General features: G+C 40.4%; 1 protein-coding gene across 1 annotated transcript; it reads left to right on the top strand.

Annotated features, from left to right (window-relative positions):
* Positions 1-54,923: 54,923 nt before the first annotated feature.
* Positions 54,924-139,212, top strand: GALNT2 (polypeptide N-acetylgalactosaminyltransferase 2). The gene is made up of 16 exons (XM_083361268.1): positions 54,924-55,131; positions 108,992-109,082; positions 112,161-112,314; positions 115,010-115,108; positions 115,237-115,304; positions 115,720-115,785; positions 116,220-116,341; positions 119,612-119,699; positions 124,056-124,143; positions 125,319-125,422; positions 126,220-126,346; positions 128,380-128,472; positions 129,111-129,194; positions 130,669-130,795; positions 133,330-133,449; positions 136,447-139,212. The coding sequence occupies exons 1-16, from the start codon at positions 55,021-55,023 to the stop codon at positions 136,600-136,602; spliced, it is 1,698 nt and encodes a 565-aa protein (XP_083217394.1). The 5' UTR covers positions 54,924-55,020; the 3' UTR covers positions 136,603-139,212.
* The last annotated feature ends 1,238 nt before the right edge of the window (positions 139,213-140,450 follow it).

Here is a 140,450-nt window from a genome sequence, read left to right as displayed (position 1 = left end):
ATCAGCTAAATTAGACATATTACACTGAGAAAAATGTTTCTCATTTCTTTCCTGTTACCTTTATTGATTTCATTGCAGAGATGTTAACATAGGAAATAGATCATTTTGTTATCTAATTTTACCTTCCAAAAGACAGAAGCAGATGAAAGATGTGAGGTTCTTTCCTGTTGACTTTTTTGAATTAGCTGTTTTAGATTCTAAAAGTTTAGTTCCTAAAGAAGTAAGCTTGTAAATAATTTAAATGCCCTCCTCTAGTGCAGGGTAGGCAACCTTGGCTCTTTTATGACTCAAGGAGTTCAACTCCCAGAATTCCTGAGCCAACATGGCTCAGTTTGGAAACCTCTCTCTTTCCCCTCAGAGTGGCTGGCTCAGGATTTCTGGCAGTTGAAGTCCACGAGTCATAAAAAAGAGCCGAGATGCCTAAAGTCAGTGCTGTCCTAGGCTGCATCAGTAGAGGGATAGCATCAAGATCATGAGAAGTACCATTTTATACTGCATAGGGAGGGCATTTTTAGAATACTGCATCCAGTTCTGGTTACCACAATACAAAATAAGATGCTGAGGCCCTAGAAAGAGTGCAGAGAAGAGCAACAAAGTTGATAAGGTTAAATCGTGGAGACTAAATCATGAATGAATGAACCTTTATTGTCAAAGTACAACCATGTATACATTGAGATTGGCTGAGCCTCCCTTCATGCCCCCCCCACCACAACTCACAGTGACAACAAACCCTCCATCTTGTTACACCATGTGAGCTAATTGCACAACACACCGGCCTCGCAAGTCAGCCTTACATAAAATTATAAAATTATTTCCCGTTCAAGAGCCTAACAGCCAATGGATAGAAGCTGTTCTTCAGCCGGTTAGTAAGGCTGGCTATACTCCTATATCTCCTACCCGATGGTAGGAGAGTAAAGAGATAACAACCAGGGTGTGAGTCGTTCCTGAGAATTTTCCTTACTCTTCCAAGGCAGCGAGCCCTGGCGATGTCATCCAGTGGTGTCAGGGGACAGCCCACAATGTCTTGTGCTGTGCTCACCACCCTCTGTAATACTTTCCTATCCATGGCTGTCAGACCAGCATACCAAACCACAATACAGTGTGAGAAGACGCTCTCTATAGTAGACCGGCTAAGGTAACTAGGTAGATTTAGCCTAACAAAGAGAAGACTGGGGGAAAACATTATAGCAATGCTTGAAGACGTGTCTTAGGGAAGAAGGTATCAATTTATTCACCATAGCACCTGAGGGCAGGACAAGAAGCAATGGATGGAAGCTCATCAGAGGGAGATCCAACCTCTGATGGAAGGAGGAATTTCCTGATAGTGAGAAGGATTGATCAGTGGAACAGCTTGCCTTCTGGAGTTGTGGTTGCTCCATTGATGAAGGTTTTCAAGAAAAAATTGGACAACCAATTTCTCTGGGATAATATGAAGACTCCTACCTTGGGCAAGGGGATGGACTAGAAGACCTCCAAGTTTTTTCCCAGCCCTATGATTCTATGGTTCTATGATTTTCATATTTTAATCTAATTGGAAGGTGCGATGGGATTCACAATCTTCATATATCACAAGATTATAAAGTCTTCCAGGTAACATTAAGGAACGGCCATTACAAAATTGATTGAAGGCAACATAGAAGGAATTAGTTTATTAGCTGTGGTAACCAAAAATCAAAAGAGTGTGACAGCATTTTTTCAGATTAACATATTTTATTAAAAGGCATAAGCTTTTTGTGAGCTATAACTCATTTCATCATGAAATGTAGTTTTTGAAAAAAATATGAGACTTGAGTTTGGGCTAGGAAAGAAAAAGGTGGTTTGCAGATGCAGATTACAAATATATCTGCATTGTGTTAAAACTGATTTGAGTTGTAAAGACTTTCTGAGATAGCCTGAAATGTTTTGGTGTATGTGTGTCTGGCAGTTTCTTACTCTCTGATGCTGGTGTAGTTTCTTTGTTTTAAATGACAGCTTTGAAATCAGTAACTGAGCATCCTGGGAGATTAAAATGCTCAGATATTACTTTGGCCTTGTTCTGACTCCTGATATCAAATGTGTGTCCATTAATTCTTTTGTTTAAAGTCTGATCTGTTGGTCCAACATTGAATCCAGAGGGGCATTGTTAGCAGATGGTGACACAGATTGCATTGAAAGAAGAGCATGTGAAGAAGCCTCTAATATTGTGTATGATTTTCCCCATTGAGCTGATTGTGGGAAGAGTACCATAATTTGCTTAACTGTGTTTTGCCAAATGAGTCATAACTGGTTGCTAAATCAAGTTCAAACAAATCACATCACGACTTAGCACATATTGTGAATCTAGCTAGGACCTCTACCAGCAGATACTCATTTAGATCAAAGTCAGCTGCTTATATTGCCTCATAGTCTGCATTTCCTGGAAATAATAAAAGTGATCCGGTGATCCTGCCTGTTACTATCTAAACAGAGAATCGAGAAGATTGGAAATTGTCTTCTGAGCAGTTTAAGAGTAAAATTATGCAATAGAAAACACAAATGAGTATTGTGGGAAGTCAGCCCCCCAGAGAAGGAAATATTAAAAGGGCAGAAAAATATATTTCCTAAAAGGATCTTAAAGACGCAGAAAAGCATGCCCAGATTTTCTTAATAGCCCCATGTCTCCCTCCCGCAGGCAGAAACCAGCTCTGTAGAAATGTAAATAACCCAGGAAAGTTGGAGGCCCCTAGCTAGAAGATTAAGAAGACAAAGACCTAAAATCTATATACCCCACCCAAAGTCTAAGACAGGACATAATAGGATTAATCCACAGATGCCAAAGGGCACACTCAGACTTAGGTCAAAATACATGACACAGGAAATACAAAGCCTCAAACAGGAACAGGAAACAACCTCAAAAGGCTCCAGAGGTTATAAAAACCCACTCCCTACATGTGCTTTCCCTTTTTTCCTTCCAGAGCCATCTTTCTGTCTGGCTCTCCTCTTCAATAAACTGCAACCTTCTTTCTAAAGCAGTTGCCGTGTTGTTTATTCCCAGCTTGGACTGAACCATGATGAAGACTTTTCCTTCAACAGTACTATAGTCTGTTCTCAGGACAGAGAGAAAATAATAGAAGGAACAAAAACACAGCAGGCTGTCTTGACTTGATCTGAGACAAAATTGGAGCAAAAGATGTCATAATTTATTGTAAAAAAAGTCATCTAATACAATGATTTTTCCCTTTCTTACATAGAAAACAGTTTCATTTTATTTAGCATGACAATTTCTTTATTGTGCCAAAAGCCCAGAAAAATAATAGCTTGATTCTAGAATTTAATCACAGTTATATCTCTGTTTATCAAAGATATCATTTATCACCATCTGGCATTTGTTAAACTTCTCTTCTTCCTAAGGCTTTCAATGTTTTAACATTATGAGTCACAATTTTGGAAACAAATAATTCAATTATAGATCATCTGATGTAGCAGACTCTTATAATAGAAAGGTTTCTGAATCCTAGTGAAGATGCAGTACTAAAAAGAACAGCCTAATATTTTAAAATAGACATCAACAATAGAGCAACCCATGGTATTTAAATACGGGACTCACGGGAGAAGAGCCTAATGCTAGGAAAGGTTGAGGGCAATAGAAGAAGGGGATGACAGAGAATGAGTTGGCTGGATGGAGTCTCTGAAGCAGTAGGCATGAGCCTAAATGGACTCCAGAAGATGGTAGAGGACAGGAAGGCCTGGAGGAACGTTGACCATGGGGTTGCGATGGGTCGGACACGACTTCACACCTAACAACAACAATCCTGCTGAAACAAGACAAACCATATTTGGTACCATCTGAAATGTTTGAGAATGCAAATCCAACAGCTATCACTTGGGGAGAAGGCACAACTCTGGTGTAGGCTTTTAATGAATTCTAAAAAGTCTGTAAGTTCCTTTAATTTGTCTAAAAACTAGCCATTGAGGTTCTTGTTGAATCAATGTTCTATATTCTGTATTAATGTGGACTCAGGCTGAGGACTTACTGCAGTTTCCAGAATTGTCTCCAATGGCCCAGTCACACTGAATTCATTTAATCAAAATGAATTGATTAAAATAATGGAATCAACTAATAGTCTGACCTCATAAAGTAATATCTGCTCTTCAACCTGAGCCTCTCTTTACTTCTACCCGTCACTCTGTTCACGTACCCGAAAGAGAATGATGGTTGTGAAGAATGATGTAGCTGCAAGCGATATCTTAAAGAAATCCACAGAATTCTGAAATTCTAAAATCTCTAAATACTCCATGTCTTTTGGACATGTGTTGATCAGTTTTCCTAGTATAATTTCAATAATTACACGCCAGGGTTTCATAACAACCAAAGGAGATGTTATCTGCAACCAGACTTTTGGGAACTGGAATAATCAGAACAGCTAGATTGGATTAATTTGGAGTGGTCCCTAGAGAGGATGCTTCAGAGGTTGTCTTCAGAAGGATTATAATTGAACTTTTTCTCCTTCTTTGATCAGAAAAACAGCGTATCTGGGCATATGAAGACAGAAGATTGTTTAATCTGTGCTGAAGTGCAGGGATGTGATTATCTCTGTTGATGGACAAGTATGTGTTTTTGCCATCTCAAAATATGAAAACAGAGGGGGGAAAAAGATAAATACAATCTCACAGTTGGAAAATGGTAGGATTTTTGATATTGCTAGTGAATTAAAATAAACCATTTTAAAAGGAAAAAAATCAGTGCAGATTTTTGACAAGCATATCTCATGCTGGTTAGCACCCATTTTCTCAAGGTATCCCAATTACAATTTTTTTTAAAAAAAATAATAATCCTAGATGTAACCAGTTGACATGATAATAGCTAAAACCCTTCCTGTAGGGTTAAAACATTCCTAGAACTCACGTTCTGGCCTAGATTATATACTCCATTTCCAAAGGACCAGGACACTATTTTTTTTATTAGACTAAAAGTGAATGAGTTCAAAGGGAGGCACAAATCAATTCAATCCTCCCTTTTAACCAAATGCCATCAGTGTGGAACACGATATGCAACCTGCAGGTCCATTGATTTATGTAATTGTTTCCCAAAGGCAGTCAAACCTGAAACTCCAAGGAAAGGCATTTGTAAGTTCAGTCTGGTACCTTGGAGGAAAAACTGGCAGCCCTGCCAGGAATGAGCAAAGCAACTTTTTTGCTTTCATCTTCTCAAAAGTGGCACCTTTCAAGGAGTTGCAGCCCCTTAGATTCAATAGCAAGGATTTTGGTTAAAGTCTGCTTGAACTGACAACAAGTTGCAAAGGTACACAACATCCTAATCTGAGATAGTTTTGTGTGTGTGTGTGTGTGTGTGTGTGTGTGTATTTGAGTCAGTTTTCAACTCCTGGCAACTGCTTAGACAATTCCCTGCAGGTTTTTAGCACAGTTTTTTGGAACTTGCTTTCCATTGTTTGCTTCCTAGGGTAGAGAGAGAGAGAGAGAGGGAGAGAGAGAGGGGGAGGGAGGAAGGGAGGGAGGGAGGGAGGAAGGGACGGAGAGGGAGGGAGGGAAGGGGAGAGAGAGAGAGAGAGAGAGAGAGAGACTGGCTTGCTTGCTTGCCCTCTCAGGATGGTAAAATATAGTCCAATAAAACTGATAGATTGAATAATCAGATAATTGGAACAGCATCTGTAAAATAAATGCAAGCCAAAAGGGAAATGTGGAAAGAGCTAGAAAGATGCTTTCCCTTGTGGCTTTTCTGCTGTTTGCAACATCCACCATGAATGTTACAAGGGGAAAAGTAGGATAGGACTCCTTGCTGAAAGTGCAGACCAAATATTAAGTTTCGACATTTTCCATTTTCTTACACTGAAGGTTTCCAATGTTATTGCTTTGTTTCCCGTGCATACCTATGTTTTACAAAATCTTTATATCCAATGTTTTATTTCACTCTGTAGAGCGAGACCAATTCCAAGCTTGCATTTCTGGACCCGTGCAGGTAGGACGTGTCTACTGACATCAAGAATAAAATGTCTTTAATAAATAAAATACTTTCTGTACAGTTTAACTTTCACGAGACTTTAGATGTGCTTGGATTGGAAAACCCCTCACTTCCTAGTCAGTGGAGGTGCATGGAAAACACATTGGGATGGTACCATAGAGAGTAAGGAGATGACCTTGAGAGAAATATGCAGGAGCTGTTGCCTAAACAACAGCTCCTGAATATCTCTGACAAGGTTATCTTCCTTATTCTCTACAGGATCCAAATTAAAGAAGACCATTTTTGTCTTTCTGACAATTATTTTTTAACAAGATTGTAAAATAACAGGAAATCTTCAGCTTCTACCCTCCTTTGAACATGCAAGCTAAGGGACATAACATATTACTTGTCTTTTTGCAAACTTTTGACACTTTCTTACAGGATCAGATTAGATACTATGCAAACAGCACATTAGCTGTTATATGAGAAGATTAAAAAAATACAGATGGCATCCCAAGGGTGGCTATGTTGGATCTTATAGGGAAGTACCAGTAGTTCAACTTGAACCAGTTTTTTTTTATTAGAATTCAGCTGAATATAGCCATAACACATAGACTTATAGACTTTATAGTCTTTTACAGCCCTCTCTAAGCAGTTTACACAGAGTCAGCATATTTCCCCCCAGCAATCTGGTTCCTCATTTTACTGACCTCAGAAGGATGGAAGGATGAGTCAACCTTGAGCCGGTCAGGATCCAACTCTTGGCAGTGAGCTGAATTTGCCTGCAATACTGCATTGTAACCAGTGCACCATCACAACTCTGAATATATCCAGAGCTTTCTGCCTGTGAGATGCACTCATATCCTCCTGCATAAAGTATTTTAGTTTTCATATATTCAAAGATGCTTAAACCCACTCTTCATTCCCAACCAATCATCCTAAGAGTCAACCTTGGGTAAAGCCTTCTCCGTATTCATAACCATGGATTATTGTTGTGCCAACGTTTCCCTCTTTAATGTCTTCTATACGCATGGGACCACAGCTTTTTCCCTACTAATGTGCTAATTGGTCCTCCTGGCCAGGACTAATAGGAAATTTAGCAAGCACCAGGTTGGGCATGTCTGTGTTGCACATTAGCTGCATGAGTTCAATCAGTAAGGTCTCCAATGTTGCGGAAGGATTTGGTATTTTCTTTTGAGCTTTGGACAGTTAATCTTTCCCCACTTGGCAATTTCAGTTTCTGTCGTTCTTTAAAACTGTGTTTTGCCATGTTTTTCCTGGAGAGAGTTGATAAAATGACAGAGCTTCTCTGAATGACTGTCAGGTGGTCCCTGATCCCAGGAGCTGTTTCTTGGGTTTCTAAATGCCAAATGGCAGAACATTAAATCCAACTGACTGATACATAAATTGTTAAATACTGGAAGAGAAGGGCACCTGACATTTGAAAACAGTGTTTACTTATGTGCTGGTAGGCTCTTGGGAAATGTGCTTAAAATGAAGAGGGAGATAAAGAAGGCAAAACTGTGCCTCCCATAGACTTCACAAAGAAAACAGCAAGAATTTAATAGCTTACATCCAAAGCTTTGTTATTTAGTCATGGGTAAAAAAATAATAAATTCAGCCATATGGATGAAAGCAGATTATATTTTTCATTCAAGATAAATTTGAACTGTTATAACTGAACTGTTATAACTGAATGCAAGATTTTCTGTACAGCTGAATAGGCAATTTGTGCCTCTCTCCCCATTCCCCCATTTCCCGCCCCCACCACTACAGCTTCCCAGATGTTAGGGCTGACAGTGGAAATGTCGGCATTCCTGGGAATTGTAAATACAACGAGAGCTTACTTACCCTTCTCGAGTTGCCCTAAATTATTTAAGGGAGGATATTCTGCAGTTTTCTGGCTTCTTCAATAAAGTTTAGAGGGTTCCTGAACAGTCTCTTCTTCCATGTGTGATCTTCCCATATGGTCCCATCACTTCCTCCACCAGTCTTCTTACCACAGGTAATGTATTAGTGATGGATGGACAAAATTGTTGCATGATGACTTTTGACTGTAACAATAGGGGTCATGCTTTTGGAATTAATAGAAGAGAATAGCAAAGGGAAAGTGTGATAGAATTTGATGTTTTATTATTGTTGTTAGCATATTTTAGATTATGCTTGTTTGTATTATTATACCCTGTATTCAGCTCTGGGAAGTCGGGGAGGGGGGAGGGGAGGGGAGGGGAGGGTTTTTTTATTTTTTTGTATTCAAAATGTATTGTAAAACTTTTCAATTAAAAAAAAGAAGAGAATAGCAAAGGGGAATGCCCGGCACTCCTGCTAATTGGGGAGACCTCCATACTGAAGCACGCAGAGGTCTCTTTAGCATTCTCTGCACCCCAATCTGCCACTATATCTGAGCCTACTACTTGAGGCATGACACCCTCTTGAAAAAGATACATGCCAAATTTGCCAGACTATCCGTAGATAGATTTTTCTCATAAAATATTTTACAGGTATAGCTGTGAACAGTATATATTCAAGTACACATTGACATTATCCAAAATATGAACCAACTATGGACCACTTTAAGACACCTTCAAGCTATAATCCTTTAGGGAGATGGGCAGTCTAGAAACATGACAAACAAACAAACATCAGGCAGTCTAACTTTTGCTTACTGCATGGCACCTGGAGAACTTCAACTCTCAAAAGAGATCTAAGAAAGCAATCCCAGAGGCAACCAACTATCTGGCTCTAATCATCATAACCACTTTCCAAAACCTTACAAAAAATCATTCTGACATGTTTTGCTCCTTTCACCTTTAGCCAGCTAGCGCTGCCGCTTGTATGTCACCGAAACAGAGAATCTGGCTATCATAAACTATACATTTACTGATGTATACGTGTAAATGAAATACTTTATACAGTATGTGTATAGGTATAATAGAAACAGAAATACAGCATGTCAGCACAGAATGAACGATTACTGTATGTCCAAGTGATGTGTCTCCTGCATAGTATGAAGTTCAGCTTTTGACTGGGAATGGACCATTTTAAGGAGCCTTGAGCAGAGAGGTGTAAGTGCTGCACCTTCCAAATATTCTCATTAAAATTGCAACTATTGGTTACCACTATTAATTATTAAGGCAAAAGAAAGTGAAAATTTAGGATGACAGAGCAATTATATCAACTGTACTTAATAACAGGTACATGAAAGGAAATCAAATTTAATTTTAATCCTGACCCCACCTGTTGCTTTCTGGAATGCAGCTCCAAAATCAAATTCAGGTCTTTCAAATGTCTATATTTTAAAATTGGGCATGTGCTCAGAAATGGTTTTCCAGTTGCCCTTCACCTAGGTCTGTGGTGGCGAACCTATGGCACACATGCCACAAGTGACACACAGAGCCCTCTCTGTTGGCATGAGCACTGTTGCTCCAGTCCTAGATGTTCAGCTGGGTTTTATAAAACCTTTTCGCTTTAGACCTCTGCCACTGTGTGCAAAAAATATAAATGGCGATGTCCATTTTGCTCTACGAGTTCATGGTGACCTAACCCTAACCATAAGTGGAATTTTCCTCCAATGGGATTTTCCCATGTATTCTACCAGGAAACATAGATAGGGCAGCCTAGAAAAGTAAGTGCCCTCCTAACCATACCCAAGCACTCTGAGTTTGTTGGCGATGTCCATTTTCCTCTATGACTTCATGGTGACCTAACCCTAACCCTAAGTCCATGGTGGTGAACCTATGAGATGCGTGCCACAGGTGGCATGCAGAGCCCTCTCTGTGGGCACGTGTTCCATTGGCCTTCAGGTGGCTTTTATAAAATCTTTTCACTTTAGGCCTCCGCTGTGTGCAAAAAAAAAAGTTGAATCAATCAATCAATTTCAACTTCTCACGGGGAAAAAAAAGATCTCGCAAAGTTGGATTTAGTTGATTGAACATTTTAGTCCCACCCAGACTGCCATTACCACCATAGCCACAGCCACCCAATGGGCCACGCACACCCAATGGGCCATGCCCACTTGGCACCCGACCATACATAAGTGGGTTTGGGGTCACAGTTTGGGCACTCGGTCTCTAAAAGGTTCGCCATCATTGACCTAGGTGATTTCCTTCCATAAAGCAAAATGCATGGCTTCAAAAAGCCTCTCTCAATTGTTAAAAAGTGTCTTGTTTGTTCTAGACTGTCATTAACTAGATGAGGACCAAGACTATTTCTTACTTTTTGGATAAGAATCTGCACATAACATCTTATGAATAACAAACCACCAAGATTGCTAGGTAGTAAAATCTAAACTTAACCAATTATTTTAAATGCATGCAGCATCGATACATTTTCTGATTTGAGAAGTGAGGCAATTACTCGACTAGAATGATAGGCTTAATTGACAAAGTAATGGAAAAGCTAGAATCACGGTGACAATGAGAACATTAGATATGGAGCCCTTATTTATAAGTCTTGTGAGTGCAGATTTGCAGATGACATGGCCAGTGTATTTGGAGAACAGGTTTTATCATTCGAATTAAATATAAATATCACCTTTAAAATTGGTGGTGCTCCATGGCAATTATTTGTGAGAGCTCAGTTTGTTTTAACTTGGACCTCACAAGAAAAGGAAAAATGAATGCCTGCCAGCACTAGTGAATATTTGCATTTTGGCCTAAAGGGCAAATTGTATCAAGTAAATGAAAGGTTTGAGAGAGCTAGTAGTTCCACAAATACATCACCCCCTACTCCTCTTTCTATGATATGCCTGCCTGGAAATTGCCAGAAAACACGATATTTTAATCCAGTACAGGAAGTGGAATTAGCAGATACAGGAAATTAAGATTTTGCATAAATAGGAACATTTCCAACTTGAGAGCCAGGGCATTTGTCTTTGTTAGTGTTGGCTGTCCACACTTACTTTGTCCTTTGTTTTGCAATGAGCAACCTCATTCATGACTTGAAAATGTGGAAGACACTCCTCAGTCTCATTCTTTAGACCAGGGGTGTCCAACGTTGGCAACTTTAAGACTTCAACTCCTCCAATTCCCTAGCCAGCAAGTCTCAAAAGTCACCAAGTTTGGACACCCGTGCTTCAGACAGTTAAAACAACTTTGCTGAGAGGTGTGAAATTGTCTGCAAAATGGAGACATTGTTTTTACAAGATTGCTTCCTAACTGGTCCATAAAGATGCTTCTATACATGCAGGGGGGATCCACAGGACTAGTCAAAAAGTCAAAGTGGTGTAAGCAGGACATTTGCTCTCCCTAGTGCAAATTCCTATCTCACTCTTGTTGTGTCTGTTTCAGGGATAGCAGTCACTTGACTTCCCTCCAGAGTATTGGATTTAAAAAGGAAAATATAGCATTACTACCACTAGGACCAAGGACAGCTAAGCCTCATTCATTCACTCACTCACTCACTCACTCACTCACTCACTCACTCACTCACTCACAGACTAAGGACTAGAGAAAGGCAGCACTGTGGGAACAGCACCCAAAAAGTAAATTAAGGCATGTTTGTGTCCTGGTTGAGCAGAGAATGTTGGACAGGGAATATGTTGGGCTTAGGAATAGTTTGATCAAATAGGAATATGCCCTGTGAACCGCCCTGAGTCCCTAGGGAGAAGGGCGGTATAGAAATCCAATAAATGAAATGAAATGAAATGAATATTTTGATAGTCTCCTTATGTAGTTGTCATTCAACAGGTGCTCCTCCTGTGATGTGATTGCAAAGTCATAGGATCCCATCTTTTCACTTATTTAGGACTGAACAAAAGGACTGGAAAAATATGTTTTCCTGCTGATTTGCTTGAGATCTCAAGGAACGGCGTCTCTATGGGCATCTGCAGAGAGGTTGTCTTCTGTCACACTGTTTCAATCATTACAGCACCAAACCCGGCAACAATTTCACGGCTTAGCCAGCTGGAATATGCATTCCATATGATGAATGGTCATGGCTGGGTTTTACTGTCATCTGTCTCTACCCCAAGACTTGCAGCAAATTGGTGCCAGAAACCAGGAGCTGCCTGATATTGGCCTCAAAACTATCCCAATTTGGCTTAATGTTCTTTCCAGGAGCTTTTTTTTGCTGGCTCTCTTGTTTCCTGCAGCCCGACGGTTTTCAGTTCAAATGGCCTAAAGAACTCCAGCGTATTTAATACATCTTTCACTATAATTGGTAAACAGATTTCAGATGTTTGGAGTTTTCTTTTTATGACCGTTTCTTCCCCAGCAGAAAGCCAATCTTCTATTCTGGCAGAGAGGAAGTGCAGAGAATAAGGGACTGGTGCCAGGCAGCTGGAATTGTCATTCCAGCTCTTAAAAGCAGGCCCAATTGGAATAACTTTTCCCGGCTTCCCTGGCGGTTTGCTTTATGAATACTTAGAAGAAGAAGAAGAAAAAAACCCCCACGTGAGTCCCTTAACTCCGTTAGTGAGTTAATTATTGCATGGAAATAAACCTTCTAGCGGCAGAAGAGTGCAGTCTGAATGTTAATAGCAGGCAAAGGGGAAGGAGAATCTCACTTGGCTTCTAATACTGGAAATATTGGACTGCAGAAGCAAAGATCAAAAGACTCTGTAGAGCTATAGAATAAGTAGATGTGATCTCTCTTCTTTTTAAGGCTTTTCCAAGGCTAAAATTTACAAGCTTCTTGAAGGTACCTTAGAAGGCCATCTAATTCCATGAGTCATCACTTCTGCTGAGCCTGGAAAAAGTCTTGTTCTTGATGGGTTTTTTTGTTTTTTGTTTTAAAAAACATTTGCTAGCTGATCTGAGAGCTGTGTGTGCTTGCTCTAATCAGAGCCCCTGCTGGGTGCAAAGTAAACTGGAAATTATCCCCAGTGCATATCATTCAGCACAGGCATCACATACCGTAAGTCCCCGTACTTATTAACCACATTCTGGTTAACAAATTAGATGACACACTTAACACGAATTGCAATTTCTAGACACTGGTTCTAGGACAGGCAGGTATATGTTCCCTAATCAACAAACTTCACTTCTTCAAGAACAAAGCACTAAAGATGTCACCTAGCTGGTAATGAAATGTCTGCAGATGAAACAGCACCGCATGTTGAAGTTATGAAAATTAGAAGTAACCAAGGTGTAACTTACCAAATCCAAAAATCTCAGGAATAATTGCAGCTGGTGCACTAATCTTTATTGTATAAAAAGCACTCTTCACCACAGTCGCCATCCGCAAATCCAGTGGCAGTCCCAAATCTTGCAAATCTGCCCTTTGAGATGTACTCCCATCCATACCAGACTGCACCCATCCATCATACGGTATACTCCATCTATCCTTCAACTCTAGTTTTGTATTTTCTGACAGCACTTCAATTTGTCAGGGTTTTATTTGAGTCCCCCCCCATATCTAGAGCATTTATCAAAAGTGGACCCTACTCATGCTATGAAGAGTAATGATGTGGCCCTTACAATATAATAAATTCCTTGAGCTGAGTCCGGGCTGATCTTAACTGAGGCAGCCAGTTCAGCACTTTCATGATGATCTCCTCATAAATGGACCACTCGTCATCGACTCCATTATAGAACTTAGGTAACAATAAAAGAAATTGATTCTTCTTTGGAGTTGATGGTAAGGACAAATGGAGCTGGATGTTAATACTTGTGAGAGATGGCGCTTATGCAGAAGGAGCTGGTTTGATGGACTACAGTGAAGGGCAGTTTTCTGAGGAAAGAGCACATTGCAGAAAAGTGAGGAGGAGAGAAGAGGCAGCACAGGCTGGAGCGGAGACAGAAGAAGAGGGTTAAAATAGCCACTCCCTAAAATCTCCCAGGGCATATCTGTTACGGTGAGACTAGTAAGAGTTTAGTCTGGCAAGATTCTGTCTATTGCAGGGGTAGGCAACCTTGGTTCTTTTATGACTCGTGGACTTCAACTCCCAGAATTCCTGAGCCAGCCTGGCTCAGATATTCTGGGAGTTGAAGTCCACGAGTCATAAAAGAGCCAAGGTTGCCTACCCCTGGTCTATTGTATATAAGCAATTAAGAACTGAACTCTGGCAGGATCCTTCTAGGTCATTTTTAGGCTTAGCTTGACAGCTGTAGCATTCCAATGACATACTACTCCAACACTTTGGAGATCCTCCACCATCAGTTACCATTTTAGAAATGAACTGAATGAACTGAAATGGCACATAAAATTATATTGATAGTTAATGGAGAAATGCATGCTATTTATTGACCCAGTTACTGGTGGTATACCAACAAGATTAAGAGCTGTCCATTCAGACATGAAAGTATTTTTGACATAAATTTTGTTGCTGGCCATGATGATACTATTAGCTATTGCCTGGCCCCACCATCTGTGTTCACTTGATCTGGCCATTACACATTCACCACTCACTGTTCTGATCTTATTCTGGGATACCGATAGTGAATCTGTGATCAACATGTTCCCTTATGGCAATCCTCAAAACCCCCTTTAAACATGACTGCTGATAACCCATCACTTTGCCTACAAAACTAAATGAAAACTAATGCAAGCCCTAAAATAGACACATCATTGGGTTAAAAAAAAGAAAAAGACAAAAAGAAAGGAAAAGAAATATCCACAAGAATTTTAGCTTCTACTCACCATGAAGAGTGCTCCTATCTCAATCTTAAATGTTGGCCATGGAAAATACATCTACCTCTCAGTATTTTGGCACAATGGATCTCCCAAATATTCCAATCCATAAAACCAATTGAAGTACATGCTTTGGGAATTCAGTGGTTTTTAGAATTTCTCAAGTAGCTATGTCAATAATTTGGACTATCTAAACATATTCACTCACTATATTAAAAGCAACTGGCACTTTGGAAGAGAGGAAGAAGCAAAAGGAAGAGCCAATGGGGACAGGAAAATTTTTAAAAAGGGAGAAAACTCACAAACTGCTAGGTTATTATACCCCCATTAAGTATTTTAATTCAGTACAGTTTAGCTTCTAGCTAGTACAAGGCCCAATTGGGCAACAATAACTGCTTCTGCCACTTTTATTAAGTGCCAATTAGATTGACCTGAAGCATGCTATAATTTGATTGGTTTCATGGAAGGAGGCACTAGTCAGCATTTAAGGATCAGCCATTTAGGAGGAACTGGCACTTACTACCATTTGCCTAAGGTGGCCCTAGGTTCATCTTACAGAAGGAAATGAAGTGCTTCCATCCTTAGGTAGGACTTTTGGTAGGAAGAAGGAGAAACAAGAAAGAATCAGAATAGAGCTGGAAGGGACCTGGAGCAAAAATCAAAGATGTGGCTGAGAACCTAACCAAAATAATTAGGCCTACAGATTGCTACCCCTTCCTCTTCCTCCTTATTGGGATGAATGACACAACAAAGAACCTGAGTACAATAGCAAGAGACTACAAACAACTAGGCAATAAAGGTAAGAAGCTAGGAGCACAAGTAGTGTTCTCATCAGTACTCCAAACGAAAGGCCAACAGCCACTGAGGGAAAAAAGAATTCTAGAAAGAAACCACTGGCTAAAGGGTTGGTGTTGCCAAGAAAACTTTGGTTTCCTGGATTGTGGACTGCATTTCCTTTGTGAAGGACTCTTGGCAAGGGGTGGGCTGCACCTCACGAAAACAGGGGAAAATGTACTCGGAAAAAGACTGGCCCAACTCATCAGGAGGGCTTTAAACTAAAATTGAGAGGGGGGGGTGAGGTTTGACCAATCTTCAGAATCTCTAGAACTCAAAACCAAACATAAATCCTGTTCTGTACCAGCCTACTACCGGCCCTGCAGAAAAGGCAGGGACAACCCCTTTTACAAAACGGCAAGAGGCTGGAACTAAGCCTGCCAAATTTATTAACATAAAACAGAGCAAAGAGAGCAAAGAGAGCAAACACGAACCATGAAACAGGAGCTATTCAAACGGTTGCCTTCAGCCAACCAGCCCTCCCACACATTCCGCTTTTAAACAGTTCAGGGCGTGGCTTCTCTCTGCCTCCTTCCGAGGTGCCCCATTGCCTTCCTCTGTTTACTCCTGATTGACTGCCTCCTGCGTCGGGCGTCCTTGAACAGGGCCAGCTGTTGGTCATCTTCATCCACGTTGTCCTGGCTCACACAGCTGGGTCTGCATCGTGACCAGATGGGAGGGGCCTGGCTGAGGGCTTTGTGGAGCCTCAATATTATTCTCAGCAAGCTCTCCAACACCCCCCTCCTCCTCCTCTGAATCATCCGACCCAACTGCCGAACCCACAGGCTGACTCTGAATCACAACAAATCCCAAGAAAACAAATCAAACAATGAGGTTGGCAGAGATGAGAAAAAAGAAAACCTCAAACAACATTTAGGAGACACAGGAAATATACCTACGGACAGACATAAAAGTCTTAAATGCTTCTATACAAATGCTCAAAGCTTGGGTAACTAGAAGCCATAGTACACGAGGGAAGGTGTACACGTGGGGGGCTAGACGAGAAGACCTCCAAGTCCCTTCCAGCTCTATTCTATTTTATTTTAATCCACACACGCTGCTCAAGCAGGAGACCCTATACTATTTCAAACAAGTTCCAAGTTGCTTCTTTTCTTGATTAGTTTCCATCCATTGTTTCTTGTCCTGCCTACAGGTGCTTTGGTAAATAAGTTGACCCCTTCCTCTTTGTGGCAACCTCTCAAATACTGGAATGCTGTCAATTTCACCTACCTGACTGCTAGTTGTCCTATTTTTCTCTTTCCCCCTTTTCAGGATTATAGACTTGTCAAGAGAGCTGGGTCTTTGCATAATATATCCAGAATAACATAATAGAAATCTGGTCATTTGCACCTTGAATAAGAAGTCCGGATTGATTTGTTCTATGATCCATATGTATGATGGGATTTTTTGGTGACTATGATATTCTCAAAAATCTTCTCCAACGACAAAGTTCAAAAGTACTTACCTATTTTTTTTAAAGAGTACATTAAATTGATATTAAAGTAGATAAAGAAACATACAATATATTAACAATATAATCTCAAAAATAATCATGGTGATATAATTAAAAAGGTAATAATGCTATGTAAAATTCCAGTTGACTAAAGCCATGAATAAAGTCATGACGAAAGCCTGAGGTCACTTACCTTTTCCTTAGTTTTTTTTTGCCCTTTGCATAACATTTTTTATGCAAAGGAATGTTATACAAAATGCACGGTGAGTACATATGAATAATATGATGGGTACTATAATAATAAATAAAATAATGGGTAAAATGGGTAAAATGTGGAAAATTATGTAATAAATAGAACAACTCTTTTTTTTTTAAAAAAAAATGACCATTCCTCTCCAAAATCCTCTTTTTCGTCATTCCTTTGAAAAAAGCTAATTGACAAACAAAATAATTCAAATCAGATCTTGAATTCTCATTTCAGTGTTGCACGACAGGATATTGAAACTTATTAATCCAGAGACTGAATGAACAAGGTCTACTGCATTTCACAGCTTCTTTCAACCATCTTAGAAGCCACAGTTAATTCCTCCAAGACTTACAAGCCCTATGAAAGCAGCAATAGCATCTGGATCAAATAGATAGAATAAAAAAGTGCTTGTACTGATTAAAACTGCCAAGTTGCAGCTAAATTAAACTCAGTTTTGTTTTAATAATAATAATAATAATAATTTTATTTGTATACCGCCCTTCTCCCAAAGGACTCAGGGCGGTGAACAGGGCATCTTTTTGAAAAACAAAAAGATCTGCAAAAGATTCTTCCAAACTCAGTTCATCCATCCATCTAGTATGATAAACCCAGTTAACGTCACATAACAGTTTACTTAATATTTTTAAACTGCAGGCTTTTCATGGATAACAAGTTGGAATTATATCCATGACCTGATACTTTCTAGTTGTATTTTGCAGTGTTAAATGCAGCTATTGAAATAGATCCCTGCACAGACAGGTATCCCACTACTTACAAAGATTTCCTATAATAGTGCTCAAATTAAATTTAAAGAAGGCATGAATTCTGAAGTTCCTTGTTCCAGACACTTATGAAATCTAGAGTAATCCCCCAAAGACAGAAACACATACTTGCTTAATAACATTTTCAGAAAAATTATTTGTCCTTGCCAAATACATTTACTTAAATGGATTCAAATTAATGTAATGAAAGACCTTTGAAAATGCAAGTCAATTTTGGGGTTAAAATAATCAGAGTCACATTTATCTTATCCCAAACATTCATAAGATTTATGATAAAGTCCTACTCAAGCCAAGCTCAATTTCTGATCTATACAGTTTGCAACTGTTTTCTTCTGGAATATGTATTTTAATTTTTTCCAATTTAGCAGAAATGTTGGAAAGAAATTGTGTAAATTGGCTGCAACTCTATACCCATCTGTCTATATATCAGCAGGATAACTATCCAAAACCGGAATGGACCAAATCTGGGTTTAGGAGAAGCTGGCAAAATAATTACCTCTGCAGGAGGTGAATTGGGTGATATCTCAAAATGCTGCTAGATGTTCCATTCTTAAATCCACTTTCACTCCTGTCTTTTGGTCACATGACCCAGGACAGAGCTGCTATTAAGGAATTGTAAAGAATTCCAAAAGCTGTGTCCTGCATGCTTTCCATATCAAACTTGCCCTATGCTTCACAGTACTAACATGCACACAGTCACGCAAAGATGTGACCACAAGCTGACAGCAGACAGAGACAACTCATAAGCACTCACTCTGATTAGACATGCTCATGCAGAGAAGCAATGTGTAAACATGTGGTCTGACTTTATAGAAAACAACTGAAATCTGTGTAGGGTGCACTCTGTGTATGTGTGTGTTTGGGTATACAACACAATGTTGGCAGAATGAAAAGGAGGCTATTCTCCACACAACTTTCCATTGCTGCACTGATTCAAATAAATGCTTATTTAACTTGAGATTGTTTGAGGATGACTTCATTTGGAAGAAATCCAAAATCAGGGTTTTATGGTTGGTAACCCATAATCTGTCTAACCCTCAGTATTGAAATGGTTTCAAAATTGCTATGTAGAATGCATATAAAGCTCCCTGAATAGTCAGGGGGCACTGATCTATTTAGCACAGCTTGGTCCATTTCGCACAGGTGCATGCTGAAGGGAACATCAAATGGTTGACCTGCAATGAACTATATTCAGATTAATATTCCATAATAACTTGATGATGATGTTACTGAAGTAAGTCCAAAGAGATAGGGAGACACCTTCCACAACTTGCGTATAAGGAAAAAGCAGCTTTTAAGAGTTTGTGAGAAAGACAGAATGAAAGAGATCATAAACTTCATTGCTGGTTGCACTATTCTTTTAAATCTTTGCTATTTAGTAGAACCACTAATGGATGACAAAATGTCTCTGTTGCTGAATGATGATGATGAAATTGAACAGAACAGAACAGAACAGAATAGAACTGCAAGGGATCTTAGAGGTCTTTTAGTCCCTTGCTCAAGCAGGAGAACCATACCATTTCAGATAAGTGACTGTCTAGCCTCTTTTTAAAAACCTCCAGTGATGGAGCACCCACAACTTTGGAAAGCAAGCTGAACCACTGGTTAATTGTCCTCACTGTTAGGAAGTTTCTCCTTAATTCCAGATTGCTTCTCTCTTTGATCAATTGACAACCATTGTTTCTTGTCCTGCCCTCTAGTGCTTTGGAGAATAATTTGACCCCTCTTCTTTACGGCAGTCCCTCAAGTACTGGAATACTGCTATCATGTTACCCCTGTTTCTTCTTTTCTTTAGACTAGCCAAACCCAAGTCCTGCAGCCGTTCTTCATATGTTTTAGTCTCCAGACCTTGGATCATCTTAATTGCTCTTCTCTGAACTTTTTCCAAGGTCTCAACATCCTTTTTGTAGTATGGTGACCAAAACTGGTTGCAGTATTGCAAGTGTGGTCTTACTAAGGTTTTATAAAGCGGTACTAATACTTTGTGTGATCTTGATTCTATGCCTCTATTTATACAACCCAGGATTGTATTAGCTTTTTTGGCTGCTGCTGCACACAGCTGGCTCATATTCAAGTAATCATCCATTAGGGCTCCAAGGTCCCTCTCACAGTTACTGTTTTTGAGCCAGGTCTCACCTAATTTATACTTATAACTTTGATTTTTTTCTGCCTAAATGTAAAACTTTGCTTTTCTTCAATTTAAAATTCATTTTGTGGATAGGGCCCATTACTCAAGTCTGTCAAGATCTTTTTGGATCCTGAGCTTGTCTTCTGGGGTGTTGGCTATTCCTGCCACTTGAGTGTCATCTGCAAATTTGATGAGTTCCCTTTCTATTCCCTCATCTAAGTCATTGATGAAGATATTGAACAGTACTGGGCCTAAGACGTAGCCTTGTGGTACCCCACTGCTTACTTCTCTCCATGTGGATGTAGTGCCATTGAGGACTACTTGTTGAATATGGTTTGTCAGTAAGTTACAAATCCATCTGGTGGTGATGCTGTCCATTCCACATTTTTCTGGCTTACCAAGAAGTAAATTATGGTGTATTTTGTCAAATGCCTTACTGAAATCTAAGTATATTATGTCCACAGCATTTCACTGGTCTACTAGTTTAGTCACTTTATCAAAGAATGAAATAAGATCAGTTTGTTGGGTTTGTTAAAAACATGGTCTGTTTTTAACAAACCCATGCTGGCTACTAGTTATAACTTTGTTTGCTTCTACTTGTTTGCAGATCTATTTTTTATTATCTTTTCTAGGATCTTTACAGGTATTGATGTTAAACTGATTGGTCTGTGGTTTCTTGGGTCCATTTCCCCCCCCCTTTCTTGAAGACGGGAACCACATCAGCCCTTTTCCAATCCTCAGGTACTTCCCCGGTGCTCCAGGATTTTTGAAAGATATGGTACAATGGTTCTGAGATAAAGTCTGCCAGCTCCTTCAGAACTTGCTTCAACTTGTATTGGTTTTCAAATATTATATATTCTACAATAAATTTAACCATTCATATAGTTGGTCAAATAAACTAGCCTAGAAATGAGAAATAAAACATGTATCTCATGTTACCCTCTTATTACTACATCCATACTAGCCTTAGTTTCAGGGTCTCTGCTACTGTGCAAAACCTAGGTTGGAGCTTTTATGCATACATATTCTGTTGGATCAGCCTAAGATCCAGAATAGAACAACATTTGATTTCTCATAAGAGCCAACCAGACACGCTGGGGTACTTCTAAAATGGAGAGGGAGGTCCAGTGGTGGGATTCAGCCAGTTTGCACCACTTTGACAGAACCGGTAGCTAATTTTTTGTTGCCCAGGCCCAGAATGGACTTCCGGAAGCAGTATCCACACAGAGAACTGGTTGTTCACATGTTTGAATCCCACCACTGGGGAGGCCTAATGTTTTCCCATATTCTTTGACAACTGGCATTTGGAGGCTTACAGCCCTCAATCTGATGATAACCCTGAGACAGTCTTTGGTAGATTTACATATATTTCATAAATGTAGTTGATTTCCTCTTAAAGCCATACAATTTAGGTGATATCAGCATGTCCTGAAGCAACAAATTCTATAAGTTAATAATGTGCTGTGACTCCATGTTACATTACTCTACAAAAAAAAAACCAAACAGTCTACTGGTATCATCCAAACTAATTATACATTTTATTTCCATGCCTGTTATCATGTGATGTTTTTTTGTGTCCTTCTGGCAAGCAACATCAAGGGAGAAGCCAGATTCACTTTACAACCATGTTACTAAACTAACAACGGCAGTGATTCACTTAACAACTATGTCAGGAAGGGTCTTAAAATGGGGGCAAAATTCACTTAACTATCTCCCTTAGGAAGAGAAATTTTGGGCCCAGTTGTGGTTTTAAGTTGAGGACTACCTGTATTTTACTCTCTCCTAGCCCAAGCTAATTGGCAGCCTCTTTCCAGACACTTGCTCTTTGGAGATTTCCTAAATTGCCCCAGCTCCTTTTTTCTCAACCAATTAACCAACTGGCCATTATAGCTATTTGTTCTTAACTGATTCTTAGCCTCTGCCTTCAATCCTGCTGCTTCCCAGTTTCCTCCCATAACTGCAGTCTTCTAGCTCTCGTAAGTCCCACACTACCATACTCCACAGGCTGTTGCCACGGCCGCAAACCCAACTTTATTTGGGATTTTAGTTGGATTTGAGCCAGACAGCTGAGAGAAGCAAAGAGGAATGCCAAGCAGCTGCCGTCTTCTCTGCTTGCCTCTCAAATAGCTATCAAAGAAAACGCTACAGAGAGAGATAAAGAGAGAGAGAGCTAGAGAGCACAGCAATAAGAAGGCCCTTTGTTTTGTCCCTGGTGCCAGTATTCCTGGTTGGGTGAATATTATGTTTCTCAGACAGAAATTACTCCCAGTTGCTGGATAATTCTTGAGCTACAATTATATCTTGGCTAAATTCCATGATAGAGGCACCCACTCCTCGATTCTTTTACTCTATAAAAACAAAGCCCAGCATGATGGAACTGAATCTCAAAAGGCCTTCTCCAATGTCATACAGATCCTTTGAACTACAGCATCCATCATGCCCAGCCAGGTTGGTCAAGACTAGAGTACTATGCTGGATTATGAGAGGCTCTCTATTTATATCAGTGAATTGATGGCATCTGTACCTTCCAGCTGTTAAATCCAACTCCCATCTACCTCCAAAAGATTTATAACACAAAACCTTTGGCCACAATAGGCCTATGAATTCGATCAAGCAAAGTGTAGCATTAATCCTTTACAATTAATTTTTGGACAAAGGGCCGGACAGGTCTTTGCTGATTTCTTCTGTAAGAAAGAGAGTCTTGAAATCATTTATTCAGGTTCACAGTCTGACAAATGGAGACTGGAAGTTGAATTAAATAGAAAATAAACAATAATAGCTGAGTTTAGAAAAGATATTAAATCAAAAGATACTAAAGCAAAATGAAGTTTTGATTTGTGGGGCATAGCATGTTGAATGAACCAAACCGAAGTTCATTTGACAAACTTCAGTTTTGCAGTTTTCTTAGTGTGATATATCGACCCAGCTCATGGTGCCCTTCTCTTATATCTTATCTCTAGCCATCTCCATTACAGTTGGTAGGTGTATTATATGTATATTACTATTCATTTTACACCAGAAACTTTACTCTTTGGCTTCAGCCCTTTTCTCTATTCTTCATTCTGTTCTGTTATTCAAAAGGGTCTTCACATTTTATTCACCCAACCACTGTATGATTGAATTAACAGATCATAGTTCAACATTCAAAGGAACTCTACCAAAGATTTCTTTTAGAGTTTAATAGCATGACAAGAGACTCCATTTTTATAGGGGTAGTAGTAGTACATGGTGAATGTAGCATTTAAAAATGCTACTAATTATAGGTATGCACATATGAGGAAAACACTTGTTGTTCAAGGATTTCTCTGATGCACTTGAAGCCTAAATTCCTCTGTCCATCTTTAGCTTTAGTCCAGGAGAAAACAGATGTGATGGGATATGCACCTAGAGAAGCAGCAAAAAGAATTTTGGCAGCACAGAGCTTTCCCAGGGAGGAGACAATATATTCCATCAGAGAGAGGCCCAAAGGGAGGGGGAATCAGGACGTATCTACTAGATTAGATTATAGCTTTAGTTTGGCAAGATTCTGTCCATTGGGGTAAGCAAGCAGAGGACTGGACTCAATTGGATTTTGCTGTGTTGTCCTTGGGCTTGGGTATGACAGCATACCCCTGTTGACACTGATAGGAATTCTGAAGCATTGGATTGCACTGTCAATGAGTTTCAAATTGGAGGTGTGATCTGAACTCGGTTCTGCCCAATCCAAAAACATCCCTTCATCACAATAATTGCTGTAGATGAATGTTTGCCTTGGGATCAACCCATAAAAGCTCAGAACTGCTGTCAGGCAGTAGCTAGCAATCCTAGTTAGTCTGTATCTAGACTGTGTCCATCCTAAATATGGATGAGCAGGAAGAAGAATAGGAATAAGAAAACAGGATTGGGAAGCTTACCTGGGCTTTTAAAGGTAACTTGAAACCTCAAGGTAAATGTAGTTAGGAAGAAAAAAAAACCTGTGCAGTGCCCCAACTTCTCCTCTAGTTACAAGCCGGTTTCTTTTTAAATAGTCAAATGAATCAAGATGTCACTTTTCAGGAGCATTGAAGGTAGACCTTGTTCATAAAAAAAAAGATAGTGACAAATTAGTTTAGTTTAGTTTATTAGACTTATATACCGCCCTTCTCCCGTAGGACTCAGGGCGGGTCACAAGGTTATTAAAAGAAACAATACCACAATTACAAAATTTAAAACAATTAAAATGATTATATTAAACCTTGAATATAAAAATCTTAGTTAAAAACCAATTAAAACCCCAATTAATACCCTCAGTCCAGGCCAGAGAGCTCAAAGAGCCAGGTCTTCAGGTCCCGGCGGAATGAACGGAGGTCAGGGGCCGTCCTAAGCTCCACAGGCAGCTGGTTCCAGAGGGCAGGCACACCCACTGAGAAGGCCCTCCCCCTGGGTATTGTCAGCCGGCAATCTTTTACCGGCGGTACCCTGAGAAGACCCTCCCTGTGGGAGCGCACAGGACGAAGAGAACTTGATGCCGGTAGCAGGTGCTCCCTCAGATATCCCAGACCCAAGCCATTAGCTGTATATAAACATTTCTATTCGACTCCACTGATTTCAGATTTCCCCGAAACATGTTAGTTAGCATTGATCAAAATTTTGTGAGATGGTTCATCTCTAAGCAAAAATTGCACAAAAACAGGTACAAGAAAAAAGTATGCACCAATGTGCTGTTTTAAAAAAAAAGCCCGAGGAAAAGCATATTCAAAGTGTTCACTAAATGAACCTCATGTTTGCTTTGTGAGGTAATTTTCATTCCACTTTTGTTCCCAAGTCAGACTTTATGTTGGCATCTGCTCTTTCCCGGCTCAGTTCTGTGCTCAGTGCCTTTCTGCCATTCTTTTAGAGTAAGGAACTCAGCTCTGAAATGTGAGATATTCGGTACAGCTTCTCCGCACACCCAGCAAAGATGTTTTCTTCACTTAGCTCAGCCTTAGCTTCACTTTTGGAAGCAGATAAAATATCAGGACTCACTATCACGCTGGTTGTGCTGACTCACTGGCCAAAGGTGTAGTGCTTCTGGCACTGAGTCCTCGCAATGCCTCTCTTTGTGTACGTGGCTGCTCTTTCTAAAGCATAATTCCATTTTGAGCCTAGAAATACTCCACATGATTGAAGCCCTGCCCTTTTACATGTGATGCACATAACAAAGGATGGAGCTTTGATCATCATGGTAATAATTGCCATCAAGACTTTTCTGTCTTTCTGTCTCTATATCTTTCGGAGATGCCCCTGGTACTCCTTACTTGGCTGTGTTTACATGATGTGGCTGACTCAGCAATCTCCTCTTTCTATCAGCAGTTCAGTTTTTGGATAACTCGATCTGGTGCCGGAACTCACACATGTCATACAACTCACCTTGCCTACCCTACAAGGTTCCATCCAAAAAAGGTGCCGGAACTCCGTTCTGAGCGTTCTATGAGAAAAAAAGCCCTGTATATATATATATTTATTTATTTTATTTTATTTTAATTCCATTTATATCCCGCCCTTCTCCGAAGACTCAGGGCGGCTTACAAACTTAGCAGTAGCCTTCATTCTATGTATATGCCTGCTTGTTAGGGCTTTCACACACACCCCAAGCGGCATTATTACAAAGTCAGCTTAATTGCCCCCAACAATCTGGGTCCTCTATATCTATATCTATATCTATATCTATATCTATATCTATATCTATATCTATATCTATATCTATCTATCTATCTATCTATCTATCTATCTATCTATCTATCTATACACATATACAGGTATACGCTGTTACCTTCTCACCGTAGTGGTCCCTATTTTTCTACTTGCATTTTTACGTGCTTTCGAACTGCTAGGTTGGCAGAAGCTGGGACGAGTAACAGGCGCTGACTCTGCTACGCGGCACTCCGGATGGCCTCAGGGGGGATGTGAAAATCAAAATAGTTACTAGGATGAGTGGCCTCAAGGGCTTATCTTGACCACAGACGTATTGTTAACTAAATCACACTTATGCTCAGTTAAGTGGTTTGCATAATACAGATGGTTGGGTAGTTCAGCTTCAAGACTCAGGGTTAAGTAGAACATTATATCAAGCAATTTTATAATCCAGTCTAGTTCTTTTATTAGCCGTATTAATTTTTGCTTTGGATGGGCAGTATTTGCCTACTGCTGTGCAGCAAAAGCCTCGTTAATGTTCTTGTACCTGTTTAGTAATAGTTTGTTATTTCCTTCAGAATAACTTCATTGAAGAAATACTCATGATTGGAAAAGTCATTACCTGTAAGAGAAGGAACCAGGGGACAGAATTAAAAGAGGGATCAACCCAGAATTGCTAAGTAGCCAAGGAAACAAAGTCTAACCTCCCTTGAATTCCAAGGACCTTATGGAACTCCAAGCAGGTGCTAACTTTAGTGGAGAAGATTCCTATGCAGAGGCATGATAGCAATAAATCAGTTTAACTGGACCTTCACATGGGGACCTGGTCTTTTATGCTTGACATTATCTTGCACAACATAATTTTAATATAGGTTCTTCCTTGAGTTGCTGTAACAGAACCCCCCCCCCCTTCCTGCTTTTCTATAAAATATTTGCTATTCAGAAAAAAAGAATAGTCCAGACAAGTTTTGGAAATTTCAGCTAATCAGTTAGCTATTTCACTGAAGCAATGAGCATCAGTGCCAGCTTTTTCATTATATAAACCCTTATAGATTCCAAGTGGAAATCTGCTTTATTTGTTCAGAAGGTAAAAACTCAAACTTCATAGAGGTTATTTGAAGGTATTAAGGGCACTGGAAGTCATAATCTCACAATTAGGCCATTGAGGCATTTTAAAACACCATCTTAGTACATTTGTGCCATGTTGAAAAGTGAAGGTAGTTCACTTATGCTCCCTTCATGCTAACTGAAAAACAGGTGTAAATGTGAATAAGCAATCATACTTAGAACTATAAATCCAAATGACTGAATCCCAGAAGGTGGCAATATTCTCCTGAGAAATAGGAAATTTATTTATTAGCATTAATAGAGGGATAGAATCAAGATCACATCAAGTATTAATACCACTTTATAATGCCTTGGCAAGGCCACACTTGGAATACTGCATCCAGTTTTGGTCACCACAATGTAAAAAATATGTTGAGACTAGAAAGAGTGCAGAGAAGTGCAACAAAGATGATTAGGGGACTGGAGAGTAAACATATAAAGAACGGTTGCTGGAATTTGGTATATCTAGTTTAATGAAGAGAAGGACTGGGGGTAACATGATAGCAGCCTTCCAGTATCTCAGGGGTTGCCACAAAGAAGAGGGAGTCAAACTATTCTCTAAAGCACCTAAAGGCTGGACAATAAGCAATGGATGGAAACTTATGAAAGAGAGAAGCAAACTAGAACTAAGGACAAATTTCCTGATACAACAATTAATCAATTTGAACAACCTGCCTCCAGAAATTGTGAATGCTCCAACACTGAAAGTTTTTAAGAAGAGACTGGACAACCATTTGTCTGAAATAGTATAGGGCAGGGCTTTTCAATCTTTTCACCCATTGTACCACTTTTAGGATATGGCAACATTCAAGTACCACCAGTCGCCTAGCAAGGTGTTAAAAACCTGATGACCCCCCCCCAAAAAAAGGAAAAAAGTGAAGTACAGGTAGTCCTCAACTTACAACAGTTCGCTTAGTGATTGTTCGAAGTTACAATGGCACTGAAAAAAGTACCCCCCAAACCACAGCCGAGTAAGACACCTGCCTGCCTGCCCGGCAGCGCTCTTCCTTCTGTCCGAGGTTTTCATTGTTGTGAGCATTTCTGTTGAGGATTGGCAGTGGGGGTGGGGGTGTGTTTGGTTTTTATTCCCCCCCTCTGCTGGGTGGTTGCAGCAGGTTTTGGTCACTTCACATAACCCTGGGACACTGTGAGCATCATAAATATGAATCAGTTGCCAAGCATCTGAATGTAAATCACAAGGCCCTATGATGCTGCAACATTCCAGCTGATCGGCGCTTCTTCTGGGCTCAGCAGAAGCACCAAGATCAGCGCCAAGCTCCAGCTGGAGACTGGTGCTGATCCTGGTGCTTCCGCTGAGCCCTGACAGCCCTGAAGAAGCACTGATCCTGGCACTTCCACTGAGTCCTGACAGCCCTGCAGCTCCAGCCATCTTTCGCTCAGGCTTGTGCGGTGCTGCCACTGGTTCAGCTCATTCCCCTCCCCCGCTACCACTTTTCTAGGATGGTCATGTACCACCTGCCAGGTGCCAATGTACCACAGTTGGTACCTGTACCACTGGTTGAAAACCCCTGGTATAGGGTTCCTGCCTGAGCAGAGAGTTGGACTAGAAGACCTCCAAGGTTCCTTCCAATATTATTATTATTGTTGTTGTTGTTGTTGGACTTTAATATACAGTACCACATTGTTATTGTGACTGTTGACAAAATATGATTGATGACTCCTGGCTGTTGAATAAGCATGTAATTCCTAAACTGAGTGACTTGATTCAGCCAATTAGCCCTCAATATGAAATCTGGACTGTTAAAGCCTGCAGCATTGATACATAAAAGCTCTGAATTCTTTTGGGGGGGGGGGGATAATCAACTATTGTTTTATTCTTGCCTGCAACAAAGGTTCAGATTTAGTTAAGTCATATCTGAAAACCTCTTGTCCATCTCCAACTGCTACTGAATAAGAGCTAAATGCTAAGAGAGCTGTGGTTTACTGCTGAATCTGGCAGGTTGATTGCTTGCCCCTTCTCTAGTGTGGAAAGCCCACACTAGAGATCAAAGGCTAAAACATGTCTTGATTGAGTTTCCAATGCATGGTTCGAGTGTCAGAACCAATTGGTGAGCCAAATGGACCAGTTAGTCCAGATGAGAAACAAGTAGATTGATCAGCATGTAGGACAGAATTTACGATAGCAGCATCAACTTCAAATTCTACAGCTGTCACTGCAGCAGCTGTTGTACCTCGTCCTTCAGCATAAAATACCAAACTCCTTGCTTGATAAATTGGATGGCACCCAAGCAAAGTTTCCTTACCTAATATGAACTATGATTCTTTCTCAACCAAACCTGTATAGGATTTTAATTAACTAGATGACTATAAAATGGGAAAGTCATCTTCAGATTCAGAACCTCATCTTCAGATTCAGAACCTCTTGAACATGGACATCTTCTTTAATTTTGTGGCCTGAGAGCAACTTTCAAGAATCTAGTAAACCAGGTATCAGTTATGACATCCAAGGCTTTTTTTTCTCATAGAACGCTCAGAACGGAGTTCCGGCACCTTTTTTCAATGGAACCTTATAGGGTAGGCAAGGTTGTATAACATGTGTGAGTTCCGGCACCTTTTTCTTTTACAAAAAAAGCACTGATGACATCCATGACCCATGACAGAGCATCCCAGAATACGCAGCTTTTAGTGGCTAGCTCAGGAAGTGATCTGAAAGCTAATGACTTCAAAGAGGGCTTCTCAATCAAAATTTGTCAAGGCTATGATGGCATTTATCTAAGTCTGCCTGAGTATTGATGGAAGACTCCTGGAACTGGCTAAATACTGACAGGAAGGGAAATATTGTAGAGAATCTGTTTCTTTGAATATGAGTGCTCTGTTAAGCCTCCCTTCTCAAAACATCAACTAAGTATGGGGAAGGGAGACTGGTCCAAAATGTTTTCTTTGGAAATGAAGCAGTACCATTCTCAATGACCTTTGAGACTGGAACAATCACAAATTAAGTGAAGCTCACACATGTAGAATTAAGCACTAACTCAGATTCAGAGTCTGTAGTGCCTCAAACATGTATTGTTTCCTATCTCAAAGAATAACCTGCTAGGATACCTTACAGATCTATGGAACGTGTAGTTGTATTTAGAAAGGGAGAAGCACTGACCCAGCTCACAATATCAGTTTGGGCTGCACAATTCTTCCTGGAGACCAGTTTCCACAAAGTAAATCCTTTAGGTTTACCTACAAGGATTTATCAAAGGGGAAATACAAAATGTTTCTTCCACTCTAGCTACTGTGTTTCCCTGAAAGTAAGACCTACCCCCCAAATAAGCCCTGGTTTTGGGGAAACGCACACACCTAAATATCAAGCTAGGGTGGGAGTGGGGGGGTGGAGTTGCCCCACATGCTCCACACCCACTTAAATTGCAGCCAAGCCTCTCCTCGCTGGCCCACGTCTTCTCCGGCATCCACAGGCCTGCATTTCGCAGTCACAGGCCTTTCTGGAAGGCCACTGCAGCCAAGAACTGAGCTATGGATTGAATCCATTGTTGGTTATCAGCTGCAGAAACCTTCCAGAAAGGCCTGAAATGCAGGCCCGAGCTCCATTGTGAGCTGCAGAATGAAGCTACTTCCACCGCAAAAGAAGTGGGCCAGCTGGGCAGGGCTGTCTGTGCTGGTGGTGAGTGAAAAAGACACATCCCAAAAATAAGACCTGGTGCCTCTTTTGGAGGCAAAAAAAAAAAAAGACCAGGTCTTATTTTCAGGGAAACACGGGTAATGCTTCTGACCTTTTGGTTAAGAACAAACATTTGGCTCCTTATATATATCCAATGATTACTGGCTCCTGGACTCTGTAACCAATAGTAATTTCCAACTCGTTCCTCTCTGCACTCTGTAAACTGTAGTGGTTACTAGTCCTTCCTCTCATTCTGTTTCTGCAAAGAAGCTGAAGAAACATGGACCACTTGGCTACTTCAAAATTGCACAGATTGTCTACAGACAACAGCATGACGAAGTAGCAACAATGGTATATTGGAATATCTTCAAGAAATATTTTTGCCTGCAAGCAAGAATTGATGTCAGGAAGCACCCAGCCTGGCAGGGAAGCGATATCAAGTATGAAACTAGCTTGGAATCGCAGCCAGTTAGGGCTGATGCCCCCTAAGTTCCTTGGAGCCTTATCTAATTGTTCCCAGGAGTAGGCTGCCAGATTGGGAAGATTCTTGTATCATAGGCAGAACATAATAAAGCAGTTAGCTCAAAATCTGTATGTGTGTGTTTGGTTGTTCATACCTGATAACTGTTAAGATGTTAAAATAGACAAAGTAATAGAAAATAAAGAACCTAAAGATCCTAGGAAAGGACTTGACAGTTTTATATTTACTGAATTTTAAATCTCTAAGTCTCTAAGATCTCTATTTATTGTTTTAATGTTTTACAGTGCATTTTAATTTTATGTCTAGAGATACCTCTGGTGAGATGGCAGCATACAAGTTTAATAATAAATAAATGGATAAAAATAATAAATAAGTGGATAAAAATACCAAGTCCAATTTATATATTTGGCTGACCTTGTGACAATCCATTATATAGGACTAACCATACTATATTAAATTTATATTCTGCCCAACTCCCAGAGACTCTGGGGAGTTAACTTTAATATAATAGATGCTTTGGAGAAGACAGCAGGCGAGACAGCAAAGTTAAGTAACTTAACTTTATTAAGAACCAGGCAAGGAACAGAAGAACAGAGCTCTTATTTATACTCGCAGCTGTCAACGTATTGTCCAATCAGGGCTGAGCCGGTTTCCCACGCCGTCTGCTTCGCCAATCCAAGCTGGCTGGGTTTTGACAGCTCGGAGCTGTCATCGGTAGCGCATGCTGTTGCCAGGTGATTCTGACAGCCGAGAGCTGTCAGACGGCGGGCGCCTGCGTGGTTCTGTCCAGCAGCTTTTGACAGCTGTCAAAAGCTGCCACGGCTTTTACCTCAGCCCCGTATTCAATTATAATTATGTTAACGTTAATAACATGTAAATACACAACACCCCTTACCCCTCCCTCTGATTGAGTTGCCGTTTCCCCGATTGTTTCTTTTTGGGGTTGCCCCATTCAAAGTCTTCTAAATAAGTGGGGGGTCTTTTTATTCTTTCGGACCATCGGGGAATGGTTTCTTCCGTATGTTCTTTTTCTTGGTATGTGTTGGAATCTGGCTCGGGGGTGGGGGGCTTGATTCTCTTGCTTCGGGGTTTCCTTGATGGAAGAAGTCCCGTTGTGCGGGGTTTTGTAGTGGTGTCAATTGTTCAGGGGTGTCTTGATGTGCAGTTGCCTGCAGTGGTGGTTCAGATTGCATTTCCAGGTTCCCCCTTTCCCCCATATTTTGTGGGCTGCGACGCCGTAGTTGGTCTATGTGTCTGCGGATGTGGGAATTATTTCCTGTGTTAATGACGTATGATAGGGGACCTGTTCGTTCTAAAACGACCCCTTGTGTCCATTTATTGCCCCCTCCGTAGTCCCTGGCCCAGACAGCTTGCCCGGTGCTGAGAGTTCTGTACTGGAGGGGAAGCTCTGGGTCTGGTGGGGATCTGTCAGGATGTAAACGGTCCAATCTGGTAGTTAGTCTCTTGCCCCAGCGAAGTTCTGCTGGAGACTTTCCTGTAGTTGTGCAGGGGGTGGTGTGTTGTGATAAAAGGAATTGAGCAAGTCTGCGGTGCCAATTGCCGGTGATGATTTTCCGCAGTGCCTCTTTGGTCGACTTCACCATCACCTCAGCCAAGCCGTTAGTGGATGGGTGAAACGGAGCCGTGGTGGTGTGCCTAATAGAGTTCGCCGTTGTGAAACTCTGGAATTCGTAGGAAGTAAATTGGGGGCTGTTATCGGAGACTAATACATCCGGAAGCCCATGTGTGGCAAACAACCCCCTTAAAACTTGTATTGTGGCTGCAGAAGTTGTGCTTGTAACTGGGGCCACCTCTAGCCATCTGGAATAGCTATCGACGACTATTAGGAATGTCTGTCCTTGGAATGGACCCGCAACGTCTATGTGGATGCGTGACCAGGGTGTCTTGGTTGTTTCCCATCTGTGTATGGGAGCTTGGGGCTGGGCTGCTCTGACAAGTTGGCAGGGATAACACCCAGCTACATGTGCTTCTATTTGCTTGTCTAATCCTGGCCACCAGACGTAGCTTCTGGCCAGAGCCTTCATTTTGACGGTGCCCGGGTGACCTTCGTGGAGGCTTTCTAACACCCTTAATCTGTGCTTTTCGGGTATTACTACCCTGCTGCCCCATAATAAACATCCTTGATGGGTGGATAATTCTTTTTGTTTCAAAATATAAGGTTGGAATTCTGGGTCTGGGGGTGTGGATTGCCAGCCTGACGTGACATAGCCTAAGACTCTGCCCAGGATTTTGTCAGCAGATGTGGCTGCAGAAATGTCCTTGACAGATAATGGGCATTCAGGCAGTTCAGAGATAGCCAATATCTTTCCAGCTGGTGCAGGGTCTGGGTCGATTATTGGTTGGGGCAGTCTGCTAAGCCCGTCAGCATGGCCCATGCTTTTCCCTGGTCTGTATTCTAAGGTGAATGAATAGGCTGACAAAAAGGTAGACCATCTCAGGATGTGGGGAGATAATATTTGGGGTGTCAGTTTGTTTACTGTAAAGATTCCTAATAGAGGCTTATGGTCTGTAAAAATGGTAAATTGTCGACCATATAGATAGTCATGAAACTTTTTTACGCTAGCAACTATAGCTAAAGCCTCTTTATCAATTTGAGCGTAATTGCGCTCAGGTTTTGACAGCGTTCTGGAATAGAACGCTACAGGTGTTTGCGTTCCTTCCTTAGTTAAGTGGCTTAGGACTGCTCCAATGCCATAGGGAGAGGCATCACAAGCCAGACATAAAGGTAGCTGTTCGTTGAACAGTGCCACCGTAGCGTTGCTAGTCAGTAAGTTTTTTAGAAGTTTAAAACTTTTGTTGTGCTGAGGTGACCAAATCCAGGGTTTGCCTTTATCTAATAGCCTGTGGAGGGGTTCAGCGATGGAGGCTTTGTGAGGCAGGAAGGTATGGTAAAAATTAACTAAACCTAGGAAGGCTTGCAGTTCCTGCTTATTTTTGGGGGTGGGTGCTGTCTTGATGGCTTTTATTTTTGATTCAGTGGGGTGAATTCCTTTTGCGTCAATTTTAAACCCTAAAAACTCCGTTGAGGGCACCCCTATGGAGCATTTGTCTCATCTTAATTTAAGGCCAGCCTCCCTGAATCTAAGGAGCACCTTTGTTAATTTGTCTGCTAAATCATTTTCTGATTCCCCTGCAATTAGGATGTCGTCGAAATATGGGCAGACCCCAGGGATCCCTTTAAGTGTTTTTTCCATGATTTCTTGGAAGATCCCTGGGGTTGCAGAGATGCCGAATTGAAGGCGGTTAATTTTAAATGCTCCCTTGTGCGTGACAATTGTCTGTGCTAAGGCGGTGTCAGGGGTGACAGGCAGCTGTAAATACGCCTGCGCCAAGTCTAACTTAGCGAAAATGGCGCCTGACTTAATGGCCGCGAGGATGTCTTTGACAGCCGGGACCGGGTAGGCATGGGCGTTTAATGTGCAGTTTAGGGTCGCCTTATAATCAGCACATAATCTGATTTGGCCATTGGGCTTAATTGGGGTCACTATGGGTATCTCCCATTCAGCCCCTTCTACTGGTTCTAAGACCCCTAAGTTAATTAGCCGATCTAGTTCATTTTCTATTTTTTCTCTCAAGGTGAAGGGAACTCTTCTCGCCTTGATTCTGACAGGCATTACATTCGGGTTTAGTTTTAATGATACTGGCGGTCCTGTGTATTTCCCCAGTGAGCTGTCAAAAACGTCCGCGAATTGAAGGCAGACGGATTCTAAGTTTGACAGCTGAGTGGCGTTGACGCCTGTCAACGCTATCCCTAGCGCCTCAAACCAGTCCAGCCCTAGCAGGCTGGTCCTGTTCTCCTGGGTTACTAGTATAGTAAGGGGTCCTTTAAATTGCTTAAACTCCGTTGGGACGGAAGCCTTTCCCTGGAGTTTAATGGGCGTTTTTTGAAAATCCGCTAGGTGGAGTTTAGTGGGGCGTAGGGCAGGCCGTTTTCGGCTGCGGTTACAAATGTCCCTGTAAGTTTGCCAAGAAATGAGTGAGACGGAGGACCCAGAGTCCACTTCCATCTCACAGGGAATTCCGTGAATTAGGACGTCCACCTTGACTTTGGGCTTAAGGGTGCTGTGGACTGTGTGCTCCCTCACTTTTCCCTTCACATTTTGCACTAGGGGTTTGGATTTGTGCCTGACCCTGGGTGAGGGCTGGTTCATACCTGCAGACGTCACCTCCAATTCATGTAGATTTTCTCGGCTCCGGCTGCGGCACACGGCTTTGAGGTGACCTGTTTTCCCGCATCCATGGCACTTGGCACTGCGGAACCGGCACGTTGCTCTTGGGTGGCTTCCGCCGCAGCTGGCACATTTAGCCCTGTTCGGCTGGTAGCTGGTGTTCTTTTGGTTGTTGGCAGGGCCCCCTCGGTTGTTGCGTTGCAGCCTGAGCCTTTCGAATCACTGCTGCACGGCATCGATGTCCATGGAGATGTCGTCATCCTCTGGACCGCTGAAACCGCCGTCCTCCTGGTGCACGGACCCGCTGGGCCCGCTATCAGGGGAAGGTTGGTTGTCACCGTGGCTGTCCTCGTAGGCGATGACTTCCATTGCCACTTCAGCCAGTGTCAGCGCGGGTTTGGCGATCAGCTTCCTCCTCAGCCATTCATCTTTAAGCCCTATGACAATTTGGTCCCGGATTCGGTCCTCTAAATCAGGGAACCGACATCGCCGTGCGGCGTGTCTGACCCGGGTTATAAAGTCATTGGCGGGCTCGTCAGGAAGCTGTACTCGTCGGGCGAAATTTACCCTCCAGAAGAGCTCTGACTTCGTGGGCATGAAGTGTTTACTCAGCCCCTCGGTGAGTTCAGCGTAGGAGATTGTTGCAATAGGTTCTGGACTGAAGAGTCCCACAGCGGCATCGTAGACGGCGGGCCCGCTGAGCCAGAGGAGGGCAGCTGCCTTCGCCCGGTCGTCCGTAATCTTCTTCACCACCAGGTATCCTTCTACCTGGCCTAGATGAGATTCCCAGCATTCGCGAGTGTTGAACTCGCGAATATGGCCGTGGTTCGTCATGCTGTCTGTCAAGTCGTGGGTGCTGCTGCTTGCGTTGTGTGGAAGCTAGGCTTCCAAGTGACTTCAGCGAGTGACTAGCTCAGGCTAAGGGGAAAAATCTCTTCTCCCCTTAGGCGGTGACTTCAGCTATGCAAGCAGGAATCCCATCCTCGTCACCAGTGCTTTGGAGAAGAGAGCAGACAAGACAGCAAAGTTAAGTAACTTAACTTTATTAAGAACCAGGCAAGGAACAGAAGAACAGCGTTCTTATTTATACTCGCAGCTGTCAACGTATTGTCCAATCAGGGCTGAGCCGGTTTCCCGCGCCGTCTGCTTCGCCAATCCGAGCTGGCTGGGTTTTGACAGCTCGGAGCTGTCATCGGTAGCGCGTGCTATTGCCAGGTGATTCTGACAGCCGAGAGCTGTCAGACGGCGGGCGCCTGCGTGGTTCTGTCCGGCAGCTTTTGACAGCTGTCAAAAGCTGCCGCGGCTTTTACCTCAGCCCCGTATTCAATTATAATTATGTTAACGTTAATAACATGTAAATACACAACAATAGATATAATCAAATGGTGCCCACTGCTAATATAGTAATGGAGGTGCAAAGAGCATGCTGTCCTCCAATGTTTGGGGCCAGTTTCCACAATGCTTTGCTACTTGCCTGTGCTAACTTATCTGATGGTTGTTTGCTCCTTTTATAGGAAATATGCATTAAGTTGTGATCTATTTTTATTTACATCAAAATAACCTGCCTTTTTAAAAAAACATAAAATATATTCTTCCATGGAGATGTCTATTCCATATTTCTGAAAAGGTCAGACTTCTAGGTAAGCTCCAGATGAATTTTTCACTGTGGATCAAATGGTCTTATTTACAATATTTTATGGAGGATAAAGTCATTCTTTATCATCATCAAAAAGCATCAATCACGCTTTTTCTATATTATCTTTAAAACACACCATTTGTTAAGAACAAAAAAGCCAGTATTGCAAAAATGTAAATAACATAAATTACTTTAAAACCATCAATATTTCACTATAGTGTTATGCTGCTGTTTGCTTACTGTGGATCGTCCTCACCCAATGCCCTGTGAAAATGCACAATTTTTGTTGCCTTCCTAGTTGTGAACAGAGCTGGGGCCATTCGGACTCTAGAAGACAAGCTGTTCCAGTGGAAGGTGTCTACTACTACAAAAGTAATCTTCTGAGACAAACTCTTGCTAAAATATATTAGATGGGCAATGGATCTAGAGTGGATAGTCCTAAAGGCAGTGGTTGGATTCAAATATGAGAACAACCAGTTATCTGTGTGGATGCCGCTTCCAGAAGTCCATCCTAGGCCTGGGCAACAAAAACCTAGCTACCGGTTCTGCTGAACTGGTACGAATTGGCTGAATTCCACCACTGCCTAAAGGTAACAAAGATGTGTGCCATAAAGCCAAAACCAGCATCCTGAATTGACAATTAGGGCAACTTCTGCAAAATAGATGTTATTCTGCTAAGCTGCTTTCCACCAGTCAGCAAGCAGGCATCTGTATTTTGCTATAGTTATAGCTTCCAGGTCATCTTCAATGAGCAATTATATACAGAGTGATTTGCCATAGTCTGTTGGAGAACTTACAAGGATATTGAGATGGATTCAGCATGTCTTGATCTAGGAACGGTTGCAACTGATAAACCAGCTAAAACTGGTCACAGCTTGACAACTTACAGCTGGTCACAGCTTGACAACTTACAGCTAGGACAACTTACCACAGCCATCTTGCCATGGCCATCTCACTGCAGCCAACTTGCCGCAGCCACTTTGGCAATGGAAATAATGTCAAAGAAACAGTGGCAGATAACATTTATCACATTGAATTATCCAACATGGAACTGTCCCTCTGCAAGTTGTCCCATGGCAAATTGACTTCAGCGAGATGGCCATGACAAGATGGCTCTGGCGAGTTTGCTGCAGTGAGTTGTCCCAATTCCAGACAGCCTCTTCTGTTTGGGGCTTTAGCAGGAGCTGGGAGTCCAGGAGCAGCCCCAAATTGTGCACTTACTTTTTCCAGAGAAGTACATGCCCCTTCACACCTATAGATGGGACATCCTTTACATCTAAAGGAGTCCAACATCTGTCTTGCTAGGATTCAGTCTGAGTCTCCAGTCCATCAAACACTTTGGGCAGTGGACCAAGACTTCCAACATATTCTCTGCTCAGCTCGGGGTGGAGATATATATATCAATTGGGTTCTACAAACTGACAAAGAACCTCTCCCAATAGTTTCACATAGATGTTAAAAGGTCTGAATTCTTGGTTACTTAACACTGAAATGCCCACTGGTATTTCACTAGAAAGGCATTTCCCCCTCTTCTACCAACACCAAAAGCCTGCTTAGGAAGAAGTGGAACCACTGCAGAATTCCTAACTTTCACAGGCAGTATAAAACTATGGTTTATAGTGTAGAAAGAGACTGAGAGATCTAACAAGGCTAGAATACTGCACCAGTCCTGTTATATACTGGGCTGTGATACACCACGTGGGTTGCTGGAGCAGCTAACGGCTCTCCAGCAACCCAGACTAAGAGTCTCCAGTCCTGCAATTGGCTAGCCACAGGCAGCAATTGTTGATTCAAACCTATTAGCTGCCGCCTAGGGGCTAGACTATATATTGCGGCTGGCTGTAGCCCTTGCTTCAGTACAGTTCCAGCAAGAAATAAAGTATAAGTTATCCTGTACTCAGCCTCGTGTCTTCATTCCTGCACCAAAGAACCCGCTATTTAACAAGTCACATGTAGGCTCCCACCACAGGTCACCCACAAGAGTGATCAGTTTCTGTCTCATGCCTAGGTCTGAATCCCGACAGGAATGGATTCTGTGTTACTCCTATTATTTTGCAGATATGATGTTGCTTTATACAAGTCAGATAACTTGTTTATCCAATAATGTTCACTCAGATATCACTTCTCACATGTCTCAGAAGTTTCTCATGACTCGTATAACTGGAGAGGGCAGGGACAAATTCTGGAACTTCTGCATATGCAACTCTGCTGTGATCTCTCTTTTAAAACACTGAGATGCAGGAAAATGGGTAGAGTATGCTCCTTAAAACATAAGGTTGGAATTCACTACATCCATACATTACTTGATTGTGAATGTTGTATTTTTATTTCATGCTTTGTGCTTATTTTATGGTCAGTGAACTTCAGAACTGAGACTTCAGTTGTAATGTTAGACTTTTTAATTAGCAATCTAGTGTAAATTGTATTTAAGTTGCTCCATGTAAACTGTTTGCTGAAGTGACTCCAGAGGTATCGTATACTGGGCAATGAACTGTCTGGAACCAGAATATGACCAGGAGCTGAATTAAAAGAAAAGGAAAAACATAATGGAGAGAAGTGTGCTGACTTCTTAATTCAACGTCACTTTCTCTGTCAGCAGGCAAAGTATTTCTACAATTCCCCTATAATTTGACATTTATATTCTGTTAGTTTTATCCAGTATGCTTCATTCACTGATGTAACACTTCCTCTGTCAATTATATCAAATAATGTTTACGTGGGAAGAGCTGATTATCATCTCAAGAACTCTTTAAGCAATTATTGTAATCATAGACAAAGAAGATCATTCGGAAGGTCAAACCTATCCTAATAATGTGTATTCTGAGGTAGCTCCAGAAGAGAGCTCTTTTCCGTCTCACTTAATGAATTTTGGAATCACAATCTTAATTTTAAAAAAGAAAATGCATTTTTTTCCTGATCAGAGCAGATGGCATCAGAAAGAAGAAACTAGTTCTATGGTTCACTATTCAACCTGCAAATGTGGGGGGGGGGGGGAGATGGTAATTATGTTATAGGCAATCAGTTAGCCAGCATCAGCATGGGTATGTTTTTTCTCTCAAAATTGGTATTGTTACTAAAGAAATGACTGACCACAAACAGAGGGCAATTATCTGCAACAAGAACCATCAATAGGGCCTGGTTTTACATATCACGCTAAGTGTTAATAGGATTTGTTTAGGGTAGTCTTAGGGGGCTGTGTGAACCCAGCCAATATTATTTATAAATTATGGGTTGTGGCTTACCACAATATGTGAGCCCAGCCAAAGGAAGCCAAAGATAGGAAGTGCTGCTTCTCAGTGGTAATGCTAATGCTGGGAGGAGATCAGAAGAGCCTCCCCAGCCCTTAATGCTTTCAGGATGGTGTTCAAAACTAAGCTGTTTTGGAGAGCAACCCACTGATGTTTACATTTGGTACCATCTTTTATGTTGCTTATTTTTGTGGCTGATATGTTACCATAGCATAGATGTTTTGGCCTCTGGAGTGTACAAACGCTTCAAGCTGCAAGTTTCAATGAACTATTTATTAGCTAGTTTGTAATGTTCTGGGACCTGAAAAAACAAATCCCATGTCTTTTTAAATCTTTTGTTCTGGGTACAGTACTTTGAATGTTATCTTTGTTTGAAACTTAACACTTTGTAAAAAAAAATCCCATGAACAAATTTACCAGCTGTACTGTAGTGTGCCTGTGCCTCTGGTAGCACTTGCTGGTAAAGGTAAAGACACTTTTGGTCTATTCTGGAAATGCAACCAAACCTCAGTTTAAGTCTAAATTATACAAGCTAGGATCTCTTAAGTAAAGAATACCTGCAAAGTAACAAACTGTTGGCCTACCCCATTAACTCATAGAGGTTTATGCAGCATACTGATACATTATGATTCTACGACTTACTGCTTCTCGGGGAGCACCTCTGATTTAAATTTTCTTTTCTGCTTCTGGTTTGAAGGATCCCTCTGGGTAAGAACAAAGTATCTCCCTTTCTTTTGGATGGGAATTGGTAGCTACTCCTAGGCCACTGAAGTAATATAGACACCCTATTTCAGGGGTGTCAAATTGCCGGCCTGCGGGCTGGATGCATCATAGCGAAACCGCACCCACCCCATTGCTGGCAATGGCAGAAAAGTCATGATATGTCGCAACACATCACGTGACATTGCAAGTTTGACACCCCTGCCCTATTTTGCACACCAGCCCACCCAAGTGTGTAGTAGAGATGCATTTGCTGCATGTGGTCCCTGGGTAATAAAATGAAACTTTTACTTTCTGTGATTTCTATTAGTTGGATTTTATTTCATTGTTTTCTTGATTTGATATTGCTTTGGGCATTTTGTACATGGCTGGGAATTGTTTGAAGTCTGCTGGCATGAAATTACAATCAGTCCATCAAACAATCAAGAAAATCTATTAAGGGAGCTTTATAGCTAAAGGTGTGTGAGAAATGATTTCCATTTGTTGATGTTCCTTATATTGTTCTGACAAGCTCCATTAGATCTCTAAATGTTGCACAGTAGACATGGTAGATATTTGAGATGGGAAAAAATGATAAACTAGATCTAGATGTCCAGTCACAGTTCATAAAGAATTATTGTTTTCCTTCACAGGTCTGGCAATCCTACTTTTTATCACTGAATGTATTGTTTAATCTCACCTTGTCTGACTTTATAGTTTAGGCCATTAATGCCATTTGTCAAAATAAATCTTTTCCTTGTTACGTAACTAAATTTCATGACACTCAAGACTGACTAATGAGATTCAGAAATTCCATGTATGACTCACCTCACTCATTCACTTTGGCTCTTCCTTAAATTATTGTTGTTCTTTATATTTGAACTCTGTAAGCAAGTTGAGTTCTTTGCAATCCACATGACTACTTGGGAGTAAAACAGATACCTGAATGATGTTGGAGTGCAGAAATATATCACCACTGAAACAGAATGCAAAAAGACAAATGACATGACCATTCAACAAGCTGCGATTAATAGTGACATCATTTTCTCTTTTTGAATTTTGAATACAGGTAGTCCTCGAGTTATGAGTGTAATGGAGCCTGCTCATTCCACTCATAATTTGAAAACTCGTGGGAGTGAATCTCGTACGAGATCACACCCTTGCTTGTTAAGACGCACGCGGCTCGTTAAGTGAACATGAGGTATCTCAGGGTGGGGAAGGCCACGGAGGGCCTAGTGATGGAACAGGCCTCCAAGGCCTCCCTGACCCACTAAGATACCTCATGCTTCTCTGTCTACCTTCCTGCTACGCTGGACTCATTTTCAAAAGATCTATCTCCTCTTTGCTGTGGTTCCTGCTGCTGCCTGCATCTGAGGCCGGGGATGCTTCTGCCTGCCTCCGGAGGCTGGATCAGGCCGCTGGAGGCCTTCTCCAGGCCACTGCTGCCTGAATCTGAGGCCAGCAGCGGCCTTCTCCAGGCCACTGCCACCTCAGATCTGCCTCAGATCCAGGCGGCGGCGGCGGCCTGGAGAATGCCTCTCAGGCCCCGATCCAGCCTCTGGTGGCATGCAAAAGCATCTCCCGGGCTCAGATCCGGGCAGCAGCGGCCTGGAAAGGCCTCCAATGTCCCAATCCAGCTTCCAGAGGCACATGGAAGTGTCCCACAGCTTCTGTTCCATTCTCTGTTGCAGAGAACAGAGGCCTAAAGTACCATGAGATCACGCGAGATCAGTAGCATGAGATCTCGCCTTACTGATCTCGCATGATCTTGGAGTCACTTTAGGCCTCCATTCTCTGCGAATGCACTGAAGGCCTGAAGCAGCGAAGAAAGCAAAGGATCTTGATCTTTGCAGGGTGCGTATTGAAGGCCTGGTGTCTAGGGAGACCCAGGGTGGGAGTGGGGGAGGGAGGGAATAATCAGGGTGAATGTTGCAGAGCCACTGCAGCCGCTCATAAGGGCGAACGACTTTCGTGGTGCTGCAATATTCGTAATTTCGGGACTTGCTTGTAAGAACTAGGGCAGGGGTAGGCAACCTTGGCTCTTTTATGACTTGTGGACTTCAACTCCCAGAATTCCTGAGCCAGCCATGCTGTGGGGAAAGGGAGTTTCCAATGCTGGCTCAGGAATTCTGGGAGTTGAAGTCCACGAGTCATAAAAGAGCCAAGGTTGCCTACCCCTGAACTAGGGGTTGTTTACTGCGTAACTTTGAATGAGCGTTAAGTGACTTGGGGATTACCTGTACATGATAAAAACCAGCCTGGAGGCCAAAATGGCTTTCAGTTTCTCCCTTATTAAATAAGATAGTTAATGAAAGAATCAATAAAATGCAGTGATTGGATTGATTCATGCTTAAACTCTGTTAATTATTGTTGATTCTTCTCTATGCCCCTTTATGGATTACTGCCTTGTCGTGGCGAAGGGGCTTGCATAACTCAATGAAGCTATGAGCTATACCATGCAGGGCCACCCAAGACAGACAGCTCATAGCAGAGAGTTCTGACTAAATGTGATCCACTGGAGAAGGAAATGGCAACCCACTCCAGTATCTTTGCCATGAAAACCCCATGGACAACAACTTCTCTATGAGATCCTAAGTTCATAGACCCAAGACAGGATATAAAGGCAAATTAGAAGAAATATATCCCAGTTTGAGATGGATACCTATTCTATTTTGCTGATCTCTGTGGCAGAAAAGGAAATATCTCAAAAATGTAAATAAAACAAAACAAAATAAAATATATAAAATATGTGTTACACAATATAAAATATATTTACAATTATACACACATACACACACAGAGAGAGAGAGAGACAAAATAAAACATTTTAAAGGTTTATATAAAATATAAAAAGTGTATAAAATGTAAAAATATAAATCAATTATGTTAAAACAATATAAGGAACTGTACAGCCTATCAGCAATGAAGCCTCTGTGGATTTTTGGACTGGATTTGCAGCCTACCCTAAGGCAAAGTTTGTTTATATCTAGATTTTGAAGAATAGCCATAACAGCCTAGGTCACACATAAGTCATAAATCATGATGTATGAGCCACAGTGTTGTAATTCATAGAATACACAATGCCAAAATGGAACTAACCATATTATGGTTGCAAGAGAATGGGGAAGGTAGAAGTGATATAGGAGATGTATAAATGCATATCAGTCATCTTTACTTTTTTTTGCTAGAAGCAGCTACGAAGGACTGATACATGGCATGGAGTGAAAAGATAAATCAGCCTTCCCTTAATTGCCTCTTTCCTAATATAATGGATCAATGGGTTAGCCACATTCTCTGGGAATTTTGGAAGCTGAAACTGCTTGTTGACAATATACTTTCTTCATTATAGAGGCAGTGTAGTGGTGTAGTAGTGATGGACTGTGATTGGGGAGGCCAGATTCAAACCCATAGCCCTTCTTAAAACCTCCCTGGTGATAAAGGTGATAAGGGGTCTGGAAGCTAAATCATATGATGAATACCTAAGGAAACTAGGTAGCAGCAATCTTTCAATACTTAAGGGCTCAGCCAGGTAAGAGGGCACTGATTTATTCTCCAGAGTACCCGAGGGCAGGACAAGAAGCAATGGGTGGAAGCTCCTCAAAGGGAGATTCAACCTGGAAATAAGGAGGAATTTCCTGATAGAATGATTAATCAATGGAACAGCCTGCTTCCCAGAGTTTTGGGTGCTCCATCACTGGAGGTTTTCAAGAAAAGATAGGACAGCCATTTGTCTGAGCTGGTATTAGGACTCCTGCCTTGGGTTGGATGAGAAAACCTCCAAGGTCCCTTTCAGCCCTATGATTCTATGATTCAAGTTAGCCATCCTCTCTTACGCAGCTGTTATTGTCAGGCTGAATTTGAGGAAATGGCACCATATGCTTTGAGAAAATCTAACATAACCTAATAATAGTATAATAAATCTTGTGCTCCACAAAGCCAATCCCAATCATCCACAGAAAGATTGGTATATAGGCTGAATGTGGGGATGAGCTGTGGAGAAGGGAATAGCTACAGGGGGAAGGTATAGGAAAGGAAGGAGGAGAAGGACTCGTCTATCATGGCAAAAGTAAGAGGTTTAGCAGAGTGGAAGTAGCAAGATGAAAAGGAGACACGAGGGAGCTTCGTGGTGAAAGAAGAGAAATGAAGAGAAGGGTATTCATTGGTAGTTATGGAAGCCAAAAAGGATTTAGTCCTTCTAGGACAAAACACTACAGCATCCACAAGACATCTGAACTGGCAAGGGGAGGGGCACAACAAGATGGAATTGACCCATCCAGTTGATGGAAAGTTAAATGTTCCCTCATATTTCATGTAAATTTTCTCGAATGCATATCATTGAGTTATTAGTCATCATTTAACACTCAATAGGCATGTTTAGCATTCATTAAAAAAATAACCCACTTGAACACTTTTAGGTGTTTAGCCTTGGAACTCTATTATTTCCAGATGCGATCATTCATAGGGTTCAACTTATTTAATACAGTCATACCTAAGTACCCTTGAACCCTTAAGTACCCTTAATGAGTCTCCAAAACCAAACAAAAACCAAACAAAACAAAAGGCCCACAGAGCTGGAGAGAAAATATGGCTAAAAAAGCAAGTCTCTCTATTTGCAAAGCTCTCTAACTGAAGGTGAATTGCTTGCAGAGGCCAAGCTTTGCCTACCATTGTGTGTTGGCCAAGCTTGTTTGTCAGGGAACAGTGCAAAAGTTCCCACTAAATAAAGGTTTATGGGGGAACTTCAGGCTCTTCGGAGGTAGTATGGGGGCTATGCAGTTCTGACCCAGTTAGTGGGATAGGACACTGCCAAAACCACTGATAAAATTTGGCCGAGTGAGTTACTGCCTGGGTAAAGGCTTTGAGACAGAACTTTAAAGCTAAGAATATTATCTGTCTGAATGAAGGGATGCATTTGTCTTAGCATTTCTCAAACTCAACACTTTTATGATGTATGGACTTCAACTCCTAGTATATTGGATGGAGAACTATGGGAGTTGAAGTCCATCCATCTTAAAGTTGCTGAGTTGAGAAACACAGCCTTAGATCATGTTGTGTAAAATTGTGGCCAACAATCAACCCCATAAATACAAAGCATGAAGAAGAACAGAATATGCTCAATTCATAGTATTTATTGCTCTAAAAAAATTAGAGCTAAACTATTGGCATGTAAGTAGGTCACATCTGAGAAACATGCTTGTTTTTCCCAGTTGCCTAATACCATACAGTCCATTTTCTTAGCAACAAAACTAATTTTGATAAGCAGCCAGCAATAACTGACTCATTTATTGCCAGAGAGAATACTAGCAATCTGCATTTGGTGATTATGCTTAGAAGAATGAAAATTGGGTCTCCAAAGCAGAGCATGGGTGCATTCTTGCCCTTGGGACACATTTGGTTTTCTCTTTCAAAAATGTGACCTTCAGCCCAAGTGGCTTCAGAGTAATTAAGTGACTGCTAATCAGAAGGTCCACGTATCTTTAAAAATAATAATAAATATTCTGAAACTTCAAAGCAAGGAGAACCTAAGACCTTCAACAAGTCAATGGCTGAAGTTCTGCCTGCATATTCAAAATATCCTATTGGTATTCCAGCTAATGCCATGAAACTCTCACATTCAAAACTGAAAGAAAATTTATACTCTAGTTTGCAAATGTATAGCTTCCCTCATACCGGTACATCAGGGAAATTCCTAATTACTCATCATGTAAATTGATTGCGTATCAGTGAATTACCGGTCACCATTTAACATTCAATAAGCATATTTAGCAATCATATAGAAACACTCTTCCTGCTTGAACATTTTCTAGGTATTTAGCCCTGGGACTCTATTATTTCCAGCCACATATCTGGACTGGAGATCATAGTTCACAGCACTGGAGGGCAACAAATGAGGGGAGCCTGGGCAGAAAAGTGATCATAATAATCTTTCTAGTAACATCTAAGGTAAGTGCAGACAGTTCTGAGGGGGGAATCTTTGCAGGGACATTGTCTGGGTCTACATATTATACTAAACTACAGTATATTCCAAATTAGTGCAATGTGTGAACTCAATCAATCAAAAAGAAAATGTCCAGATCTACTTTACAGTTGAGGTCTATAGATCATTAGGTACAGCTGCATATGGGGAATCCTGCTCAAATTAAGATTGATGATCTACTTGGGTTTTCGCACTGGGATGGCCGCAATGCAACTCCAACAAGCTATGTTTTCATTAGTTTGTGGATGTTTCTTTTACACTTGTTCATTGTGTACAATATCAAATCCTTAGGGATTTGGCAGCCTGCGTATATGATTAATAGACATTGGAGGATCACAAATGGCTCCTCTGGAGAAGTGTTTATTGTTAATTCTTCATAAAGCTGGAAGAACAATAGTTGTTTGTTCACTGCTCCTGGCTCTGCTTGGGGGTGTGGGAACAATGTCCTAGTAGTTGCCTCTTCATACCCATGTATTCCAGATAGCTACAAAAACAATTTTTGAGCTACTTTGGCTTTGGCTCTGTCCAGCCAAGGGCAGAAGCAGAAGATGGCTTTTGCTTCCAACATCTTGTGGGAAAAGGCACTTTGTAATACTGTAGCCATAAAAATGGCTTAACTTGCTTTCTCTTGTGCTCAGGGGATGGTGCATTTCTTCACTGGTCCTACCAACACAATTGAGAAATCAATTCAACTCTCAGCATATTGAATAAGGTCTCAAGACTGATCAGTCCACTGGACACTTGAGTCCAATCTTACTATTAAATGTGGCATGGTTGGCCAGGTTTCAGTTTCTCCACAATAAGTGAATGTGTGTCAGATTAACATGGGGATGTTTTAAGACAAGACTGTGGCAAGGCTGTGTTTCCTACGTTTCCATGCCAGATCCCTTCTCTGTGGCCATTGTTCCAACCTACTTCTATTGCTTTTGTTAATTAAGAAAGAGAAATGCCAACAAGCTACAATCTTAACAGCACCCAATCTTACCAGAGAGACCACACAGGGGTCATTCTCTGCCATCATAATCTGGCACCCTAAAAGGCAAAAGCTTACTTTTAAAACATATTTTAAAAGAGACACATATACAGCAAAACCCTGATTTAGCAGACTATTCGGGCCAAGGAATATTCCTCAATACTAAAGATATTGTTCATGTACTAAATACTAAAGGTGCATTCATGTAAGCAGCCTATCAGTCACTACATGAATCCATGAAAGTAAGCCTTGGGCCTCTTGGTCATGAACTCAGTGCCATTGTGGCCATTTTGCCCTTTTAATATGACTACCTCTGCTGTTGTGGGAAGGCTACTTTCTTCACCTGCAGTTCATTAAGCGGAGGTTTGTTTTATCAAGATTTTACTGCATGTCATGTCCATTTTGCAGACAAATCATGAGATATAGATAGCAAAATAGCAGATACCAAAGAGAAAACCCATCAGTGGTAATTCTTGCTTTTAGTTTTCAGCAAAAGAACTATGATTGGTTGCGTAAAAAATCCTGTATCTGGAAGCATCCTTATATTATTGTGCACATATTTTGTTTACTTCTGTGTAATTCCCCCCCCCAGATTTGTTATTGTCACTAAAAGAATATTACATGGTTGCAATCAGCCTTGTTAAACAATAACATTGTAAAAAAAACTACAGAAACATTGTAGTGATCCAGCAAAAAGTGCAGTGATCTCATTCTTAAAAACTCTAGCTTGGCTGAAAATGTTTGGGTCTATTATCTTGAATTACAAAGCATTGCAACAGTAGGATTCAGCTCTCCAGTTGGTTTAGTAGGATTTTTCAATCTCAAGGAGATCAGTCTGTTAAAAACAATGGATAGAGAAAGAACAAAAAGAGAAAGAATAACAACTTGATTTACAATTCAGGACATGGCCTTGGATTTTGAGAGGCATCATTCAGAGCGTGGCCTCTTGTTACAAAAACATGAAAATCCAGGACAGCTAATTCCCCCTCCCAAAAAGAAGCTCAAACTTGTCTAAGCACCATAGTAAGTTAGATGAAAGCCAAATTACTAGAAAGTGTAACAACAGCAGAGTAGTATATTGGAAATAAGATTTGCCCTAACTATGTAGATAGCCGGGATCTGACTTAACCTAGCAACAATGATGTCCAACTGCAGTAGTATATAAACTTCTGCTTACATTCCGGATAAGAAAAATAGAGAATTGTTAAAAACAAAACAATGTTATGCAGTTGGTCAAATCTCCCTAGGGCAAAGCTAGGGAGAGATTAATCAGATTAGCTGCTTCTTGGGATGAGCTGTTTGTCTAATGAATCTAAACTTATGTAACATTTAAACAGATTTCGATAAAGAATTATTTGATGAAAAACCTAAATGAGTTTGGAGCTTTAGCGGGCTTTAAAATAAACAGAAAACAACGCTTTTAAGAATATGACTCAAATACTTAGCTGGGTTTTAAGATGGAGAAAAAAGTAAAATACTTGGGGGGGTTACATTGACAAATACAGATTCTAAATTGTTTCAAAATATTTATTTATTTATTTATTTATTTATTTATTTATTTTTATTACATTTATATCCCGCCCTTCTCCGAAGACTCAGGGCGGCTTACAAGCTTAGCAGTAGCCTTCATTCTATGTATATGCCTGCTTGTTAGGGCTTTCACACACACACCCCAAGCGGCATTACTACAAAGTCAGCTTATTGCCCCCAACAATCTGGGTCCTCATTTTACCTACCTGGGAAGGATGGAAGGCTGAGTCAACCTTGAGCCTGGTGGGACTCGAACCTGCACTAATTGCATAGAATCTCTGTAATTTAGATGAATATCTTACCAAAGATGCTTTTTCTGTTTCATACTCTACCAATATTTATAACTGATACTGCATTTAAACAATGGCAGACGACATATATAAGTTTATATGGCAACCCCTCTCTAGAATTAGATATAAATTATTGCAAGATACTAAGGAAAGAGGTGGTTTGGGTTTACCAGATTTAGAATTAGAAGGACATTGTTTACATTGGTTTACATATTTATAATTGGAACGTTTAATTAGATTTAAAAAGCTATGGATTTGATTTTATAAAAAAAGTGAATTGGAAATTCTATTGTCTGGTAATGGACATATTATTGCAAAGCTTTATAAACTTGGAGAATGAGTATGTAAAACATTGTATGGTTCAGTGGGCAAAGAATTTTGGATATAATTTAATGCTTGAACAATGGGAAAATACATGATGAAAGATTTAAAAATCTTCATTAAATTATAATTTAAAAGAAGTACAAATTATTAAAGAAAAAAACAATGTCATGTAGTTGGTCAAATCTCTCTAGTGCAAAGCTAGGGAGAGATTAATCAGATTAGCTGCTCCTTGGGATGAGCTGTTTGTTCAATGAATTTAAACTTATGTAACATTTAAACAGGTTTCGGTCTTACCTTTTCTTTCTCAACATGTCAGTTACTTTTTCCTTTCATTTCTACTCTTGCTTAACTTTTTTCTTTTCTATCCTTTCCTATCTTTCCCAATGCCACTACTCCTTCATGACATCTATCTCATCTCTCCCCTCCCTCCCTCCCTCCCTCCCTTCTTACAATGTACCTGATCTCCTTATACCTCCTCTTTCCCCTTCCTTTCCTTCCTTCTTTCCTCACAATGTGCATTACATGTGCATGTGCTTATATTTTTTCATACATACAGTATATATATATATATATATATATATATATATATATATATATATATATATATATATATATATATATATATATATATATGTAGATCTAGAGTCTCGGGTTTCTTCCCGCGTTCCTTTCATCTTCACAACTTTCTGAAGATGAAAGGAACGCGGGAAGAAACCCGAGACTCTAGATCTACACATACAGACACCCGCGAGAATCTACGAAAACATATATATATATATGTATATATATGTATATGTATATGTATATATATATATATATATGTAGATCTAGAGTCTCGGGTTTCTTCCCGCGTTCCTTTCATCTTCAGAAAGTTGTGGCGACGTTTCGACGAAATCCCATCCGTCATCATCAGGCCGGAGTGTTCCTCCTGCTGCTTCCAGGAGCAATGCGTGGTCTGGCTGTTCCTTTCCTTCCAACTGCCGGTGGGGCTGTGTTCTGACTGGGTGGAGGCGTGGCTGCTTTCTGATTGGGTGGGGGTGTCCTCCGATTGGGTGGAGGCGTGGTTGTCTTCTGATTGAGTGGAGGCGTGGCTGTCTTCTGATTGGGTGGATGCGTGGTTGTCTTCTGATTGGTTGGAGGCGTGGCTGTCTTCTGATTGGGTGGGGTGTGTTCTGAATGGGTGGGGTTTTTTGTTGTGTTGTAATATCCTGAGTGTTGTGATTTGGTGTCCTGAGGAGTGGGCTGTGTAGTGGCCTCCAGAGCTTTGGTTTGGCTCCGAGTTCGAGGACCTGCTATGTATCTCTGGTATGGGTCAGTCAGGTTCGTGTGTGCGTTCTTCTGCTTGGGTGATGGCACTTTTGCTTGACTTGTTCTGTCTTCTGTGTGGGGGAGTTTTTGTTCTGGGTGTGGATGAGTCTTGCTGGGGCTGGTGGCATTTGGGGTTGTTTGTTGGTTTTTTAAATCCTTGTTTGCTGAAATTCGTTTCTCTATCAATGCTGGTTTCCAAATGTCATGTAGGCGGGAGGTGTCGTCTCGCTTGTTCATACTGTCTGGGTGTTTTTCTATTTCAATGGCTTCTCTGATTATTCTGCTATTGAGATGTTCTATTTTGGCGAGAACATCTCAATAGCAGAATAATCAGAGAAGCCATTGAAATAGAAAAACACCCAGACAGTATGAACAAGCGAGACGACACCTCCCGCCTACATGACATTTGGAAACCAGCATTGATAGAGAAACGAATTTCAGCAAACAAGGATTTAAAAAACCAACAAACAACCCCAAATGCCACCAGCCCCAGCAAGACTCATCCACACCCAGAACAAAAACTCCCCCACACAGAAGACAGAACAAGTCAAGCAAAAGTGCCATCACCCAAGCAGAAGAACGCACACACGAACCTGACTGACCCATACCAGAGATACATAGCAGGTCCTCGAACTCGGAGCCAAACCAAAGCTCTGGAGGCCACTACACAGCCCACTCCTCAGGACACCAAATCACAACACTCAGGATATTACAACACAACAAAAAACCCCACCCATTCAGAACACACCCCACCCAATCAGAAGACAGCCACGCCTCCAACCAATCAGAAGACAACCACGCATCCACCCAATCAGAAGACAGCCACGCCTCCACTCAATCAGAAGACAACCACGCCTCCACCCAATCGGAGGACACCCCCACCCAATCAGAAAGCAGCCACGCCTCCACCCAGTCAGAACACAGCCCCACCGGCAGTTGGAAGGAAAGGAACAGCCAGACCACGCATTGCTCCTGGAAGCAGCAGGAGGAACACTCCGGCCTGATGATGACGGATGGGATTTCGTCGAAACGTCGCCACAACTTTCTGAAGATGAAAGGAACGCGGGAAGAAACCCGAGACTCTAGATCTACACATACAGACACCCGCGAGAATCTACGAAAACATATATATATATGTATGTATATTAATACAAGTATGTTTCTGTGCCTTGGCCTTCCCTTTTCAGGGCAAGGCTCCTGGCAAAGGGGGGAGGGAGAGAGGAAGAAATAGCATAATAAAAAAATTATACAGGGCAGCTGTTTTGTTACCCGGTTCATCCTGGAATTTTTTTTTTACTAGACTGAGCCAGTATGGTATATTTATTTATTTATTTTTATTACATTTATATCCCGCCCTTCTCCGAAGACTCAAGGCGGCTTACAAGCTTAGCAGTAGCCTTCATTCTATGTATATGCCTGCTTATTAGGGCTTTCACACACACCCCCAAGTGGCATTATTACAAAGTCAGCTTAATTGCCCCCAACAATCTGGGTCCTCATTTTACCTACCTCGGAAGGATGGAAGGCTGAGTCAACCTTGAGCCTGCTGGGACTCGAACCTGCACTAATTGCAAGCAGCTGGTGTTACTTAAGGAGGCATTAGCCCACTGCTCCACCAAGGCTCTATAGGAAACAATTCAATTTTGACTGTTTGTCAAAATAGCTATGTCCTCTAACTATATAACCCATTTCATTGTATCCCACAATAGTGAGACAAAATAGATAGTATTGATAATAGTCCTTCAGAATAAACATTTGAGAGGACTTCATTTCCACAGAGTTATGTGACCAATTGGCCAGGTTTTTCAAAATGTTAAAGCTGTTGCTATAAAATAATGGTATAAAAAACTCTGTCACTCACAGAGTAGATAGGAAGAATACATGAAGACCATCAGTTATATTTAGCAAGGTAGAAAGTAACACTCTCTAAGTAGTTTCTTCATCTCCAAACTATTCATAAGCAACAATCTGAAGAATCTCCAATGGCGGATTCAGTGATAAAACATGGAACACTCTTTTTTTCCTTTCCACCTGGTAAAACAAAATGAAACTATTGAAATTTTCTTTGGAATCATCTATCACCTCTTTGAATGACCAAAAATTATACACACACAGACAAAAACCCCTCCAAACCTTCTGTGACCCAATTTGTAGAGGTTGGTTTTGGGATAAGGAAAAATGATGAGATCAAATGGTTCAGGACCACACAACATGGGAAATGGGGGAAATCTTAGGAATTAAGATTCCCTATATTTGCTATAGCCTATTATTTAAAGTTTCCTGAAGCCATGATAAATTCATTCAGCTCCATATCCTTTCTGTTTTGGACAATTTGCATTCGATAAGGATCCCATATGGGCATATGGGAAACTCATTCATATTACTGGGTAGGCATTATATGAAGCGTGTCCCCATGTTTCCCATGTGCCAACTGATGCAGTGAAGGCAGACAATATCATATTGTTCAATTTCTCCCCCATGCCCCTTCCAAGTACCATGTAGAGCTAGAAAACCAATCATAACTACAATGAATTGGGTCTTATTCATTTCATTTTTTTAAAAAAAAATATGAGTGTTAGGGAATTCCAAAGAGTGTCTTATCTCCTTTTAATTGTCTGTCCATACTGTTTTTTTCCATATTATTCCCATTACTGTGAATCTCGCTCATCTACCTATCCTTGTTATATGCTACTTATTCCTAGTGCAATGACAGTAGCCAGTGTACAATTTTTCCTTTGTTAGCACAACATTATGCTTCACTGGCACACACTGGCACATGCCAGTTTAGAGTTCTGGTCCCTCTGCCCAATCATGATACTATTCTTAGTTTAAAAATAGTAGCTTTGATGTACAAAAATAAAGTTAGGCTATTGTGAATTTTTTATAGGGCGTTCTTTATGCTTCTTTATCATTCTAATAAATACAGCCCAATAACTGTATTATTTTTTCATAACATTCCCAGAATAACTAAACCTGTCAGAATATCAAATATTAACCCACATCCAAATGGGTCAATTTATGAAATCAGGTGGGAAGTGGCATAAGGCCCGGTCATTAGTAATTGCCTTCCTATATGCTCAAATCTTTGCACGGAACAATTGGTGAGGGCAGTTTGAAGATCTGTGTTCCTGTACGGGATATTCCATCCATTCTTGCCATGAGTAAGCAATTAGGAACAGTACAATCCTAAACAAGTATGCTTGGAAATAATTAGATCCTGCTGTGTTCAGGGCAAATCTCCTAAGGATATCCTGCAACTTCTCCTTGCAGCTCCTAAAACGAATTCCTTGACATTTAAAAACTCAACGAGGAAAACACGCACTACACCAGGGGTCTTCAAACTTGGCCCTTTTATGACTTGTGGACTTCAACTCCCAGAATTCCTCAGCCAGGCACGCTGGCTGAGGAATTCTGGGAGTTGAAGTCCACAAGTCATAAAAGGGCCAAGTTTGAAGACCCCTGCACTACACCATTTCTTACTGATCTTGCAATCTCTCTCCTAGAAAGTCGGCTACACTTCCATTTTCTCCGACCTTAGGGATCAAGACCCGAGGAACTCCCGTTCGATGCGGAGAGGCGAGGCTTGAAGCCACATTGCTGACATCCAAATTTGGTTTCCCTCCCACCCCCAAACCTAAGAGATTCCAGTAGCCCGCTTTGCTGGCGCCTATTTGGAAGGGCATTTTGGAAATTGCAATGGGAAGAGGGGTTCCCCGACTTCCCAACCGCAGAAGCAGCAGCCTGGCGGAACTTCCAGGCAAAGAAAGGAGCCAGCTGCCGGCTCTCCCGCAGCCACAGCCGGCTCAGCCCGTCGCGGACAAACCGGAGGGACCCCAGGAGGCTTAGCGTGCGGCAGCCCGGACGACGTTCTTCGCCCCGCCCCCGTCCCCGGGAGGCGGGGCGGCGCGGCTCGCGATTGGCCAGGGGGTGGGCGCTCGCCCTCTGCCCCCTGACCCTGCGCGGCGGCGGCAGCGGCGGTGGAGGTAGCGGCAGCGGCTGCCGCCCGTTTCCTGCTGGCCTGGCGGCGGCTGGTGCCACTGCTCAGCGTTGGGCGGGCGGGAGAATAATGCGGCGCAGGTCTCGGCTGCTGCTCTGCTTCGCTTTCCTCTGGGTGCTGGGGATCGCCTACTACATGTACTCTGGGGGAAGCGCCGCGCTGGCCGGAGGCGGCAGGAAGGTAAAGGGGAAACGTGGAGCGAGCTGCTGGCTCCCCGGGCGCCGTCGTGGGCTGGGTCAGGCTGGCGGGTGGACCGCTGCCTTTGCCGTCGGGACTCTCGGGGGAGGAGGTAGTCTTCTCCAGCCGGCGTTTCCGCCTGAGCCTCTCCGGCTAACCCGGAGGCTCTCTAAACTCTGCTCTTTGGCGTGGCGTGTGTATGTGTGTGTGTGTGCGTGTCCAGGGAGAACTAGTTTCTCACCCAGGCGGGCGGGAAAGAGCTTCCTCTCCGGCTCGCCCGCCGTCCTCTGGCGTTCCGCTGATTGCCCGGCCGCTTTCCCCAGTTGAGAAGTGGCGCCTGCCTGCCTGCCTGCCTGCCTGCCTGCCGGGAGATTTCCCTTCCAGTCTCTCTCTCCCCGATCCTGGTGTCTGGGCAGGCTTTTTGCGCTGCGTGGAAAACCTGCCCAAGCTAGGCGGCGAGAGACCTTTCGGGAGAGTGGATGAGTCGCGCCCATCATCCCCGGCAACATGGCTGCGGATGATGGGCGTGGACGTCCAGCGCGTCCGGGGAACGCTGCCTTATGCTGTAGTGGCGGCGTCCTCTATGTCTCTCTCTCCATCTCTCCCTCTCTCCATCTCTCCCTCTCTCTCTCTCCCTTTCCCTCCCTCCCTCTCTCCCTCTCTCTCTCTCTCTCTCTCTCCCTCCCTCCCTCTCTCTCCCTCTCTCTCTCTCTCCCTCTCTCTCTCTCTCTCTCCCTCTCTCTCTCTCCCTCTCCCTCCCTCCCTCCCTCCCTCTCTCTCCCTCCCTCCCTCCCTCTCTCTCTCTCTCTCTCTCTCTCTCTCTCTCTCTCTCTCTCTCTGTGTGTGTGTGTGTGTGTGTGTGTCGGCAGCGATGCTCGTTCCCTTCCTGGGGAAAACCTGGAGCTTGCGGGAGCTTTCCAGCGAGGGAAAGCCGCCTTTCATCTTCCCGGGGGTTGGAGAAGGCGAAGCTCGCTCTCTCACCTCGGTGCAGTGCGGGTGTGCGCGATTCCACCATCTACGTTACGTTTCCGCCTTCTCCCCTTGGAGAAGTGGAGGTGAGACCGGCTGTTTTTTCCTCGCCTTCTACGGCGGGGGAAGCGCCAAGGCATTCCCGGGCCAGCGGGTGGAGAGTGAGTGGGTGTGGGGGTTTCTAGCCCCTCTGGCTCTCTTTCAGACCGGGAGGGAAGAGCCGGATGGTTCCTTTCTGGACTTCAGTCTGGTTTCTAACTCGTCATTACCCGGGCTGCGTCCAAACCAACTGGAGCGAGCCACGTCGTGCCTTGCGGGGAAAATGAGCGTGGGAGGAAGATTATTAGGGTAATGGGGAAAGCTGGCAATCCTCCCTCTTCTCATTTGACTGGAGGAGTCCTTAATGGGATGTCTTGCTAGTAGTTCTTATTGGAACTTGCATGTATCATTGGAGCCACTTGAGTCGGCTTGCCTCATCCTTACTGCTGTTTCTCTCAGTGCTTTAGAATTGTTTTAAGTATAATTAACTGGGTAAAGTCATCCTATACTGCTCTTACTGAGGGAGACCTGGGGAGTGTTTATCCCTTTCTTTCTGTCTTTCCATTGTTGACCATTTCCATTTCACTACGGTTGAGTAGTTTCATTGGGAGGGAGTTAAAATGCCAAGGCTGGCGTTAAGTTGATGCCAGGTTGAAAGCTGGTCATGGATACTTTTGCTGAATACTTTTGCTGAAATGTCTCTGGAATGCCACCCCCAGTTTTCTGCTCACCTATGTTTAAAAACAAAAAAACATTGGGGGGGGGGAAGAAATCTCATATTCACATTTACCAAGAATAAAGAATACTTCCTTCTTTCCAGTATGTATTTTCTTCAATCATTCCTAATATAGCTGTTTGAAATAGTACAAATATGTCCTCATGGAAGTGGCTGCTCATTATATATGGTACACATGCACACAAACATACATATATGCAGATACCAAGCATTTTTAATGGGTTTACATGACAATTCAGTAGACAGGTAATATTTGACACTATTCATATTTAGAGATAATGTTAGAGTAAGGTGTGTTTAGTTTGATTCTTCAGCTAATTGTGTGAGGAACATTGATAGTTACATTATTTTGAGAATTAAGATCTTCAGTCCAAATGATGATTAATTGTATGATTCCAAATTAAACCTTTTTAATTAACCAGTTAACAAATAGTTCATTTCCTTATGCCCAAGAAACTCTTTCTAACAAGAATGTTATGATATAGCAAAGAAGCCTGTCAGATTTTTTATGTTTAGCGTAAATATAACAGTGTCATTTTACATCTAAAGGAAATGGGGACTGTAATAGGAAATATTCACAAAACTGAATAGCTTAAAGCTTAAAGGACTAAAATGAAAAAAAGTCCTAAAGCACAGTAATGACCAGTAGTATTGAAGGAATATATCTGCAAATGGGGGAGATTGATAATTATATCTGAATTGCTGGTTTAGGTTTCTATTTTCTGTCAATGAAGCATAATATTTAATCCCAACTTTTGGAATGGTTTAGTAATTCTAAGCATAGGAAGAAGAATGTAAGTGTAATGGCTTTTGAAATTGTTCTAAAAGGCTCATTTAGCATGGAATGCAAAGCCTTGAAAGAAAACACAACACATTGCATGTGTTTTGTGAATAAAATTTTTGCTGTTAGAACATTTAATATATTCACAGAATTGTATACTATTTAATTATCCATAAAAAAGATCATTACAAAATTGAAAGATCAATTTTAATAGATTGTAGTTTGGCTTTACAAAGTGTAACAGTAGATAAACTTTCAAAGAAATTGCAGGGGTGTTTTTATGTGCAGATAGTACTCTTGAGTGTACTTTCTGCTAGTTTCAGCCAGTTTCTTCTTTTATTGATTTCTTGAACTGTTCCTGCTCTAGTCTCAGTTTTGTTATTTTAATACTGTGACATGTATTTAAAACATTTTTTAAAAAATTATGAAGATTGGCCTACTTAAAGGTCAGACTATCCAGGCCATAAAGTTGAAGACAAAGAGGTGCTTTGGAGTGCCCAGAGGTGTGAACCTAGCACATATATATGCAACTCTATAAAACAGCTTTGCAGTTGCTGCAAAATCCTGGGAAGATAGTCTTAGTTTAAGGAATTGCAGACAAGTATTATGGTTTTTGAAATACCCTTTTGCCTTCAAAAGCAGATCGCAGCACAACCCCATTTAAAGTCTCTAGGAATTACAGCAAAAGTGAAGCAGCAGCCTACAAGGCTACATTTACAGATAGATATCTGTACAAAAGTGAACTGATGGAATATTTATTACATTTAAATTGTCCTTGATCTCCAGGAAAATTGTGAGCTTTGTTTTCTCTCCCATGGTATTCTCATAGCAGCCTCTGGAGTAGATTAGGCTTTGAGATAATGGGTAAAACATTAAGCTTTGTGTATCTTTCTTTGAAGGCTCTCATTCCAGCACTAACTGCTACATTGTATTAATTCTTAGGTAAGTAGGCAAGCACTACTTAGCTTTATAAAGTCAGGTTTGATCTTTCATTGCTCTTTAGAATTAACTGGACCTGTTTTGGGAAGGCATCTTTCATTCATGCAGGGGGAACATCTCAAGTTCATTCATTTCTTTACTAATTTCAGTCCTTTAGCGCAGATCTTTTCTATATTTCTACATGTCATCAATTAACAGTTTTGAAGAAATATAAATTATGCATTTTTGTTCTATCTGAAGTATTTGCATAAATTAGATTGTTTGTTTATTGGATGCTGGTTTTATAGTTAAATAGAAGAAAGCACATCTCGATTCTTAATGTTGTTGCAAAATAAAGAAGCTGAAGAAATGAGTTTTTGACTTAGATTTATAGGAAGATATATGTTGTAGCCCAAAATTCTATAGTTCAAGTTTATTTGGTGGGGCTTTTTCATTAGCTGTCTACTTTGCCAACATTCCTTGTCCAATCCCTAAGAGAAGTTGGCTAGGTCTAATTAAAAGGGAGAATAGAATGGAATGGAGTAGAATAGAATAGAATAGAAAACTTTGTTGTCACTTTGAATGTACACTAATCGGCATGCATTAAAATAAAATTTTGTTGCATATGGCACTCAAAAGGTTCACCACCTCCAATATACACTATATAAATATGACAAAAATAAATAAATACAGAATTATGCATAGACCCCCATAAATTATATGACACAGAGAGACAAAACAGTCTAGTTCGGATTATGTATACATGTGCATGGCAAGAAAAACGAATCTTGTGAGTTTACCAGATGGATGGCATAGGGAACAACGCTATTACAGAATTGGGTACTCCTGCTAGAAGTACTTCGAAACCTCCTCCCAGAGGGGAGCAATAGAAACAGACCATAAAGTGGGTGTGTGGGGTCTCTAACAATGCTTTGAGCTCTAAGCACATAGTGCTTATAAGCAGCATCCTGGATACCGGGGAACTAGCTTCCTATGATCATCTCAGCTGTCCATACCATTCTCTGTATGGACTTTCTATCTGAGGCGCTGCTGCCACCAAACCAGACAGTGATGCAGTATGTTAAAATGCTCTCAATTGTGCCTCTGTAAAAAGTGGCCAGGACAGAAGGAGAGAGATGTGCTCTCCTCATCCAATGCAGGAAATGCAGAAAATGCAGATGCTGGTTTGGACGCTTCACTAAGGATGAGGTGTGAAGAGACCAATTCAGATTGTTAGTTATGGGCACCCCTAGATACTTAATACTTTAGTATCTTAACTGCAAATATGCCTTTGCCTTGGTCTATTGGGAGAAGCAGAATCAGTTATGCATGTCCTCCTCTGTCATTTTAATTCAATTAGGCATAAGAACTTAATGACATCTGTTAATTAATTAACACTCCATTCTTCTCCTTTTAACTGATAAGCCAAGTGATGATTTCTGGGATAGTCACAAAACTTTGTTCGTCTTCCATTGCTATTTGAGGCAAGATTTTTATTATTTTGATATATAAAATAATGCAGACTTTATTGTTATAGATGTGATTTTATTATTTTAATATTCAGATTTTAGGGTGGTATATCTTTCATTCACTATAAGTAAACAAAATATAATAAATATGCAGTCTGTAGCAATTTACGTGCCAACTATAGCTTTTTTTTTAATTGAGAGCAGTATAGTAATCACACAATTCTATAAGTTTCCCAAGTAATCCTTATGTTCAGATTGTTCCAGACTGTGTCCTTAAGATATTAGAAAATGAAGTTTAAACAACAGAATTAAACTAACATTTCTATATTTTCAAATATACATCATTACTTCAGTTCATAGGAGCATCTCCTAGGTAGGGGTTTACTCAGGTGAAACTACTACTAATGGAAATGAGGCACATTATAACTACTTACATTATCAAACCTCCCTTTCCCATATTTTCTCACATTTTCCAGAAGCTTGAGGCTTTGTGAAATAAACTTTCAAAAGGCACAAGAGACTGGAGGCAGAGGAACCGCTAACATTTGTTTCTTCCTCTTGATGGTTGCACTAAATCAAAGCTTTTCCTGAACAGCTGAAACATTTTTATTTATGGGATGAGAAGTCTGGATTCCAACCCTTTGTCTTCCCCCCCCCCCAATACTGTAGAAGAAACTAGAATATTTTTCACTTCAAATATTTCCTGAAAAGCAAGCAGATGATTGACTTATTAGTAACAACAATCTGCTGTAATATTGTGCCAGGTGATGTGCATTCTTTCCAAAATATACTATATGTCTGTTTTCACCAAGTGTTAAGGATACCTTTTGGGAATACTGTATTCTGTAATGCATTAATACACACAAAATGGAATCATGCCCCAAATAATAGAAAAATTTCTTACTAAGCATGATAAAAATATTATAGGGCTGCATAAAACTTAGATCACTTAATTAATTAAAGAGGAATAACTTGTAATTATTGCAGTGTGCTTTTTAAGTAACACTTTTATATGGCTGTTTGCTAGACAGCTGACTGAGAATCTGCTGAATGAGGAGTTTCTGGCAGTTTTCAGTGATGTGTAGAAATAGTTGAATTGTTCTACCTTCCTTTTTTCATTTTTTTCTCCCCTAATACCTTAAAACATGTCATGGTCTAAGTAATAATCCTTCACTGTCTGAAATTGCTAAGGAAGCATTTAGGTTAGACTCTTTTGGGTTATTTTTAACTGTTTTATAGGTAAATCCTCTGTATATTATGCTGTATTTATGTGTCTTTGAAAGTGTGTTTCACTGAATTGAAGGCTCAGATGAAGCATCCTTTAAAACCAAACTGATGGGACAAAATGTCGTGTTTTTTTTAGCTATGTCCCTTTGCTTTAATGGATTACAGAAATTTTCCCATATTTATTTGGTTTATATTGTACCTTTATTTTTGTATAATTCCACGTGACATGAATATTGTTGTTATTTGAACCCACCTTTACTATTTTTATAAGGCAGGGAACATATCCAACATAGGTAAAGGTAAAGATTCCCCCGCACATGCCTGCTAGTCGTTTCCGACTCTAGGGGCCGGTGCTCATCTCTGTTTCAAAGCTGAAGAGCCAGCGCTTGTCCGAGGATGTCTCCATGGTCATGTGGCCAGCATGACTAGACGCCAAAGGCGCACGGAACGCTGTTACCTTCCCACTGGAGTGGTCCCTATTTTTCTACTTGCGTTTTTACGTGCTTTCAAACTGCTAGGTTGGCAGAAGCTGGGACGAGTAACAGACGCTCACTCTGCTACATGGCACTCGGGATTTGACCCGCCAAACTGCCGACCTTCTGATCGACAAGCTCAGCGTCCTAACCCACTGAGCCACCACGTCCCTTAAATATCTAACATACCTTTCTCCTATTTTCCCTCCAACAACAGTCCTATGAGTGGATATATGCATGTCTACCATTCTTCTCTATTAAGAGATACAGTCATTAGAAAGTGCAAATGATGGATTCCTCTTCATATGTTTTAGTATATATGGTAGTACTTTCTGGTAGGAGAACTCTTAATTCCAGCTGAGTGGTAATTGAAAAAAAGGACAAATATATTTTGTGACTAAGTTGCCACAGTTGGAGAGAAGCATGTTGCATTGAAAAATACTTGGTGTTCCAAGATCTAGAATTAGGCAACATCCTTATTAGGTTCAAATGTTATCACAAAATGAATATTTTTTCAGGGCCTTTGGCATTTTTCATCACTCTTTTAGAGTGGGGCAGAGTAAGAAAAATGACTTTACAGCTATAAGGTCCGCTTGACTTAGTTTTAGAAGAATGTAGATTTAATTGGATTAAGTGTTGTTATCTATCTATCTATCTATCTATCTATCTATCTATCTATCTATCTATCTATCATATATAGGTTATACTCATGGGATAAAGACACCCTCCCCCAATATGAAATATAATATTCAACAGTTATCTAGATTTACCTTCAGCAGTAGTGCAACACTCTGGGCTTGATATACAATATACACACAACATGATTTTTCTAACTATTGCAGGAAAGATGTATTAAAACAGTGAAATATATAGAAATAAAACACTTCAGTGCAGTAAATGCAATATGTAACATCTGTGGATATAGCTTGATATAGGACAAAGCAGGGACGCAGGGACGTGGTGGCTCAGTGGTTTAGGACGCTGAGCTTGTCGATCAGAAGGTCGGCAGTTTGGCGGGTCGAATCCCGAGTGCCGCGTAACAGAGTGAGCGCCTGTTACTCGTCCCAGCTTCTGCCCACCTAGCAGTTCGAAAGCACGTAAAAAGGCAAGTAGAAAAATAGGGACCACTACGGTGGGAATGTAACAGCGTTCCGTGCGCCTTTGGCGTCTAGTCATGCCGGCCACATGACCACGGAGACGTCCTCGGACAAGCACTGGCTCTTCGGCTATGAAACGGAGATGAGCACCGGCCCCTAGAGTCGGAAACGACTGCATGTGCGGGGGAACCTTAGGACAAAGCAGATAATACTTTATATATAATGGATGAGGGATTGAAAATTCCCTCTCAGGTGGTTCGTAAAAGAGAATGGGGCTAGATCCATTTTGCTTTTCTTGTTATTATTTTCTCATAAGAGCACTTTCTGGAAATGGATAAATGCCAGATAAGAAAAAGTAGTCCCAGCGTATAGAAGTGCAGATTGGAGATCAGGAAATTAGACAGCAGGCGCAGGACTAGCAAAAGCTAGAGGTGGTAGAGAATTTCTTTCCTTTACGGATTGTGATGAGAGGTGTGTGACTTTATGCTGTGTGTTGTGGGTGATTGTGGGAGTTCAAGCAGGTGAATGAAATGTTTTCTTCAGAAGTAATTGCTCATTTCTTTTTGATACTTTCAACTTTCTTCTAGTTCTGATTCCTAGCAGGGGTGTCAAACTGCCAGCCCGTGGGCCGGATGCGTCATCCGGAAGCCACGCCCACTCCATTGCCGGCAATGGTAAAAGAGTCCCAATATGTCTCGCGATGTCATGTGACGTCGCGAGTTTGACATGTCTGCTTTAGAGTGAGTTGTCTGCCGTGTCTCTGTCTTATAGGGATTTAAAAAGGGATTTAAATAAAGAGTTAACAGTTTGTTGTTCCCTTATCCCATTTACCACTGGAACTTGTCAGGGAAGTTGACAATTGTAATTCAGTGTACAGTAGTTCAGAAATAGGGCTGGGTGGCCTCAGTGTATCCACAGTGCCATTTTCCAAATTGGTAATAGATCTGACAGTCTAAATAGACAATGCATACAAAAGGAAACCAGGAACCGAATACTGTAGAGTTTAATCTAACTACAGGCAGTCTCATCTCATGTTTTATTGTAACACTGTGATTAAACACTGATGGGTTACAACAGGAAACCTTTCCTTTCCTTTTTATTTCTTGCTTAGTTTAACAAGTAGTGTCTGGAAAAGTCCTGGGGAACCGTAAAGCTTGCTCACAATTTTATAGTAGTCTGATTGGTCCTAATGAAGTGTGTCTAAATGTGGATTTTCTATATGAAAAAAGCTGCTTTTGATTTTGTATAACTTTGAAATCTCAATCTCAATCAAGCTACAGATGTCAAGCAAGCAGGATAGGTGAACTATAATTCTAGCAAAAGAAAAAGAACAAGCTTGTTCTTTTGAAAAAAGAACTCAGTCATTTGGGTATCATCTTTTTAGAGTCCCTACAATAGTGGCAAACTTGTCTTTTTACATTCTTGCAAATCAGCACAAATTCTAGCTAGTGTTAGAAATTTACATTTCATGCTTGCTGGCTGTTTGCCACAATGTTATTGTGAGAGGATAGGAGCTATATTAGTGGTTGGCCAATCTAGTTTGATTTAGCTGGCTGTGGATAATCACATGATGAAAGCTTGGTCTGCGTGACAATTCATGAAATTACTACTGCAATTTATTCTGTATAACAACTTGCAGGAGAAAATTGAATTTGTTATATGTAGTTGAAGATTGATAGGTAAATTTTGTTCATCTATTTCAGAATGTGGTTTTTAAACAAGAACTGTTAGTAGTATTCAGATTTAGTGGTAAATATATGTAATCTACCATACTATATCAGTCACGGCATTACTTTTGAAATATTATAGCAAATCCCTCAAAAAGTCTAACAAATGTAGACATTATCATGAAAATGCTATTGATAGGAAGCATTTTGGCCATGATTTCAAGAAATGGGCAATGATATTCTTCTTACTATATTAATTGTTAGTGCTGTCTATATATATAGTTAATACTTTTAGATTTACCTATTAATATTTTGGTTATTCAATCAGGACAAGATATTAATTTATTAAATTTATATGCTATCCATCTCAGTGTTGAGTGACTCTCTTGCTAGCTTTCCAATGTTCTCTGTAGGTAGCAGCTGAATATCAAAACAGTTGTAATCTCATTAGCATCTTATTACTGACAACCTTAAAAATGTTTAAAATTTTGTAGAGTCATAACCATTTTCTCTCATGCAAAATAATAAAATATCTCTTTTTGTGTTAAAATTGTTCATGGGTAACACTTCTGTAATTTAAATAAATTAGTCTACATGAGTCCTATTTATGATTTCTGAGCTTGCTAATCAGTGCTTTTTTTTGTAAAAGAAAAAGGTGCCGGAACTCACACATGTCATACAACCTGCCTTGCCTACCCTGCAAGGTTCCATCCAAAAAAGGTGCCGGAACTCCGTTCTGAGCGTTCTATGAGGAAAAAAAGCCCTGTTGCTAATGCATTATTTGTTCATATTTTTTATATATTATCAATTTGCAGATGAAGTCATGGCTATGTACAATAAACCAGGGTGAAAATAATAATGTGGAAATAATAAAAAAAATACTATTTTAAAAAACTATTAAATTTTATCATGAATTAATATAATAAACAGTAATGAGCATATTGATGTCAGATCTTGAATAAATAACCTTCTGAACAACCCTGTTTTTAAGGCTTTTCTAAAGGTTAGAAATGATGAAATCATCTAATTTTCGGATGTGAGGCTGTTACATTGGGTTGGCGCTATTAATGAAAAACAGGAGTTTCTCACTTTCTACTGCATCTCATGTGGGGGAGGAACCTCATATACAGTGGGGCAAAAAAGTATTTAGTCAGCCACCAATTGTGCAAGTTCTCCCACTTAAAAAGATGAGAGAGGCCTGTAATTTTCATCATAGGTATACCTCAACTTTGAGAGACAAAATGGGGGGAAAGAATCCAGGAAATCACATTGTAGGATTTCTAACGAATTTATTTGCAAAATATGGTGGAAAATAAATATTTGGTCAATAACAAAAGTTAATCTCAATACTTTGTTATATACCCTTTGTTGGCAATAACAGAGGTCAAACGTTTTCTGTAAGTCTTCACAAGGTTTGCACACACTGTTGCTGGTATTTTGGCCCATTCCTCCATGCAGATCTCCTCTAGAGCAGTGATGTTTTGGGGCTGTCGCTGGGCAACACGGACTTTCAACTCCCTCCAAAGGTTTTCTATGGGGTTGAGATCTGGAGGCTGACTAGGCCACTCCAGGACCTTGAAATGCTTCTTACGAAGCCACTCCTTCATTGCCCAGGCGGTGTGTTTGGGATCATTGTCATGCTGAAAGACCCAGCCACGTTTCATCTTCAATCGGACCTCCGAACTTTCCGTCGAGGACGGAAGACCCATTTGTTTGAATTGGCCGGTCTGGCCTGATGGGGGAGCTGGGTTTTAAATTGTTATTTTAGATTGCATTATTGTTTTTTTTAATTGGGCACTGATTTAATCTTTGTTTTAACTTTTGTATAGTATGGTATTTTTATTTATATGCCCTGTGAACCGCCCTGAGTCCCCAGGGAGAAGGGCGGTATATAAATTAAATAAAACATAAACATAAACATAAAACAATGCCCTTGCTGATGGAAGGAGGTTTTCACTCAAAATCTCACAATACATGGCCCCATTCATTCTTTCCTTTACACGGATCAGTCGTCCTGGTCCCTTTGCAGAAAAACAGCCCCAAAGCATGATGTTTCCACCCCTATGCTTCACAGTAGGTATGGTGTTCTTTGGATGCAACTCAGCATTCTTTCTCCTCCAAACACGACGAGTTGAGTTTTTACCAAAAAGTTCTACTTTGGTTTCAATCTGACCATATGACATTCTCCCAATCCTGTTCTGGATCATCCAAATGCTCTCTAGCAAACTTTAGACGGGCCCGGACATGTACTGGCTTAAGCAGGGGGACACGTCTGGCACTGCAGGATTTGAGTCCCTGGCGGCATAGTGTGTTACTGTGATGGTAGCCTTTGTTACTTTGGTCCCAGCTCTCTGCAGGTCATTCACTAGGTCCCCCCGTGTGGTTCTGGGATTTTTGCTCACCGTTCTTGTGATCATTTTGACCCCACGGGGTGAGATCTTGCATGGAGACCCAGAACGAGGGAGATTATCAGTGGTCTTGTATGTCTTCCATTTTCTAATAATTGCTCCCACAGTTGATTTCTTCACACCAAGCTGCTTGCCTATTGCAAATTCAGTCTTCCCAGCATGGTGCAGGTCTACAATTTTGTTTCTGGTGTCCCTCGACAGCTCTTTGATCTTGGCCATAGTGGAGTTTGGAGTGTGACTGTTTGAGGTTGTGGACTGGTGTCTTTTATACTGATAACAAGTTCAACCAGGTGCCATTCATAGAGGTAATGAGTGGAGGACAGAGGAGCCTCTTAACGAAGAAGTTACAGGTCTGTGAGAGCCAGAAATCTTGCTTGTTTGTAGGTGACCAAATACTTATTTTACCGAGGAATGTACGAATTAATTCATTAGAAATCCTACAATGTGATTTCCTGGATTCTTTCCCCCCATTTTGTCTCTCATAGTTGAGGTATACCTATGATGAAAATTACAGGCCTCTCTCATCTTTTTAAGTGGGAGAACTTGCACAATTGGTGGCTGACTAAATACTTTTTTGCCCCACTGTATGCCACCTGAGTGCACAAGTAAACTACCCAAAGCCTGCTATATGATTATGACAGGATATACATGTGATAAATGAGAAAATAAATATTGATGTGAAGTAGATCATCTTGTAGGTATTCAGCTTCCACGGCATGTAGCGCTCTAAATGTTAAAACCAGCACTTTAAATTGTACATTGCCTGCTCCGAGAGATAGTGCTGTTATTGTTTTTGCCATTATATACGTAGTTGAATTTTGTGTTTTATTTTTTAATGATCTATCTTGCTTATTGTTTATGGGTGTGGAATAGCAAGGATATTCCAATGAATAAAAAGGAAATTCATGGAAGCCTACTGGCAACCAGATTATGCCCTCAGCATTAGTACTATGTGTGACTAGCAACTCTTCCCCTGGTGGAGAAGGTAGCACAATGGAGGATAGCTATATAATATGCTCAGGTCCAAGGAGGATATCTTCAAGAGAGGGTACTCTTGTCTCCTCCTTCAAAAAAAGTTGGTGGTTCTACCTCTAACTCTGATCAAGCGCTGATCTATTTCCGTGATCTATCTGGTAATCCCACCCATGGGAACCAGGTGGGCCAGTGATCCAGTTTACAACTGACAGGGCTTGTATTGTCCAGCACCCTGTCTGCTTCCTTGGAATCCCCAAGTGGCAAGGAATGCCAGATAATATTGCAAGGCTATAGTTTTGGTTATAAGTATTCCTTGAGTTATGATGGCAGTTGGGACCATTGCCAAGTGTTGTTGTCATAAAGTGCAACCGCAATGCTTATCAATGGCAATCCCTGCGGTCCTGATTGCTCATGTTAACTGAATTGCAGCAGTCATTAGGCGAGGACCTATTTTCAACTTTCTGCTAAGTGGCTTTTGCTGGGTGGGGGGAGGACTGTGCAGGGGTGCGCAGATGGCTAGAGCGGCACAGTGTGAGTGCAGTGAGGCTTGGGCTAGTTGCTGCTGGGTGGGGAAAGGGGTGAGGGGGTATGTGGGAAGTGCAGCAAGGTTTAGAGAAGGAGTGTGGGGTGCATGAGTGGTGGACAGGAATGGCGAGGCTTGGGGAAGGTGCAAAGGAAGTGCAGTGAGGCTCTGGGATATTGCATGGGGCGGTGTGAGTAGCTGGCATGACACAGCACAGAGGGGCTGGAGGAGGATGTGTGGGTGGGGGGATTTGAAGTCACTCCACTGATGGCTTTCCCACTGGCTTTCTGGAGTAGTTGGCAGGAAAGATCACTAATAATCACATGATCATGAGGTACTGCAACCAGTCATAAGCATGAGCTGGTTCCCAAGACCCCAAATCATGATTATGTGACTACGGAGGTGCTGATATGGCCAGAATTCTTAAGGACCACTCATAATCACTATTCATTCAGTGCCATTGCAACTTTGAATGGCTGCTGAACAAATAGTTGTAACTTGAGGGCTACCTGTATCTCCAAATCTTTGGCTCATCTAGAGTTACCCAGATTTGCTTGCTTGTCCACTAGTACTTGAATTAATGTGGTCTTATTAGACACAATCCTGTATCAGTTGCAAGATAAGTTTTTCTCTACTTTTTACCTTATGGTACATTTAGCTAAGTTGTACGTTGTATTCTTCTTTTACTTATACTGGCATATAATCCCTTCATCTTTCTTTTCCACTTCCATGATCCATGCGGATCCATAGTCCCTAGTGTGATCTGGAATGATTCTGAGTTCTCTGGTTGGAAATCATTGTGTGCTTCCTATTGTGCCAGTTTTGGACTTGCTACATCTGTTCCATCCAAATCCCACAAGCATCTCTCTATCTTGTTAGACTGTTCACCACCATTAATCAGTTGTGCCTTCTGTTAGAGAGCTTAGTCTCATTTCCTGTATCCATAGCACAGTTTTCAGATTGGATGTGAAGACATGCAGTAAACTAAGCTGCGTGTAGTATATCATTACTGATACAGTAGATTCTCTTGAGGAATGCAAGGGATACATATGCCCCCTCTTCTCACCCCAAGAGCTCTAATCACGCAAATGGCTGCCATACTTGAAATTTGTACAATACAATCAAGCTAGCTATTGGTTTATGTGCTAAGCCTTAGCTAGTAACTTATGTATGCAATTTAATTTTTATGGGAAGCATTTATGTAATTATTTTTGTCAGGCCCAAGCCCATAGATGACACAGTGAAATCCAATTGAATTCAATCCTTTAGTTGCCTGATGGACAGAATCTTGCCAAACTAAAGCTATAATCTTCTAGCCTACTAGATACATCCTAAGTGATTCTATGATGTGGCTACTCTGAAACTCTTCCCTCTTCTCCCATCCAGCTCAGGACTTCACAGTCTCTTTCTCTGGGCCTCTCTCCTTATTCTGTCACATCTTTTAGGCTTATATGCCATTTCAATCAGAAAGTGTTCCCCAGTAGTTTACAATTCTACTGCAATAATTATATTAAAACATACAGTGAATAACACAGAATATAAAGCTGTAAGAAACTACAACAATATCCTCAATATCAGCGTTAACACACCCCAAGGAAAGTGTTTTTTCTTCAAGGTCAGTTCAACCTGTCCTAGCATCTCTAGAGCAGTAGAATGTCTATGTTGATATGGGTAGATATTTGTTCATTTGTACCAGTGATTCCTATGTTATGGGCAAGTTAGAAATCTTCCCACCCCCAACTTATTGAGTGTAGACTTAGGGAGTAAATAGTATATGGAAATTAACTGGCATCTTTCTGTAGTACGCTAATTAACTTTTATTTATCGACAACACTCGTCTTTATTGATGACAAGCATAATCTCAAATATGGATTTGTGTCAGTGAGAAATAATGGACTTGCAAAAAGCTTTTGAACTTCTTTTGCCAAAAGTTAGTAAAGGCTAGGTCAGTGTTTTTCTAACTTGGCAACTTTTAAGATGTTGCCAGAATTCTGCAGCCAGCATGAAGTCCACACATCTTAAAATTTTCCAAGTTTGAGCTAGGTCAGTGATATATAAAAAGAAATTCTGTGGGATTAAGTTCAGACATTGTTTAAAAATACGATGAAACAGATTGATGTACACATAAATATAACTGCATTTCATCAACAATTTTTGATTTCAGTAGAGGCATGTACAGAGCAGTCGGGCTGGTTATGGGGCAGAAGCATTTATGCTTGTAGGAATTGCAGCCAGTCACAACAGACTGTACCTGCTATGAGAAAAACTACCTGTTGGGAGGGAGAGAAATATTGGCATCAGCTGTCATTCTTCCTTTCAGTCTCCACTTAGGCTGGACCATATTTATCTTTCTTGTGCCTCTCCCCTGACAGTGAAGAATTTGTTTGGGGAGTCATTTTCTGCCAGGGGAAGGCTGGATGACTGAGTTTTTTGTTTCATGCTTTGTGCTGATCCCCCTGCAATACTGTATTGCCATGGGACCCCAGGGAACTATGTCAAACAGTTTGGAAAATAGTAGTTAATAGAGAAGTACACAGGTAATCCTCGACTTAGGACCACAATTGAGCCCGATATTTCCATTGCCAAGCAACGCAGTTGCTACGTGAGCTTTGCCCCATTTTGTCACCTTTCTTGCCACAGTTAAGTGAATCACTGCAGTTGTAAATAACATGGTTGTTAAGTGAATCTGGCCTCCCCATTAACTTTACTTGTTAGAAGGTTGCAAAAGGTGATGACATGGATCACCAGGACATTGCAGCCATCATAAATGCATGTCAGATGCCCAGCGTCTGAATTTTGATCACGTAATCCTGGGGATGCTCCAATGGTTGTAAGTGTGAAAAATGGTCATAAGTCACTTTTTTCAGTGCCGTTGTAACTTTGAACGGTCATTAAGCAAAAGGTTTTAACTGTAGTTTCCATATATGGAAACAGTGAAAAAAATAATAGCAGTTGGGGAAAGGATTGCTTTGGTTTTTACTGAGGACGCATTTCTTCCATATAGTTGTTTTAGTTCTGACACTTCAGCTGTTATTTTGCCATTGCAAAAGTGTCTAGAAATGGAATTTTTCTTAATGGGTTTTCTTAAGCTTTTCAAGAGTACAGATCATTATGCTACTTTTATATTTTAAAGAATACCTATGACGGTTTGAAAAAATGCACAAGGTGTTGTCTGAATTTATAGTTCTCCAGCATGACGAATGGAGACGCCACAGATGGGTTGATCTTGCCTTTCTGCCCTAGAGACTAAGTCAGTCAACCTTTGCCATGCCTCTCTTCCTCTGGCTAGAAATCCCCAGTCACGACTTAGTCTTAGCCCAAGAGACGTGGTGAAGGTTGGCTCTAGTAGAAAGGCAACACCATTGGATTCTTCTCAGGTTGTATCTTTCCTTCCCTTCCCTTTCTCTGTGCTGATATCAGCGCTGAAATTTAAACCACTGTGAAGCTGAGCGGTTATTTTACAGGCTTTGGCTGAAGCCTCAAGGTACTTTTAACTTCTAGGCAAGCCACAAGTGTAGCGGTCCCCATTTTGGGTGCCGCTGTTGTTGTTCCCGAGGGGGGGGGAATCCTCCCTTCCAGCGAGGGCAAATTAGCAGCAAATAGACTTAACTGGGCACATCCAGCTAGCAACTTTCTTGCCCCAACCATTGAATCTGCTTCTACAATCAGTTAATTATGTCTAGCGTCGGAGCAGAGGGTCATTTTATTGGTGGCCGCCATTTTGAAAACACCATTTTGAAAACTGCATGATCATTTCCCAGGCCATTCAGAAGGACAAAATCACTTTCTTCAAGGTGCTTTCAGACTACTGGGCAGCTCTCATTGTAATCACAAAACAGCAACGACAGCCTCCAGCCTCATAGCTTTTACGGAGTTGTGCAATCGCTCAGGCATTTCCAAGGTTTCAGGGCGTGGCTGGGTGCCTACCTTAACTACCTCCATTTTCCTAGCAGTTTTACTGTGTGTTTACTGTGCTCACTAATTCTGGGAGTTGAAGTCCACAAGTCATAAAAGAGCCAAGGTTGCCTACCCCTGATATAGGCAAAGTATGTATGTATTCATTTAGATGTTGTAGCTATTCAGATATTATGTATTCATTCAGATGTTGTAGCTCAGGGGTGTCAAACTCAATTTCATTGAGGGCCGCATCAGCATTGCGGTTGCCCTCAAGGGGCCAGGTGGGTATGGCCAGGGTGGGCGTGGCCTACTGGGTGGACGTGGCTAGTGTGCGTATGGCCTACTGGGTGGGCGTGGCCAGCTCTACATTGTTCGCATCAAGGGTGCCTGTGGGGGCCTGGGCAGGAGTGGGACAGATCTGAGGGTCTCTGGCAGGAGGAGGGTCTCTGGGCCAGGGCCAAGGCAGTGGGGGCCGTTCCCTCACTGTTTCCAGGATGCCTTCGCGGGCCACATGAAACCACTTCGTGGGCCGGATCTGGCCCCCGGGCCTTGTGTTTGACATGTCTGTTGTAGCTAGTACTGTTGAAATTCTTATTTTTTAAAAAAAAACCAACCCTGAATGACAAGTTTAATAGTAATAAAAAATACAACTAAATTGAAGTGATCAAGGAGAGTTCATCAGAAATCTTGCTGCCTTTGTATATGCTGTAAGTTGTTTTGGTTTCTAAAGCCTGGTTGGAAAAATACCCCACCCACTTATGACTGGATTTTTCCCTTGATTGCAAAAGATTTTAGTTTAGAAAAGTGGAAGAATAAAAAAGATAAATATCATACGTAGAATCCATTTAGACTAGAGCACATGATCAAAATTGGGATGCTTGACAACTGATTCATGGGTGCAGTATCCTGGGGTCATGTGATCACCTTTTGCAGCCTTTTGAGAAGCAGAGTCAATGGGGAAGCCTGTTGTTACTAACTTAACAATTTATAACAACTGCAGTGATTCACTGGTAAAAAAGATTACAAAATGGGGCAAAGCTCACTTAACAACTGGCTTGCTTAGCAAGAGAAATTTTGGACTCAATTGTCATAAGTCAAGGACTACCAATATGAAATAATAAAAATCACGTGTGTGGTAACTTTATTTTCATAGGAAAATATTTAGAGGAAATTGCTTTCCTATGATATATATTTGCCATATCAGAAAAAAACATCCACACAATGGAGCATTATTGCCTAAAAATAAGTATAGGTAGCCCTTGATTTATGACCACAATTGAGCCAAAATTTCTGTTGTTAAGTGAGACATTTGTTAAGTGAATTTTACCCCTATTTTATGACCTTTCTTGCCAAAGTTGTTAAGTGAATCACTGCAGTTGTTAGTTTAGTAACGTGGTTGTAAAATGAATATGGCTTCTCCCTTGATTTTGCTTGTCAGAAGATCACAAAAAGGGATCACATATTCTGGGAGACTGCAAACGTCATAAATATGAGTCCGTTGTCAAGCATCTGAATTTTGATCATGTGTCCATGGGATGCTGCAACAGTCATGTCACTTTTTACAGTGCCCTTGTAACTTCAGACGGTCACTAAACAAACTGTTGTAAGTTGAGGACCACCTGTACTAATCTTTTAGAAATTTAGGCTAAGAATTAATTGACTACCATCAGTAGGATTAGGTTGGAATATTTAAAACTTCAATTGATGATTTAGAACAGTCAACAGTCTTTAATCACAGCTTGAAATGTGATCTTTGAGCATTCTTTTGGAATTAGGAACCTTGGTTGTAAGCTGAGGTTCTTTCCCCCCAGTGCAGAGTTTGCTTAAAATTAATCTAAAGCAAGAATGAACTGTAGATTTCCACATTATATTCACTGACTCTCCCATCGCCCCTGTGATTAGTACTTTGAAATCTGCTCGATAAGCTTGTTTCTTGTTTTTCATCTTATACTGTCCTAAAATGAATGCATAGTTCTGTCCTGAATTCCATTGTTTTAAAAACCATTGCTCTGAACACAGCAAAGCCTGAGGTTTCATGCATCATAAGAATGGTTAATTATTACTCTTTATGGTAATGTTTTCATGCTGTTCTGATAGAAGTAAGGCCATGTGGGAAGTTTAATTATTTGATTTCTCATGCTGCTGTTTCCTATTCTGGTGCTAAGGCAACAGACAAACAAATTGTTGGATTACATTCACGTTATTTCACTGTTTTAATGCTGCCAGAATAGCTTGGATTTCAATCATGGAGGAATGGTAATCTTGCCAGTCCTGCAGTATCTTGAGATTGGAATGATATTGTGCATATATGATAAAGGGAATATTTGTAGCTCAGGGTTGAAATGAGGCGTCCTTGTTGCTCTCTGAGCTTGGTTGTTTGAGACTTTAGAAGACTGGCAACCTTTCATTTTAGTGAGCTATAATGTCACCTGAGATTATGTCAAATCCTGATTATTCCTTTTTAAAAACTAATACAAACAAGTATGAAGGTTTGGATCATTTTCCTCAATAAATACATGAATAAACATAATATTTTAGACTCATTTGCTTAATTGGGTTCTCTTTATTTAGTTTTAGGACTTGTGTGGAAAACAGAACATGTTTTAGGTCATATCTATCCAGAAATATTGGACATTCGAAAGGATTCACAACCTTTTAAGCATGCCTGTAGTAGTACTAAATTGGAATTTTCTGGTTGATCCCTCTTATGGATTAACAAAAGATGCTGACATGAACGTGAACTTGTCATCTGCTTGTACTGGGAAGGAAATAACTTTAAAGAGTTGTTAGGAAAAACTTGTTAACACAAAAATTAATATTTCAACAAACTTTTTTGTTAAAATTTGTTTGTTGAGCAACAAGCTTTTTCAGAATCTTAATTTCACTAAAACCACTTTTCTAATTGAACAGTCATTTTAAAATTAATGTCAGAATATGTGAAGAATTGCATCTAGCTAAAGGGTATTTTAGACCAGCCCTTCTCTACTGGGGTTCTGTGGATCAAATCATGATTAAATGAAAGCATTCCTTTCTTGGCCAGTTGAAATGGAAGTTGTATGCACAATGCATGCTTTTTAATGCTTGGGCTTATCCTTTTTTTAAAAAAAAGTTTCATTAGAAATTACAATCAAATAACATGAACATACTAAAGGAACAAAAAATAGTACAGAAAAAATAGAAATAGAAAAGAAAGATAATATAGTAAGGAAAAAGAAAGAAATATATAAAGAAATGACTTTCCCCCCCCCCGTCATCACAAGTAGAAACAATGTAGCATCTTACAACCTTTATCCCAGAAGAATAAATAAATAAATCATTAAAATTGTGTTTGCAATTTCTTTCACTAAGGATTGAAGGAGACTCACTAGGTGCTGTAAAACATGTTGATCTGAAGATTCATAATAGCTGAAAATGTACTGACAAGCAATTACCAAATGTGATTAGAAAAGGAAATATGCAGACCTAGTGTCCTTTGAAAAATGTTCATCTCAACATGAGCTAAAATGGCTTTCCTTTGTCACCCAGAGCTCTTAACCTGCCAGAGACCACTGTCTTGCAACTGCATAGAACACCTGTGGGTGATCTCAAGTTTTCTCCTTGTTTAGAGAGGAATTATAAAGACCAAGTCTACTTGCCCATTCTTCATTCTGCTCTGCTTTTAGCAGAGCCTTCTTCGGTTTGCCATTTCTTCCTGAAAGTTGGGCTGATCTTATGTTATAAAATCGGGGGGGGGGGGGTGTTGATTTTTTTTTTTTTTTTGGTAAGGCTGATGCCGGAATATAGAAGGAGGTAAGGTTAGAGAAGAAAATGCTTATGAAGCTGGTGTGCATGCTTGTGTGCTTGTTTATTTTCTTTATTTTCTTTTATTTTGTAAGAAGAAATGAAGATTATGTAGGTATTAGCCACTGGGGTTATAATGATTATAGAAAGGATTAGTATTAAGACGTAATAATTTTAAAATGTTATTAAAGTTATTAAGTTGAAATTAGTAGTACAAGATTATAAGCTTCCTTTTTATGTTATGCATAAAAACAGCTTGTCACAAGTATTTCCCCCAATAATTACATTTGCAATATTTCTGTCTTGTGCTTCCTTCAAGAAGTCCAGTTTGGAGAGCAATGAATGGAGCAATCTCATTCTGCCTCAGGAGACTAGACAGAGAGAGAGAGAGAGAGAGGAAAAAAAAGATTTCTCTGCTTCCATGCAGTTATTTTCTGGTGAATTGCAGTCCTAATATTAGTTTCATTAATATTCAGTCTAAGTTCAGTATTTGAACCAGATTAATTGCTATATTTAATAGTGAAATGTCTTATATGGCCCAGAATGACAGCAGTTAGCTGATTTGATTGAATTAGAAAGCTAAGTAGAATCAGCCTTAATTTGGCTGGAGACCATTTGGGAGCTGTAAGCTAGACTAGGAAGATGAAAATGCATTGCAGAAGGCCATTGAAAATGACTTTGGTATTATGCCAAGTGAATTGCATGGTGATGTCCATGTACGTCAACAGAAGTTGAGATTGACCTGAAATTTTTTTTTGTTGAGATTGAGTTCATTTTTAAAAAAAATCTGCGATTACATTTTTTGAAATGGAATGTTTTGCTGTCTAGTAAGTCTATGTAAAAATACCCTATTTGCTTATTCTTAGTCCAAGTAACTAATTTAATCATCTATCATAGTTGCTTTGTCAATGTTGAATATTTTTGAAGTTGTATAAATATCAAATTACATATGACGTGACTTGGCTATGATAGGATTGATGCTTTTCTTTTAGAAATTACATATGAAAGTTCCTTTAATATGGATCTGGGTGTAATCGTGTGTAGGCATGTAATCATGTAAAGTCATTAAAACTGTCAACTGTTCACATTACCAACATTTAGTCATATAGAATCAAAATTCCACACTGAATCCTATGCTTTCATTTTTTTGATCTCTTTGGGATTTAATTTTATTTGCCTTAATTAGTTTATCACTTGAATTTACCGATTGAAGAAATGGTGTTGGTATGTCCAGTGACATTGATGATATACCAACACCATTTCTTCAGTCTATAGATTTAAGTGATAAACTGATTGTGACAACTTTCAGACTAAGTTCATTTCAGTATGAAAGACTTGGGAGACGTAATTGTATCTGTAGGGCAGAAACCCATGTGGAACAATATCATTTTAGAACTATTCTCTGGAATATCTCTTTCCTGAAAGCAACATAATTTTTAGAAAGAAATGCTCCCAGGCCAAAAAGGCAGGTCAAAAATAAGCCCATACCAGGAATTAAGACATACCTTGGCTCTTTTATGACTCGTGGACTTCAACTCCCAGAATTCCTGAGCCAGGATGGCTCAGCTTGGAAACCTCTCCCTTTCCCCTCAGCATGGCTGGCTCAGGAATTCTGGGAGTTGAAGTCCATGAGTCATAAAAGAGCCGAGGTTGCCTACCCCTGAATACGGTAAGACTTCCTGACCTTCAAATCCCTTTGAGTATTACCATGCTTTGATTTTTATGAGTTACGTGAGAAACTAATTTGTACAGGATTTTTATGTTTAACCATTTTGATTCAAAACAGGTAAAAAAAGTTAACTCCTTTTTTTTCTTAAAACAAACAACGCATAGGTTTGGATTTTAAGTGTTAGTGTTTTCTTAGAAAGAAGCCTAGGGATCTCCAGCCAGCAGCAGGATGTTGCAAAAACTTTTTGTTTGAAGGTGCTCCTTGTCTGCAACCTGCTCCTGTTATTAGATGGCAGTTTTACTATTAGTGACTGAAACAATAAGAAATTAACATTTAACCATCTTTTAAAAATAGGGGATCCTGGCAGCAGTTCTGCATAAGCAGGACCTTGCTGAAGGGTGTGAATGGTGTGTAATGGACTCATAGACTACTTAGCCTTACCAGTTGAACTGCCACCATCATGCTATTTTTGTCTTTAATTGAGGTGCTCCCAAGCAGCAGGTCACAGTACAGTTATTAATATTAATGAGGACTAGAATTCTGTACCCCAGTTCATCAGTACATTCCACAACTGTTCATACATACATTGTGATAACCAGTCTAAAAGTGTGTAGTGTATGTAGTTAAGTTTCTGAAATATTAACATCAAAGCTGAACTGCTGATAGATAACTTATAGACTAAAAAGATCACAAGAACAACCCTGCTGAATCGGATCAAGATCCATCTTTGTCCAGCGTTTTATTTGTTACAATAGCCAACTAAATGCATGTAGGGTACTCACCAATCCAAGATGGAGACATACCTCTCTCCAATTCAGTTGCAACTGCACTGGGACGTAGAGGCACATAGATCATGCTGGCTGAATGCAGAATTATCATCAAGTTTTAAAGATTAATAGTTTTCAGTAGACCTGTCATTGGAATTGTTTGGTCCTCTTTAGAAGCCATTGGCAGTCATTGCCCTGTTTTGTGATATTGAATTCTACAAACTAATTATATGTTGTACAAAAAAATATATACTTTGGCTGTTCTAAATCTTCTTGTAGTCAGCCTCATAAGTGTTTGGAAAATTGCTTTTTTGTATTAAGAATGATTCTGTACACTCCTACCAATGTTATAGTCCTTTTTATTTTTAATAAAGAAAGTCCTTGAACCACAATTGTTTTGATTGCTTTCTTCTATAATTTTCAGCTCTCAAAAGTGGTAGCTAGAACTACACACTGTAGTCCAGATATAGATATACAATAGATTTGGCTAAGAGCATTACTATCCTGCCAGTTTTATTTTCAGTCCCTTTCCTAGTGATCCCTACTATGGAATTTGCCCTTTTCACAGATGGTGTACATTGAGTTGACATCTCCATCGAACGATCTGCTGAAGCAGATTGCTTTTTACAGGGGAAAGAATGCTTAGAGAGAGAAACCTGAAGTAATTTAAGAGGTTGTTTTTTTTAATAAAGGAGGCTGGTGCTTGAATGGAAGAAAAGTAAGATACGCTTCATTGAAGAAATAATTCAGTAATTGAATACCTAAGTTAGTTAAGTTGGCCCAAATAATGAGATTAAAATGTGCTATCATCCATCAGGGAGACAGAGAAAATTTGGTGAAAACCAGAATCATGCTGATCAGGGTTAGAATTAAATGGAGATGAACTAATAATAAAGTTGGAAGGGACCTTGGAGGTCATCTAGTTCAACCCCCTGCCCAGGCAGGAAACCCTATACCATTTCAGACAAATGGCTATCCAGTCTCTTCTTAAAGACTTCCAATGTTGGAGCATTCACACTTTCTGGGGGCAGGTTGTTCCACTGGTTAATTGTTCTAACTGTCAGGAAGTTTCTCCTTAGTTCTAGGTTGAGAGAGGAAGGAGGGGATGAAAGCTTTGAGTTACACAATTGTCACCAATACGAAACAAATTACATAAGAATCTGAATATAGGTAGTCCTTGACTTAGGGCCACAATGGAGACTAGACCTGATTGCTAATCAATGTCATTAATTCCACGATTTTGCTTTTTTGTCATTTCTTAAGCAAATCACATGGCTGTTAAGCAAATCTGTCTTCCCTGTTGACCTTTTTTGTCGGAGAAAAGTCATAAAGGGCAATCACGTGATCTTGGGATGCTGCAACCATTATAAATGCATGCTGGTTGCCAAGTATTTAAATGTTGGTCTTTCAGCATTGCTCATTGCAGTCCTCCCTGTTGAAAGACCAACATTTAAATACTTGGCAACCAGCATGCATTGGTTGCAGCATCCCAGAATCATGTGATTGCCATTTATTGCAATCCCCACTGCATAAGTGTGGGGTCATAAGTGTCATACGTATGAGGGCTTGTCATAATTCACATTTTTCAGCACCATCATAACTGAACAGCTATTAAATGAATAGTCATAAGTCAAGGACTATCTGTAGTAAGTTCTTTAGGCAAGGAAAAGAGATAAAAGCACAGAATTCTTCTAATTGCCTCTACATCCGTTTTTCTAGTGGTCAGCAGAGATACAGGCTCAGGAAGCTGCTGTTTCTAAAGTTGAATTACTGTGAATGCAATATCATTTTGCTTTAATTTCAGGCAATTCTAGTACATGTAGCATATATGCAAAATACTGATTAATCTTATGACCCTTTAAAAAAATCCTTCACTCAGTGAAGAATTCCAGAAGTGGAACAATTAATCGAAGTAATCCATGGTAGATTTTTCTTCTCTTTCTTCTCAAATCTTCTTGCAAGGTTTGTGGAATCTTTGAGAACAGTATGAAGTAGCCTGAGGGGGAGGGAGACTGGAGGCTACTGCTGAGCTAACTAGGTGGATGCAAGGAGACGGTTTCTAAAAATTACTTTCTTATCTCATTTTTTTGCTGATTTACAGAGATTTCTGTCTTTGGAGAGTTACTAGCTAGACATAACCTATAACATTTGAATTAGGAATATTCAAAATTTATAATGTTTGTTATATAATATTTCTGCTGACACTGCATGAACTCTCAACATTTATAGGGATACACACAAAATCCATTACCACTAAAACTACAGATAGCTAAAGCCAAATCCAACCAACCCTGCTACCCCTGTATATATCCCTGATTCACCTTGTACTCCTGCCTTTGATTTTTTTTTACTCTAATGTAGAACTTCACCCTTGCTCCTATTGACTTTAATCCATCTGATTTCTGTCCTTTATTCCAGCCTATCAAGATTCTTTGGTTCTTCCACAGATAAGGTGTGAATCAATAAGGCCTCTACAATCATCAGGCTAGAAAATGTTGTGTAGAAAATTCAGAATACTGTAGTGAAATGTCAAAAGTAGGAACAACAGTTCTATCAAATGGTAGATGGATTTCATGGATTATCTTAATTGCAAGATCTAATCTGGTTTGGTCACTGGGATAATAATAATAATAATAATAATAATAATAATAATAATAATAATAATAATAATAATAATAATAATAATAATAATAATAATAATTTTATTTATATACTGCCCTTCTCCTGAAGGACTCAGGACGGTGAACAGGGCAGACATATAAAAAATACAAAAATACAAAAGTTAAAAAGAATTAAACATATGCCCAAGCTAAAAACAGTAAATACATATATTAAAAATGACAATAAAAACCCAACCCATCCCCCATCAGGCCAAGCCGGCTTGTTCAAATAAATGTGTCTTCAGATCACAGCGGAAGAAGCGGAGGTCGGGCGCCATCCGGAGCTCAACCGGCAACCGATTCCATAGCTCCGGGGCACTCACAAAGAAGGACCTCCCCCTGGGGGCCACCAATTGACATTCTCTGATCGGTGGCACCCTGAGGAGGCCCTCTCTGTGGGAGCGCACAGGGCGGAGGGAAGTTGATGCCGGCAGCAGGTGCTCCCTAAGGTACTCCGGACCCATGCCATGTAGGGCCTTAAACACCATTACCAGTACCTTGAATCTCACCCGGAAGACAACTGGTAACCAATGCAACTCACAGAGCAGAGGTGTAACATGGGAGTATCGGGAGACTCCCAACACAACTCTCGCGGCTGCATTCTGTACCAGTTGGAGCCTCCGAGTGGTCCTCAAGGGCAGCCCCATGTAGAGAGCGTTGCAGTAGTCCAGGCGAGAGGTCACGAGCGCATGAGTGACCGTACATAGGGCATCCCGGTCTAGATAGGGCCGCAACTGGCGGACCAGGCGAACCTGGGCGAAGGCCCCCCTAGTCACGGCCACCATGTGATCTTCCAATGTAAGCCGTGAATCTAGGAGGACTCCCAAGTTGCGAGCCCTATCTACGGGGGGTAATAGTTCACCCCCCATGGAAAGAGATGGAATATTCTGAATATCCCAGGATGCCGGTATGCACAGCCACTCACAAGAAGTTTGGTCTTCTGAGCTTTCGTACTTGTGCTGGAGCCCATGCCCAGAGAACTTCCCTCACACACATTCGGGAGAGAGAGAGAAATTCCCTGAGGATAGATCAGATCCTGCAACATTATCCTGGGACATGTATATTTGCCTTCATTCGTGATGATAATTATAGAAAACCTACTGTCAGCCACACTCTTAGTATGTGACAAATATGAAAGGTTTTATTACCTGTTTTTCCTTTTTATTTTAGTAGAGTTTTCTTTTTCTTATGGATTTATTTCCTCAGTTATTTATAGATGTTAACTGCTGTTCATCTGAAACGTTCTTCTGAGTCTCAGTAATATCCTTTAAAGTTTTGGCTACTCCCTCATCTTTCTGTTATCTACAGATCTGATAGTATACTCATAATTTTTTTTAAATTCATTCAGTGTTGAACAGCACAGAACCTAGACTGAATCCTTTGATTACATTTCCTTCTACCTTGACTTGGAGCCACTGCAATATACTGTATTAATATATTTTGAACCAGCCGTTCTGCTTAGATCCATTTGAAAGGGAATAGATCCTTCAAGGGAATAGGCTGAAGTAGAGTAAGTATTAAGGGAGGTCTGCTCTCTTTCTGTCACCTGTGATTCTCTTACAATCGTCTTGTAGCACTGCCCCTGTTTTTTCCCGTTTTTCTTCCTTGAACTGCACACAGTCCTCACTTAGCAAATGTTTGAAGTTATGACAGCCCCCCCCTGAAGTTATATACAACTCTGTTTCAAAGTTATAGCCCTTGAAGCGTCCCCACAGTCAGAATAACAGAATTAGAAGGGACCTTGTAGGTCATCTAGTCCAACCCCTTGATGAAGCAGGAAACCCTATACCATTTCAGACAAATGGTTGTCCAATCTTTTCTTAAAAACCTCGAGTGTTGACTGATCGCAGGACTGCTAAAGTGTTCCATTTGCCACTCTCCCCCCCAGGCTTTGGGCCTGCTCCCCACTCCCCTGTCACCTATTGCACATTTGGGTTTTGAAAATGTCTAGACCTCACATTGGGGAAAGAGAGCAGGCCACTCGTTCCAAAGCGGCCGACATTTTCAGCGCACCTGTTAGGCATATGGTGTTAGCCTACATTGTTGGGTTGAAAATATATTAACCATGATGTTGTTATGTCTTTAAGTTGTTAATTGGCCAATAGGTGTGTAAGTGTTCTCATGGCCATAAGAGGAAGCTAGGAACATAGCTTCTCTCTCTCTCTGAATTCACTGATCTCTATTGTTACTGTTTTTGCTCTGCTGTTGGTTTACTACTGTTGTAACCTAAACTGTGTATTGACCTCTGGACCGGTAAGAAGACTTTGTAGTTTGGATTACTCTGTGGACTGTTGCTATTGTTTATGACCTGGACTGTTTATTTTTGACTGTGCATTTTTGTTTTTACACCACCTCAAAGTAAAATACTTTTTGCTTTTAGAACTCAGTGTACTCCTGTGTGTGACTTTTACTACTCTCAGTACCCTTCCTTGTCTGTGCAACTCTTTGGTAGCACAAGGAGACCTCTGCACAACAAATTCCTTAACACTGGTTATGGGCCCAGGCCTGTACTGAGAGTTAGTACACACAGTATCCTAGCTGAGTTTGTGTTAGCTTTTTGGTGTAAAATGGCACAAGAACTGTTGTCAGGCAGCTCCTGGATAACCCGGTTGGATGGGACAAACTATGTTTCCTGGTCCACGAAATGCTGCTTGCTTTTGCGCAAGGAAGGACTATGGACTGTTGTAAATAACCCACCTGATACTACTGCTTGGGATCCAGATGACGAAGAGGATGCAAAGAAGTTAGACAACTTTAAACGTAGCAATGAGAAAGCTCTTTGCATTATTGGACTAATACTGAATGACCAGCAGCTTGTCCATATTCGTGGTGAGGAGTCTGCTGCTAGGTGTTGGGGCGTTTTGCGAAGGCTTTATGTTCGAGACAGTGTGGGTGCACATATACACCTTACACGTAAGCTGTTTAGAGCTCGTCTGCAGAAGAATGGAGATATGCTGACCCATTTAAATTACATGAAGGCAACTTTTCAAGAGCTTCATGAAAAGGAGCTGATTTTTTCAGAGTTGCATCAGGTCTACATTATTCTGTCATCTTTGGATGAGAGTTATGATGGGTATGTTTCTTCTTTGGAAGTCCTGACCAGAGAGGAACTGACATTGACTAACATTACTGGGAGACTGCTGGAAGAGTCCAGAAGGAGGCATGACAGAGACCAGCTGAGAGAGACACAGCCACAAGAGGAGCAGCCATTCACCACTGCTTACAATCTCAAGAAATGTTTTTCTTGTGTGGCTAGAGGGCATATAGCCAAATTCTGTAGGAAGGGTAGAAAACAGAATGTGAATAGCAGTGGGAAGGCTAAGAAGGGCATTGGTTTGGCTATTTCTGATGAATCAACATCCAGAAATAATGAATTGTGGGTTGTTGATAGTGGGGCTTCACAATGCATTACTAAAGTGAAGGATAGGTTTGTTAATATGAAAAACAGCAACCAATATGTTTCACTAGCCAACGGTTGGAGGATGAAGGCCTCTGGTGAAGGTAATTCCTATTGTCCATGCATTGATGAACAGTTACCTATGTTATATATACCTAAGCTAAGATTCAACCTGTTATCTGTAAGGGAATTGGTTAAAGTTGGGTTTGTGGTAACATTCAGAGGGGAGCAATGCACTATTGAGAGGAATGGAACCTGTGTAACTGCTAATTTGAAAGATGGTTTATTCTTTCTCACAAGTAACCAGGTTAGTACAGTTAAAGCTAACTCAATATGTGAGAACAAGAAGCCACATGATGAATGTATACATTTATTGCATAGGCGGTTAGGGCATGTAAACTTTAACTCACTACGTAAAACAGTTGAGTTAGTAGGAATTAAACTGAAGCCATGTAGTAAGTATTTGAATTGCAATGCCTGTAATCAGGAAAAAAGCAAGGCAACTCCTGCAAACAGGTTAAACGGTTTCAAAACAACTGTACCTTTGGAAGTTGTGTTTACTGATTTAATTGGACCCATGAAACCAAGTTTAGGAGGGTCATGTTATATTTTAAGTATATTGGACCACTACTCTCGTTATGGTTTTTGTTATCTGCTTAAGTCAAAGGCAGACACTTTTCAACAATTTGCAAACTGGCTGAAGTTTGTGGAGAGAAAAACAAAGAGAAAGGTTCAGTGCATAATTACTGATAATAGTACTGAATTTACAAATAAGCGCTTTGTTGATATGCTAGAATCTGCTGGCATTGAGCATAAACGTTCAGCCCCTTATAGGCCTCAACATAATGCATTTCTTGAGAGACGTGGGCAAACGTTACAAGCCATGATGAGAACCATGTTACAAGATTCTGGCTTAACAGATAGACTGTGGGGGGAGGCAGCAAAATGTGCAAACCATGTTCTGAATTTAGTTGTTAATACTTCTACTGGTAAAATACCATATACAATATGGCATGGTAGAAGACCAAACCTTGATTACCTGCACACGTTTGGCACCCCAGCTTGGGTACACATTCCTGCACAACTCAGGAGTAAAGGCCAACATAGGGCTAGGCAATTATACTTCGTAGGATATGAAGCTAACCATAGATCCTATCGTTTCTGGGAACAGGGCGCAACTAATGTATATAACAGTGCGAGTGCAAAATTCCTTGAGCACGTTGGTTGGGATAGGTTAGAGCTAGAAACTGTTAATACTGATCCTCTAGTGTTTGAGGACTCCTCTGATAATGTAACTAGTAATGATAATACATCTCCTGTAAATATAAAAGATGAAGAGGAGATAGGGGAGATAAAAGATGAATCAGAGGAAGAAAAGGAGTCAGAAATTCAAAGCCCTGTAATTCCTTGGCGTTCAACGCGCATCAGACGTCCACCTGATCGCTATGAAGCTAGTATAGTATGTCAAGTTAATGTAGAGCCTTCTAACTATGATGAGATCAGGATGTATCCTGAAAAGGAACAGGCATCATGGAAATCTATTAGACAAAAACACATAAGCTTATCTACAATGGAGGCTGAATTTTCATGTCTATCAGTGTTATGTACAGAACTGCTAGTGTACAAACAATTATTGTTAGATATGGGTTTAAATGTAAATGATCCATTTATTGTGTATGAGGACAATCAAGCTGCGATAAAGATGGCTAATAATGCTGCAGTAAGAACAAGATCTAAACAAGATCTTTGTTATTTAAATGTCAGACAATGTGTCAAGGATAAATTAATACAGCTAGAGTATTGTTCAACTGATGTAAATATTGCAGATCATTTTACAAAGGTACAAAGTACTGTGAAACACAATACTAATTGTGAAAGAATGTGCATAAGATTGTAAGAGTTATATATTATTCTACCCAAAGGGGAGAATGTTAGGCATATGGTGTTAGCCTACAATGTTGGGTTGAAAATATATTAACCATGATGTTGTTATGTTACCCCCCGTAGATAGGGCTCGCAACTTGGGAGTCCTCCTAGATTCACGGCTCACCTTGGAAGACCATATAGGAGCTGTGACTAGGGGGGCCTTCGCCCAGGTTCGCCTGGTGCGCCAGTTGCGGCCCTATCTTAGCCGGGATGATTTGTGCACGGTCACTCATGCGCTCGTGTCCTCTCGTCTGGACTACTGCAACGCTCTCTACATGGGGCTGCCCTTGAGGACCACCCGGAAGCTCCAACTGGTACAGAATGCAGCCGCGAGAGTTGTGTTGGGAGTCTCCCGATACTCCCACGTTACACCTCTGCTCCGTGAGCTGCATTGGTTGCCAGTTGTCTTCCGGGTGAGATTCAAGGTACTGGTAACGGTGTTTAAAGCCCTCCATGGCATGGGGCCGGAGTACCTTAGGGAACATCTGCTGCCGGCATCAAGCTCCCTGCGCCCTGTGCGTTCCCACAGAGAGGGCCTCCTCAGGGTGCCACCGATCAGAGAATGTCGATTGGTGGCCCCCAGGGGGAGATCCTTCTCTGTGGGCGCTCCGGAGCTGTGGAATCAGCTACCGGTAGAGCTCCGGATGGCGCCCGATCTTCGCTCCTTTTGTCGCGATCTCAAGACGTTTCTGTTTGTACAAGCCGGCCTAGCCTGATGGGGATTGGCGGGGTTTTTTATTTTTGGTGTCTTAATTTTAACTTGGTGTTTTAGAATTCTATTTCAATTGTTTTAACTTGGGCAATCATTTAATCTCTTTTTAATGTTTGTATTTAGTATTTTATTCTGCCCTGTGAACCGCCCTGAGTCCTCAGGGAGTAGGGCGGTATACAAATATTATTAAATTAAATTAAACTTAAGTTGTTAATTGGCCAATGGGTGTGTAAGTGTTCTCATGGCCATAAGAGGAAGCTAGGAACATAGCTTCTCTCTCTCTCTGAATTCACTGATCTCTATTGTTACTGTTTTTGCTCTGCTGTTGGTTTACTACTGTTGTAACCTAAACTGTGTATTGACCTCTGGACCGGTAAGAAGACTTTGTAGTTTGGATTACTCTGTGGACTGTTGCTATTGTTTATGACCTGGACTGTTTATTTTTGACTGTGCATTTTTGTTTTTACACCACCTCAAAGTAAAATACTTTTTGCTTTTAGAACTCAGTATACTCCTGTGTGTGACTTTTACTACTCTCAGTACCCTTCCTTCTCTGTGCAACTCTTTGGTAGCACAAGGAGACCTCTGCACAACAACTTCCTTAACAGCACCCATAATTCCTTGCAGTTGCACTGAAATGGCAGGCACTTCTGGGAGGCAGGTGTGTGGTTCAGGGATGGACCGCTCAATTCTGCTTCCTCGTGTAATGTGTTCAGCAGTGCAGAAAGCTTCATTATGATATAGGTCAAAGATTTGCTGTATTTCTTCATATTACCAAAATAGGGCCTTTTGTTGCTTTTACTTGCCTCTGAAAATCTAATTTCCTTTTGTGCCTCTGATTGACATTTTAATCTCCAGATTTTGCTGGAATATCTCCTTAATTAAACCCATCTTCTGTTTACTATACATGTTCCTTTTGGCTCCTAGTTTGGTTGAGAGCTCCCTAGATCAGACATGTCAAATTTGCGACATCATGTGACATCGTGCAACGTATTGGGACGGTTTTGCTATTGCTGCCAATGGGGTGGGCGCAGCTTCCACATGATGCATCCGGCCCACGGCCAGCAGTTTGACATCCCTGCCCTAGATGTTCCCAGTGGTTTACTAAGTTATCTCCTGTTTTATTTTCTTGTTTTCCTAATTGGAATGGCATGTGATTGTCCTTATTGCATCTTTAAAAAAAAAACAAACCCAACCCTGGTGTGTACCATTTGGCCTGAAAATGTTTCCATGGCCTCTTGCTTAGCATTTCTTTAATTTTATGGAAGCAGGGACTCTTGGAATCTGGTGTGTTTATACAACTATGTTTTAGCTTTTATTTCTGAATCCCAAGATGGCATAGTCATGAAAGGACCCATTTCTGTTACCTGTAACTTAGCTCTTCCCTGTGTAGTCATATTCTTTCATAAGAAATGAAGTATACAACCAAATGAATTGTCAGCAACTTCACTCTCCTGTCCAGCACTCCATGATACCCTTGTGATACCTTCAAAGTTCTGCTGTTTGTTCCCATATGGATCAATGATAAGAGAAATTTGTCAGTCGATTTAAAGAGTCAGGGGTGAGAGATTGTTCAGTCCTGGATGTATATTCCAGGAAAGCAGCCCACTTGGCTTTACCGTCTGTCTAGCCAACAGATTCCTGCCTTCATTCAGTTCAGTAGGGTGTTTCTGATGTCTAATGGTTACTTTTTCAGCTTCAGGGCAGGCGCTTGTGGTAGTTGCTCTTCATCCAGGGGTCAGAAACATCAATAGTGAGGCTCTGGAATTTATCCTAAGATTTTATAGTAAAGAACCCTTCTTGACAGGCTTGGATCTTAGAGTCATATTACTTCAGCTTTTCATCCCCTGTGCTTGGCTTTCTTCTGGGACACAAGCCCCTTTATAGGTTTCATCAACAATTCTCCATCTTCCCTGGTAAGTGGGGAGTTAGACAGTTTTGCCTGTAGTCCTTTTACTTTATCTTTCATGAGGACAATCTGCCTGCATTTGTAGCATGTGCAGTTCTTGTCTTCAGGGGAATATCTATATATAAAGACAGCAGCTTTCTGCAGGCCAGAAATCAGTTCCGTCTGCCTCCATGTTCGGCGGATGAATAACAAAGCATAGAAAAAGTTCCTGCTTTTTTCTCAATAATGTATTAAATATTATTTTGTACAAATAAAACCGGTATACCTATTTAGTACATAAATACATTGTTTTTTTAAAAAAAAATAAAAATGCAGAAAAATAAGACAAATAAAAAGATAGGCAAAGTCTCCCCCTATATCCCCAGCAAATAGAATCAACATTAACAACTTATCAGTGCCTCTTAAAATACAGCCAAACACTTATTCATTCCATACCTTACCCCATTCTCTGAAAGCCCCATCTCTAAAACCTCATCTCTCTATGTTAACCAGCAACGGTAATCAGAAATAAAAACATAAATATTAGAAATGTCATCTTTTACACCCTATTTGAATGCTTCCTTTTATATTTATATTTAAACAGATCGCCATATTTCCTCTCTCCAAATAAATCAAAGTTCAATTCCAGTCAAAGAGCAATTAAACATTGTCAGAAATAGCCAATCTCCGCTCCCTGAAAACTGTTAGACATCACTAGATCTAGCAACCCATTATTTTAACTTTGATAAAAATAAATCAATTGGCGCAATGATTAGTACTGCAGACTACTTCTACTGACTGCCGACTGTCAGCAGTTTGATTCTGACCAGCTCAAGATTGACTCACCCGTCTACCCTTCTGAGATAGGTAAAATAAGGACCCATCTAGTTGGAGGGCAATATGCTGACTCTGTAAAACCACTTAGAGAGGGCTGTAAAGCACTGTGAAGCAGTATATAAATCTAAGTGCTGTTGCTATTGTTATTTTTTCCCCTCCCAATCTTTACATTCTTCAGAGAAAGTTCTAACAACCACTGTGTCATATTCTCTTTGTCTCTTCTCTCAAAGCTCTTGTCATCTTTGTCGGGCCCCTTTTATAATTCCATTGTGACAACTCCAGCAAATAGCTTTTGTAAATCCAAAGGAAAAAAAATATCCATATTGATCTTCTGATTTTTTATTTCTATATCTATCTTAGTCTTAACATCTTCATTCAATTTCATTTATAATCTATTATTTCTGTCTCTTTCTTGTAGGCTATAATTTTTAAATGCACCTGTAAGTCAGTTTCAGATTTAGACAGTGGAACTTATTCAGGAAATTCCTGCTTCTTGACCTCCATGCCAAACTCAAGAAGGTCAGCAGCAAGCGATACTCCAGTAACAATGAGCTCTCAGCAGTACTTAGGAAATAAAAATAGGATTACCTGAGAAAGCACCTTTTTCCGAGAGTCTCCACCCATCCAGTTTGATCTACCAGTTTGGCCATGCTGCAGATCCCATCAGCCAAAGTGTATAGGCTGGTAGGGATTAAGATGGGTCGCCAACCTTTCTGCGCACATGCGCACAGACGCAAATGGGGCCATTAGCATGTACGCTCTGCAAATGGGCTTGCTAGCACCACCATGTGACTCGCGGATCGGCTGGCACCGGCGCAAGGGGGGAGTGAGCACGCGCACATGCATGTGCGCACTGGCCAGCCACTCATGCAGCCAAGTAGCCAAAAGGCCATAGCCCAGTAGTGAGCCGCAGCCCATAGGTTTAAGGTTTAAGGTTTTATTTAATTTATGTACCGCCCTTCTCCCTGGGGACTCAGGGCGGTTCACAGGGCATATATAAATAACAATACAAAAGTTAAAAAAGATTAAACCAATGCCCAATTAAAACAATAATACCATTCTAAAACAACAATTTAAAACCCATAATCCCCCATCAGGCCAGACCAGCTAATTCAAATAAATGGGTCTTCAGACCGCGACGGAAGGTTCGGAGGTCTGATGCCATCCGGAGCTCCACCGGCAGTTGGTTCCATAATGCCGGGGCGCCCACAGAGAAGGCTCTCCCCCTGGGGGCCACCAGTCGGCATTCCCTGACTGGAGGCACCCTGAGGAGGCCCTCTCTGTGGGAACGCACAGGGCGGAGGGGAGTTGACGCCGGCAGCAGGAGGTCCCCGAGGTAACCCGGACCCATGCCATGTAAGGACTTAAAGATCATAACCAAGACCTTGAACCTCACCCGGAAGACAACTGGTAACCAATGCAGCTCGCGGAGCAAAGGTGTAACATGGGAGTACCGGGAAACTCCCAAGACAACTCTCGCGGCCGCATTCTGTACCAGTTGGAGCCTCCGAGTGGTCTTCAAGGGAAGCCCCATGTAGAGAGCATTACAGTAGTCAAGGCGAGAGGTCACGAGCGCATGAGTGACCGTACACAAGGCATCCCGGTCCAGATAGGGCCGCAACTGGCGCACCAGGCGAACCTGGGCGAAAGCCCCCCTAGTCACGGCCACTATATGATCTTCCAGGGTAAGCCGTGAATCTAGGAGGACTCCCAAGTTGCGAGCCCTATCCACGGGGGGTAAGAGCTCACCCCCCATAGAAAGAGATGGAACATTTTGAATGTCCCGGGATGCCGGAATGCACAGCCACTCAGTCTTGTCAGGGTTGAGTTGAAGTCTGTTCCTCCCCATCCAGACCCGAACCGCCTCCAGGCAACGGGACATCACAGCGAGGGCATCACTGGGGTGGTTTGGGGTCGAAAAGAAAAGTTGGGTATCATCGGCATATTGATGATACCCAACTCCAAAACCACGAATGATCTCACCCAGCGGTTTCATGTAGATGTTGAACAGGAGAGGCGAGAGAACCGACCCCTGAGGAACTCCACAAACGAGAGACCTAGGGGCCGATCTCTGCCCCCCTGCCAACACCGACTGCGAGCGTCCCAGGAGATAGGAGGAGAACCACTGAAGAACTGTGCCTCCCACTCCCAATCCCCTGAGACGCCGCAGCAAGATACCATGGTCGATGGTATCGAAAGCCGCCGAGAGGTCTAATAGGACTAGGACAGAGGAATGTCCCAGAGGACCTTTAGATTAGAAGACCCTGCTGTGGAATATCCTCTCTTCAGAGATTAGAATGGTAGCCTTTTATTAAGCTCTAGAAACCTGGCTGTGTTCATGAATCTGAAGTGCTGGATATGCTAAGTATCCCAAGTGCCATGTATATTTATTTTGGATTTTCAAAATAAAAACATTTTTGTTATAAAATGTTTTTATCGTTTTAAATGCAGTATATTTTTTAATTGTAAGCTGCCCATAGTCATTGATTGAGATAGAAAATAAATAAATAAATGCATACATACAGCACTTCACAGTATTCATTCAGCAGTCTCCCTTCTTATTCTGCTCATCTAAACTACTTTTCCAAACATCTCTCTGCTCCCCTTATTCATTTGCTCCATGATTTTAGTAATATCCTATCTTTAGTAAAAAAAAATGATATTGCTGATACAAAATGGTTTCTTTCTGTTGTATTATTCCCTTTCTCATCTGCTAGTACAGTTTATTCTAAGTGCCTGGATCTTTAAACAGTTTGATCTGTTGGGACATAAATTATATATTGTTCAAAGTAAACATCCAGTGTTAACAAGATGAGACAGACATCTTCAGATCCAGTTTTATCTTTTTGATAATTCAAAAAAAACACAACAACTTGAATAGCTAGATTGCTGCTCTTTGATTTGCAAGAGTTGAGAATGCTGCTTAAAGATTTTCCTGCATGTCATTTAAAACCCTACTAGTCTACCAAGAGTATGTTCAGAAATGAAATGATTTTTAATGATTTTCCTGAATGAATGATTTCTGTTTTGAAGGCTTAGATTTTCTGTTACTGCATTGACTTTTAATGAGAGCACACTTTTTACAGACATTTGCAAATATTTGATGGACTTCACTTTTCCCCAGAGTTTATATTAATTTGGGGTTATTGTATATGAGTTTAGTGAATAATATAAATAGAAGATTAATATCCCTGAACATATATATGCATAATACACAGACACAGACACGCACACACATCCCTAGCTATTCCTACTTATATCTAGTAAATCATATTATGAGCCTTGCAATTAAAACAATATCAATCTATTTGTGGCTCTGGAGGCCATGATGTTCTACTAAAGTATATATATTCAAAATGGATGTTATATACTATTTTATGTTTCCATCTTATGTTTTCCTTTATTTCTGAGGAATGGATAGGAAATACCATGGTGCTGATCCCTGAGCTAGACTTTTGGATTAATTAATTACATAGCCTACTAAAAATGACAGTGGTACCCTGGTTCATTAGAATGTTTGCATATATTTTGTCCAGTTTTAGTCTGAAGTTCTATACATGCTTACTTGGGAGGGAAACCCCAGTGAATTCAGTTAAATTTGCTTGTGCCTAAATATCATGGAATTACCTTGTATATTAAAGCTGTAGTCCAGTACAGTATAGTAGCTTTGGGTACATTTTTCCTCTTTGTAACAGCTCATTAACCTGAATACACGCATAAAAAGTAATGGGCTTTGCCCCATTGGATCCCACAAGAAAGTCTCTGAGCCCTTTATTTAGAATCCTACTGCAATTCCTGGGAAACACTGATTCTATAACGTTGCCCCCAGATATTTTTCTCCAGAGAGATCCTTCTCTGCCTTCGATTAATTGGGAGGAAGCAAGTGGCAATTCTGCATTCTTTAGTAACTGACCAGATGCTTTATATCAGCAGACCCCAATCTTTTGGGGACCAGGGACCAGTTCCGTGGAGAAAGGTTTTTCCGTGGACCGGAGGGGCCGTGATTTTGCGTGCTGCCTGCAACCCACAGATGGGGCTTCACTTGTTTGCGCGGCCCAGTTGCTGGCATGCCATGGATCAGTGCTGGTCCATGGACTGAGGGTTGGGGACCCCTGCTTTACATTGGACCCATTCTCCAGAATGAGTGGCATTATTCAATAAGAATTTGCATCTTTATTATATATGTCAATCTGAAAGAGCTAGAAAGAAGTTCAATGATACAAAAGGAGAATGGAAAAAACACCAATAGTTTCTATACAGATTGATTTCAGTTACCTGTTCTGTCAGCCCAAAATCTCTCTCCACACATACACAGAGAGATAGAAAGAGAAATAGAGACACAGAATAGAGAAATACAGCAGCCCGATTCCTTGCCTGTAAAACATAGCAAAAAAAAAGCATACTGCATCTAGTGTTCACTGATGCCAAGTGTTTAATTTCCTGTTCTCAACATGGATTTCTAAGAATTTGGGCTGCTTTTCTTAACCTGCTTTGAGCCAGCCAGCTCCTATTCCTTCTTGTGAATGACAAAAGGGAAAAGGGAGATTCCTGTCCTCTTTGTACATAAAATAATGAGAGCTATCAGTTTTCTCCTTAGCAATTTGTTTTCTTGGGCTTTGACTGATTATCTGTGAGCTAGATTGACAGGTCAGGTTTTTCCCCCTTAATTTTTTCATTGTGTGAATCACTTGGAATGGAATTCCCATTTTTACAGGATTTCATTAATACAGGTGCAGGATCTCCCTCCCTTATAATAAAAGCATTGCAGAAACACAATAGTTAATTTCTGAATATAAGCAAGTAAAACTATGCACTTAAGGAAGTACCAACATGGAATAAAATATGGCTCAGTAAGATAGAGCGTGCCTAACCTATTGCCTAAAATTTTAAAAAAGAATAATGGCAAATCTCCCATACAGCTATGCTTCAGTAACTCTTAAAAAATATATGAATTATCTTTTAAGCTTTGGTAATTAAGAATGGAAGAATAACATTAAAATAAATATCCCAAAGTAAATGGGAATATGGGCAGATGAAGTATGGTAAAAATTTGATGAGATTAGTGACATGGCCTGTTCCTTAAAAAAGAAATGCTATTTTGCAGATGGCACAAAGCAAGTTAATAGGCAGAATAGTACGTAGTTCATAAATAACAGAATATGAAAGAAGTTGAGGTTTTTTTATGCTGCTTGATAAGAGTTCTTTACCATAGGAGGACACTGTATCAAAATCGGTTATAATTCTAGAATTCATTTAGTTGGAAATGGAATTTACTATTTCTTTTCTTTCCTTAAAAGTAATGTTTAGTTTTATTTCAACATTATTGCTTTTATCCGGCTCATTCAAAACATAAGAACTTTTTGACCTGAACTTTGATTTCTTGGGAGAAAAGAATTTGAGCTTAGTTTTGTACTTTCCAGCAAAGATTGCAGTGCTTTGTGTTGTTGTTGTTTTTTGTAGATGTCTGAGCTGCTTAAGCAATATTCCCTCTTATTATCAGCTAAAATTATTTGGAATCAAATTGTTAAAAATAATGATGACAGATGAGACTCAGGTTCTGAAGAACTTTAAGGAGAAGGTTTGGATGCCTACATAGAAGGGCACACGTGCATGTTTTATTTAATTCTTTCAAGTATCATGTGTAGGCCCTTTGATTAATCTGGATATTTTATGGCCAGTACATAAGCTTTGAGATTTGACTCCAAAAAGGTGGTTTGAAATCTTCAGTGGCACTAGCATAACATCTTCCAGGTATGTTTTTCCCCTAGGAACATGCAGCCGTTGTGGAAGATACTCAGCCAATCCCAGGAAAATTTGCCATTTCTTGAAGGAGTTGCAGACACACCATGCTCCCACACATTCTAATGTATCTTTTTTGCACTTGAATCTGAAGCTTACCTCTAATATATTCCTACGAGCATAAGAATTTTACTTATGCTACCGTCATAATTTATTACAGCTGTGAAGACTTGAAATGACTACCCAAACCTGTGAAATACAAAACATAAGTCATTCCAGTGAGCTGCAGTATGCCTGTGCTTGTCAGTTCTGAGCTATTAATTAAAAGATTATGAAAGTTGTGAGTCAGCTGTATTGCATTTATGTACTTTGATTTAGGAAAAAGTTAATACATGAGGACGTGAAAGATGCTATTGATCAGAATTCATTCCAGTGTAGTGGGCTGGAATACTAATATATGTAATATTTTCAGTGCTTTACCCTCATATATAAACAGCGAAAATAAATAGGAAGAAGGAAGAAGAAAGCATTTTGACCGGAGGGGGATTGCATGTTAGCTATAAGGATATCTGAAGAGCTGCTGGTTGCAAGTTCTCTATACCAGAGGTCCCCAATCCCTGGTCTGTGGACTGGCAGCGGGCTGCGGCATGCCAGAAACTGGGCTGCACAAACAAATGAAGCCCCATCCATGAGAAGCAGGCAGCACGTGAAACCTCACCTCCTTGGGTCCTCAAAAAATCTCCACAGAACCGGGCCCTGTTGCCAAAAGGTTGGGGGCCACTGCTCTATACTGATAGCTGTTGATTGTCTTTATGAGTGATTTAATGATAGTTTCCTGATGAGTAAGCAGAGATTGCAGGAAGAATATAAGGTTGATGGGACAGTTTAAAGGGGATGTACATAACTCATTTTTCCTCTAAATCAGGGGTGTCAAATTGCTGCCCCACGGGCCGGATGCGTCATCCGGAAGCCACGCCCATCGCATTGCCGGCAATGGCAAAACCGTCCTGATATGTTGTGTGACGTCACGTGACGTTATGAGTTTGACATGTCTGCTCTAAATCAATAATATGAACTTGGATTACCTGAGGGAACGAAGGAAACATTTGGTGCTTCCTTAAAAACCAATTAAAAATAAAGATGAACAATTAAATCTTAGTACTTTAGTCTTGCTTGCCATAGGTTTAAATTGCTGCTTGAAATAATTTAGCATATACTTGCAATAAGTACAAGCTTTTAGCAGTGCTTGAAGAAATCAGTGGATTGGAGGTGTGAATGGCTAATAGCACTTCAGCTATTGAGAGAGGTTGAAGATCTTCCTGATTTTTTTTAAAAGAAGTGCTACAGTAAAAAAATGAAACAAGAAGGCAATCAAAGGAACAGGATCTGTGGATGGATAAGAGTAACAACCAGGAGGAAGACATACAGAAGAAGCAGAAACTCAGAAAACAAGTCTTTAGAATTTCAGAGAGGAAATGTCCTCTGATTTTTCCTCTCGGAGGAAGAAAAAAAGATGCTGCAAAACAAGGGTATAGAACAGGGGTAGGCAACCTCGGCTCTTTTATGACTCATGGACTTCAACTCCCAGAATTCCTGAGTCAGCGTAGGGAAATGTCTTCAAAGAAAAACAAAGTCCAGTTGCCTCCTGAAAAAGCATCTTTGGGAGAACTATGACCTGGATGACTGAGAATCTCCATAGACCAGGGGTAAGCAACCTTGGCTCTTTTATGACTGGTGGATTTCAACTCCCAGAATTCCTGAGTCAGCATAGCTGACTCAGGAATTCTGGGAGTTGAAGTCCATGAGTCATAAAAGAGCCGAGGTTGCCTACCCCTGGTATAGAATGATAGGTCCCTGAACTACAGAAAAAAGTAGTAATTGTTGACTTGTCACAATGAAGAAGGGAAGGAAATGTGTGCCAGTCAAATGCACTGGCTACTGTCAGTAAGGGTTAGGGAAGCGATCAAGCAACTTCCAGGTTTTTTTTCAAGTCTACTGACACTTATTCTTACTAGCTATTTTATGTGACTCTGAATGATATTGCAAAGAATAACTATAATGATAATTTTAGCCATTGTCTATCCATTGCAGGATGAAGGCCTCTTTCACATGTTTCCAACCTATACGGTCCTGAGCTTTCTTTTGCCAATTGGACCCACAATACTTGTTGATGTCACCGATCCATCTTATTTTAGGTCTCTTTCGTGGACGTTTTTTTTTATCAAGTGGGATCCATTCTATAACTGCCTTGGGCCACCTGCCATCAGTTCTTCTTGCTATGTAACCAGTCCATTTTTATTTATTTATTTGTTTGGAAATTTTATATTGTCGCCTACTCATGACTACTCAGGGCGGCTTACAGGAAATAAAAACACGATATAAAAGAATTTTTTTAAAAAAACAAACAAACAATAACCGCCCCCCCCATTTTAATTATTTTACTCTCTTGATATCATTATGTATGGTTCTCTGACAGAAATCTGAGGGGCTGTTCTTGATTTAACTTTTTTGTCCTACCTTTGATTTCAGTCAGTTTCAAGGTAGTGCACATACTAATTGCTCCCACCTCCCATTTTCCCTGCAGTAACAACCCTACGAGATGGGTTGGCTGAGAGAAAATGGCTGAACCAGTCATGTAAATAACCAGCTGCAAACTTCTCTGTCACCAGTGAAGGGAACCATTAGGGAAATAGGTCTGTGACTTAGATTGGGAAGTTTAAAACATTAATTTCAGAAGAGAGCAGAAGCAAACCATATTCATATTTCTGTCAAGGGATCAAAAGGACATGTCCATCTACATTTGAACTCTGCTCACTTTATTATTATTATTATTATACTTTTCCAGTCTTCCTCATTTTTATGGCTCTTACATCTTTCTTTGCAGTTTTTTTGTTCTGAATATATTTGTATTAATTAAGAGTCAAAGCACATTTAGCAGATGGGAAATAGTTTGAGCCAAGACTGAGTAATGCTTTTAAAAGCGAGAGTGTTTTGAAATGTATTCATTTCCATTTATGGGCTGGCAGGCAGGTGGGGGAGGGGATGGCTACTTGGTTTGTATAATATTTCTGTTTTTTCTTTCTGAGCAATGGCCTTCTAATTCTTATTTGTGTTGGCTGCCCTCTTAGGAAATAGAATCCGAGGCTATCAAAAGTCAGTAGTTTTACCTCTTATTAGTCACGTTTTGATCCTTTGGACTGGATCCCTTCCATGTACCGAAAGACACTTGTGGATGAAAGTGGCTTTCTGCAAGAGGCTCCTGCTAAGTGGGTCCCAGGAACAGCACATTTTCTCAGTCCCCCCTCCAATGCATATCACTAAGTATGTCATTCTGGAAAGTTCACCGAATTTATGAGACATTTTTAAAGGGAAGGGGTAAAAAAAATGCCTCTCCCTTGTGGTGTGGAAGCAGAAACCTTTAAATGCAACCCTATAGTTCAGTTGTATAGCAGTCTTTAGAATCTTCTAAATTAGTGTATTTATGTATCCAAATGTTTGGACTTTTTTACATGTCACATGGTGTGTTTATCTTATCCCACTCTCGACCTGTCAGTTGTTGTCGCCTTTATCCACTTTAAGTCTTTCTGATAATTGTACATAAGAAAATCATTGACAAGTATATCCTTCTGTTGTCAAATTTTCTCTTGATTTTATTTTACAAATTCTAGTGCTTCCTGATAAGTTAACCATTTACGTTTACTCATAATTTCTTGGATATAAAATACTTGGTGTTTTCAGACAGATATACATTTCAAACTAAGAATGGCTCACCTGACAAGAGTTTTGAAATTTATATTAAGTTTAATTTTATCTTATCATAGATATCCATGCCATCCCAATCTCAGATCCTGTCCTTCTAACTCCAACAACCTTAACATTCTCGATTTATGACCAGAAATGAGTCCCAAACTTCTATTGCTAAGCAAGGCAAGTCGTTAAGTGAGTTTTAACCCCATTTTATGACCTTTTTGCCACAGTTGTTAAGTGAATCAGTCATTAATCGAATCTGGGTTCCCCCATTGACTACTTGTCGGAATCCAGCTGGAAGGTTACACACATGGTCATCGCATAACTTTGGGATATAGCAGCCGTGATAAATACGGCAAATGCCAATTACCAAGTCCCTGTATTTTGATCATGTGCCCATGAGGATGCTGCAACAGCTAAAAGTATGAAAACTGGTCATAAGTCACTTTTTTCAGTGCCGCTGTAACTTCACTGAATGCTTGTAAGTCGAGGACTATCTGTAATTTCGTAACAGCACCTACTATTTCACTCAAGCTAGCAGGAAGTAGTAAAATATAATTTCAAATCTGGCGGACCCAATCCTCCTCTTTCCTTTGCATCTTGTGATACATTTTACTTAACCTGATTTCCCCCCCCCCCTTCCATATAAATTTAGTTATATCCTTTTGCCATTGTTTAAATGGTATATCGGGTGTCAAAAAAGACATTGTCTGAAACAAAAATAACATTTTAGGTTAAAACATTCATCTTAATCACAAAAATTGTCCCCACCAGTGACAATTATACCTTATCCCATCTTTACATATCTTTTTAAACTTCACTCCATGTCTTAAGATACCGTATATACTTGAGTATAAGCCGAATTTTTCAACCCACTTTTTGGGCTGAAAAATTCCACTTCGGCTTATACTCCAGTCAACAAAAAAACTTACCGAGGACTTGTGCACGGCCGAGGCTTTGGTGCTTCCAGGATCGCGCGCACCTCTCCCAAGTCACCGCCGTCCGAGACCTGCCGAAGTTTGGGGAGGTTTGGGGAGGTGCGCGCGCACCTCCCCAAACCTCCCCAAACGTCGGCAGGTCTCCGTTCCTCCTGCCGACGTTTGGGGAGGTTTGGGCGCCTCCCCAAACCTCCCCAGGTCTCCGTTCCTCCGCGCAGACCTGCCGACGTTTGGGGAGGTTTGGGCGCCTCCCCAAACCTCCCAAACGTCGGCAGGTCTCCGTTCCTCCTGCCGACGTTTGGGGAGGTTTGGGCGCCTCCCCAAACCTCCCCAGGTCTCCGTTCCTCCGCGCAGACCTGCCGACGTTTGGGGAGGTTTAGGGAGGCGCCCAAACCTCCCCAAAAGTCGGCAGGTCTGCGCGGAGGAACGGAGACCTGGGGAGGTTTGGGGAGGCGCCCAAACCTCACCAAACGTCGGCAGGAGGAACGGAGACCTGCCGACGTTTGGGGAGGTTTGGGGAGGCGCCCAAACCTCCCCAAACGTCGGCAGGTCTGCGCGGAGGAACGGAGACCTGCCGACGTTTGGGGAGGTTTGGGGAGGCGCCCAAACCTCCCCAAACGTCGGCAGGTCTGCGCGGAGGAACGGAGACCTGGGGAGGTTTGGGGAGGCGCCCAAACCTCCCCAAACGTCGGCAGGTCTGCGCGGAGGAACGGAGACCTGCCGACGTTTGGGGAGGTTTGGGGAGGCGCCCAAACCTCCCCAAACGTTGGCAGGTCTCCGTTCCTCCGCGCCCTGCCTGCCTGCTTCTTTCCGCAGCGGAAAGAAGCAGGCAGGCAGGGTGCGGAGGTCCGGAGACCTGCCGACGTTTGGGGAGGTTTGGGGAGGTGCGCGCGCACCTCCCCAAACCTCCCCAAACTTCGGCAGGTCTCCGGACGGCGGCGGCTTGGGAGAGGTGCGCGCGATCCTGGAAGCACCGAAGCCTCGGCCGCGCGCAAGTCCTCGGTAAGCTCCGGGCGGTCACTTGCTTCGCGTCTCCTGAGGGAAGGGGGGGCGACTGGAGCGGGCGTGTTTCCTCGCCTGCTGGGCGCCGCGATTTGCCCGGGGAACGCGCGGGCCCCGAATGGCAGCGTGGAGCGAGGAAGCGGACAGCCAGGGCTTCCCCGAGAGCCGCGGCCACACAGGGTATTCCTGTGTATTCAGGCTTGCAGAACGGCGGATCGGCTTATACTCGAGTCAATAACTTTTTCCAGTTTTGGGGGGTGAAATTGGGGGTCTCGGCTTATACTCGAGTCGGCTTATACTCAAGTATATACGGTAGTTATTTTGAAATAGCATACAATTCACATTTGTCATAGTAATACCCAAACGTTTTACTTTCTCCTCAGTCTTAAAAACAGATATAATTGTGAGTCAATAGGAACTTTCAAGTAGCTTTGAAATACTGTTTGGGCAGCTTCTGCGCTTTTTCTTTCCCCGCCCTTCCTCCTCTCTACAGTTCCTTCTATGTCTGGAGAAAAAATTACTCAGAAGACCAGTCATCCTGCCTAACTATAGTTAGAAAGACAGTCACTCAAAAATCTGGCAGAAAGTTCTTGATCATGACCCATGCATATGTTGGTGAGTGTGTGAAACGTCTTGCACAGCTACTGAATACTACATAATAAGGCTCTTTAACCAATTTTTTTCTGTTTGATTTCCCCCCCCCCTCCTTAATGATCATTTTGGAAAGATACACTAGACAGAAAAATGCACTCAGATGAACTCATTCTACTTTATTGTCAGGTTACATTAACAGAATCTTGCAAGTCTGAAAGTATATCTGCCTCCTCATCCTCTTGAGAGCTCGGAAACCAGGCAGTTTCTCTTCTGAGTCTCTTGCCCTGCCTGTATTTCTACGTTGCCCTCTACATTCCCTCGGCTGCACTCTCTTTCCTCAAGGTCGTTCCCACATAACAGAAGATTTCAAAGTGTATTTTCCAAGCCGAAGGATAAGTTTAGAGATGATGAGGTATTTTCCAAATTGGTTGCAGTTGATTTTCATCTGCCTGCTGCCCATGCTAGATGTTTCCTTGTATAAACAGGATTTTCCCCTACACTTAATTGGTGGCATGTGATCTTGTTTCTTCATCTCTCTATTCTCTTTATTCGGTAATTACTGAATAAACAGTGACTGCTGTTGCAGTAAATTCAGGATCACTAGATTTCACAGATGGCACCTACCTCCTGCTGTCCTCTTATCTACAGAATTAATCATCGACTTTTCTGGCTCATTCAGTTCTTCTCATTTGCAGTGGTTATAAAAACATCAAGTTCTTCCTTATTGGTAGTGTACTGATTCTTAATAATCACGGTGTTGATTTTCCTGGCACCCCACTATTTGCTTTGGATGGAAGAAAAAAATTATCTAGAGAAACAATTTATGTTGCTAGAAAATTGTTGCTTGCATTAAAACTGGAGTACTAGCACACCCTTTTATTGTCTCTTAAAGTCTGCTTTTTAAAGTTTTGGGCACCACAATGTAAAAAAGATGTTGACATTCTAGAAAGAGTGCAGAGAAGAACAACAAAGATGATCAAGGGTCTGGAGGCTAAAACATATAAAGAATGGTTGCTGGAATTGGGTATGTCCAGTTTAATGAAAAGGACTAGGGGTGACATGATAGCAGTGTTCCAGTATCGCAGGGGCTGCCACAAAGAAGAGGGAGTCAAGCTATTCTCCAAAGCACCTGAAAGTAGGACAAGAAGCAATGGATGGAAACTAATCAAGGAGAGAAGCAAACTAGAACTAAGGAGAAATTTCATGACAGTTAGAACAATTAATCAGTGGAACAACCTGCCTCCAGAAGTTGTGAATGCTCCGACACTGGAGGTTTTTAAGAAGAGATTGGATGGGGGTTGGACTAGACAACCTCCAAGGTCCCTTCCAGTTATGTCATTCTATTCCAGGGGTCGGCAACCTCGGCTCTTTTATGACTATGCTGGCTCAGGAATTCTGGGAGTTGAAGTCCACGAGTCATAAAAGAGCCGAGGTTGCCGACCCCTGTTCTATTCTATTCTATTCTATTCTATTCTATTCTATTCTATTCTATTCTATTCTATTCTATTCTATTCTATTCTATTCTATTCTATTCTATTCTATTCTATTCGCTTTCATGTTTTTTTGCAGCACTTTTGTCACATAGAAATACGCTGGAATTCATTTTCAGCTTAATAATGATCCTAGTGGTTATTACTAGCCTGTCAATATGGTCTACTTTATTTTTTCCCCACTCACTTACCCATTTAGTGGTTTTGCTTATATTTGTTTGGAAAGCTTGACAATAAATTACATTTGCTATGACCTTCAAAAATGTGTTTATTCAGTAAAAAAAGATAATTACAGTACTTTTCTACTACAAGGTAGTTTAAAAGAAAGAATGTTTTCTAGAATAAATCTTGGGAAACTGTGTATTTTTAATCTTTATTAAACTGTGGGGACCCATTATAATTTATCCTCTCCTCATTGTTTAATTTTTTCATGGTTTGCTTTTATTCTGTTTTGTTATATTTATTTATTTATTTATTTATTTATTTTATTGAATTTATATACCGCCCTTTCCCGAAGGACTCAGGGCGGTTTACAGGGTATAATTTTTAAAACATTAATACAAAAATTAATACCAATTTTAAAAAGATTAAACTAAGTCCCTGCAACATGTAAAACCCCAGTTAAAACCCCAATTAAAACTCAGCCTTAAGCATCAATACGCGCCCTAGCTCCGGTTGCAGCGGAATATGGTCAGTTCGAAGAGGGGGGACACCTCGCGCTTTACCAATCCCTTCTCATCGTGGGCGCGCTCGACTCTGTCAATCTCGCTCAGAAAAATAAGCTGCCTTCTGTTCCAACTCGGTTCCCCGTATATCTTGCCATTTTCTTCAGAAAGCCAGGCAGTATGCATTGTATTCCTTCCATTTTCCATCAAAACATTTTGAGGTAGCATTGAAAAGTAATAGTTATCTGGAATTTTAGTCTTCGTCGTTAGCCTTTTAATAAAGGTGACAGTAACATTTTAGTATGGCATCCATGCCTCCTTTTGAAGTTCAGGAAACCGTAGTTTTCTTTTAGTCAAAGCCATTTCTTTTATGTGCAGAAACCACCCAACTCCTGGGCTGTGGCCTTTTTGTAGCTGGGCTGCGTGAGTGGGGGGGGGGCTGGTGCGCAGACGGATGCACGGAACTTGACTTGCCTGAGCAGCGGGCCGGGCGCACATGCACGTGTGTACACTGCTCAATTTGTGCAAGTTGAGCTGCGCCTGCCAGTCTGATGCTTGCACGGCCTGGTTCCCTCCCCCTCCTCCCAGCTGCCAAGCCTCAAAGGTTGGAGGCTGCTGTTGTACTATACTGGGAAACTAGAGTGTTATATAGTGCGTGAGGAGAGGTCTCCACTTTGCCATAGTCATCTTGTAATTCTTAAGGGTAAAATAGCAAAATTTTGAGTTATTCAGAGAGTTAAAAGTAATTTTACGGGTTAAATTCCTTACAAAATGACAATTAATTCAGAATCCTATTTTATCTGTTTCAGTTTTGTAAGATTTTTATATAACGTGAAGTTTATGTGGTAGATGTTAAATTTATTCAATCCCTGCGTAGCAGAAGAAAGATGATACGACTTTTTTCCTTCCCTAAATAATGTGACTTTCTTCATTTGTAAACATGTGAATAGTCTAGTGTTTGTATAGCTTTGTGTAGCTTTTACGTCAATTCTTCTAAATAAAAAGAGGACTTTATGGTATTCAGTGTCTGAGGTTTATGTGTCATGCTTTCTTGGTTAGCCTAAATATTTGCAACTTCTTTTATATTTTTGCTGTCTCTTGACTTTGTATTACATAAGCCAGTTTCTTTGTGTATTAAAGTTTATTCTTGAGAAATGGCTCTGCTGTTATCCTTTTTAACGTGTGACTTGTTTGCAACTCCAGTGCATTAATTGCTTGTTAAGACTCTGAGTCTGTTCATCCTTCCTTCCATCCAAAACTTCTGATTTCTAACTTTATTGTTTCTGACCTAATAGAAATATGATTATTAACAGTCTCTACGTAGGTATTTTTTTTTCCTGTTGAGAATGTTTAATCTGTCTTCTCATGTGAGAAGCGGCTGTACATAAGTGAAGCCAATCGTACTGACACTTTTGCAGGAGAACCAACAGGACTGCCTTCACTTTAACCTTTACCCTTCATCTTTCATCCTTAGTGGGGACAGCCAAGGTGTTCAGAAATTTCTCCTGTGATACACACTTATTATTTTGTCTTTCGTTTTAAAGTGCCTTATTACCTATTTTAAGCTTGAGTTACTCTGGTAATATACATATAGCTCTTTATCCGCTTCCATTCTTTCTGTAGATCAGGGCTTTTCAACCTTTTCACCCATTGTACCACTTTTAGGATGTGGCAACATCCGAGTACCACCAGTCGCCTAGCAAGGTGTCAAAAAAAAAGTCTTAGGAGAAGTTACCTTCATAAAATTGTTCTAATGTTTACTGAATAAAATAATATACAGAAGAAACGAAAGTGGCAGCACTGGATTTCCTAACTATAAAATAACACTAAATGTATTTATTTAGCCAGCGTATATAGCCATCCTCATAACAACTCATCCCAGTGTAAAGTTTAAATAACAATAAAACTATGAAATGAACAGTCATGTAACAAAATAAATTACTCTGGAAATAATTCAGACAATATGAACCCCAGGGACTTAATGCCTGGAAGGACTCTAGGTTTTTCAAAGCCATGCAGAGGACAGGCAGGGTCTGGGATATCTGGCTCTTGGAACAAATATTAACACATAGAATAGGCACAGTGATCAAATAGGCATTCTCCTAAGTGCCATAAGAAGACATTGCTTAAGAAACGGGATGCTGAGCATGCCTTCTTGTTGACTCTTAATGGATGGATAATCAGTCCTGCAAAAATGAAGGTGTTTAATATGATAGCCAGCACCTTGAATTGCGTTTAGAAGCCCCCTGGCAACCATTTGAGCTTGCAAATTAGCAGAATTACATGGCTGTTCCGAGATGAGAGATAACTACTGCATTTTGGATCAGTTGGAGCTTCTGAGGGATCTTCAAGTGCAGTCTTTTGTAGAGCACATTGCAGCAATCCACACAAAAGAAGACCCAGGTATGAGTGACCATGAATGGTACCTCCTGATCTAGAAATGGGAACAACTGGCACACAATGTCTGAGCCATGGTTGAAATCTTCCCTTCAGGCAGGAATCGTGAATCGAGGAACACCTTCAGATCTTGCATTAGATTTTTCTCAGCATGTGCAATACTATTCAGAATTGGAGATCTAAGAAGCTTCAAAATTCACAGCTACCTAGTCTTGCTAGAGTTGAGCCTGATTCAACTTCCATATCCAGATTCCCTCAGTCTCTAGACATCAAGTCATAATCCTGATGACATCATTAGGGCAGCCAGGGACTGTGATGTATAATTAGGTATCATCAGTGTATTTAAGATCAGATGGAACCACCTCTTCATTCAAGGATACGTTTGCTATGGACCTTCTCTGTACCTCACTTTCCAAGTTGTCTTAACCAATTAGGAGAGACATGGATCTAATAAACAGGTAGTTGTACACACATCACAAGAACCTTGTCCACTTTCTCAACACCCATAGGCTTGAAGTCTTTCCAGAGAATGATGTCAGACCATGCCTCAGTCAACTCAGCGGGGCCTGCACAGCAGGAGTCCAAGTCTATGGACTAAAGTTGTCCTTAGGAGTTCCCTATTAATTTTTGAAGAACATTTTACTTGCTAGATTCGCCATGATTTCAGTTGCACCAGAGCTGTAGTTAGAATGGAGCAGTGCAGGCTATCTCTGCTTTTCTGCCAGGAATTTGATCCTGACTGGCTCAAGGTTGACTCAGCCTTCCACCCTTCCGAGGATGGCCCAGATTGTTGGATGCAATATGTTGACTCTGTACACCGCTTAGAGCGGACTGTAAAGCACTGTGAAGCAGTATATGTCTTAAGTGCTATTGCTATTGCAAGTTGTGCCACAATTATCTGGCCAATTCCTAATCTGCCTTTGGTCTGAAAAGGCTTCTCTCTGTTCTGTGTATTTCAAAGTACTCTACTCGTTGTGCATACCTAGGAGAATGGGAGTCTCTGATATTTGTGACGACTTGTGCTGAGAATTCACTGCAATACCAGTGCTGAGAATTAATTGCTTGGGACAAAATGGCAAGATATTTTAAGTCTTGTTGCCTAATCCCTCGGTTGCAAATTAAAGTGCAGTGAAATAGAAAACAAGCCCTTTACAAGTCCTGCTTCTTAGAATTGTCTGAATCTTAAGTATTACTTAGGGAATTTTATAATTCGGAATAACAAATACAGGTTCAGAAAAGTTAAAAAGTATTTTTAACTGAAGTGGAACATCATGAAAAGCATTTTAAAACCTGACAAGGCGGGAAAAAACAATTTACTGCAGCTGTATAGTTGTTATTTTGTAGTGGTTAGATAATTTTTGTTATTAGGTAGGATCTGATCCTGGTGATTTATAGGAACAAATGTTTCTTCTCCCTTTTGCATTGGTTCCTGATGATAATCTGTAATTCTTCCAAAGATGTTCTGGTGATCTCTTTGATCCTATTCATCCACCTTATTGGTTGTCTTCTACTTTTTCTACTTCCTTCCGCTTTTTATTGGCAGGTGAGGTTTTTTTCAACCCCATTGTAGTAAATAGGATTGAACTGTCTTCATTCCATTGTTTGTAAATAGGGTGTCTCTGACTTGGATAATTAATGAAGTGGGGCCAATTAGAGTAATTTTATACAGTTTAATAATATAGGTAGTTCTTAGTTAACAACAGTAATTGGGATCAGAATTTCTGTCGTTATGTGACACGGTCATAAAACAATGTGGCATGAACATGCTGCTTTTAGCCAGGGCAATTCCAGCACTTCCAATTTCTTTCTTTAAGCAAATCCCAGAGCAAAGAAACGAGACGTCACATAGTTACCCTCAACCTTCTGCTGGCTTCTCTATTGGCTTGTCAGAATCCAGAAGTGAAAGTTGTAAATGGCAATCATATGGCTGCAGGACACTGCAGTGTTGCAATTGTGAGGCAGTAGCTGAGCGCCTGGATCATGATCATGTGGCCATGGTGGGGGAGCTACAACAGTAAAAACTTTGGAGACTGCTCATTAGTGCCATTTGTTCAGCACCATCATAAGTTTGAATAATCACTGAACAAGTGGTTGTTAATTAAGGATTACCTGTAACGATAAAGGGAACTGATTTATAAGAGGACTCCAACTGATGTGTTATATGTTATAGGGCAAGCATTTGGAAAATGCCTGAGATGAATGAATAAAAGATGTGGAAAATATTTGTTTCAAAAGCTGGAGTGGTCCAAACAGCTGTTTTGAACTTGAAATGGGATGTGTCAAGCTCTATAGGTTTTGCACAATAACAAGTTGTGTATAATATACTCAATACCATTGCTCAGTGATCTTGTTGGCATTGTCATTTTAATTGATGTTAAAGATCTCTTGGTTCCAAAAAAGTAAAAATAGCCATTTCTGTTTTTTGTAGAACAGCATTTTGAAGTATTGTTTTAATGATGAATCTGTGTTCTCCTAGGAGGATCCAAATAATATCAACATATTAAAAAAGAAAGATCAACACAGTAATGGGGATGAAAAGTCACAAAACATGGAGACCCTGCCTCCAGGTACTGAAGTAGTTGTAAGAACTTGTTAAGGTATAGTTAACCTCAGCTTAAAACTGACTATTCACTGGGGCATATTTTTGAGTAGACATAGGGCTGTACTGTTAAAAAGGGAACTTTTAACCTGCTGAAAAGGTTTTAAACCAACCCATCCTGAATCATTGTGCAACAAAAATTAAGATTCTGGAAACCTTACTGTCTTCATATTGAAAACCTTTACTCGTCCTGACTGATAAAAAAAAAAAGATCTGAAATGGGAATGTTTCTGAAGAGTCAGAGGTACCAAAACATCAAATGAACTATGTTTCCTTTCATCTTTTAAAGTAAGCAAATCATAACAGTGAAAAACTTCACACACTAGCTTACTGTGGAATAGAATTTTAATCACTTTTGGGACCAATCTGTGAAAGATAAAATGTATCACTAGTTAAGTGGCTCTGGGGCAGTTTTGGAATAGTTTTTTTTTTATTGAAAAGTTTTATCATACATTTTATCTTTAACAATCCCCCCTACCCCTCCCCTATCCCTCCCTCCCTACCCCTCCCCCCTCCCCTCCCCCCCCCCGACTTCCCAGAGCTAAGTACAAGGTATAAAAAACAAAAAAAACAATCATAAACATCCATATGCTAACAACCATAAACTCTAAAATCTATCTCTCTCTAGCTCATATAGCATAACTACAAACACTATTAATATAAAATATATAAAAAAAAGAGGAAAAAAAAGAGAAAAGAAAGGAAGACTTATTCAAATGCTACATGAAACTTTTTAGTCCCATATTTATTCTGGATATATTCGATCCATTTTCTCCACTCCATAATATAACGTTCTTGCGAGTGATCTTTCAAATAAGCCGATATCTTTGCCATCTCTGCCAGGTCAGAAACCTTTAAGGTCCATTCTTCTATAGTCGGCAGTTCCTCCTTCTTCCAATACTGACCTATTAAGAGTCTTGCTGCCGTAATTAAATTCAGCATCAACTTAGTGTCCACAACTGTAACATCTGTAATTATTCCCAACAAAAAAAGTTGCGGACAAAACTTTATCCTTTGCTTAAAAATCTTCTGCATATTCCACCAAATTTTTATCCAAAAAGCCTTAACCTTTTTACAAGTCCACCATATATGAAAATATGTTGCATCTTCTTCACCACACCTCCAGCATTTAGGCTGATAGTTCGGATACATACTTGCAAGCTTTTTAGGATCTAAATGCCATCTGTAAAACATTTTATAAAAGTTCTCTCTTAAATTTTGAGCTTGTGTGAATTTTACGTTCCTCACCCAAATCCTTTCCCACGTGTCCATTGTAATAACTTCTTGGATGTTTTGGGCCCATTTAATCATACAATCTTTAACAAGTTCTGTTTCTGAGTCAATTTCTATCAAAGCAAGATATATCCGTTTAATATGTGCTGGACCCTGATTTCTGATTTGCTTTATCAGATTTTCATCAGTCATTGTAAAACCAGTTTTCTGATCTTCTTTCCACCTGGCCCGTAGCTGAGTATATTGAAACCAAGTTTGGACAATCTTCTCATCTCGCAAGAGGCTGTATGGTTTCAGACACCAGACATTTCTTTCCAAACTTAAAATCTCCTTATACGTAGTCACATCATGTTTAAAACCAACATTTATATTTTCTATTGCGTGTTTTGGGATTGCCCACAATGGTATCTTGCAATCTAACTTATGTCTATACTTCTAGTTTTGGAATAGTTTTGATAAGCTATACCAACATAAAGTTTTTATAGGTACTACACACAGATTGTAAAATGCACAATATAAATAATGAAAATCACAAGTAGTATGGTGCATTAGACCTGGTTTAGACTCTAAATTTGGGACAGTATGATTCTGTTATTGTACTGTAAAGTTTGGGTGAGCCAGCCAACTTAGTCACCCAAATAAAGAGTTTAATATGTAAGAAAAAAATAAAATAAAATTAAAAAGAGTGGGCCCGGACTATTAAAGCATGTAGAATAAAACAAGAGGATCAAGAACAATAAAATATCACATAAGTATGGATTGAATATAAAAGTGAATGACCAGTACTGAGGAATAAGTTGAAATGATTTTATCATATACAGAGAAAAATATGAATGGAATCACAAAACAAATATATGAAATGAATGGATAGTTATATTTTAATATTTCAAGTCTTTCTCTTGATGCCAGTTCAACCCACAGCTCCTCTTATTTCCTACCAGCAATTTTTCCTATGGGAATCTAAACTAACACTCCTTATCAGCAAAGATAGTACAAGTCAACACAAAATATTTGTTTGGGCTTCTGTGTGGAAGACTTGATATTTGTCCAGCCAGCAGGAAGACATGGTTGAATGCAGGCTAGTCACAGCCTTTCTAATATTGTGGGAATCAAATATCCATTTTCTTAAAAGAGTTACAGTACCATGAGATTGAGTGGAAAGATCTTTGCAGGTATTTGTAAGATTATTCAAGGGTTTTTAGTGGGGATATAAATGGCTTATATAAAGTAAAATTTAGTGGATGGTCCAATAAGGAAGTATTCTGCAAATCCAAAAAGTAAAAATAATCCTGACATACATGTCATTGCCTTCAGAAGCTGTTCTGTGGGAACATTTAGTGTTCTCTATGTTGTGTGTTTGAAATGCTAGTATTGAAATAATTTTAATATTTAAATTGAAGACAGATTGATTTACATGTGGCTGCTAAAACATTTCCTACACCAGCAAGAGTAGATAAAATGAAGTCATGGTATAGTCACTAATACATTCGATGAAGGGTGCAGTTATGACCCTGTACACTTTTCACATGCAAACCTGCCAAAAGCTAGAACCATACATCAGCTGCTCCATTTCTGTTTTCTTTCAAAGCAAATAGCAGACCAGAGTGGAGATGCTATACAGAATTTAAAAAGTGACAGCAATGTTACAAGTGTAGGAGGTACAGTAAAATTTGAGTGGGTTTGGAAGAGAGAGAGATCATCTATTGCTAGTCCTTGAGTTCTTTGCTATATTTGTCTATATACTGAAAAGTGTTTTACCAAAGCCAGAATTTATCTTTGGTCTTCTATTAATACCAGTTTTTCTTCTTCTTAGGAAAAGTTAGGTGGCAAGACTTTGACCAAGATACTTATGTTGGAGTCACTATGGTCAAAGCTGGTCAAGACCCATACGCTCGCAATAAGTTTAATCAAGTGGAGAGTGATAAACTACGAATGGACAGAAATGTTCAGGATACAAGACATGATCAGTAAGTACCACATATCTTTAGAAATAGTTTTCTTGTAACAAATAGTGCCTAAGTTGAAAACTACCCAAACTAGAAAATGAATATTAAGCAAATTGCTCAGCTGTAGCTCTTAAAGAGTTCAGTGGTGGGTAGTTCAGATTGTTTGATCCTATTTATATTTCTGTCATAACATTCTCAGTAATTCATAGCACTGAATGACAATTCTAAAAGAATACAAAGCAATTCAAGAATAAATTATACAGTCTGTACAAGACCTGCTTGATCTGGAATACGTTAGAAAGGCAATGTCATTGGTACTGTGTCAGCATTGGCATCTCAATTATTTTCCTGCTTGGCATTATTATGGTTTCTAATTCTTGCTTAACTGGGATGCTGTGCACAACTGAAGATTTAATTCCACTCTTACTGGTTTAAATGTCAATGTTGATGTGTTTTTAATCTTTTTGGATGTTTGTTTTACTTAACACCTTATAAACATCTATTAGAAACAGAGTTGGCTTATTAATATTTTTCAAATAAATGTGCAGGGTAACTGTCTCACACATAAGGCAAAATTAAGATATGTATTCTTTATTCCTTGGCTCCTTTTTACCTCTCACTGTCTGTGATTCTGGAACGCCCTCCAAACACGTCTTTTTTCCACCGGCCTGGAAAACCCCTGGCAATAGGGAACCTGCACATTAGTTTCATCATATGGAATATTCTGATGCATTCCCTCTTGTGATCTTGGTTTTTTTTTATTTATGTTTAATTGTTTTGATAAAGAAATAAGCGTTTTGCTGAAATTTTAAAAATACTGGGAACAGGAAAAAAATGTGGCATCCTTCAATTCTAATTTTTGTCTGCAGTGTTCAGACTAAAATTAGAATTGATCAGATGCAAACATAGATGCAAAGTTACGTGCTTGTTATGCAGTTAACAAAAGCATTGGAAAATTGCTTTTGTTTCTTATATTAAGGAATGGTTCAGTGGCATGGGAAATATTTACCTGCTTTAATTAATTCTGGAATTTGGGGAATGAACAAAAGATCATGTGATTCCATGTGCCCAAATGATCCCAAAAGACTGCTTAATATTTGGTTTGAAGACTACAGCATAAATGTTACAAGTTTGTCACTGAGATGAAATGGTCCTGTTTTCTATGAAATGGAGTTTTGTGCATGAGCGCCCTCCACTTGCACAAGTAGACCTTTGCGCATGAGCACCAGCGCCTTTTACTTAAGCCCCCTCTATTCGCACAAGTGGAGCTTTCCGTGTGAGTGCAAGGGCCCACTGCTTGTGCAAGTGGAGGTTTGCTTGTGCATGCGCCTGCCCATTGCTCACATGGCCTGGTTTCAAACAGACCATGGCCTGTTAGTGGGCCGCAGCCCGGGGGTTGGGCACCCCACCTTTGACTGCTAAACTAGTTCGTTTTAATTAGCTTTATGTGGATCATTTATATTTTTAATGGTAGACTTTGGTTGAACATTGCGTTTTTCAGTGTTATATCTTGTAAGTTGTCCATCTCTTAAGGAAACAGGATAGCAAATTCCTAATAACCTATTTGTTTTAGACCCCATACAGGCTGAACGCTTTGTGAAACCTTGAATATGTATGTCTTGCCGCCATACAGGGCCTCCTCCCCCAGGATTGATAAAACTTAGCGTAGCATGGATTGTAAATGAAAATAACATGGTGCAGAATATTTCAGCAGTAATTCAAGTTGATAGTTTATTCTCAATAAGCAATTGTGGAAGAAAGCATTCTTAGAAATGTTTGCATTTATTAAGCTCTGAGGCATTGCAGAAAATGAGACTTTCCCCTTCAGGCATTCTAAAAGCACACGTAAATTTTAAAATATATCAAATTACTACATATGAATGTTATTTTATATTTTTCGAAAGAACAGTAAGTGTTCCATTTTATAAACTGAAATATTTGTACCAAACTAATACCTTATAAGGATCAGAAACATAGGGATACATGACTGATAAATACATAATAACTCTTCCATGAATAAATGTCTATGGAGATTCTCAATCATCCAGGTCATGATTGTCCCAAAAGTGTTTTTTCAAAAGGCAACTGGACTTTCTTCCCCCCACCCCCCTTGAAAATGTTTTGCTTCTCATCCAAGAAGCTTCTTCAGTTTTGGCTGAATGGTGGGGGATGGACGAATTTATAATCCTTAGCTGTCATTTGGTCATTAGATGAGTGCTAACTGAAGAAACATTTTCAAGGAAAAAAACCCAAGAAAGGCCAGTTGCCTTTCGAAAAGCACCTTTTGGGACAACCCTGAATATGGCTCACACTTGTAAAGTTGTAGATCGTCTTAGTGACGAGCTTGTAACATTTCCTGCAGTCTTCAAACTAAATATTCAGTAGTCTTCTGGGCTCATTTGGGCACCTGGAACCACAGCCTAGAGCAGTTTTTCTCAACCTTGGAAGTTTTAAGACACTGTCTGTGGAATCAACTCCCAGAATTCCCCAGCCAGCATGGGAGAGTTGAAGCCCACCTATCTCGAAGCTGCCAAAGTTGAGAAACCCTGGCCTAGAGAATGGCAGTTGTTCTTTCCTTCGATCTTTCAGCTCTTGCTCCTTTCCTAAAAGATCTAATGCAGATGTCTGGGGTCAGCTTTTAATGAGAATCTCCATGTCAGTGACACTATGGGGCAGAGGTTTTAACATTTGATATCTTTTTGTCCTTTCTTTTAAGGTGTCAGCGAAAACAATGGCGGGTAGACTTACCAGCCACTAGTGTGATCATCACTTTTCACAATGAGGCCCGATCAGCTCTCCTTCGAACTGTTGTCAGGTATTATTTCTGCAACACTTTCTTAAACCACAAAGGGTTACCACAAAGTGATAATTCTTTTTTTTCCCCCTTTTCCTCAGTGTATTGAACTAGGTGATTATTCTTATCTGATTTTTTTTTCTTTTTAGTGTTCTCAAAAAAAGCCCACCACATCTTATTAAGGAAATTATATTAGTAGATGACTACAGCAATGATCGTAAGTATTTTCACAAGGCTGTTATTTAGTGCAGTACGTGAGATATTATGTTGTTCTGACAAAGGACTGTGGGACTTGTGATCCATGCTGTCTGAAAAGCACTGCTGGAGTTCTCTGAGTTGACTGGGCATACAGTATATTTGTCTAGGGTCCTACATTGCTTTTAGTTTCAAAAGCATTTACTTTTTGGCATCTTTAATACCATAATCTGCCTTAAGTAGCTGCCTCTTCTATTTTTTTTTAAAGATGAAATTGTCATCATTCAGATTTGCAAAATAGGCTTAGAGTGGAAAACTGGAGGAAATCAGATGAGTTTTAGCTCTGAAATTTGGGGACTTTTCAAGGAGGGAAGATTCTTTGTGACAGTTTCTTGACACAAGATAAAGAATTAACTGATTTTCTTTTCTTTTTCTAGCTGAGGACGGTGCTCTATTAGGTAAAATTGAGAAAGTGAAGACACTTCGAAATGACCGCCGGGAAGGTGAGCGCCCTGTTAGGACTGGAAACAACATGAAGATTGAAGCTTTGGTTAAAAGAGCAATTTTCTCTTTCTGCAAGCCCTGAGTGTAGAAGAAATAGATTGCACAATGGAGGCAGGGCATTTCGTCTGATAGCTGTTTTAAATTATGTTTTCCAGCTCACTTTTTTTTTCTAAAGCAACATCTCCCTTGGAAGCCTTACTTAAATCAACAGCTTCAGAAGTGGGGATCTGATTTTTTTTTCCCCTTTCTAATTGCTTTCTTGTACTGCTCTAAGTTACAAGTGCCTGAAGATTGTTTCTGTTTAACTCTTCCTAGGCACTTTATATGGGAAAACCTCTGATTGGTTTACCAGTCTTTTTGTCAGATTGTTAGGTAGATTAATATCACGAGGGTAAGCAAAAATGCAAATCAAGTACGTGTCCTTGATTTTCAGGTTTGATGCGCTCTCGTGTTCGAGGGGCAGATGCAGCCCAAGCAAAAGTACTCACGTTCTTGGATAGTCACTGTGAATGCAACGAGCACTGGCTGGAGCCTCTCCTGGAGAGAGTAGCTGAGGTTAGTTGCAAGGAACATTCTTTAATTGTCCCTAAGAAAGGGCCTCTGGATCCTCTTTTGCATTGAAAAGTACAGGTGGTCCGCCACTTAAAACTCATTCATTTAGTGACCTTTCAAAGTTAGAACGGCACTGTAAAAAGTGACTTACGAGCGGTTTTCACATTTAACAGCCATTGCAGCATCCCCATGGTCACATGATCAAAATTCATACCCTTTACAACTGGATTCATATTTGTGACGGTTGGAGTGTCCAGGAGCCAGGTGATCAACTTTTGTAACTTTCTGACATGCAACGTCAATGGGGAAGACAGATTTACTGAACAACCGTGCTACTAGCTTAACATCTGCAGCGATTCACTTAACAAAAGTGTGGCAAGAAAGGTCATAAAACAGGACAGAACTCAATAACTCTCTTGCTTACAAACAAAAAAAAACTTTGGGCTCAATTCTGTTTGTAAGTTGAGAACTATTTGCAGTGGTCTCCATTTAATTTTAAGCAGTACTTTGGGAGGGTTTTTGAAAATCAGTTTATTGACTGAATTCTAAATTGAAGCATAATAATAAATACAGTAACAATTAATAAAGACTTGGCAGTGGCTAAGAGCAAGAAAGTTGAAAAAGACAGAGGGACAAATTCTGGCTGCACAAGAGCAAGCCTGTAGAACACGTCCATACAAAGCAGGCATGTATTGATTTTCTTTTAAATACCCTGTAAACCGCCCTGAGTCCTTCGGGAAAGGGCGGTATATAAATCTAAATAAATAAATAAATAAATAAATAAATAAATAAATAAATAAATAAATAAATAAATAAATAAATAAATAAACATAGAATGAAGGCTACTGCTAAGCTTGTAAGCCGCCCTGAGTCTTCGGAGAAGGGCGGGATATAAATGGAATTAAAATAAAATAAAATAAATAAATAAAACCAGAATTGAGAAGACAGCAACAGACAGCAAGTGCTGCCTCTGCGAAGAAGCTGAAGAAACCAGATCAAACCAGTCAGGCAGATACTGTGGGGCAGACACTATAGGAGCCAGGCAAATAACCGGGCCTTATACTACATGGGGCTTTTTCAAACCTATCCCGGTATGATTTAGAATGTTTAATTTTCTTGAGAATTGAACTGAGTTAGCAAAATAACTCGGGAAGCCTATTGTACTTAATTGCAATAAACAGCAGGTTCGTAGAGCAGGAGGGTGGATTTTTTTTTTCTTTTTTGGAAGGGGCTGTGTGTTTCAATGTTAGCCTGCTGTAGTTTCCGGCGTATAAGACGACTTTTTAACCCATGAAAATCTTCTCAAAAGTCAGGGGTCGTCTTATACTCCGGGTGCTGAAACTTTAGGGACAGGGCTGGCTGGAAAACCTGGAGTGGATCTTCCATTTAGTCTGCGCAGGGAAAGGGGGACCAATTGGAGTAGAAGCTGCAGTCTGTGATTTTTTACAGGCTGGGGTCTGGGCGTCTTTCCTTCTAAAGTTGAAGAGCAGCTGTAGGCAGGTGGGGAATGCAAGAGCAACTTGAAAGGCAGGTGGGGAATGCCGTAGCCAGAGCAGCTGCTTAGCTCTAAGGACACATTTGACTCAGGAACTGGGCGGGCTGGCTGGAAAACCTGGAGCTGATCTCCCATTTGGTCTTTTTTTAAAAAAAATCCCATTTATATCCCGCCCTTCTCCGAAGACTCAGGGCGGCTTACAATTTAAAGCACAAATCAATGTGCTTAGCAATAGCCTTCATTCTATGTATATGCCTGCTTATTAGAGCTTTCACACACACACCCCCACAAGCAGCATTATTACAAAGTCAGTTTATTGCTCCCAACAATCTGAATCCTCATTTTACCTACCTCGGAAGGATGGAAGGCTGACTCAACCTTGAGCCTGGTGGGATGAGAACCTGCACTAATTGCAGGCAGCTGGTGTTACTTAAGGCTCTGCGCAGGGAAAGCTTTAGAGTGAATTAGGAAAAGTGAAAAAGTGAATTAGGAAAATAGGAAACGGTTGCTGGAATTGGGTATGTGTAGTTTAACGAAGAGAAGGGTGAGGGGTGACATGATAGCAGTGATCCAATATCTCAGGGGCTGCCACAAAGAAGAGGGAGCCAAGCTATTCTCCAAAGCACCTGAAAGCAGGACAAGAAGCAATGCATGGAAACTAGTCAAGGAGAGAAGCAACCTAGAACTAAGGAGAAACTTCCTGACAGTTAGAACAATTAACCAGTGGAACAACCTGCCTCCAGAAGTGGTGAATGCTCCAACACTGGAAGTTTTTAAGAAGAGACTGGACAGCCATTTGTCTGAAATGGTATAGGGTTTCCTGCCTTAGCAGGGGGTTGGACTAGATGACCTCCAAGGTCCCTTCCAACTTATTATTATTATTATTATTATTATTATTATTATTATTATTATTATTATTATTATTATTATTATTATTATTATTATTATTATTATGTTTAATCCACTTGCACTGTTTTATGTTTACATGTTTGATGACAAACAGCCTTATGTTTATAAGTGACAGTTTTCCTACTAAGTACCTGCATGTCGTAAGCATTTGAATTAAAATTACCATATTAAAATCAAATCTGATGTTTTTTAATTTTTATTTGGTGTGCGTTGGAAGAGGGGTAGTCTTATACGGCGAGTATAGCCCAAACCCTATAATTTAACAGGAAATGTAGGGGGTCATCTTATATGCCCAGTCGTCTTATACGAAAATATGGTGTGTGTGTGTGTGTGTGTGTGTGTGTGTGTGTGTGTGTGTGTGTGTTTTCTGAGGTTTTCGCGGGTGTTTGTATGTAGATCTTTGGTCATTCGGGTTTTTCCCCACGTAAAATTGGAGGTATCAGGGCAACGTTTCGACGAAATCTCATCCGTCATCCTCAGGCTGGTGACTTCAGCTTCGTTCTTCTGGGAGAAGTGTGTGATAGTGGCTGTTTTTTCTTTTTTAAACTACCAGAAGAAAAGAAAAGAAAAAACAGCCACTATCACACACTTCTCCCAGAAGAACGAAGCTGAAGTCACCAGCCTGAGGATGACGGATGAGATTTCGTCGAAACGTTGCCCTGATACCTCCAATTTTACATGGGAAAAAACCTGAATGACCAAAGATCTACGTGTGTGTGTGTGTGTGTGTGTGTGTGTGTGTGTTTGTGTGTGTGTGGGGGGGCATTGGATTTAAAAGGTAGCCTTCTAAAGAAGATCATATTTTTGTAACATGCAAAACAACACAAGAGCCTATTGTTCATTAACTTTTGTTTTGAAACATATTTTAGGACAAGACCCGTGTTGTATCTCCCATAATTGATGTAATTAATATGGACAATTTCCAGTATGTGGGGGCCTCAGCTGATTTAAAAGGCGGTATGTATTTTATTGGAATGTGAAGCCTTTCCAGGGTCTCCAAATGTGTCACAATAATCCAAATACTAACTTGAGAAACATATACCTTTCTATCTCTGTGTAAATAAATGGAGTAAAATGTCAGAGCATGCTTCCAGCCTTTAGAGCAATGATCTTGTTCATGTTTTTAGTCAGTGCGCAACAGAAATCTTGCAGGAGAGGAAAGCCTTTCCTGCTAAAAGGCCCAGATGCAAGGGATGGAAACCATTTCTGCCTAAGGCAGGCATGTCAAACTCGTGGCGTCATGTGATGTCGCGCGACGTATCGTGACTTTTTCCCCATTGCCGGCAATGGGGTGGAGGCGGTTTTGGCATGATGCATCTGGCCAGCCGGCCGGCAGTTTGACATGCCTGGCCTAAGGTCTTGTAGAGGTGCTATAGAAAATACATACAAATATCCTGAAACACTGCAGTATAGCTTTCTGAGTTTTTATAGTTCCATGGGCTCAGATGTGGGAACTAGCAGATTTCAATCTGTGAGGTTTGTGTCTCAGCTTTGTCAATGAGACTTGGGAAATTGAAATAAAATATCTTGTTTTCTTTTCCTCACTTTCTAAAACATTTCTATATATTCCCAAAAAAAGGTTCAGCAGGTGATGAAAATGGTAAAAAAAATTTCCTCTCCTAATTGTGATGTATGAATTCAGTATCTGGGAGCAGATTTACATTCAGGACCTGCAAGTCTGGTCCATAAAGGAGAAATACAACTGTATCTAGATTAGGATGGAATTGAATTCTAGAATAAGCTCAGCAAGTGACTATCAGCTATTCTTGGACTAGAATTCTTCAGCTCAGGTAGCAGCAGCACCAAGCTGACTTCAAGAAAAGCTAATCAGGGATCAGGTCTAATTAGCACCTGGAATGGGGGAAACTACCAGGGTTATTCTAGGGCAGGGGTCTTCAGACTTGGCCCTTTTATGACTTGTGGACTTCAGTTCCCAGAATTCCTCAGCCAGCGTGCCTGTTCTAGGGCTGTTGGCTAAACCAATGATTCTCAACTTTAGATACTTGAAGATGTGTGGACTTCAATATCCAGAATTCCCCAACCTGCATGGGTGGCTGGAGGATTCTGGGAGTTGAACTCCACACAACGTCAAGTGGTCAAGGTCGAGAAACACTCTGGCTAAACTGAGAAGTTCAAAGAACATCAGAGAAGATAGTTAATATCAAATCACATCCCCCTGACTGCTGAGAAAGGTAGTCATTATGCCTTTGAAGTCACCAAGAGTCAAGCTTATCTAGCAGACTGTTAATTGCTTCATTTAAATAGATGAAAAAGAGAAAATAGATTGGGAATTCCAGCACGTTGTTTATTAATTTCAAGCCTCTTGATCATGGGTACTCAAAATATATTGAGCTGGAACATTTTGAAATGGTTACTTTAAATTTGAAGTGGGTTGCTTGAGCTATTCTACAATTGTTTTGATCTGTAAACATCCCTGTTTGAACTCTGAGCTGACTGTTCTGAATTTGATTCAGAGCTGTTCTGAATTCAGATCACTTCTGGAATTGTTGGAACATCCTGTTTTGAAATCAAAACCACTGTTTCAAATTCAGAATATTTTGTACCCTCCATTTGAAGCTGTCATCAACTCCTGCAGGATAATATGCTGAGAGGCATCTACAGAAAGCCAAGTTTGCATCACAATGATGATATATGTGGTGATGCAAATTCCACCTTACTTGTGTCTCAACATTTGATGCAAATACAGAAATTGAATTTTTTTTTGTATATACTTTGATGCATTCTTTGCCATTTATCTCTCCATTCTATTGATATCTGTTCTGGTGCTATGTAGATATATAGCTGGTTCCCTGACAATTTAAATGACCCCGATTCTGCATCTCATCTAGTGTGAGAAACGAACTGTGTTTATGTCTGCATGTAATGTACCTTTATAAACGTGCTTTGATAAAATCATGGAATAATGCGATGGACTAAACAATTATACTTTCTCTTTAGCTCTCTGCAGGGAATTAATTGCAATGTACCCAATAGTATTTTAGCAATGGTGAAGTAGCCAGTGTTATAGTATTGAGGATTTAAAAGAAGATAAGGAAGAACACTGAGCACTGATTCTTGATTTCAAGATTTTTTGTATTTGTCCTTTGTGTGAGGGATTTCTTTCGTAAAAGGAATTAGGAAAGACTAGACTTGAATTTTCTTGAATTCAAAGGTAAAAGCAAAGACGGAAATCTGGAGTGCTAAAAATAGTCAGAGGCATTGCCGTCAAAATCTGTTGTAGCTAAGATTAAGAACACATTTGTATTCTTGACATCAATCACCTTTCTCTCTCCTGAGTACACCTTGAAATACTGTGTATATGGCATCTATTGTGAGTGTTTGTTGCTCTGGATATTTGTTGATCATGGCAGTCTATTTCGGTGTGCTATAATAGGTAGAATCTCTTGAATATAAAAGTGCTGCCTGTATTTTGCCATTCTCAGCATAATTATACACTAAGTAATTATGCAATTTGGGATCAAATGTAGTTGTTGAAAAGGGTTGAAAAAGGAGACATTGGAGTATAGGTGGTTTGATTTGATTTCAGCATGAAAAAATAAAAAGATGACATCTGTGTGGTCCTGCAACCATACAGGTTATCTCAGTGCCGGTCCGCTATGACCCTCTATTGCAGACATGTCAAACTCGCGACGTCACGTGACGTCGCACAACGTATCGGGACGGTTTTGCCATTGCTGGCAATGGGGTGGGCGCGGCTTCTATGTGACGTGTCCGGCCCGTGGGCCAGCAGTTTTGACACCCCTGCGCTAATGAAACTGAGTTGATACATTCATGTTATGTATTAGTGTCAGTAATATTTCTTTAATACCACTGACTCCTCAGGTTTTCCTGTGCTCTATTCACGTTCCAAAAGAGCCCCCTAATGTTTACTGCAGTGTATATACATGTTGAGGTTTTGCATTCATGATTGCTTTTAACTCCATTCGTATATTAATGGTATTTTATAAAGTGAAATACAGTGAAATATTATCTCTCTGCTGTAAATGAAGACTGGGTAATCTCAGCATGCTGCCCTATTCCCCACCACAGTGCAGTATTAAAATGACACATCTTTTTCAAATGAAACAGCTATAATTTCCAATGGTGGAAGTTAGATCTTTTTTTTAGTATGGTATTCTATTAACATGGGAAAAGTACTGTTGGTCATATGTGTCTAAAATGCTAAGAATGCAACTAAACGGCTTTTGAAATACTGTAATACAAGCACAGCACTTGTGAGATCTTACATGCTGCAAGGTGCTTACTTAGCATGATTAAAATGGAAGATATTTTTAATCTACCTTTCGTGGGAGGACTCGGAAGCTTACCTTCTGATAAATTAACAGAGGGGAAAGCTATTGTAGTAACAGGCTGAGTAGTAGCAGCAATATGAGCAGGAGGATAGTTAGCAGGAGGCTGTTCAATCGAAGCATCTCTCCCCCCCCCCCGTTATATTCTGATGTTGTACGATAGCTGGAAAATGGTTTCTGCCAAAGACAGTTCTTGGAGAAGAGGAGTTTAGGCAACAGATGGTTCCCATGGAGCTTGAGGAGGTGTCAGTGGATTGCCGTTCCTTCAAATGTAGTCAGATGGTATCTACTGTGGGAGTGGAGAAGCTAAAATAACAATTTTGGAAATAGCAGCTGGAGGTAGAAGACTTGGCAGGAAGGACAAGAAACACAGATTCGAGCTTCTGACTTCAGTGCCATCTCCTGGTCAGATCAGCTGATACCTGCTGGTTACACACAGATTTCTTTTGTGATTTCCTCCAGGCACAAAAATAAGTCAAAACAGTTTTAAAAGTGTAGCAAAATACAGAAAAAAAAATGAACAGGAAAAATATTCAGATTGCTCATTGACATTTCAAAACTGGGGAATCTGACAGGGTTTCTGGCAATCCAAATTAAGTTGTCGTCGTGAAGAATATTTTTTGTGGCAATCACATAAAATCAGGAAATAAAAGCTTTTTTAAAAAAAATAAACAACATTATTTATTCTAATGTTTAATAAGTCTCACTTTTCTACTTAAAAAGCACTCAAATTTGTCTTAGGATTTTATTAATGTCATCTTAACTTCTGTCCCATCTATTTCTGAAAGTGTCATATAATGGGGAAAAAAATCAGGTGAAATGAACCTAGCGTTATGTCCAGCTGAATTTTACCAAAATCATATCTGAATAGCTTCCTGTCTATAATCTGTCACTCAAAAGACCATATATCTAGGCAAAAGTTAAAGGGGACGTTTATTAATATCCAGCATATACATTGTGACTTTGCCCTTTTTCCCTTCTGTTTCTCCCTGCAATCTCTTAGGCTTTGATTGGAACTTGGTATTCAAGTGGGATTACATGACCCCTGAGCAAAGAAGAGCACGTCAAGGAAATCCAGTTGCTCCCATAAAGTATGTTCCTGCCAACACCCTTCCCCTCACAAAACAATATTGTTGTTCTTAGTAAGTGCAACTTTGAGTTACCGTCTCCCAAGTTAGATTTGGCAGGCTCCTGTTGAATTAATTGATATCTCATAAAACACAAACCCAGTATTGCCAAATGCAAGCGATGTTTCGAAATACTGCCGACTCCTGCTTGAAGACAAACATTACTATTTTCTGCCATTTTCATGCCTTATAACAAATGTGTTGCTTTGACAGTCATTAACAGTGCCTTATTATATGAAACTATTACTGCAAATAATACATAGCGAAACACTGCCTGCACAAAGTATGCATTCAGTTGTATAAATGATAATGTTTAACAGCATGTGTGGAATTGAAATCCATTCTGCATGAGCCTTGATTTATTGCCTTACTTCCTTGTTGTGCAACCACACCTGGAAATGATGCAAAGCTCTCCAATTAACACATTGGCCAAATCAGCAGATAGAGAATTACTTGATCTCATATTAGTGTGCTGGTACCAAGAAGGTTTAACAAGAGATAAAAACATATATATATTTTTCTTGTGTTCATACTTTGAGTATTACTAGTAATAATCAAACTAGATAGACTAAAATTTTAATTTATCCAGTATTATTAAAAGAATCATTTCTCTTCCATGCAAGTATCAAAATTGGTACTGCTACAAAATTCTGTTATGCATAATAACATTGCTACCACTTGCAATGAATTTTATAATTCTGCAAGATTCTATGAAAAATAGAAAGCATGACTCTTACAAGGTAGCAGAATTATCTATTTAAGTTGGACAGTGATTATTGGGGAAACTATTATTGGAAATGCTAGTAAAATAATTCAAAGATAGCATTCATTATTTGAGAACCAACTTATATTGTGCAGAATAACTATGGCTTGATATTATTGTGTATTATTTTGTATAGCATTTCAGAAATTTCCGGTAACCAATTACACATCTAAGGAATTAAGACCTAGTTGGCCATATATAAATCCTGAGTTCATGAGTGAGTGATAGAGTTTTCCATTGCAGCAATGATTATAGATGGCTAAAAAGGAATTGAATAGTTTTTAAATATGGACAGAAAATACTCATTTGGAACCTTAAGGTGTAATGTGTGAGTATATAATAATTTATCTGCTCTTTACCTCTTCCTTCTTTTTAGAACTCCAATGATAGCTGGTGGACTCTTTGTGATGGACAAACTTTATTTTGAAGAATTGGGAAAGTATGATATGATGATGGATGTATGGGGTGGAGAAAATCTAGGTATGATTTTTTTTTACTTACAGCATTGTTTTTGAAATGAATTGAAATAAAATCTTAGCCTCATTTTTGGCAGTTCATTTCTTTAGATCTCTGCCTGGAAAGCAGCAGTTGATATTTGTAAGTAGGTTATTGGCAAATATTCAGCCACAACATGGCTCCATTGTAGAATTAGACTTTTCTATAAAAAAAAAGTATATATTACTTGAAATGCATTCTGTGCTAATTAAAAATAATTGTTGAAGTGTTCCACTTAACAAGGTTGTGAAGATATTCCGTGCATTTTAAATACTTAAAAGTAGGGCATGTAGTTCATAGGAATAGTCACCATCTGGGTATTTTATTTAAGCAAATTAAACTAATTTGGTTTTATTAGTTTAGAAATTGATACCTTAAGAGCATTTGTGATTTTATGTTAAATTATACATCTCAGTTTCATTTTCTCATTCTGACACTTAGGTGCTCATGTAAAAGCCAAGTAATTGTATGATGCCCATATTATTGTGGTTATCTGCTAAACATTGGATTTTAAGCCACCTTTTCCTTATTTGAACCGCAAATACAAAAAGTGGCCCATTTTGGATAGAGAAATAGAATAACTTCATAGTTACATAAGCTTAATTTCTCAATAAAAGGTGAACATGATTCTCTATCCCTTTGTCTCGATTAAAAGCAGGATTTTTCAGTTTTTTTTTTAAAAAATGTGTATTCTTGTTAGATGGAAAAGAAGGATGCATAGCAAGATGGGGAAAAAAGAAAAAAAAAACCTATTCCGTATATTGGTTGCTTTCTGAATGCAGAGATTTCATTCCGTGTGTGGCAATGCGGTGGGAGTCTTGAAATCATCCCATGCAGCCGAGTCGGTCACGTCTTCCGCAAGCAACATCCTTATACCTTTCCAGGAGGAAGTGGAACTGTTTTTGCAAGGTAAATTTAAGAGTCAATAACCATTCATTCATTCATTCATTCATTCATTCATTCATTCATTCATTGTATGTGGCCACCCATATCAACACGTGACCCAGGATAGCGAACAATCTTAAAATAAATTAAAAACAAATTTCCATCATAAATACGAAAATTATTTATTTATTCATTCATTCATTCATTCATTCATTCATTTATTTATTTATTTATTTATTTATTTATTTATTTATTTATTTATTTATTTATTTATTTAATTTGTATACCGCCCTTCTCCCGAAGGACTCAGGGCGGTGAACAGGGCAATACATAATAAAAAACAAGGTACAAAAATTAAAAAGTAATTAAACAGTAATGCCCGTAATAAATTAATACAGATTAAAAGGTTAAGATCAATTTATAAAACCCGACCCCATCCCATCAGGCCAGGCCAGCTTGTTCAAAGAGGTAGGTTTTAAGATCGCGCCGGAAGGAGCGGAGATCAGGCGCCATCCGGAGCTCAACCGGCAAGCGGTTCCACAGGTCTGGCGTGCCCACAGAGAACGCCCTCCCCCTGGGGGCCACCAGTCGGCATTCTTTGACCGGTGGCACCCTGAGGAGGCCCTCTCTGTGAGAGCGTACTGGGCGGAGGGAAGTTGACGCCGGCCGCAGGTGCTCCCCAAGGTATTCCGGACCCATGCCATGTAGAAAATTAACATGCACAGCAGCCAAGAAGAATGTCACAGTCAATGGTTGTTAGCACATATAATCAGGAGATGGGCTCCTTCACCAAACAATGGAGACAAGACCAAAACTAAAACAATACCAATTAGCAGAAATGTATAATGGTTTGTTGGTTTTTTTACTTATCGGACAGCAAAAGCTTACGTGTAATTTTGGATTAGTTTATTTTAAAACCTCAACATTATCATTAAAATTGGAAACAAACTGTCAGAATGTAGTAATGACCTAGATTAGGGGTGTCAAACTTACCACGTGACGTGACGTGTCGTGATGTATCGTGACTTTTTCCCCCATTGCTGGAGCTGGGGTGGGCGCGGTTTCGGCATGATTCATCCGGCCCGTGTGCCGGCCCCTGACCTAGACTATAGCAAATCCTTTGTTATAATTATTCATACTATATAATATATAGTATATTTTTAGTTTGGCATCTTTTTCCCCGATACATTTAGGGTATACTATCCATGTGTTAATATTAATGTCTTTCTTGGTAAGCCAGCAGGTTTCTTTCAAATCTTTTTGTTAAAAACAGAAAAAAGAATCAGTGTGTGTGTGTGTCCAACATACATTCAAGTTTTCTATAGATCTACCTTGATTATCAGATATTAGCCTCTCTACCAAATTGCTTAATAAGATGGCATTTGGCTAGTAAAATCTGGGAGCTGACTTTACAGATCTGGGAAGCATCTTGTTGGGAGAAGTCTTAGGATTTGGCGCTTGCTAAGCGGCAGGCATGAACAAAGGGAATTGAAGACTGAGCAGAAGAATTCAGAACTCTTCTGAATAGCCAGAAATGTGCTTGACATGCTTTAAAAGGTAGAACCACATCAGGGAAAGTGGAACACTGCATCCCTGCTAATCTCACTTCTTCCAGTAGTTTTGGAATGACGTGATGAAATATCTAGAAAAGACTACGTGATCTGTTTTTTCATGTGAGCTGTCCTGAGAGCACAGATGTGCCGAAGGCATAAGGTAACTGTGACTTAAAAATGAGACTGTGTCTCTCTACAAGATAAATGAGTATTACTTCTATTTAGCCAGGGCTTTGGAGTACGGAAGAGTGCTAGATGTACCCTTTAGTCTAAGCGTAGGGATTACAGTGATGAGGAATTAATGATCCTTTGGGCCATTTTCCTTCCACAAAGACAAACCCCGAAGAAAGGAGCTAAAGAATAGAAAGCCAACAAATGGTGTTTTTTGAGAGGTAATTTATTCTGCCTGGCGGTTTCCTTAAAAATGGGAGGCTTTTCGCTTTTCCAAAGGACTAAACCAATACCAGGGAACAAAATTAATACTGTGCCTTAAATTATTTCCAGAAATACACGCAGAGCAGCAGAAGTCTGGATGGATGAATACAAAAATTTCTATTATGCAGCAGTGCCTTCTGCCAGAAACGTACCTTATGGCAAGTAAGTCCAGTTATTTCTTTCAGCCATTTGAGCCTATTGACCGGAAGTGGCAGGGTCGAAATAAATGGCATTGGTGGAGCAGTGGGCTAATGCCTCCTTAAGTAACATCAGCTGCCTGCAATTAGTGCAGGTTCGAGTCCCACCAGGCTCAAGGTTGACTCAGCCTTCCATCCTTCCGAGGTAGGTAAAATGAGGACCCAGATTGTTGGGGGCAATTAAGCTGACTTTGTAATAATGACGCTTGGGGGGGGCGAAAGCCCTAATAAGCGGGCATATACATAGAATGAAGGCTATTGCTAAGCACATTGGTTTGTGCTTTAGATTGTAAGCCGCCCTGAGTCTTCGGAGAAGGGCGGGATATAAATGGGATTAAAATAAAAAAAAAATTAAAAAAAAAATAAAATAAGCACCAAACCTTTAATCTTTGGCTGTAATCAGAAGAAGGCAAGATGGTACTGCCCATTTTAGGACTTCTACTTGCTAGTGGCTAGGGCAGCTGGAATGATGGGAATTGAGGCCTAAACATCGCAGACCATACTAAGCTTCCAGCTTTTTACTTAAATAATAGGTTGTCCATAAAAATAGCTTTTGGATTGGCGAAGTTTTTAGATGCAATGAAAAGCGTTTTCTCTTGACAGTATTCAAAGCCGAATGGAGTTGAGAAAGAGACTTAGCTGCAAACCATTCAAGTGGTACCTTGAAAATGTATATCCTGAATTAAGGTAAATTTTTGTGCCAATGTAAAATTATTTTAACTGATGCCAGACTGCTAAATGTACTTTGGATTTTTTTGTCTTCTGGGCCTTCCTTCTAATCCAGGGGTGTCAAACTCGCAACGTCACGTGACGTGTTGCGTCACGTATCTTGACTTTTTTTCCATTGCCGGCAATGGGGTGGGTGCAGTTTCGGCATGACGCATCCGGCTTGTGGGCCGGCAGTTTGACACCCCTGTGCTAACCTCTTTTTCGTCTGATCTAATGTCTTCATAACCTGCAGCATGGTTAGGTGGCGGATATCAGCCCAAGATAAACTCTGACTGTCAATTCCCGTGTGCCATAGAGGGTTGTTCTTCAGCAGCCAATTCAGTCAGCTGCCATAGTCAGATCTGGGGCTTGAAGTAAGGAAGCATTTCTGCATTGTTACTCATCCCTTTCTACCTTCGAAAATTGTTGGCTTATTGGAAATCTTGATGACAGAACTAGATAGTCTTGATTGTACAGCAGTGATAAGAAGAGCCAGAGTTATTGATAGGAATGTTTGCATAGCCCTAAGTCAGGGGTAGGCAACCTTGGCTCTTTTATGACTCGTGGACCTCAACTCCCAGAATTCCTGAGCCAGCCATGCTGGATCAGGAATTCTGGGAGTTGAAGTCCACGACTCATAAAAGAGCCAAGGTTGCCTACCCCTGCCATAAGTATAACCTCTTCATTTCTCTACCTCCTAAATGTGAGCACTCCTGAAGAGGAAGTAATTTTCAAAGTAGGAATAAGAATGGATCCGCACCATTCAAAAAGCAAATGGCACTGATGATCAAATGCAATTAGATCTATTTTCATTCCTTCATTTAATGAAGGAAATAGGTTTAACCCAATCAGTACAGTGTAATTTTCTTACAGCTTAATCAGCAAATACATTCTGCCAGAATTCATTGTGTGCTAAAATAGCCTTATCTAAGCCACCCAAAGTTGTCGTGAGCCACCCAGAGTCACTCATGTGTGAGTTGGGTGGCTATTAAAAAAATTGTTTTAATAAATAATTCATTTCTTTATCAACTTTAATTTTAAATCTGTTGAAATCAGAGGACTTGCTGATTGGGAAACTTTGTAGTTGCTCTCTCTGTATCACTGCTCTCGAGGTCTCCAGCTCTTCTGGAGCTTAGAATGAAGTTTGGGGGTTTGGTGAAAAACTGAATAAAACTAAAATTCTGGAAAATTGTACTGAATTGCGTAGATCAGGGGTCTTGAAATTTGGCCCTCTTATGACTTGTGGACTTCAACTCTCAGAATTCCTCAGCCAGCGTGGCCTGGCTGAGGAATTTTGGGAGTTGAAGTCTACAAGTCATAAAAGGGCCACGTTTGAAGACCCCTGGCATAGATGCATCTCTAACATTGATATCAAGTAGAATAAGTTTTTAAAGTTGCATTTTGGTTAGAATTAACAAGCTTCTCTCTCTCTCCCCCCCCTCCCCCTCCCCAGGGTACCTGATCACCAGGATATAGCTTTTGGGGCTTTGCAGCAAGGAACCAATTGCCTTGACACATTAGGCCATTTTGCAGATGGCGTTGTCGGTGTTTATGAATGTCATAATGCTGGGGGAAATCAGGCAAGTATAGTAATAATAGATCAAAAAATCATCACCTGGTTCTTAAACAGGGGTGAAAAATCAACTTGAGTTCTAATTCTTTGCAACACCCCAACATGAACTTTGATCATATAACCATAACTGTGGGAGCCTCACTATCTGTCACTGCAGGCACCGATTGTAAATCCCTTCATTCAGCACCATCACAATTTAGACTGATTAGGAGCAAACAGTCATTAAGCAAGATATATACACAGAGAGAGAGAGAGAGAGAGAGAGAGAAAGAGAGAGTACATATACAAACACACACACACACACACAGACACATACACACACATTTTACTAATATAAACTTTGCAACAAAGGTTTAATATAAGGGTTATGAAAAAATTAAAAGGTTAAAACTAAAAAAAAGAAGAAGAAACTTAAAAGAGAAATGAAACGGGACAAAGGATTGCCCTTCTCAGTTGCGTGGGTTTATTGCTTTTCTGAATGCAAAATAGGTACAGTGACCACAGTTACTCTGCAGGAATCAGATGAGCCTCCCCCCCCCCACACACACCTTTCCCTTTATGAATTCTTGTGAAGGGGAAGTACAGCTCCTTTGCGTTTGCTGAGAAGAAGAGCAGAAGCTGAAGAGCAAATGGCTGCCGCTTCTGTTGACTGGAGGTCTATTTCCCCTGCTGCCTTGCCAGTCCTCGCATCAAGAGATCACTTCTTCCTTGTTTATTTCCTTCCCTGTTCAGTTCCTGCTATTCCTACTTCTGTCCCTCCCCTCATCTCCCATGTTCTTTTTCCTCTCTTCTCTCCTCTTCCTCCCTCTTCCTTTCCTCTCTTGTTTGTGTTGGAAAAAGGGAGGGAGGGGCTGCTAAATATTTTTCTTCATTCTTCTGCGTGAAATTGGCTCATGATCAGTTTGCGTAAATGGGAATCAATTAAATCTGCACTTAGGGCAGACATGTCAAACACAAGGCCCGGGGCCCAGATCCGGCCCGCGAAGTGGTTTCATGTGGCCCGCGAAGCCATCCTGGAAACAGTGGGGGAACGGCCCCCACTGCCTTGGCCCTGGCCCAGAGACCCTCCTTCTGCGGGACCCTCTGTCCCGCTCCTGCCCAGGCCCCCATAGGCACCCTTGATGCGAACGATGTAGAGCTGGCCACGCCCACCCAGTAGGCCATACGCACTCTAGCCACGCCCACCCAGTAGGCCACGCCCACCCTGGCCATATCCACCCGGCCCCTTGAGGGCAACCGCAATGCTGATGCGGCCCTCAATGAAATTGAGTTTGACACCCCTGACTTAGGGTATTTTATTTTATAGGGGATTAATGTTAACCAGTAGCTGATCATTCAGTTTATCCTTCTCCCTTCTTTTAGAGTGTGGCTTCTTTTAGATGTGTGTGTGTGTGTGTGTATCTACACACACACAGAGGTGTGACACACAGATACAGAAGTACATTACATTCACAGATGTTTATTTGGGGGTGGAAGGATTGACTCCAGTTTCTTTTTTGGAGTGGCAAATTTAAATTGACTCGGTATAGACCAGTGGTAGGCAACCTCGGCTCTTTTATGACTCATGGACTTCAACTCCCAGAATTCCTGAGTCAGCACTGACTCAGTAATTCTGGGAGTTGAAGTCCATGAGTCATAAAAGAGCCGAGGTTGCCTACCCCTGGTATAGATGAAGAAATTGGGCATCACATAAGTTTTCTTTCTTCTGTAGAGAGATGAGAGGTTTTGTCTTATTTGGTAAATATGATAACTGGATGCTGTTGCGCCATAGCACCAGCAGATGGAGGTATATGACAATTATTTCTCATGAAACTTACAAGATTACTGTAGGTCTAGTCTAGTGAATATAGTACATAAATGTAAATATATTCTGACCTAATATTGAGCTTCCAAAGAAAGATGTGATTTGACTTTTTCTTTCAAAAGAAACAAAAGGAATGCAAACTATTAGCAGTGTTAGATGAGGCCAGCCATTTACACCCTCTGCCCCTGTAGTTGTTTTATTGCATTATGAGATGTGAATAATGTGAAATACATATAATTAGCTTATTACAGCGGAATTTATACAATATAAATCAGAAATTGTTAACAGTAGGATGGCTTTAAAACTTTAAAAATATAGTTTCTGAAATGTTAATAAATATAAGGTTGTTTGAATTGTACAATTAAAGCTAAGTATGGCATTGCTGGGGAATTTTAAAATGCCTTATATTATTTCATAGTATCATATAAAAACGATTGCTGTCCTTGAACTTAATTCTTAATGTCCTTGATGTAAATGCTTAATACTAGAGCCTCCACTGTACTGTTATTTCATATTGTTTAGAAATGTTAAAAAGAAAAAAGGAGCTGCTTGAAAAAAAGTAGTTAAGTATTTGATTTCTTAACTGCCCCCTTTACTTTTTCAACATTTCATTATTAAATGAGTTTTCCCCACAAAATAAAAATTGGATAGTTAGAAGATGGGATTAAAAGAGATGGAATGATGGCGGGCAGGATGTGGACGTGGGGGTAATTCTGTGTCCTCGCTTTATGTTCCAGGAATGGGCCTTAACAAAGGACAAGTCAGTGAAGCACATGGATTTGTGCCTTACGGTTGTGGATCTAGCTGCTGGCTCACTCATCAAACTTCAGGGCTGCAGAGAGAATGACAATAGACAGGTCAGTACCTGGAATGCAGCCAGACTTTTGAATGCTCTCCAAGATGAGATAGGACCCTCTAGAGCAGGGGTGGGGAAACTTGGCTCTTTTATGACTTGTGGACTTCAACTCCCAGAATTTCTGAGCCAGCCATGCTGGTTGAGTAATTCTAGGAGTTGAAGTCCACAAGTCATAAAAGAGCCAAGGTTCCCCACCCCTGCTGTAGACTTACACCGCTTTCCAATAGCCTGGTCCTTCCTTATGAACTCTGAGGTCTTGGGACTTGGTCCGGTGTGGGATTTCTGGCATGCTGCTATAATGCAATCCCATTATAGCCTGGATGTAGAAGCTGAGTCTGCCTAGAAGCTCCTAGAAACCAGGGATTACAGTCCCTCGGGTAGGCTTGAAGAAATGTTGAAAAAAAACCTGCAACTATCAGTGAGACCAAAGAACACATTTATTAAATATAAAAGACTAGTCACTTAACTGTGTTTAAATAATTTAAGCTGACTTTTTAATTAAAACTGAACTAATATGAAATTGAAATAAATGTAGGGTTTATCCTACCTTCATCCTTTATGTTCAGGCTAGGCCAGGGGTAGGCAACCTCGGCTCTTTTATGACTCACAGACTTCAACTTCCAGAATTCCTGAGTCAGCTATGCTTTGGTGACCTGGTGGAGCAGTAGGCTAATGCCTCCTTAAGTAACACCAGCTGCCTGCAATTAGTGCAGGTTCGCATCCCACCAGGCTCAAGGTTGACTCAGCCTTCCATCCTTCCGAGGTAGGTAAAATGAGGACCCAGATTGTTGGGGGCAATTAAGCTGACTTTGTAATAATGCCGCTTGGGGTGTGTGTGAAAGCCCTAATAAGCAGGCATATACATAGAATGAAGGCTACTGCTAAGCTTGTAAGCCGCCCTGAGTTTTCAGAGAAGGGCGGGATATAAATGGAATTAAAATAAAAAATAAAAATAAACCCTGAAATAGATTTGGAAAGAGCAAGGACTTTGATTAAATGGAAATGTTGCTAAGCATAGAACTGTTGAGTTAATTTGTAGCTGTTTCTGCTGTTTTCTTTTTATGTGCTTATCTAAAGCATTAGTTTGGATCATTGGAAAGAAAAAAGATTTACTATTTATGATTCAAAAATATAAATATGTGAGAAACATGTTTTTAAAGACCTTTGCAGCTTGTTCTCATATATACCCTGCCACAAAGGAATAACTAAAATTATGAAATTTAGAATCAACCAAGCTTCCTTCCCATGGACAGAAAACAATCCATGGGAAATGTGAATCCGTAATCAATAGCTTTAGCAGCAATAATAAATCTAATTATGCTATGCATATTTAAATTAGCCAAACCCTGGAGCAGTGGTAGCAATCTTCTGTCACAATGGCAAGCCCTTTAAGATTATATAATTGTTAATCATATAAGTGAAGAAATGAGGAAAACTGTGGTTAAAGAAATTGATCCAATAATAATCATTGATAATTGATGAATCCACCACAATAAGCAAAAAAAACTACCCTCATAGTATTTGTTCGATGCTGTATCGAAGGTATGGGAATGAATTCACCAGTAAATTTGTTTTTGGACTTGGTAGAACTTGAAAAAGTAACAGCAGAAGGGATATTTGATTCCTTACTCCAATGTCTTTACTCTTATGGGATGACAGAAGATTATTTGAAATAATATTTGATTTCTCTGGCGTGCAATGGTGCCGCTGAGATGATTGGATGTAAAAGTGAGTGAAAAAAATGCTGTCAGAACGTTTTCCGTCTATTATAGTTTGGCATTGTGCTAATCACAGACTAGAATTATCAGTAAGCGATGCTGCCAAGGAAACTTCAGGAATAGATTCCGATCATTTATTGATAAACTGTATGTCATATACCATATACCATCATATACCAAGGAAGGAACAGAGGAAGGAAGGAATGGAGGGTGGAAGGAAAGAACAGAGGATGGAAGGGAGGGAGGTGGGAGGGACCATGTCCCAGCACTCGCCCTGGTCCCACCCTTCTCTGCCAGAGACCCTCAGATCTGCCCCAGTCCTACCCAGGAACCCCTGAAGCAAGTGATGTCGAGCTGGCCACGCCCACCCAGTAGACCATGCCCATCCTAGCCACACCCACCCAGTAGACCACGCCCATCCTAGCCACACCCAGCTGCCCCCCCAAGGACAACCATAATGCTGATGTGGCCCTCGATGAAATTGAGTTTGACACCCCTGTTCTAGGTTCATTTTCTTCCTGTGTCATTTAAGATTGTAGTCCCAGAGAAGAGGCCGATCCACTCTCTGTTGCTCATGTCATTTTCCTGTGCCGGTTTATGTTTTATTGCTGGACTTTGAGTCAATTCTTGCTCTTTAAGAAATAATGCTATGGATTCTAAGAAGACAACAGCAAACTGGACAGTTTTTACAAAACTTCTCCTTAGCTAAGTATAGGAAGGACTATGGAACAGAAAAATTCAGTGTGCTTGTTTAAAAAAAAAGCAGAGGAGATGACATAAAGCTATGTTACATATGAAGACATTTTAAAGCCTTGAGAGCTTGAAACTTGTTTTCATCTGAATGCAGGTTGGATGGTTTGGAGCCCATCTAATACAGGTAGTCGTCGACTTACGACCAAAATTTCTGTTAAGTGAATTTTACTACCCCATTTTACTACCTTTCTTGCCACTGTTGTTAAGTTAGTAACTTAACTGACTTCCCCATTGACTTTGCTTGTCAGAAGGTTGGAAAAGGTTGATCACATGACCCGGGGACACTGCAACCGTCATAAATATGAACCAGTTGTCAAGCATCTGAATTTCGATCAGGTGACCCTGGTGATGCTGCAGTGGTCGCAAGTGTGAAAAATGGTCATAAGTCACTTTTTCAGTGTCATTGTCACTTCAAATGGCCACTAAATGAACTGTTGTAAGTTGAGGACATGACCTTAGGAATGTTGGGTGTTGTTTTTTTTAAAAAATTTGTACTTATCTAATCTGTGTACCTTTTTCTTTTCTAGAAATGGGAACAAATAGAAAGCAATACCAAACTGCGGTACGTGGGCAGCAACTTGTGTTTAGACAGCCGAAATGCCAAAAATGGTGGTCTGACTGTTGAAGTCTGCAGTCCTTCACTGTCACAGCAGTGGAAGTTCACACTTAATCTACAGCAGTAGAAACCCTCGGACAGAAGTACTGTCTCATTTCCTAAACCTTGGGCAACATTTTGATTGCATTACCGATACTTTATATACCTCAGTATTCCATCATTATTTGAAAAGTAAAGTGAACATAAGGAAATCAAAGGATCCTGCCATCATCTGATCAAATATAGCTGAAGCAGTGCTTAACACCCCCCCCCACTCTTCCATCAAGGCCTGTTGGCTCCTCCCCACCTTCAACTTAGTATTTTCAGAGCAGATGATTAACCTCCTTAGGAACCACAGATTCATGGTAGAAACCTGCTTTCAACACCGGGAAGGGATGGGCATACTTGGGAGGGAAGTGGTGGGAAGAATCTCACGAGCAGTCTCCACTAACATAAAAATAGGTGTTTGTGGTTTCCAGCAGTCAAAAGCATCATTTGGAAGGTTTTGCCATGTGTACTTGATATATCGGACCATGGACTTTTCTATGATGAGACTCCAGATATAAACGCTATATATAAATATAAATATATAAATATATATATATATATATATAAAATATATATTGTCGAAATTTACAACTTTCTTATCAATTTTTCATCATCCTGTAATTTATCAACAAAGCGTTTTAACACTTGACTGGAAAATAAGATTGGACAGTTGTAGAAGAACAGCATTTTGTGAAGATGCAAGTTTGTGCCGCTGCATTGTGTTCACGCAAACACTGGATGCTTCTGCTTTGTAAAGTGTGCCTTTTTTTCCCCCACTTCGTTCTCCTGAAAGTGGCCAGACCTCTGTTGCAGAGGTTAGTGGAATGGCAGAAAGAGGCTTGCCTGCTTCATCTCACCAGCATTGTCACCTTCTGTTCAGGAATTACATGCCATGTGCTCTGGATAACTCGGTGTATTTGTATTGAGCAACTTTAGACTACCTTGCGTCGAAAACTAGGTTTTAAAATGCGGCTTTGGGACTTTGGTTCTTGGTTTCTCTTCTTTGCTGTTAACTCCTTTTAAAAAGTTGTCAGAATGACAGATAGCACAAGACCACAAGTAGCCTTCTTGTGAAGTTACAAGCAGCCTATTACTAATGACCAACACTGCAGCTGATAGGCATCTGCTTTTGAGCATCATGGTTTGAGGTTTTTCTTTTATGACATTTCACTATGTCTCAAGATTGGTGCAGAAGTAAAACTTTGGAAGTGATTGTTCCATTCCATTTTATATCATAGCAATGTCATCACTGTGTCCGTTGTCCGCATCAACTGTTTTTTAAAACACCGTTTATGTAAGATTTTAAACAGAAATGAAAATGTTCAGAGAACATGCCCCCCCCCCAATGATTACAAAATGACAAAGGTAAATTATTATGCAATCATTTCTTGACAGTGTTCGTCTTCTGGCTACATGCATTTGAGAGTATTCTGGAAAGTGCATTTTTCCATGACGGCCACAGTATTTGTTGCAAAAAAAAAAAAAGGGCATCTTTCCACTCAAATGAGGACTTTGGTTTTGCAATGCTTCAGATAAGCCAGTGAAGCTTTGAATTTATATGGCATGCGTGTGGTTTCTGTTGATACTGTTTTGAGGTACTACATTGTTTTAATTAAGAATGATGGTTCCATTCTTATTACTCTTTTCCAGACTAAATTTGCCTCTCTGTGATTAAAACCTCTCATGTAATTATGTCCTTGACAGGAAAAATAATAAATGTGGTCTTTGCCTTTTTTTTTTTTTGAAATTCATTTTTTTAAGGCTGCCCAAGTCATGAGATGAAGGTAACATTCACTTATAAAACTGTGGCATTGGGGAGAGCACTGAAGTGCTTATTAAGTAGCCAACTAATTATAATCCAGGACTTTGGAGGAAGAACTCTTGTGGGGGGGGGGGGAGAAAGGAAGCTAAATTGTAAAGAGTTTTTTTTTGAGGGAGGGTGGTAGAAGTTATTCAACGAATAGCCGATTTTGAATTCTGCAAGGCTATTATCTTGACTAATATTTAAGCAGGTGTGTTAGCAGGATTTCCAAAAAAAAAAGTCTTAAATGTTATCTATGTGTTGTATTCAAGTTCTAGGGATGAAAGTGATCATTAGGCATGGACGCTGGATCAGAAAATGCAGTAATGTGATGCTAGCTATGTTTACATGACACAGTGTGCCAAAGTTATTTACTGTGACTACGTTCTTTTTTCTTTTCTTTTTTTTTTACACAACTATGAACTTCATGTGTATTGTACCAAGCACTGCTTTTGCACACCTCCTTGTCAGTGCAAAATACCAGAAACCTTGTTGAAAAAGATTTTCAAACGAATTGAAGATAATGCAGAGGCATTCAGTGGTAGGTATTGAAGTTAGATACAGGAAATAGTTGAACCTTCCCTCGATCTTTTTTTTTTTTATTGTAAACTACCAGGAAATTTAATAAGCAGTTACCATGTCATCTCTGTCCTAATCTTAGCTACTTTAAAGCAGAAATAATGGTGGTACATGTACATTTCCTTTTACAAATTAAATGTGGTTTAGAAAATTATTTCTGTTGGTTCTTTAAAATCTGCTGTACAGAGCTTGTACTTTGTTCATTTTATAGATGGAAACCATCCTTGAAAAAAACTGTTTGTTTAACTTAAGAAAATAAATACTTTATAGATAAGATAACAGAGTCTGCTGTCATTCTGTCTGCACTGCTGAAATCCTGGTCAGCGTACCTGAACTTTAGTGAACACCTTTTGATCTACTCGGTCAACTCTTGCCTCTTGCCTTTATCTGCCCCAATGTCCACAGTTAACAATGAACTTGGGACAATTTTTTTTGCATGTGCTTCACAAATAGAAAGTTGTCTTGCGGGGATGGGGACTTTAAAAACCCAACCTTTTGCTATATTTGGGTCGCCTGTGATTGATTTTTACCAATTTCATGTTTTCTAGATGAGAACTGATTTGGGCAAGTATTTTACTGCTGAATGCAATTTTTATATTGTAAACAAAAATCTAAAACTGGGCACAAGCGTCTATTAAGAGTACAGCTATTTTACCTTAACTTTCTTTAATTGAGTTTAAGAGCACATCACAATCTGCCTACAATTTAAATGGCATAGAAAATATAGCCAAACTTATTATTTTATTTCTTAAAGATGAGAATGCTCAGTGAAACGTAGTATTCTCATCAATCACTTTTGCCAATACAAATTTAGGGAAGTTTGATGTTAGTGTTTTAATTTTGAAAACAAATGTACAAAACTAAAATTTGAAATAAAAGAGCTTTAATTTGCCAGTTAAAGTGATAAATTTACCAACTCTGCACTTAGGGAATTGGTACACATGAAGTACTTTTGTAAATCAAGGTGCTATAAATTTATTAAAATAACTTAATTCATGGAGGTAGAATTGAAAACTATTTGCTTTGTATTTTGTATTTTACTCTATAATAAAATGTATAATAATAATAATAAAAGAAAACTGCAATTGGAATCCAGCAAAATAAAGGGACCTTAGTGAACATTAGGCTGGTCTTCTAAGCCAGGGCTTTTCAACCGGTGGTACACGTACCACCTGTGGTACATTAGCACATGGCAGGTGGTACGTAGCCCTGCCCAGCCAAGTGCAGTGGGGGAGAGAACGAGCCAGCGCAGGCAAGGATTTATTGTGAGATAGTCCTCCAGAGCTTCAGAGTGGCTGTGGTGAGGCAAAGGCCCCAGGCTCACTTCTGGTTCACTCCCCCGCCCTCCCCCATGAGAAAGGAGGAGGAGGGGCGGAGACAGGAGGCAGTTTGGGCAGGAGAGGGAGAGAGAAAAGAAGCATCCTTGGGAGGAGGCGGAGTCAGCTTTAGCTGCACAGAAAGGAAAGAAGGAGGGTTGAGGGGAGAGGAGATCAAGCAGGTCGGCCATG

Source organism: Vipera ursinii (assembly GCF_947247035.1).
Source record: "Vipera ursinii genome assembly, chromosome: 1".
NCBI classification, from domain to species: Eukaryota; Metazoa; Chordata; class Lepidosauria; order Squamata; family Viperidae; genus Vipera; species Vipera ursinii.
This window is presented reverse-complemented; position numbering and strand designations above follow the sequence as displayed.

Bases quoted from the DNA above. Each gene is read 5' to 3' on its own strand.
- GALNT2 (XM_083361268.1), top strand. From the start codon at position 55,021: ATGCGGCGCAGGTCTCGGCTGCTGCTCTGCTTCGCTTTCCTCTGGGTG. The intron at 55,132-108,991 runs GTAAAGGGGAAA...GTGTTCTCCTAG, and splicing joins TGGCCGGAGGCGGCAGGAAG to GAGGATCCAAATAATATCAA. The intron at 115,109-115,236 runs GTATTATTTCTG...TTTTCTTTTTAG, and splicing joins CTCCTTCGAACTGTTGTCAG to TGTTCTCAAAAAAAGCCCAC.